Source organism: Vipera berus (genome assembly GCF_964194415.1).
Source record: "Vipera berus genome assembly, chromosome: 1".
In the NCBI taxonomy this organism is placed as follows: domain Eukaryota; kingdom Metazoa; phylum Chordata; class Lepidosauria; order Squamata; family Viperidae; genus Vipera; species Vipera berus.
Window position 1 is genome coordinate 44536101 of NC_138202.1, and position 144179 is coordinate 44680279.

Here is a 144179-nt window from a genome sequence, read left to right on the forward strand (position 1 = left end):
CTCCTCTTCTTTTTTATGTCAGCATACAAGAATTTTTGCAGTACCTTCCTTGAACAATAGCATGTCTCAAAACTGAAGTATTATTTTTTAATGTCAAGCTAAAGTATTTTTTACACAGTAAGATCTGCTTTGTCTCCATCAAGTGTAAAAATGTATAATTGCTGCAGCTTTAACTCATGTACAATTGAGATCGGTTTTTAAAACAATGTGCAGATTATATTTGATAGAAAGGGTTGTTTTTCTTTGATATGTAATATATGTGAAATGAATTATATTATAGTCTATTTTTGCCATGAAAATAAATTTTTGAAGCGCTTCAAACTTGAGTTGTTCCATAACTTTACTGAATACTGATCTTTTGGACATAGAAATAACAATACTGAATACAATATAAAAATCAATCCATTTCATAATTCAAAAGAGGATACCTTCAGGCATGTTGCATAGAGTTGTTTATTACAATTCGCAATGGTGTTGCATGACATTTTAAATCAAGTATTTAGTTGCAGGCATTCATACCACAGATGTAGTATCCCAGAGTAATTTCTGTACCGAGCAGGAGATTAGATTACATCAGGCATGTCCAGCTTTTTGGCTTGCCTGGACTGCATTGAGTTAAGAATCGTCTTGGATTGCATATAAAATATATAATATAGATAATGCATACAACAAACTTCCTTTATTTTGGGGGTCTTGTGGGGCTGCATACTAGCTGTCCAGGGCCACATGTGACCTGTGGGCTATGAGCTGGAAACACCTGGACTAGATGATCCTTATATTCTCATACTAAAAACAAATTATGACTCATCAGGAGACTCAATAAAGCATCATGTTGTTCTGAAGACAATCTAGGTGGAATATGAAAATACCACCAAACCTATTTGAAATCTCTAAATTGCTGGTCCTGCTTCAGTCAAGACTGGTAGACATCGAGTTTCCTTTAATTATGAAAAATCCAACTATACAGTCAACTGAGTGAAAAATGTTGGGGTAATCTAAGTTCTTTGCCCTGTAATAACAGCTGGAGCTTTGAAGTGGGGGGGGGGATAGATTGTTACCAGAGAATTTGCTTACTTTACAGGGCAGAATCATGATCCACAGGCACACTCATTTAACTTTTATTTTGAGAAATGGCAAATAAGCAGAACTGTTCAAATAAGGTGGATAGAGTTTGGAGCATGTTTGTGATGAAAGAGCACCTGCTGCTCCAAATTGTTCCTGTGGCCTACAACCCCCCCCCCCAATAGATGGAGTATTTTCAAAATATTGACTAATGGTTCCTAGGCATGTTTAGTCCCCTTTAATTTCTTATAAAAAATGCACTCCTTCCTCCCTCCCTCCCTGAGGCTGAGATGATGCATTCCTTCCCTCATTTGAGATATGAAAAGTCATAAACACATAAAGCCTTGTAGCAGGAAGGGCGTGGCTGCAAAACATTTTTGTATTATTCAGGGAAGAGGTTTCTTCTGAGCAAACCAGTTCATAACTCAAAAGTGCTTCCATTTTTGAATATGTTGCAGCCCAAAATTACTTATTCCTTTGGCAAATACCAAATTTAAACCAATACCTCTCATCTTTAACATAGCATCCTGGTATTATTTACAGTGCTATATACAATATTTTCAAGGTATCTGCATTTAATGAACAAAGCAAGTGGGAAAGATTTTTTTTTTAAAGTGGATGCCAAAGAGCTTGTTAATCACCATTATTTTTGGATCTTTTGCTGAGATGATTAATCGTTAATGACTATTTCTGGAGTCCTTCAGTTGAGATGATTAATAGTAGTTCTAAAGTGGGTACCATGTTCCTATAGTAAATTTAGCACTTCAAAGTTCATTTGAGAAAACAGCTGCTTTCCAGTCAAACAGAAAGCACATTTCTAAATATAAGGTTTATAGAATTCAATGTTGTCAACTCAGCTCATTCATATTGAGTCTGACAAAAATGCCAACTGGGTTCAAAATGGTCACATTATTTGGTTACCCTCAACTCAACCTCTTTTCACCCAAAACCAGCTAGCTATGCCCATTTCATCCAGCTACAGAAGATGTAAAAGACATAGGTTATTTAAGCTCCTTTGCCAAGAGGCTAGTTTCAGTGTCTTTTCTCTAAAGTTTCCATTTAAGCTAGTTTGGGTAAGAAATCTACCGACTTTAGAAAATCATATTACCATTTTCTGTTTCATCATTTCCATTTGCTTTTGGATCATGCCCCTTAGGTTGTCAGTTTGTGGGCAACTACATTTAAAAATATATTCTTCTATAAAGCTTTTGAATGAAAATGGGGTAAACATAACTATTTTCCTATTCTATCAATAGGTGGATACAATTTTCATAATTCGTTCAACAAAGAGTACTAGAGCAGTATTGTGTGTCATTTTTGGATGCTTTTGTAGGAAAAAAAAGTTGCTATGACACTTCTTTGCCACAAGACCAAGAGAAGCACAAACAAAACTTAACTCTTTGCAGCCCACCTTCAAATACACCCCTTACCACCCATGATGTCATACAGCAGCATCCATAGGGAAGTAGCAATAGAAGCTCCATTCCTTATATATATAAAACATAGTGTTACATGCATGTACATAGGTATACTTGTGTGATTCTGCTTTTGTCTGGTTGTGCAATCTATCTTCCTGATATTTAGTGAGTGGAAATTAAAATCTAACAATTGAAGTTCTCAAGGTCTTCCCATTTTGTGTAATGGGAACTTTATTATGGAGCCTTCCTGAAGAGGGTTACCAATTACACAATGAAACACACTGCTTGCATTTGGACTATTGTCTAAAGGCTTGAGTGATCAGTATATTAAACATCCCTGATATAGAACTAATATCATCATGCAAACAGCAGTGAGTTCATTTTATCCTTCCAGCTGCAAGTGAAAGGAGACATCAGACAACTAGTTAACACTATGACTGTGTGATCATACATTGTTGGTAAGTCAGAGGTTCTATCAACTGATCCATGCTTTAAAAGACAAAAGGATGAATCCTTCATCTGAATACTGCATTGCAGAGGATGCTTCTCCATTAAAATCACACAAAACAATCCTGGTTCACTAAACAACAAGCTGTACCAGATATCTGCACAGATATGAGAAATGTATATCTATTTGGAAAAGAATTCAGAAGGGCAGGCATATTAATTTAGAGTTTTTACTCCTGCAAATTTTATATTCATTTATTATAAGTGCATTTTGATAAATATACTGCCTTTAAAATAAACCATTATGCCCCAAACTATATGCCTAGTCTTTTCTGCAGTTAAAAACCTTACACCTTCCAATTTTGTCTATTGTTTCTTCCAATGGTCTAGTTCAAAAAAGTCTGACTTCTAATATTTCAAGCCCATTTGCAGTAGCATTCAAAGAAAAAAATATTAAAAGGCTGATTTGCTAGCATTTCATTTAATTTTCAAAGTTCAGATCTCTGCACTGCTGACTAGATGAATTGCCCTGTTTGGTGCTTTGCTGCTAGTTGTTTACTGCTGGGCCCTGACCAAAGAGATGGGTTCCGTCATGCTCTCTTTCAGTTCATCAACTTCTCTCAAAAATTCACTTGTTTCAAAGTCAGCATCACAGGTGGTTGAACTGCATGTTGGTGGCAATGGACATGTGGCATCTGGAGTTTCATCAGTTTTCATGGATGGGGGATTCAGCTCAATGTTCAGTAATTCCTTGATATCCTGAGAAACTGCATCCTGGTCTTCCACTTTCTGTAATTTATCATTCTGTACAATGAGGTTACTTGTTATTAAATCCATTGCATTTAAAAGCTCTTCACTTTTTGACACTTTGCTCTGGGATATACTGGTAAGTTGAAGGTGCTCTGATGGTTCATTCTGTAAATGTCTATATGCATCGGACACTCCGGCAGACTTTTCCTCCCTGTTGCAGCCCAAGTCTACTTTTAGAATCTCCAGCAGGTGGCGCATTTTGTTCTAAGATGGGACAAAAAGATTAGGCAGCAGTAATTAAAAATATGCCTCATAACAAAAATTTAAAAATCAAGAAGTTTATCAAAGATAAGTAAGTTCCTACTTATCTACTCGCATTTTCATGCTTTTAAACTGCTAGGTGGGCAGGACTAGGTGAAGATGGACACTCACTCACTCCATCATGCAGTGATGGGGTCTCAAACCCCGGGTTGTCGGCTTTGCAGCCAACAAGCCCAGCGCCTTAACCACTGAGCCACTGCACTGCCCATAGCTGGCATACCGGATGGTTATGCAAAGGCCCTCAATACCCCAACTGCCACATGCTCTTCAAGCAGCAGCTGAAAGTCCAGAAAGCTTTATATACAGGTGACACTGATCCAAGAAATCTTATTAAATGAGCAACATATTCATAATTTGTCACTTTGCATGATAAATGAAAGTAGAGAATAATTTTGTATAGTCATGATATTATAGATTATTCCATCTAACCATTCAGGATTGCAGTTATCAGTTTATCAACTTTCGTTTGTTCGGGAAAGGTAAAGTCTTGGAACCAAGTTGGATTCTGGATGACTACATGAACTTATCCATGCTGTTAATTTATTTATTTATTTATCAAATGTATATAGCCACCCATCTCACAAAAAATGACTCTGGGAAGTGTAGAATTATCATTGCAACAACATGGACATATTTGCCTACTGCAATTTTTTTTTTAACTTCCCAGTCTAATCTGTAAGGTGCTAGAGTGTTTGTTGCTATAAGCACTAACCAGATCTAACCATCCTTCAAGGTCAGCTGTCTCTGTTTGCATACATGGTTTGGATGCCACAAGTCATTATCCCTGGCTGCTTCAAGTATTTATTTATGTGGAGGAAGGACTAAAGCGGCAACTGATAGTAATGCATGAATTAGCAAGATGCTTTTTCAGAGGGTTACTTTCATAAATGAGGAATCCTGTCTAATGGTTGTAAATATTATATATATATATAATATTTACAAATATTATATTTACAATATATATATATATATATATATATATATATATATATATATATATATATATATATATATATATATATATATATATATATATATATATATATATATATATATATATATATATATATATATATATATATATATATATATGTTTGTGTGTGTGTGTGTTTGGATTGCTAACAAAGAATTAAAGGGAGACTGATATGCATTTCAAACGTATTTGTTCTCATCAGCCAGCCATACCCTTCTGAGATTCGAACCTGGACCGATTGCACCTTAGGCAATCGGCCCAGGTTCGAATCTCAGAAGGGTATGGCTGGCTGATGAGAACAAATAAGTTTTAAATGCATATGTCTCCCTTTAATTATTTGTTAGCAATCAAAAAAATTTTTTTACACAAATATGAGCTGTCACTGCTGTGACTACTGCCTGTTGATGGCCTTGGGTTAGGCTGAAACAGGAAATAAGATTTGTCCCATGTTTGGGGCCTAGAAAGGTAATCTAAATGCTTAACAAACATTATATATATATATATATATATATATATATATATATATATATATATATATATATATATATATATATATATATATATATATATATATATATATATATGTAGGTCTAGAGTCTCGGGTTTCTTCCCGCGTTCCTTTCATCTTCAGAAAGTTGTGGCGACGTTTCGACGAAATCCCATCCGTCATCATCAGGCCGGAGTATTCCTCCTGCTGCTTTCAGGAGCAATGCGTGGTCTGTCTGTTCTTTTCCTTCCAACTGCCGGTGGGGCTGTGTTCCGACTGGGTGGAGGCGTGGCTGCTTTCTGATTGGGTGGGGGTGTCATCCGACTGGGTGGAGGCGTGGTTGTCTTCTGATTGAGTGGAGGCGTGGCTGTCTTCTGATTGGGTGGATGTGTGGTTGTCTTCCGATTGGTTGGAGGCGTGGCTGTCTTCTGATTGGGTGGGGTGTGTTCTGAATGGGTGGGGTTTTTTGTTGTGTCGTAATATCCTGAGTGTTGTGATTTGGTGTCTTGAGGAGTGAGACTCTAGACCTACACATACAGACACCCGCGAGAATCTACGAAAACATATATATATATATATATATATATATATATATAACAAAACAAATATTTTTCAGCAAACACATTGATCATTTTCAGAAGTACTTTTTTTAGTACTCTTAAAATGATCTGTCATCTATGCAGCATACCTTATTTAGATGGTTCTTGTTTAGTTCTATGTGACGTTCAAACAACATTTCCAAAGCCCTTTAATACAACAAAAATAGGTATTACACAGGAAGTAATTGTTTTCAAAAGAAAACTATTAAAAATTAATCAACTCCAAGATGTCAACTTATTTTTTTAAATAGAAACAAAATAATTCTCCCATACAAGAATTAAAATTCTTTTATCTTTGGTCTTCTGTTCTTTTGCTGCAGCCATCCTGCTTTCATGTATAGTTTCTTTCGTATCTTTCCTACTTTTTCATGTTCATTTTTCCTCAAATCTACTCTTGAATCTACCAAATGGCCTGCCCAGATTTCAGATCTCTTATCACCTTATATTTTTCACTGATTCTTCCAATCTTTCATCAGAAACCATCAAACCAGCCATGCTTCTGGATTTACATTTCTTTCTTTGCTGGGCACGTACATGAATAGATTGGTGCTTAAACCACATCTTCAAAACCAACAGACTTTTTCTAAGTAGGTAGCTGTTAGTTACCTGTCTCATTCATTCTTGGATCTCTGTATGGCCTAGACACTTTTTGTTCATTGTCTCATCTTACTTCCATTTACCCATTCATGTCACCAGTAAAATATTTTTTCCCTCTGGATTGTGTTTATTCAGAATTTTGCACACTTCTCACCCCAAAACCATATCTAATTCTTCCTTTATTTACTATTTAGCAATGCTTCACTGCAAAAATAAAATAAAATGAAGGAACTTTAAATATATATCCAACCTGTTGGAAAATAATCCAAGCTTCAGAATTTCATCTGTTATGTCCTGAATAAAATTTAAATACTGCAGTTCTTCTTCTCTAAACAGAAAACATAAAAACTACTTTTAGTCTCGAAATAAAAACACTGATCAAGCAGTTTAGTTGCTACTAACCATTTCCCATTTATGATCTTGGACCATAAATACTAATATCAATAAATGAAGACAAACTAATATGTTTGGTGCATTAATTCACCTCAAAGTCTTCTTAGGAGTGAACTTGCTCTACTTCCTGCCATTTTGTAATCGCCTATAGTACAAATTTGCTAGTACAAATGTGTACCTTTTTATACACGGGATCTTCCTGCTGCATCTGAAACAGCCTCAGCTGTGTGTACACCGGAATAGCTTCCCTAATATATTCTCATTGACCTGAAGATATTGCATTCATAGCAAAAGGGTAATATGCAACTCACACTTCAATTAACAGTTGAATGAATAATATCTAACTCTGCATGACTAATAGGAATGTGCAATTTCTTCCCAAACTGGATTATGTGTACATATGTAATGAACTACCTGTATCTGGATAGCATGACCTAAGTCTTGAATTAGTTTTCTTATTACATCCAGTTGTCAAGCTAAGCAGTGTTTACTTTTTTTTAAAGAAGCATGTTTAACAAAAGAAAACATTACAAGGGAAATAGCAATAACAATAGCACTTAGACTTACATTTCACTTCATAATGCCCCTCTCTAAGAAGTTTACCGAGTCAGCCTATTGCCTACAATAATGTGGGTCCTCATTTTATCAACCTCAGAAGGATGGATGGTTGAGTCAATCTTGAGCAGGTCAGAATCAAACTCCTGGCAGTGAGTTAGCCTGCAATACTGCATTCTAACCACTGCACCACCACAGCTCATTTTAACAGTTATCTAAACACCAAGCAAGTAGATGCAAACTAATGCAATACATACACAAACACTGGGCAGAAATAAGCAATCAGCAAATCTGCTAATATGTCACTAAATTTCCTCTTATGTAAACAATAGTTTCATTGAAGGAGTTGCTCGAGTGAAGAGCGTTGATCAACAAACAGCTCTGGCATATATTCCACTGCATCAGTTAGAGCTGGAAATCTTCCACAAATGACATTCTGTTCAGTTATTGTATTGCTAAACTGGCTTTAATGTTTTTTTAAAAAAAGAATCCTAGAAGGCGTTCTTACTTTGAATTCAGATTCGCTGGAAATAGAAAAGGCTTGGGAAAACAGATAATGACTTTACATGAATCAATGAGGAGACTGATCTTTTAGCTGGGGCACAAAATGTTTGGGGAAAAAGTGTATGAGGAATCTATCTCATAGGTTATAATTGATCCCATCCTTTTGTCCCAGTGTAATATTGTACTCAACAATATTAGGTTTAAGATCTGTAACTACCACTAAGTATGACAGACAGGCAGAAAACTAGCAGAGCATGTCTGTCAAAAGAAATTCCTTAATTTTATAGCACATGGATAGATTCAATCATAGTTTCAATTGGGAAATGGACAGCATCCTAGATCAAGCTAAATCCAAAAAATACTAAAGAATGCTAAATGCTTGATATTCAGACAAGTCAGGAAAAAATATGACCAGAATATCTCCTTGCTAGCAATCAATGCCCACATAAGCAGGTATTAATAACAATCAAATAGTAAATAACCGTCTAATAAGGAATTATCAAAACAACACCATCAACATTGTTAAAGCAAGCCATTTTATATATAATCAGGGAGTGAACCTTGCTCCTTTCTAGCATGAAGATGTTATGGTAACGAAATATCTGCAAACAACAATGCAGGTCAGAGAGCACCAAGGACTCAATTTCTCATGTCTTGCTTGTAGATTTTCCTACTTATTTAGCCCATAAATAAGCAACATATCCCTCTCTTTCCTCCTTATGTTCTCGTAAGATTTTCATATAAATCGGAAATGAACTGTTTCACATAGCATTTCATGGATTTTCTGTAATGTAGCCTTGGGCCCCAACGCTAGAAAGCAAATAAAAAAAAATGCAGAAGAAATGGAAGTAAAATTATGCAGTTTGATTTAAATCAATCAACCAAACCAGGCTGTGGTGTCCTGTGTCCTTTAAATTTCCTTTAAATTTCTGGGAGTCTACCTCTGTGAAGATCTGACCTGGAAAGTTAACACAACTCAGGTGGCTAGAAAGGCCCAACAGAGGCTTCACTTTCTTAGGGTCTTGCGGAAGAACAGGGTAGAACAACAGCTAATGACCCTCTTTTACCGGTCTACTATAGAGAGCGTCCTCTCGTATGGTATTGTGGTTTGGTATGCTGGTCTGACAGCCGCGGATAGGAAAGTATTACAGAGGGTAGTGAGCACAGCACAAGACATTGTGGGCTGTCCCCTGACACCACTGCATGACATCGCCAGGGCTCGTTGCCTTGGAAGAGTGAGGAAGATTCTCAGGGATGACTCACACCCTGGACGGTATCTCTTTACTCTCCTACCATCCGGTAGGAGATATAGGAATATAGCCAGCCGTACCAAGAGGCTGAAAAATAGCTTTTATCCATGGGCTGTTAGGCTTTTAAATGGGACATAATCTTATGCAGAATTGACTTGGGAGGCCGGTGTGTGGTGTAGTTGGTTCACATAGTGTGGTGGGATGGAGGGTTTGTTATCACTGTGTGTTGGGGGGAGAGAGCACGGGGGGAGGCTCAGCTAATCTCAATGTACACATGTTGTACTTTGACAATAAAGGTTTATTATTATTATTATTAAGCAGGGAAGCTGGCTAACAGACAACCGGTCTCCAGCGCCGCCATTGGCTGCCTCTAAGGCGGCAATAGGTTGCTTTAAACCTATTGGCCACCGCCTAGAGGCCAGGGTATAAATTGCTGCATTCGCAGCTCTGTTTCTCAGTTCAGATCCTGCAAACAATAAACAATGGTCTTTGCTTAAACATGTGAATGTTGTGGTTATATCAGACTGTCTGATATTGCGATATGTGTCAAAATGGTATTAAGGGATAGGATGGGAGAAGTGGAAAAAACCAGCATCAGTGATATAAAAAATAATCTGGTAATTTTTCATTATGCACAATTTTGCAACTGATGTACATGGATCCAATTGTAATTTGGTATCATATAACTTAAAATGTCAGCTTCATTAATGTTTTGCACTTATGTAACATAGAAATTAATGAGTTACTTACTCAGCTTGGATTTTCCTCATGGTTGGGGATTCAACAGAACATGGAGAAATTGCTCTAAGCCATAAGGAGGAAGAAACAATGCAAATCAGAACCAGAAGGCAGAATACTATGAGCATGTACATTGTTTCATATAAGACTATGCTCGAATTGGTCTCTATGGCTACAGGAGGAAAGCGCACAGTATGATCATTCTTATTATTGAATTTTACTCAGCTTGCCCTCAATGAATGTATGAAGGTGAGGGAGTAAATAAAATCAATTAATCACTTTTAGAATTATTAAATGGATATTACTCAGTAACTCTCGCTGTTTAAAGGGGGAGAAAAAGGGAGAAGAATATAAAACAGTTAATCAAACTGAAACCTGTTAATCTACATCAGGGGTGTCAAACTGCCGGCCGGTGGGTCGGATGCATCATAGCGAAACCGCACCCACACCATTGCCGGAAATGGAAAAAAAGTCGTGATACGTCACAACACGTCACGTGACGTTGAGAGTTTGACACCCCTGATCTACATAGGCAAGTAAAATGAAAGAAACTCAAACCCTGGGCAACCAATCAGGAGCAGCAAGATGCTTATTTTTCTCTGAGTTTTTTAAAAAAAGGAGAGAGGGAACAGCTCTATTTTGCCCTTGCAATTTTGCCTTTGTCTTCTATCCCAATAGGACAGATTCTGGGCAGTGAACATGTAAACAACACACCACAAACAATAATAAATAAAACAGTCAACAAACATTCTAGTATGTTTTTAATGCATGCAAACAGGTAGTAGGGTTAGTGTATCTCTGGTGGAGGAGTGTTCCAAACTGTGTGAATTGCTACTCAGAAGGTTTGTTGTTTACTCCAGGCCCTCTGCTTCTCAGCTTCCCCCTTCTGGAATTTTGGTGGGGATGGAAAAATTGGTGCTTAATAAATCCCACTGCTTTATATATACTATATGTGTTTTAAAGATGATAACCAGCACTTTGAAACCAGCACTATTCTCCAAAGCACCTGAAGGCAGGACAAGAAGCAACGGATGGAAACTAGTCAAGGAGAGAAGCAACCTAGAACTAAGGAGAAACTTCCTGACAGTTAGAACAGTTAGAACAATTAACCAGTGGAACAACCAGAAGTGGTGAATGCTCCAACACTGGAAGTTTTTAAGAGGAGACTGGACAGCCATTTGCCTGAAATGGTATAGGGTTTCCTGCCTGAGCAGGGGGTTGGACTAGATGACCTCCAAGGTCCCTTCCAACTTCTTATTCTTATGGCCCAATGTCTCCCTAGCAATCAGTGCTGCAAACTGGAATCTTTGCCATAGCCTGAGGCGGCACTATAGAAGTTCAGCATACTAGTGACAATTCACCCTGAATAGATTATCTCTCCCACTAGTTATACTAAGATGTAGAACGAACTGGAGAAAGCACTAAGCCTTGTGTGACCCATGCTGTTCCTTTCAGAAACTCATGTTCTTCCTCTCCATCATCTCTAACTGCAACTGCCCACTCAGGTTAAAACAGGATCACTCTTAAACACACAACTATGGTAGGTTGTCCAGAAGAATACCAGTGTACGGAAAGCTGGTGAAAACAAACCTCTAATTTCCATATTCCTTCAACAAAGGCAGCCCTTTATTTTTAACCCTTTGTTAAAAATTGAGACTTTGCATTTTGGCTTTACACACATATATTTTACCCATCTTTAACCTCAAGTAAACATCTGTTCATTGATGGTGGGTTAATCATCCAGTTACATCCAAGAAAGATTTTATCACATTCTCATTAATTGCAAATTCATTATTTCTTAATCAAAACAAATATTCTGATTCAAATAAACATTTCACCTTTCAGATTGGCTGTTTATTTGCTCTGCTATTAAAATTTTGTTTGAAGGAAAAGATGAGTATTCGTACTTAGATAACTTCGTGCAGATCTAAACCTCATGAAATGCATCATTCTGGACTTCACAGGAAAGCATGGTGATGTGCTAGTAGCAGTGAGCATGTCAAAAAAGAAAGACAAAGATCTGAATATTGCTTACCTTGGAGAGGATAACTGAGAAATAGTTTTCATTTCATCAAACATCTGTTCATTAGGAAACCTGGGATCTTCTACCTGTATATAAAGCATATATCTCTGTTATTAATACAAAATTCATTTGTAGTATTGTATATATATTATATTATATTATATTATATTATATTATATTATATTATATTATATTATATTATATTATATTATATTATATTATATTATATTATATTATATTATATATTATATTATATTATATTATATTATAATTATATTATATTATAATCCACTTCTTCTGCCAACCTAGCAGTTCGAAAGCACATAAAATGCAAGTAGAAAAATAGGGACCACTATGGTGGGAAGGTAACAGCGTTCCGTGCGCCTTTGGCATCTAGTCATGCCGGCCACATGACCATGGAGACGTCCTCGGACAAGCGCTGGCTCTTTGGCTTTGAAACGGAGATGAGCACCGGCCCCTAAAGTTGGAAACGACTAGCACGCATGTGCAGGGGAACCTTTACCTCATTAAAGTGAGATAAAAAAATGGTGGCCACTAAATGCTTTTAAAAAATACAACAAATAATCAATGCCCAATTAATTCCATACTTCCTATTTATTTGTGAAATATATAACTATCTCCACCTATATCTTTTATTTCCATATGCACAGACTAAAAATGTATGATTTATTTCCACATACGCAAAATCTAAAATCTATTTACAAAACAGAATTCCTGACTAAATGCAAAAGTCCCACAATAATAATTTAAGTGGCCTCATTCTTCATCAATTGAAGTGTTCTAGTTATGGTTGTAGTTATATAATTCCACTGTAATAATCTAGCAAATGAAAAGGCATGACATTAATTTTTATTAGTAAAGTTGGAACTAATGTACCAAATCCAAGTGGAATTAAAAGGTACTTCTGCTAGAGCAACCATTGTGTTTCTATAGAAAACATCAAATCCAAAAAACATTCAAGCCATAAATGAGACCTTTTAATGTCAGTGCAACCTCTTTCAATATGGAATGTAACCAACTACCCAGAGCAACAGTCTTCTTTTTATAAATGGCCTGGCGACTGGAACACAAACAGATCACTTACCTCCTTCATGATCTTCTGAAAACTGGGCACATTCTCTTTTTCAGATGCTTCAGATTCGGCTTGAAAACTACAAAATATAATGATCTTATGTCATTTCTGCAGAAACAATACTCCCATATACTATTTTGAGTATCTATGGGACAGAATATACTACCATCTGGGTTCAAAAAACAATATAGATGCTATATACCCATCACTCATGCCTGTTTGTGAGATGACAGACAAATGGCCCGCTGGAAGGAAAAATATACAAGGAACTGATAATCCATCTGCATTTATAAATCCTTTTTAATAAAGAAACTGTGATAGATATGAAAGATGTGGAATATTAACAGGATCTATAGAATAACTATAACTGCTTCTGAAGTTAAGAGTATTATCAAGGGGACTGAGTCTTCCAATCATGCCACAATTATTTCCTTGCTTGGCATTAAATACAATGGAGTTGAAGGGACACTTAGTTTGCTAGAGAATCCAAGTTCTAAAGAAGACAGTGACTTGATAGCACTCAATAAACCTTTAGATTAGAATGAGAGAAATAAGTATTATTATATTTGGAGGAGATATAATTGAGGCAGAAGACATCTACTCTGTATTATTTATATCTTTGATAAGAGGCTTACTCCCTTGCAACTGTGCTCTTAATAGCCTTTATTAGTATAAATGGAAATGAAGTAAAATATATGGGAGATCTGTGTTTGGTATCTAAATTACATGTATTAATTAATATAATGTGTTAATATTTATGGCCCTATAGAACACACTAACACAAAATTTATTTATTTATTTAATTTATTTATTTAATAAAGATACTTTCCTGTAGGAGCTTCTAGTATCAAATTCAATACTTCACTGAACTTTGGCTGTACATACACCAATAAATCCGAACTGAAATTTACTACTTGCAATTAAAATTGTAAAACTAACTTTCAAGACAAGAATCAGGGAAGTCCTAACAATATTGGCCACGATTCTTCAGGAACATGATTTAAACTTCTTTTAAAGATAAATTCAAAAGTGACTTTGATCAGATTACATTGCTTGTGCCTCAGTTTACTATCCTATTTCTTTTATTATGAAATTCCAACATTTGCCAGAGCCAAGTAATTTCTGCTTACTACTCTCAAACTCATTACCTGTACTTCCATGTTGGAAAATAGATACTGTATTTTCCGGCGTATAAGACGACTGGGCGTATAAGACGACCCCCCAACTTTTGAGATGATTTTCATGGGTTAAAAAGTCGTCTTATATGCCGGAAAATACGGTAAATCTGATAGAACATTACTAAGCAATATAAAAAAGTTCATAAATATGCTTGGATACAGACTTGTTAGCTGGCATGGAACAACTATTTTCTCCTAGTTACTAATTCCTTTTTCCCTATGCCATCTCCCATGCTGTTCCAGAGTTTGGGGGGAATCCTCTGGATAAGTACTGGAGGCGATGCCATCCTTCACTTTGTTCTGCAGAAAATTCCCAATGGATATCTTGATTCCATTTGCAAATGAAGGAAGCTTTCCCATTTGTAATAGGCATTTTTGGAACTAGTCCAATCACCTCTGCCTTATTCTAATAAAAATAAAATTAAGCAGGATTAAATTACATAGCATAGATACGAATCCATATGACAATGGGACCTCTCTGCAAGTGAAAATACAGCAACAAGCTATGCAGAGTAACTAAAATACAGGTGACGGCAGACCATACTGCTTTTCTATGAGCAGAGGCGTGGGCTCCTAATCTATACAAACGGCTCGTTGGAAAGGTGACCATTCCACAATGGTGCACTTATGTCATTGAAAGTGTTTTTCAAAGAGAAGAATGAAATGAAGCAAATACAAGGTCTTTTTTAATTATCTGTTGCCTCATTTTAAAGGCTCTTGTTTACTCTAATAATTGGATGAACTGTTGCCTTCATATACTGCCATAGGACATTTTTTTAATCCATCTACCTCTAGCGATGTTTTACACGCACAAGCACACACAAGCATATACACACACACGTTAGTTGCTGCCCATCTACCAAGTTTAGTTGTCCATTGTTAAATGTGGACTTGAAGCAGCAATTCAACACACCATACAGTGGGTTCGTGCAAAGTCTACTGTATATATGACTTCCTTAAGAAAGTTCTTCACCTGCTTATTTCAGTTTGCGTTTCTGCTTCCATCTGTTGCCTTAGATTCTCCCTTACTTTCCTTCTGGCTGGGGTGTAGTATCTGTACTGTGAAAGAAAGGATTTCGCATCCGACTTTAAAGTCCTTGGAGTGAAGGGCTGCTGACCACTTGTAAAATGTTGGGAATGCTTGTCGAGGAGATCCCCACTGCATGCTTTGGAGTCAGGAGTTTGGGCTTTTGAAGAATGTTTGCTTGCTGAAGTGTCAGAAGAACTACAGGAAACTCTAGAATGTACCTTTTGTAGGCATGAAATGCTGGAGCCTGAGCTTTCAACTGAGAAGTTGGAGATTTTCAGACCAACTTTTTTGTTATTTGTTTCTTTACTTTGAAGGATTGCGCTTTGCCTCTCTGGAGTCGATAGGTAGCCTAACTCATACTGCTGTTCACATGGCGTCCTTAAGGGTTCCTTGTCTTCTGGTTCTGATGAATCCTGTGTCGGGGTAGGCTGGAGAGACATAAAAACCACAGGCCATTTGATTGGGCTCTTTTCATGAAAAGCAAACAAAGCATAAATACCAAATGAATACTATTCTCCAACTGTTTGCCTCGTAATGAAGTGCTTATAAAAATGCAGATATTGATTGGACTTAGGAACTCTCTGTTTAGACTAAGACATTTCCTCTGGCCCCACAAAGTGATAAAGACTTTCTACCCCAGGGGCTTTGGACCTGCCAGGTTGATTTTTCTCCTGCTTTGGGATATGGCTCCACTGCCACCAGCTATTTCATTTCATTTTTGCTGAAATAAAACATCAGTGAAAGAAAAAAAACCCCATCCAAGCATCCACCATATAGCAGTATAAACCAATGAACTTAATATGACAAGTTGGTTCCCCATAATTGTTTCCATTATTCAAATACATGCTTTTGCAAACAGCACTTGAACAAATAGTAGTAGTAGTAGTAGTAGTTGGAAGGGACCTTGGGGGTCATCTAGTCCAACCCCCTGCTCAGGAAGTTTCTCCTTACTTCTAGGTTGCTTCTCTCCTTGACTACTTTCCATCCGTTGCTTCTTGTCCTGCTTTCAGGTACTTTGGAGAATAGCTTGACTCCCTCTTCTTTGTGGCAGCCCCTGACATATTGGAACACTGATATCATGTCACCCCTCACCCTTCTCTTCGTTAAACTACACATACTGAATTCCAGCAACTGTTCCCTATATGTTTTAGCCTCCAGTCCCCCAATCATCTTTGTTGCTCTTCTCTGTACCCTTTCTAGAGTCTCGACATCTTTTTTACATCGTGGTGACCAAAACTGGATGCAGTATTCTAGGTGTGGCATTACCAAGGCATAGAAGGGTGTTTTGAATTTTGATTTCTCTTTAATATTTTCAATATTTTCTTTGTGTTTTTAAAAATATCTTTTGAATCCATTTTCCCCATCAGAAAGGGAAAAAAAAGTTTAAGATTATAAACTGGGTGTACACTGGGCATTATAAAGACAGCATTGTCTTGCTAAATAAATAACCCAGGCAGCATTTAAAGCAAGATGTAATGCTGCACAGAAATATAGCTATTAAGTTATTCTTTGAACTATATAGTGTTATGTGAAGCACTAAGACTGAGATGTCATGAGCAAAAGAAATTATAGCTTGAAGATGAAAGAAAAGAAAATGTAACTAAATCTAATATATGTCAATGGTATTCATTATATATTTCCATTATTTTCTATCCCTGAAAACCAGTTTTCTATGCATTCATTTTTAAGCTGCTGTATTGATATTCTGAAGCACAACCAAAAAGTCCATTCAATTGCCAGTTAATAAAACACTGTAAGAGACCACATAAAGATACAAGGAGCACTCTTTAGCAGTTCTTTCGTTTGACATCATTGATTTTTATGTATTCATTTACAACCCAGCATGCCACTGTGGAAAGGCATTAGAAAAGTTGGCTGCAGATAAAAGTAGTAAGTCAGCAGACTTGAAGTTTTTGACAGACTATGAAATGGAAAAAGTCATATAAATTCTCCAAAGCAATAAACTGAACAAGGCCCATTTTCTATTCCCAGGGATTCTTTCTAGTGCTTATAATGTATATCAGAGTATAAACCAGAAGAAAGATATTCATGGAACAATTAACCTTCAACAATACACAGGTATATATGTATATATTTCACATAAATTCCCAAAGCAGCGGAGGTGCTATTAAATAACCCTGATAGCACAAAACAAATGGCAAAGCTTTCTAATTTTGACTTTCTGCTGAAACACTGAAATAAAATCATGATGAATACTTCTGTATGCACAAATTTATTAATTAATCCAATTTACCGGTATATAGCCACCCATCTCACCAAAGGCAACTCTGGGTGATGCCACAAACAGATAAAATCACATAGGAAAACAATAATATAAAATATATAAAAATCACTTTAAAAGATAAATATTATAAAAACAGATAGATGGAGTATGTCTTACTGAAGAATCTTGTAACTCGTTTAATTTTGATGAATCAGAATATGCCAAGGACACATTTTTATTACAAGTTGTTTGCCTATAGATACCTATAAATTCATGACAGAAATCAAAATACAAACATCAGGATAATTCAATTAAATCTTAGTACATCAGTGCATTTTGTCTCTAAAGTTAATGTTTTTACATAATGCTAAACCTTGTCATAAGAAGGTTAATTTGGTCATTTCTTTTATCTTGGGTAGCCACAAAGAAAAAATGATAGCTTTTTTTCCATTTTAAATCAGTAGTTTACCATATTACCTCACTCAAATAAATGGAGGTTAATATTAAACATTTGGTGAATGTTTGGTGAAAAAGCCAGCATCAAACCACAAAAGTATTAATCCAGAAAACTGTATTTCTCTATGTATGATTAGGAAATGAGGTAATATTGAGGTAACTTAAGACCACACAATTTCCATAGGCTGGATGTTCAAAATACTCTCTATACAACAGTCTAAATAATTGTAGCAATTATTTTATAATATTTTATTCTTTATGATCCGTTTCATAGTCTCATTACCCAAAATATCATTAACAGCCCTATGAAGATGAAAGTAATCTCTTTCTGTCTTATCTATTTTAACAGCTAATTAAAAATAAAATGCTTTTGCTTTTCAAAGGTAATACAACACAATGAACATTTTTGAAAAATAATCCTGCATTCCACATTTAATTTTCTTATAAGACTCTGCAGCATTAATGTATATATAATTGTACGATTGTAAGTCAAATTATTAACATGATAACATACTGGAAGGAAAAAGGAATTAAAATTCAATGAAAATGATAATAAAAATGGAAAATTTAATAGAAATCAAATAACAGAATAACTGAAAATTAAATAAAAGTTTGTATCAAGGGAAAATATAAACGGCTATTATAATATAAACCCTAACCCTAACCGTGTCACTAACTTAATAACTGCAATGATTCACTTACTAACTGTGGCAAGAAAAGTCATAAATGGGGCAAAACTCACTTAGCAAATGTCTCACTTAGCAACCTTGTGGCCGTAAGTTGAGGACTACCTGTACCACCAAACTGAGAAATAGCCAAGAAAGTATTCAACAGTGCAAATTAAAAAAAGGAAAACAACAAAAAATGTCTCTTTCCTACCACACTATGATACTCACAAAGCTTTAAGTACCTTTTAATTAAGAACAAGTTTGATACCAGGAGAAAGGAAGATTCTACTTCTCCAAAGGAGTTGAGGAAAGACACACTTGCCCACATCTGTATCACTTAACAAAGAGTTTTTAAAAGTTCTAGTTGCCATCAGCCGTGAAATAATGGAAGGAATAGAAAGGTAAGGCCACACTAAAAAAATCACTTTTCACAGACCATTTCAAGCTCTGCTATCTGTCTCTCTAAATAGCCTGTTTGCTAGGAAACTTACACATCTGAAAGCTGTAACATAATCTGTTAAGCAAGCCCTACTATGCCCCCTCCAGCATAGAGGGCTGGATACATATCACTTTTTGCCTAGTTTCATAGGCAAGGGGTTTAAAAGAATCTGCCTACTTTTTCACAAGACATACAACGTACAGAATTTTTTTTAAGGTGGCAGAAATACAGGATATTTAAAGACATTCGAGTCCAGCTCTTGATTCAGTCACACCCTTCTCACTTGCTCAAGGCTGCAGCCTTCTGCCAAAACAGAGGATAATATAGAAACTAGGGCTTCAATGGAGGGAGAATGCAACCACCTTTCTCTTTCTCCCAACGGCTCATTTTATGCTCAGTTAATAGAACTTCAGAACAGACTCCAGATTTTAAAACAAAAAGCCTCCTCACTGACATCTCTTGTCCCTCAGCTGACTCTGACTGAGTACAACTGAGAAGAGAATGTAACTTCCCCACTTAATTTGTTTAATGCAGTTCCAAGAAGGGGAAATTACCCGTGGGCTGACATCTATAGAATTAAAGCAGTGTATTCCTGAAAGCCCCCTTCATGGATTACTGCCTTGTCGTGGCGAAGGGGCTTGCGTAATTCAATGAAGCTATGAGCTATGCCGTGCAGGGCCACCCAAGACGGACAGGTCATAGCAGAGAGTTCTGACAAAACGTGATCCACTGGAGAAGGAAATGGCAACCCACTCCAGTATCTTTGCCATGAAAACCCTATGGACAGTACCAAAAGGCAAAACGATATGACGCTGGAAGATGAGCCCCTCAGGTCGGAAGGCGTCCAATATGCTACTGGGGAAGAGCAGAGGGCTAGTACTAGTAGCGCCAGAAAGAATGAAGCGACTGGGCCAAAGCCGAAAGGACGCTCAGCTGTGGATATGTCTGGTGGTGAAAGGAAAGTCCGATGCTGTAAAGATTTTTTCTCCATAGGAACCTGGAATGTAAGATCCATGAATCAAGGCAAGCTGGACGTGGTCAAACAAGAGATGACAAGACTGAACATCGACATCTTAGGTATCAGCGAACTAAAATGGACAGGAATGGGTGAATTTAATTCAGATGACCATCAGGTATACTACTGCGGGCAAGAATCCCTCAGAAGAAATGGAGTAGCCTTCATAGTCAATAAAAGAGTAGGAAAAGCAATACTGGGATACAATCCTCAAAATGACAGAATGATCTCAGTTCGAATCCAAGGCAAACCATTCAATATCACAGTAGTCCAAGTCTATGCCCCAACCACCGGTGCTGACGAGGATGAAATTGACCGGTTCTATGAAGCCCTACAGCACCTTATAGAACTAACACCAAAAAATGATGTCCTTATCATCATGGGGGATTGGAATGCTAAAGTAGGAAGCCAAAAGATAACCGGAATAACAGGCACGTTTGGCCTTGGAGTACAAAATGAAGCAGGGCACAGGCTGATAGAATTTTGTCAATAGAATACGATGGTCATAGCAAACACTCTTTTCCAACAACCCAAGAGACGGCTCTACACATGGACATCACCAGACGGTCAACACAGAAATCAGATTGACTATATGCTCTGCAGCCAAAGATGGAGAAGCTCTATACAGTCAGTAAAAACAAGACCAGGAGCTGACTGTGGCTCAGACCATGAGCTTCTTGTTGCAAAATTTAGGCTTAAACTGAAGAAAGTAGGGAAAAGCACCAGGCCAGTCAGGTATGAATTAAATCATATCCCCGTTGAATATACAGTAGAGGTGACAAATAGATTTAAGGAATTAGATCTGATAGACAGGGTGCCTGAAGAACTATGGACAGAGGTTCGCAACATTGTACAAGAGGTAGCAACCAAAACCATCCCAAAGTAAAAGAAATGCAAGAAAGCAAAATGGCTGTCTGAGGAAGCTTTGCAAATAGCTGAGGAAAGGAGGGAAGCAAAAGGCAAGGGAGAAAAAGAAAGATACGCCCAATTGAATGCAGAATTCCAGAGAATAGCTAGAAGAGATAAGAATGCCTTCTTAAATGAACAGTGCAAAGAAATAGAAGAAAACAATAGAATAGGGAGGACCAGAGATCTTTTCAAGAAAATTGGAGAGATAAAGGGAACGTTCAATGCAAAAATGGGCATGATAAAGGACCAAAATGGCAGGGACCTAACAGAGGCAGAAGAGATTAAGAAGAGATGGCAAAATTACACAGAAGAACTATACAAGAATGAGCTTAACGTCCCTGATAATCACAATGAGGTGGTCACTGACCTCGAGCCAGACATCCTAGAATGTGAAGTGAAGTGGGCCTTAGAAAAGCTGAGCAACAACAAAGCTAGTGGAGGTGACAGTATTCCAGCTGAGCTATTCAAAATCTTAAAAGACGATGCAGTAAAAGTGCTACACTCAATTTGCCAGCAAATTTGGAAAACTCAACAGTGGCCACAGGATTGGAAAAGATCAGTTTACATTCCAATTCCAAAGAAAGGCAGTGCCAAAGAATGTTCAAACTATCGCACCATTGCACTCATTTCTCATGCTAGTAAAGTTATGCTTAAAATCCTACAAGCTAGACTCCAGCAGTATGTGGATCGAGAACTACCAGAAGTACAGGCAGGATTTCGAAGAGGCAGAGGAACTAGAGATCAAATAGCCAACATACGCTGGATCATGGAGAAAGCTAGAGAGTTCCAGAAAAACATCTACTTCTGCTTCATTGACTATGCTAAAGCCTTTGATTGTGTGGATCATAACAAACTGTGGCAAGTTCTTAAAGAGATGGGAGTACCAGAACATCTTATTTGTCTCTTGAGAAACCTATATGCGGGCCAAGAAGCAACAGTGAGAACTGGACACGGAACCACTGATTGGTTCCAAATTGGGAAAGGTATCCGGCAAGGCTGTATACTGTCACCTTGCCTATTTAACTTATATGCAGAGCACATCATGAGAAAGGCAGGGCTAGAGGAGTCAAAAGTTGGAATTAAGTTTGCTGGAAGAAATATCAACAACCTAAGATATGCAGATGATACCACTCTAATGGCAGAAAGTGAAGAGGAACTGAAGAGTCTCTTGTTGCGAGTGAAGAAGGAGAGTGCAAAAGTTGGGTTGAAACTAAACATTAAGAAAACCAAGATCATGGCATCCGGCCCTCTCAATTCCTGGCAAATAGATGGGGAAGAAATGGAGGTAGTGACAGATTTTATTTTCCTGGGCTCCAAGATCACTGCAGATGGGGACTGTAGTCAAGAAATTAAAAGACGCTTGCTCCTCGGGAGGAAAGCCATGGCAAATCTAGACAGCACACTAAAAAGCAGAGACATCACCCTGTCAACAAAAGTGCGTATAGTCAAGGCTATGGTCTTCCCAGTTGCAATGTATGGCAGTGAAAGTTGGACCATAAGAAAGGCTGAGCGCCAAAGAATTGAGGCCTTTGAACTCTGGTGCTGGAGAAGACTCCTGCGAGTCCCTTGGACTGCAAGGCGATCAAACCGGTCAGTCCTAGAGGAGATCAACCCTGACTGCTCTTTAGAAGGCCAGATCCTGAAGCTAAAACTCAGATACTTTGGCCACCTAATGAGGAGGAAGGACTCACTGGAGAAGAGCCTAATGCTGGGAAAGATTGAGGGCAATAGAAGAAGGGGACGACAGAGAATGAGGTGGCTGGATGGAGTCACTGAAGCAGTAGGCGTGAGCTTAAATGGACTCCAGAAGATGGTAGAGGACAGGAAGGCCTGGAGGAACATTGTCCATAGGGTCGCGATGGGTCGGACACGACTTCGCAACTAACAACAACATTCCTGAAAGCCAGGGGTAGGCAACCTTGGCTCTTTTATGACTCGTGGACTTCATCTCCCAGAATTCCTGAGCCAGCTGGCTCAGGAATTTTGGGAGTTGAAGTCCACGAGTCATAAAAGAGCCAAGGTTGCCTACCACTGCTCAAAGCAGTATATTCCTCAAAGGCAAGAGTTTCTTTCAACTCTGATATTGACTCTGATTTGGATTCTATTATCCAAGCAAGCTTATCAGGAAAAAAAAAGAATCATCATACCACCTATTTAGATTTTACTCCAGATTTTATTTCAATTTTAAAAGACTGACAACAACATAGCCGTCCCTGAGCAATCTACTATATACCCATTGCTACCCTCAGAATTCAATAAAGCTGTTAGTCGTGAAATTATAAGAAAGGGGTTATCAAACATTCAGAAGCCGCTAATAGATGATCCAGAAAAGAGTGAACTTTCAACTTCAAGTGCTGCATTACAAAGATAGAAGATACACCATACTAGTTCCTAAGAGAGCCAGAATCCTCCTCTTGCATCTCCTACATACACAAGGAGGATTGGTATTAGGCTACCCCAATTAATTGAAATATGGACAGTTAACTGAAATATGCAGAGATAATAAACTTCATATGTTTCATAGCTATATTCATCATCAGCTTGGCTGAAACCTGGCTTTCAACTGATTTGGCACTAAATGGATATCCAGCTTACTTCCTAAATGCTGTAGCTGGGAAAGGTAGAGGTAGACCTAAAAGTGGCTTAGGTATATTGATCACCTTTCCATGGCAAATAGCCAGATATGCACTCTGGCACCAGCCTGTATTTCACAGAGCTTAACATCCTGAATCAGAGAATCAGGAAGGGCCTGGATTTCAGTCCAATGTCATGTTTTCCCTTCAGCATTTCAGCCTGAAAGAAATATCCATTATGTCCCTGAGACTTGGGACAAGTCAAAACTACCCAACATATTCTTATGTCTTGCCAGTTTTGTATAGAACCTGAAAATGCTTTAATTTTCCCATTCCTGACCAGCAAAACAGGATTCACCCATCAACAATAATTTCTGACATCAACCATGAAATAACGTGCAACATTACCAGGTTTTGCAAGGCAGCATGCAAAGGTTTTTAAGAAGAGACTGGACAGCCATTTGCCTGAAATGGTATAGGGTTTCCTGCCTGAGCAGGGGGTTGGACTAGATGACCTACAATGTCCATTCCAATTTTTTATTATTATTATTATTATTATTATTATTATTATTATTATTATTATTATTATTATTATTATTATTATTATTATTATTATTATTATTATTATTATTATTATTATTATATCAGGCAAGGAATGATTAAGAGCAACTGAACCTGCCTGAGAAAGGATAGCCAGAAATGGCTCAGGCTCTGCATGAACTGCTAGTTACGTTTTAACTTTTTTTAATGCTTTGGTATGCACATATCGTATCAGATATTTTATTGTATTTTCAAGTTTGAAAGGGATTTGTAACAGAAGTTTATAATCTGCAAATCCCTTTGAATAACTTTATTGTTTTATCCACCATTTTTATTTTATGTTGCTATTTTAAAATTTATATAGACAGGTTTGCTAATTTTAATCTCTTTTCTCTGTGACTCATATGAAGCTTGAGCTATCTTCTTAGCACTTTTTGATTTAATATTATTTTTTAGCTTAAATTCTTTGTTTGTATGTTAATGACTACAATAAATTTATTTGAATTTATTTATTTCTCTATACATATCATAGCATCATACACCAAGTTTGACAATAGCAGGGTCCTTCAACTCTCCCTTAGAGTATGTCCAGATTAGGGATCCTCAATATTGTCATAGCAGAGTTAACTTGTGTCAGTTGCAGCTCTACAGCAATTGGGTTATTCACAAGAACATCACATACATTAAAAAGAAGAGTTGAGGCTGAGCCTAATAATCTCCATTACCAAGAAGTTTACCACTGAAGATAAGGAGCACAACATGTTAGCTTTTCCATCCGAAAGGATGAAGACATATACAACACATCGATACTATGGGTCAATTATCATATTATAGGAGATAACTGATTAGCTTTTGGAGACAATCAGAACCAGCACAATGTTTGACAGCTATGACTTGAAAGCCGTTTTCTATTTGGTTTGGTGGAATATTCCTTTTAAAATTTAAAAAAAAGTTTCACCAATAGAAACATATTGCAAATCCTGCATTAGCATGATAAAATCAGTAGTGAATACAAAGGTTCTTTATTCAACAATGACAAATGACAAAAGCTTTGATGAATGACATTAATGGTAACCAAACGAGTCTCAGATGTTTAACTTGACATTTCTCCCTTTTATTTCAAAATAAAACAAAGCAAAAACAACAGCATGCTGTATTACCCATCACCCCCAGTGATGAATAACTTTTCTAAATAGGGTGATTATCTGAGAATCTTATCATTCACTCTGTCAGCTACCAAGCAGTCATGCATGAATTGGCCAACTAATGATCAACTTTATATAGCAGCTTGATGCCAAATACATTATACATATTTTAAAATGAAAATGAATCCCACCATTTACAGTACTCTCCCCATTTCTGCTATGCAAATAATATTCTAGCTGTCTATCAGAGATCATTCTTCTAACTAGTGTTATTCTATGCAATGCTAGTCAACAACTATGGTTTATTTGAGCAATTTATTTCCTCCAGTCAATTTCTTTCTCTTTCTACATAACTGGGAAGAGGTACACATGAATATAAACAGCTACCTTTCATTTATAATCTAAATCTGTCTTTTCCAACCAAGTTATTCTTAGGACCATAATTTTAAGATTTAATAATACTGACTGAGAAATTTGGAAGATGGAATTTCAACACATTTTAGAGGAAACAGATGGGAGAAAGGTTGAAGTAAGTAATATTTACAAAAATTAAGACACAAACTGAAGAAAGCTAGACGTTTCTATATTTCAGATTACAATAAGTAGCAATCATGTGCAGGTAGTTCTCAAATTTTGACTGTTCAGTGACCATTCCAAGTTAAGGAGGTGCTGAATGAATGGTACTTATACCTGATCCCTGAAATTATGGCCACTGCAGCGCCTCCACAGTGATATGACCAAAATTCAGATGCTTGGCAGCCCATCTGCACTTACAACAGGAAGAAGGCTCAGACTGCCTCCACTTGCCCATCTCCCCTCCATTGCTCTCTTTTGGCCACCCTGCATAGTGACACTCATCAGCAGCAGTGGTGGTACTGGGGCTGAAATAGACCAGAGAAATGTCTATGGAGATTCTCAGTCATCCAAGTCATGGTTGTCCCAAAGGTGCTTTTTCGGGAGACAGCTGGACTTTCTTGTTTTTCTTTGAAGACGTTTCGCTTCTCATCCCAAGAAGCTTCTTCAGCTCTGACTGGATGGTGGGGAATATATCCTTCCATTCCCCACCATCCAGTCAGAGCTGAAGAAGCTTCTTGGATGAGAAGCGAAACATCTTCAAAGAAAAACCAAGGAAGTACAGTTGCCTTCTGAAAAAACACCAGGGAAGTTCAGCAGTTCTCAGTCAGGTGCCAGCACTCCCAGACCTCTACTTCAACCCCAGCATTGCTACTGCAGACTGCAGCCTCAGGCTCCATGCCACAGCTCAAAGCCTCTGCTGAACTCGTTTGCCCTGCCACCCTTGCTGCCTTGTGGTTCATTCACCCTGCTGCACTTGCTGCCCTTTAAAGCAGCCGCTGGCCTTGTCAGGACACCTTCCTGAGGCTGCTCATGATGCCCTCCAAATTGCACAGGCCATTCTCATGATACTGCAGTAAAGTTTCTCTGTCTTTCTAAAGCATTGTGAGAATGGCCCCTATGCAAGGCAGTTTGGCACGCCCTGTCAACAGGAGGAGGAAGGCGGTAAAGGTCAGATGACAGCGGTAAAGCTGGCAGGACCAGCAAGTGAAGGATGGCAAGGCACTTAACAGAAATTCTATTCCCAAATACTATTATAACTCAAGGATTACATGTATTTATAGCAAGCATATCTCTAAATGCAGGTAAATTGAAAAGAGGTATTGTAGGCTTATTTTGCAAGAATGTCACACATGATTTAAAGTTTGGTATGTAGGAGATTCGTTATTGATGCTAAACAAAAATGGAAGGACTAAATTTCAGCTTCCTCATTCTGAAGCAGATGAACGGTGAGGAGAAAATCGTATTGAACAAACTCCAGTTGCAGTCTGTAAATCCTTTTAATTATTATTTCCCCCTCTAGCAGATGAAGAAGATAGCAGAAGTAGAATTATATTAAGGTGAAATTAAGAAACGCCTTGTAAATAGGCACGAACCATGTACAAAAATTTATAGAAAATTTAGACTTTGTTTCCAATTTACAAGTTGTTATAGGGAAGTCCAGAACAAATCTAAAACAGGAAAAAGAGAGAAACAGCACTGGAGAATTTTGCCCAATGCTCTTCAGCACAAATTAAAATCAGAGAATAAAATTATAGGAATTTATAGTACTATATGGTTTTGCTTATCCTTAAAAGGAAGTATTTCTTGATGACTGTAATTTATTTAGTAGAATACTGTTATTCAACAAAATAAAATCGGGAAGGAATCCTCCAGTAATAGTAGTGAATAAGGAATAAAGAGAATAAATATACCTACTTTCGTATAGGTGGCAGACAGCAGTCTTCTACTCTCCCTGGAACTAGATCGGGATACCTGTTGAGATGAAATCATCTCTTGCTCACATTTTTCTACCTCTTTCTTCAGTTTCTCTCTTCGTTGCTGATCTGAAACTTAAGAGGATAATATTAGCCAGGGTCAAAATACCAGGATTAAAGGGCTTTTTAAAAAAATGGATTACTATGTTTGTGCAAAGTTAAAAATGATTTTCAACTAATGCCATTTTTGGTAGCAATAAGTATGAGATAATGAGAAACTTGACAATGCCATGGAATCTGATATATTATCTTATTCTTAAATAAAAGGGTCTATAATCATGAAAAAAAATCTACATATAGTTTTATTCTATTTAATGATCCAAAGAAAGAGCATCACTTCAAATTTGAATTAAAATTAATAAATCAGGGATTAATCACAATGAGAATGCCCTACTGATTTTCTATAACAATAATCAAATGTGTTATAATAAAAATAAGGTAAGATAAGATGATAAGGTAAGGTAAGATCAGATCAGATCAGACCAAATAAGAAAAGATAAAGATTATTCTCTTTGTATGATCTGGCATCAGTATGTGGTACATATTTGGGAGAAGGCAGAATGTGTTCTGGTTCATTTTCTGTTTTTGTTAATTTACAGTTATTTGCAGCATATTTTTCCAACATTTCTCCAACCTATCCAGACTGTTTTGAATTTTCTTTCTATTTCCTGGGCAATAATCCACTCAGTGTTATAACATCTACAAATTTAATAAACATGATCTGCTCTACAATTTTCCCAGTTAGCAATGTTAGACTGATCAATCTGTCATTTCCTGGATCTTTCAATAACATATCTTAAAATATTTTTTAACGCCCTTTATAAACCATGGGGGAAAAAAATCACATAGTAAAATAAACAAACAAACAAAAAAAGAAAAATACATATTAGAATAGATGTACATACAACAAAAGCTAAGTTCTTAGATAACAAATGATCAGGCAAAATAATATTAATCTTTCCATAACATCAAGTCTCATTGTTCTTTTATTGAAGAAAAGTACTTTTTCCCCTCCAGTCATCTGGCATTTTAACTAGGATCTCAGTAACAAAGGTTCAGTCAGACTATAATGAATTTCTTCTGTACACTAGGATGCAATTTGTCTGCTTGGGAAGATTTAATCTAAAGACGTATTTCCTGGACATGTTTCTTCAATCTCAAGCTTCAATTTTGCCTCTTCATCCTAGCCTTCCTATCTTCATAATATACTGGTGGAATACACAATTTTCTTTTTTGTTAAGACTGAATCAAAATAACAGCTCAGTTTCCATGCCTTTTGTTTGTTACCTTAAAACATTTTCCCCTTTTTTATTAATCAGCTAGCATAATTCTTTTTCCTTTATTTTGAACACATATAAAGAAGCGCTTGTTATTCTAAGTCCCCCTTGATAACTTTAGCTCACACTGAGCTTTGGTTTACCTGATACCAGCTCTATATTCCATACCTGTCTATACTCTTATCTGTGACTTAGTGCTCTTTCTTATATGAAAATTTTTTGTTTTCATATCTTCATTAAGACATAGGCAGTGCCAGGAAAAAATGTTTTAAATAGCTAAAAAAAGGATTAAAATGCATTCCTATGCGACTAAAGTGTCCCACCCTGTTAGATTTCCAAGAGAAACAATTTATGTTGCTGATTCATAATCAAACAAATTCTTGCCTAAATGTAGAAATACTTGTTTTCACCTATATTTTCTGCATTTATGCCCTAAATAATTCTCACTGGTCTTGTTGTCATACCATTTTATAAGACTTTTTTTTTATTACGTGGAATCAGAGACCTGAAAAGATTGAAAATAAAATTCCCAAATCTTCTAGTTCAATCCCCTTCCCAATGGAGGAATTGTGAACTGCAGCAATCTCCACAACAGTCTTTTAGTGGTGGGCATTCGTTGATTGATGATGATTAAGCAAAAACGATATTTAACAATATCTATAGCTGCCTTGAGGTGGCATCCAGGTTAAGATCAAAACAAATAACACAATTTAAAAAGCAAAATAGACAAAAGCATAATACTGTTGAACAGTACTGTGTGGGGCAGCTCTTGCTATTTGAAATTATAAAATAAAACAATCAATACCCTAGCATAGCACAGCATATTCTTACTAGACAGAGTTTGAACTGTGCTGAATTGAAATATCACAGTTCAGTGTATCTTGTGTCATGGCTAATTGCATTCATCCATTGATAAGACAACATTCACCAGAAATAATAGACTGCAGCACATTTCAAATCAACTTAAAAATTTGAAGATGGGAGGGAGAGAAAATGTCACTGTCCAAGTGTCACTAATGGTATATATAGTAATGAATAGTAATTCTAATTTACAAATAATAATAAATAATGGTATGAAATACAATTTTCATTATGTTCTTTTATAAATTATTAACAAACCAAATACTTACATTTTATGCTATTTAATCGGCTTTTTGGTAATGAACAGTCTATAGCAGCTGAAAACAAACAACACAATTAATTAAAGTAAGTGAATAAAAAAGTTACTTTGCAATAGACCTTATTGGCTATCAATATGTATCTACAAAATGAAACTTTTTGTAAGTGAAGCTTAACAGCTTGTTCATGTTTTTAATATATTTTTATTGTATTAATTGCCTACCTATGTAGCTATCTACTTTCCTACTATATATGTATGCTGCTCATTCCTGAGGTTCCAGATAGCTAAACTGTTTTTTTAAAAAACAACAACTCCAAACCCATATAAATAATCCACAAAATACAAATCCTATGTGCATATTATAGAACTCTTTTTCCTGTGCCAACTAGAAGACAAAAATTGTTACAAGTTTCCTGAACCACAGAATGGATGAAATAAACCAAAGTTCCACTGGGAAAGAGAATAGGGACGGCAATGGGAAAACCCACTTCCAAGGCCCTGTTAGATGTCAGTCCCACAAGGACCAATAAATAGCTGACCTCAATATAAAATATGATCGGACAAGTAAATGAATTCCAGAGGAAGAGTTATTTCAAATAATGAACCATGTATGACCTTAATTTTGGGGCTATTTCTAGGACTATGCCATCTTTAGTGCTTGATGGAATCACACTGCCCAGAAAGATCCCAAAGTGCAATTTATGGTGGTCCTAAATTGACAAATCTTCCTTGAGGAGAGGTAGTAGTCTGGCTAAGAGGGTCTTTTCATAGCTCTGGATTGGGCATCAGTTGTGCCCAATCCTAGACAGGGAGGCTTGGGTCACATTCATTCTAGTCACTTCCATTCTGAACTACTGTCATGTACTCTATATGCAGCTGCCCTTGAAGAATTATTTGGAAGCTTCAGCTGGTGCAAAAGACAGGTCATATTAAACCTCTGCTGTGTGATCTGCATTGGTTGCCAGTTTGCTTTCAGGGCCAATGCCAAGTGCTGGTTTTAACCTTTAAAGGCCTTCATGGAATGGGACTGGATTATGTGGGGGACTGCCTGTCTTTTAATTATATCAGCCCAACCCATTTGATTTGGCACAATGCAGATACCATCTGCCAAGGACCTACACTGGGCAGATCCCAGGTAGTGGGTCTCTTCACTGCTGTGGCATCTGTCTTATAGAACTCTCCCCCCACCCCCCCACCCCGACATAAGGTTAGCTTCATCCTTTTAATGTTCTGGAAATTCCTCAAGACCTGGTTATGCCATCAAGTCTGGGAATCAGAGTAAACTCCTGTGAGATAGGTGAGATGAATGGCTTTATAAATTTGATCAATCAATCAATCAATCAATAATATCATGCAGACATAATACTGATAAAAGAGAATATTTGTAACACAGGGTTGACCTATGGAGCCCTTGCTAAGTGTTGATGTTACCTAGTTGGGTAATGAAACATCCGCACCAAGGACCCCACAGACATAATGCTGCACTATAGTCAGCCATGAAAATAGGAAGGAAAACAGCGGAACATCTAGAAATTGGAACCTGCTGAAATTATCGATTAAACCACTCTGGGTTTCATCTGAATTAATCTTAGGAACTCAGTCTTAGAAGTTATTTAATAGGCTTTTTTATAATTATGTCCAAAGACCGTATCTGCCAAGCTTTCAGTACTTACTGCTAAAGACCTCTAGGCAACAAGATTTCCTGATCACCTGGCCTAATTTCAAATTAAAACAGTCAGGCCTCCAATGTTAGAGAGGATAAGACCAACTGCCATTTGGTTACATTCCTGCCGAAACATCAGCATCCAGGCAAGCAAAGAGACAGAATATACAAGTCCTATCTTATTTACTTAACTTATTCCTTTCCTTAACTGCCTCAAGCAGCAGCCATCAGAAGAAGAGATGAGGTGGAGGCCTTTTCCATAAGTCTAGTTTAGCCTAACTCCTATCTGTCTTTTCCCAGAACCATCACCTGCAGTTCCATTATAGCATCATTAGATATCAAGAGTTGGAAATCCCCTGATTTAATGCAGACTTCAGCATAATTTAGCTCTCTGAATGCTTTAATTCTACTTGTGAACTGTAACAATGGTATAAGAATAAATAATGAACTGAAGTGGCAGCTTAGAGAAAAACAGCTATGCCACTGTGGTTTCTAACTCTGCTTTTATCATCTGTATCCCCCAACTGACTTCCTGTAAGTCAATAGTGCCCTGAATGTATTTTCCTTTTAACTCCACTCATCTTATTTATTTTGCGTACTAATATCTTCAACTAAATAAACTTGAATGCTGACAGAAATGGCTTATTTAAATGTAGTAATTGTTATAGCTTCCTGGCAAATCTCAGCTTGGAATTATCAAGTATCAGAAGAATTAAATGAGTAAGTGCATAGGTAAAGTACTAGGTTTATAATGATATTCCATATCTCTGTAGAACATCAGAGAAAAGTATTCTGATCACATATTTTCCCTTTTTTCCTCAATATGGCACATTTTCTTTCCATCTTACATATCTAATTCAATGTGGAGTATTACCCTGTAAAGCTAAATTACCTCAAAGTATCTCAGATATTTCATCCATTAGAAAAATAAATGTCCTGCTGCACAGAAAAAATGGGATCCTAATTTAGTGCATCTATTTACATATTTGTAATTTAAGTTGCTTTTCCAGCCAGTAAAACAACCTCATTAGCAATTACCTGTCTTAAAAAGCTACTATAAGAAGAATAGTGGGTCACGGGTGTTCATAAAATAGAAAACATTTTGTTTTGAACCCAAAACACACCATTATATTGCAAAAATTCTACCATACCATGTTGGGCTCTTTGTAACCTCTCATTCTCTCTTCAGCAGTTGCCAGCCTGTTATAACTGCCTGGTCCAGCCTCACCTGCTTCCCAGTGTCTCCCTTCTCTTCTCTCAGTAAGCCATCGCTGATGCCATAAGAGGGACATACCTCACTAACCTCCCCCCAACCCCAATATTTCCTGTGAGAAAAGTTATTCTCAGAGAAAAGTAAAAAAATAAAAAAATGACATCAGATCTGGTATTATCCAAACAAAGAAAAGATGAAAACTCTTATGCCATGCCTAAAAGAGAAATGCTTCTAATCCTTCACATACAATAGGCAAGGGAAACAGACTGCTATAACGAGTACTGGCTGCTATAAAGAGTACTTAGCTTCTTAGGTTTTCTATAATAAAATGTACTTGTCAGAGGTTCTTTGACTCTTCTGTGTCATTTTGTTCTTAGCACAGCCCCAAACACCCATTTCAGTGGGTCCGTAGACCATACAAAACAATTTTATGAAACAATTTATATATCCTTAGTGGTTCAGTACTTGATGAACCCCTCTTGTGACAGACACCAATATATTCAGTTAACTAATAGAAGGTTAGGACATATATCTACTGACCAGGGGAAAGAGCCTCAATGAACTCAAGGGAATTTACCTTCGAATAGACTTCTACAGGAATATTACTTTTGTTTTATTCTGTAATGTCTTTAAAAGATGTGAAAAAGATCTCTCTGCTAAATATTAATTAGGATACATTATCACTTTGGAAAATAAATATCTGCTCAATGACCTAAGAAGTGACATATTATGAAATAATTATTTTATATAATTATTATCTGAAACCTTCAAACTTTCATTAGTATTGGCTGGTATGCTTCCTATCCATGGCTTTTATGGCTGTTGCGTTTTTGGTAAGAAAATAGTATGTACTCAAGATTCATAAATATTTCTGATTAAATTAAAAATGGAATCATTAGAGTGTTGATAAATAAAGATATTGGCATTTTTCAAACTTCTGATATCCATTAATCCAAATGCTTATTTTTTTAAAAAAAAATACATAGAAGGAAAACTGCCTTTGGAAGTACTCCACAAAAGAAATGGAAATTATGATCATAAAACACAATAATAAACTGTATGCCACCAAGCTGTCAACAATTTAGGAGAAAACACAAGGCTATATAGTTTTGGACAACAAAATGACCTGTCTCACTTTAGTTAAAAAAAAATCACATTGCAGGGGCACACATGATCTGCATCTCAAACCAAATAGAGTATGTTTTATTTTCCTATTTTCTGATAACAAAATATTTATAATACTTTATTTTTTTACCTTTATAAATTTTGAAGTAATATACACTGTTTTCCCCTTCCCACTCATTTTATCTTAACAATACTCTTGTGTGGCTCATGCCCATCTGGGACCTTTAGGACCAGGTGGACATTTGAATCTGATCTCCTGGGTCCTAGTCAGACATTCTTACTACCATACCATATGAGTTTTATAACAAATGTTTGAAAATAATTCAAGTATGAGTGTTTTTACCTTTGGCTGAAAGTATCTTATTGTAGTGAACAGCCATATGATCCCTGATGAGGTACTGATTACTGAGTCTGCGGGAGGAGGAGTCAATGCAGAAAGCTACCAAAATAAAACACATTTGAGCATTAGGATAAAATGCCTATAATCTGGATCCACAATTGCAGATACAAGGAAAAACTTAAAATGTGAATAAAGGTGGTAGTAAAATGAAATAAATAGCATAGTAGACCTGGATGTTGTTGCACACTGTTTTTCTTGGAATGAATAAACTGTATGAAAAAGGGAGAATGATTGTGATCTTGTCCAATGCCCAATTATGAGAAAGCAGTGATGATCTAGCGACAGAACCTAATTATTTCAATGATTAAAAATATGGTCAAAACTTTTCTGCCACAAATTGAAATTGTCCAAGGCAATGGTAGTTAAAACATCTGCAGTACTTAAAACAGAGAACTAGATGAAGGTGCACTAAAAGAAACTAGGTAAAGGTAAAGGTAAAGGTTCCCCCGCACATGCGTGCTAGTCGTTTCCGACTCTAGGGGCCGGTGCTCATCTCCGTTTCAAAGCCGAAGAGCCAGCGCTTGTCCGAGGACGTCTCCGTGGTCATGTGGCCAGCATGACTAGACGCCAAAGGCGCACGGAACGCTGTTACCTTCCCACCGTAGTGGTCCCTATTTTTCTACTTGCATTTTTACGTGCTTTCGAACTGCTAGGTTGGCAGAAGCTGGGACGAGTAACAGGCGCTCACTCTGTTACGCGGCACTCGGGATTCGACCCGCCAAACTGCCGACCTTCCGATCGACAAGCTCAGCGTCCTAACCCACTGAGCCACCGCGTCCCTTGCAAAAGAAACTAGACATACTTAAACTAAACCAACCTACTCTAAATACCTTCATTTAATCTAAAATGTTATTAAGTAAAAAGTAGAACCATAAAAAAACAAGGTTTTTAGATTGAACCAGAGAAGAAACCTCACCCAGGTTCAGAAGGTGGCAGTTTGTAATATGAGATCCTTCTTCTCCTCACATATAAGAGAATAAGTAGATTAATGCAATCCTTGGCAGAGAATCTTTCCCAAGATTTATATAACATTCCCTGAGGTGTTTGTTTTATATAAAAGGTGCTTATTTTATTACAGGAATATTTATTTTGTAAGTCTTATTTAAAATGGCCTAAGAAATGATCAGGAATACTTGATGCCATAGCATTGCTTGCAGGTGTAGTTTTCAAGCTGAAAGATCCCAGAAAATCCTCTGTGAAAGCACTACATTTTAAAAAGTTTAAGTTACAACTCCTATTTTTTTAACTTAACATTATAAAAAAAATAAAATAAATAGCATTAGGCTCTAAACATAATGCTCTTTCCTTAGCCACATCTATTTCTTGCTATGAATTAATTTAGATTACAGGTGTCAAACTTGATCACGTCACATGATGTATCATGCTTTTTTGCCTTTGCGGAGCCGGGGTGGGCGTGGCCAGCATGTGATGCATGCAGCCCGCAGGCTGCCAGTTTAACACCCCTGATTTAGATTAAACAGGATGCCATTTCTTCCAGATCCCTTAATGCTTTAGATATGAGTGGGCTTCAGCTGCATTTGCTGGGATCATAGATTTCAAGAGGTCAGTGGACTGCTATCAGCAGGCTCATTCAATGGTCTTGCTTTTTTGATCCTTTTTGGCTTTCTCTAGTTTCTTAATACCAACAGAGTTCATAGCTTGTGCTAAGATAGCAGTTCCAACAACTAATCATATATTAAATAAATAAGCAAACTAAAATCAACCCTCACATGACTGAGATTCTTCTGTTACTGAGCCATGAACAAGATGAGCGCTAATCACAGAGCCATTTCAGCAATGCTTCTGCCAAGAAAAGTCTATGTCTTAACAGTCAGTGGAGCAGCACGTATCCATGCATGTGAAACTAGCATGAGATCCTCAACACAGTCACTCCAAGAATAGACCCATTATGAAGTCAATGTGATCACTCTGAGGTAAAGAGGCTTAAGGACTTCAGCTTGAAGGTTCTGACAATTTCATGCCAATGAAGACAGAAAACACTGATGGGACAAGTGGTAAGAGAATTTATTTAAATTTACACAGAATAAATAAATATGACAATTTTAATTCACCGTGTTTTGAAAAAAGAAGCTAATTGAAGAACTATGATAATACTTTGTGTACATTTTTTGAATTATTTAAGTTACATGGTTTTCAAAAATAGTTATGCTTCAACAGTTTTCTCTAGATTGATAGTTGTATTACTTATTGCTAAAAACAAGATCAAGATGGCTAAATATCTTCCTTTACTAACATTATTAGGTTTAGATTTAATTTCTTGGTTAAACTAACTGATTATACTGCTAAATTTTGTCAAACCAATGCTTAAATAAAAGGCCTGTAGCAGTCAACACCAAGTGTGGTTTCCAAATACGGTAAATTATTTATCACATCACATAAATTACTTACCATTACTTTTTGTACTTAAATGTCCTTTGAATGGGCTTGCTAGTCCATACCTAGGAATGGTCAGATATTCAATTACTGAAAGAAAAAATAAAAAACCCTAAGTTTAGATTGTTGTAATTGCGTTAAAAATCTGGGGCTGTAGGATTTTTATTTTATTTTAGAAAACCTACTTTAATATGAGAAGGAAGGACTCACTGGAGAAGGAAGGACTCACTGGAGAAGAGCCTAATGCTGGGAAAGATCGAGGGCAATAGAAGAATGGGACGACAGAGAATGAGGTGGCTGGATGGAGTCACTGAAGCAGTAGGCGTGAGCTTAAATGGACTCCAGAAGATGGTAGAGGACAGGAAGGCCTGGAGGAATGTTGTCCATAGGGTCGCGATGGGTCGGACACGACTTCGCAGCTAACAACAACAACACTTTAATATTTTGCTATCAAGAAAGTAGATTCATTAATGGAGAATGCTATGCTTTCATAGGCTTAGGTTTTCATGCAGATGCTACCAAAGTTAAGATTGCGATGAAAGCAAATGGCATATTTTTTTCTTTTTTATATAGACTGCCTACTACATTTATTATAATTTTAGCAACTTTTATTATGATGGAAAACAACATAGAAGCAACCAATGCAGTCTTTGCAAACACTTCTTCAGCAAGAAATATTTAAAGTTTAACATCAAAATTCAGGGAAACTGTAATAGCTCAGCAATTAAAGAAATATTAATTTGAGAGTGATTCTGGCCTAAGACAAGAGTGTTTGTTAGTTTGTCAGTGTTATAGTTAAACAAGCACTGTGTGGTAGCTATACTGACTCAAAAGAGCAGACCAAAGGCTGCATAAAAATGAATCTATTCAGCTTTTGAAAATTTTACTAGGAAGGACAAAATGGGACTTCTGCAATAAAAGAATAGCACTATATCTTCTCTTCTAACTTGTCATATAGTCCTGGCTGAACTGCTTGGGAAAATGTCCCTTTGTCTGAATGTTATGAAAGAACATCTTGGGATGTATGCACAGTTGGGAAGTTCCCATTTTTCAGTAATTCCATTTGAGTTGTACTGTACTTTAGATGTTACTCATTAACTTACTTTGTTAATAGTGACACAAAAAGCTACGAAGACTATAAGTAGTCCTTACCAATTGCCTTGTTTAATGACCAAAGTGTAAAAAATAGTATAAAAAAACAAACCCAAAGCTTTGCGACTAAACTTCTTGTTTATTATCATTGCAATGTCCTGCAGCCATTTGATGGCATCTGGCATACATTTATGACTGTTGCAAAGTTTTGTGGTCATGCTATTGACGGGCTTCGCAACTGGCTTTCCAGAAGCAGAATTAATAGAGAAGATAAAAGTAATGTGATGACTCACTTAACAACAGAAAGGAAATTGATGTAAGTCCATCTCTGTCACATGATTTTCTGTGCTTAGCAATTTGTGGTTGCTAAACAAGGACTACCTCTACAGTAATTTTTTTCTCTGGTCATAAAGTTCCACTGCTATAAATTTGCACCTGGATAACATCATTAATAAAAACTTTTCTCAGAAAGAATAACTTTCTCATTAATATTTTCGAAGTAGAATTTCCTCAATTGTGTTATACATGCTTAGTAAGAAAGACAGGCCATTACGTGAGATCTTCCACCTTTTATTTATTTAAAACATTTATATGGTCGTCCATCTTTCAGACAATTTTGGGCAACTCTCAATAAAATGGAATGTATATAGATCCTATTTTGCATGAGAAAGCTAAAATAGTACAGAAAATTCTTTCCATTCTACAAAAACTTTTAATACGGTATCTCTTTAGGAAATTACAACATCCATTAGGAAGTAGTCATTTATCTTTCAGGATATGTTTTTACAGATATTCTGGTATCAAGAAATTATTTCTACCTAAAGATGAAGAAGACTACAAATGCATGGATAGCTCTGTATGTTCTTGGTTCAACAGACTTCAGACACAATGGTCAATTTTTTATGAGTTCCATCAATGAACTTTTCCCATTTCATGGACAAATATCAGGTGCTGACCATTAAAATGTATCTACTGAATTGAAATGTTACTGCAAACAATCCCATTTACAACAACTGCATAATTATGCAAATGATGTAAATGAAATACATTTAGACTTAACACCACACTCACATTTAATGGACATCACTCTTGAATGATCTTACCTCAAAAAATCACATTTGTTGTGTTTGAACAAGCAAGTTTCCAGGACAAAATAATTAAGGTATTGCAAAATACTAACACCACAGACAAAATACTATACATCATTTATTTCCTATATACAGGTAGTCCTTGACTGACAACAGTTCATTTCATGACCATTCAGTTACAACAGCACTGAAAAAAATGACTTACAGCCATTTTTCACACTTATGACCGTTACAGCATCCCCATAGTGATGAAATCAAAATTCAGACACTTGGCAACTGACTCCTATTTATGACAGTTGCAATGTCCCAGGATCATATGATCAATCACCTTTTGCAACCTTCTGACAAGCAAAGTCAATGGGGAAGCCAGATTCACTTAACAATTGTGTGTGATTAATTTAAAAAGTGCAGTCAAGGTTGTAAAATGGGGCGAAGCTCACTTAACAGATGTCTCACTTAGCAACACAGATTTTGAGCTCAATTGTGGTCATAAGCCAAGGACTACCTGTATCTCACCCTTCTTCAGCAATGCAAAAAGATGGAGGGGCTGATGTCCAGTGACAATAGTGCATATGGGTGCATTCAATCTTTGAAACCCCTGCTTGCTGGTGACAAGTTCTTGCCCTTAATAGTGCATTAGCAAGTCAGAAAAAGTATCTGATTTAGGATAGGAATTTCTCCCCCCCCATGCTTTAGCAATTGCTGCTGCTGCCGCTGCCGTGGAGATAGAATTCAGGGGTCTTCAAACTTGGCCCTTTTATGACTTGTGGACTTCAACTCCCAGAATTCCTCAGCCAGGCATGCTGGCTGAGGAATTCTGGGAGTTGAAGTCCACAAGTTATAAAAGGGCCAAGTTTGAAGACCCCTGACGGGAAATCCTCACGCTCCTCGTCCCTTCCCTGCGTTATCTGGAGCAGGCCAGCACCGTTGAGGAAGCTTCCCCCCATACACACCGCTTTCCCCCCCACGCCTCCCACGAGCCCAGAACGGCGCCTTCTGGAACGGCTGCGGAGCCAGAGAAGCAGTGCACGCTGGGTCACAGAACCCCAGCCTGCGCGAGGAGAAAGGCGCGTAACCTTCGGCTGCGCGAGGGGACCCGTTCCCACGGGATGCTGGAATCCGGATCTTAGCCGCCAGCCACCCCACAGACCAAGTGCTTCGGATGAGCGGGGCAGCCCCTCCCTCCCGACTGCAGAAAAGAAGGCGCCCGGCTGCAGTGCCAATCGGGACCTTCGAGTGAATCCTCGGGCGCCTCCTTCCCCGGCGCTGCCGGAGCAGATGCCCAAACCTGCTCGGTCTCTGTGCGCTACCTGGGCTGTTCCGCCTCCTCCTGCGCTCGCCACTCTCGTCCATCCTGACTCCCATGGCCCCGGTTTAGGATTTGCTCCTCGCCCGTAGGGCCGGCTCCGGAGCCCAGGCGCCTGCCGGCTGTTTTCGTTTCCCTCCTCCCTCTCTCTCTGCGCAGGCAAAGCAAGGCAGGAGGAGGGCCTAGTCGGCGGCGAGGTTGCTATAGCCACCCTGGCTCCCTTCGCCGCCGGGACGTCTTAGGCCAGGGGTAGGCAACCTCGGCTCTTTTATGACTCATGGACTTCAACTCCCAGAATTCCTGAGGCAGCGTAGCTGCCTCAGGAATTCTGGGAGTTGGAGTCCATGAGTCATAAAAGAGCCGAGGTTGCCTACCCTTGTCTTAGGCTCAGGAAGGGGCGGGGAAGATGGGTGGAAAAGCCGTCCCATTCCGGGCGTATGGTCTCTGGGAGAAGCCTTCAATCTTTCTCGCCCGGCCTGGCCTGACGACATCGCCCAATAGAGAGCAGCCGAATTTCCCGCCCTTAAATGTTATCAACAGGGACAAATAAATCCGATTAGCAGTTTATGGAGGACGCCGGGTTGGAAGAAGCTGTCGAAAAGGAGGAAGGTTAAAGAAGGGGAGTGAGAAGAAGGATCTGCCTCGATTTATCGTGCCGTTCTATGCATGCCTACTCGGGAATAAAGCCTTATACGGCCTCCGATGGGACGTTTCTAAAATATATGATCTTTAATTTTGAGCATCGTGTGTAGAAGCCCACTGAGTGCACGCAAGCTTAATCCCGCATAAGTGCACTCGGCGAAACAGTCAATGGTACTAATCAACTAAAGTCACAAAGCTGAGCTTGTTACTTTATGGCTGACGCTTGCTCAGGAAGAGGCAGCTTATAGTTAATAAAAAAGCTGGACAGTATTTGAATTGAAGGGCTATGCCTGCTGGATGGAAGGCATGAGGACAAAAAGCACACAGATATCTTATGTGCACTTGTCTGGTGTATAAGTTTCATTGGCTAAAGTTGGCATTGCTTTTAAGAAAACTTGCTTAAAATTGTATAAGAAAGCAGTGTTGCCTGATGCTGAGGTAGATCAAATTTTTACACGTAAATCAAAAATCCTTTTCTGCATTATAAAAAACAAAAGTTTATTGATGCAGTTCTGGATCTTAGACATCCCAATTTACTTGAAGGACTATTAGGAAAGGATAGAGAGGATAACAAGACGTTGGTAGAAACGTTTTTAATTTGCTAATAAGTCTACCCACTCCTACATGCCATTCATTCTCGTATGATAGTGGTGTGGTGTGAGGAGAGTTAGTTTTGATTTTGTTTCCAGCTACTACCAGTATCGCTTAACACATTTTGGTAACATGGAGATACTACAGCAATGCCTATTCATACATGAACAGACATTGCTACACTGGATGTAATGTGGTAATGGAATGTAAGAGAAGCTTGTCCCAAATTAAATTAGGAATTCCAGCTTCAATGAATCCTAGCTTCACCCTATTATGTCCCCACCCTATTTTTATCAATTCCACTGGCAAAGGGATGGAGTTTTCTTGGAATATTTTCATAGTTCTGTTGATCTGTCTGCCTGTAAATGGATATTGCTACATGCTAACCATCAGAGAATGTTCAGATTAGGATTCCTACCATATAACCACTGCTGGAGCAGGGTCTGCAAGATTGTCTAGGACACTACACATCCTCTTCACAACCTGTTTTTCTTGTTATCCTCTGGGAGGAGGTATCAAGCTTGTGAACTCTAAAGCTTCCTCTTTCGGTTATGTGTTCAAGATAGGCAGTGATTAATATTTACATGATATTTATATGTAAGTGTAGGTTTATACATATGTTGTATATAGCATGTGTAAATGTGTGCTATATATGTGTATGCTTTTGAGAGCAAGCAACAAAATTTCATTTTTAATGTTTGCCAATATGCCCACAACTGAAAAATGACAATAAAGGTTATCTAATCCTCTGCTGGGTAGCAGTTATGCCAACATTTGGCTTGAACAGTTACTTTGCATATTATGCTGAGGTAAAATAAATGAAGAATTCTATAGAATTCAGGTGGTTTTATTGGTTCTATAATTCTAATAATGGCTTTGTCTTACTGTTATTTTAATTTACTAAGAGCAAGTTCCAGAAATGTCATAAAGTTGCTTGACGGTCCACAAATAAACAGAGGCCTAGTTTCATTCACACAGTGCATTTTTAAAAAGTCTCTGATAGCATACTAAGCATTTTAACAGTATTCCAACTATTCCCTCGTTACTGGGCAACATATCTCTATTACCTAAGGAATGTACTAAGTTCTACTTTTTCCTTTCTGTCAATAGCCACCATTCATTAGAATGTCTCTTGTTGCAGAATTCTGTTTTTTCAGCAGAATGACAGCAGCTTGAATAGGAGCTTCTTTAACTCCTTTCACTTAGTTGACTCCTTTCAAAGTCAGTGCACACATGCATGGAATGGCTTTTAGATTACTTATGGAAGAAACAGTTGAATGTGTTATTCATGTTATTTGCTTAAAAGCGAGCTAATGAATTCATTATAATCTTACTTTGACTATTGTACTGATACCTTTATTGTACAATGAATTAAACTGTATACTTTATTAATATGCATTCCTTCAAATAATACACAAGATCAAGGAAGCCAATTATTTAACACAAAATTGACTTAACTTTTCTAATATCTGGAGATAATTATAAATTATTTGGAATAATTTGATGTCCCAGAATCTGTAAGGTGAGTTAAAACGGCAGTAATTTATTATTACTTCAGTGACTGAAATGTAAAAATCTCTATTTGCCTCTGGATTTTCCATTGAAGTAGACCATTTTTCCATTTTCTTTTGCTAAATCCTGTAAGTGTATCAGAGTAGAATTAACGACATGAGAAATTTCTGCTATACTTTATTTCCATTTGAAATGCCAGGCATTAAACAACACCAGTGCTAATTAGTAGCATTAGGAGAACAAATCAAGAAGTTGTGAGTTTGATTTTAGTTATCCAAGCCAAAAATTTTGAGTTTATGTCTTCTGCAATATGACTCTAGCCTTATGTTCAATATGCAAAAGCTTATTTCTTAATTAACCATTAGGAAAATGTATACCCCCAAAGAATGGCTGCATGTTTTAAATGTCTTAAATCACAAAGTAATAGCCTGGATTTTTTTTTAAAAATATGGCCCTTTGTGGCACTATAAATTCAATAAATTTATGGTGTGATTTATTTGCATACCTTTGAATTTAAAAATACATTCCTCTGATTTCTCATTGCAAGTGAACACGGTCTTAATTATAGCATGTTTTGATAGATCTAGATCAGGGGTGTCAAACTGCTGGCCCACAAGCCGGATGTGTCATCTGGAAGCTGCGCCCACCCCATTTCCGGCAATAGCAAAACTGTCCCGATATGTTACGCGACGTCACGTGATGTCACGAGTTTGACATGTCTGATCTAAGCATTCTCCAAAGATAGAGGGGGGAGAACCTGTAAATACCAAAGTCATTTTGTGATACTGTAGGTACTTTGACATTAAAAAGCAAAGGCTTGCTGAACTAGAGAGAATCCATGTTGGAATGGAATGTAACCTTTCTAGGCATGCCTAGGAAATTCATTAATGAAATTATAATAAATCAAATTATAAAACAACCTCTTAGAGTGATCATATGGATATTAATGTGGCTTTGCAGATCAGTGTGTGGGGGAGAGGGGATGGTTCTACTTTGTGGCAGGCAAGTACGGGCATGCAGAGCTTCATTTGCATGAGTAGTGGGCAGTGCTTTTTTTGTAAAAGAAAAAGGTGCCGGAACTCACACATGTCATACAACCCATCTTGCCTACCCTACAGGGTTCCATCCAAAAAAGGTGCCAGAACTCCGTTCTGAGCGTACTATGAGAAAAAAAGCCCTTGTAGTGGGCATGTGCACATGTGGAGATGCACATGCATACGCTTGCCCATCACTTCCATGGCCAGGTTTCGAAAGGCTCAAGGCCTGTTAGTGGGACATGGTCCAGGGGTTGGGGACCCCAGAACTATATGATGAATGCCTGTAATAGTACCTACAATCCATCTGAATACATAGGCAAATGAAAATGCTATAGCCTGCTACGACTGATTAAGATAATGTGCCAAACATCAGAATGTCAATGTATGATTTATGAATAAAAGTACCAAAAGTCAGGACAAGAACTTCCATGAATGTGTGTCTATAAATGATAGATTTGGTAGTGTATCTGAGTTCAGCTGGATATATATCTGAGGATATATTGCTCTGCTCTCTGTTGCGCATGTCAGGCTCTGGGGATGGGCAATCTTTCCAGCTCCGATTCCTCATTCTTTGAGAGAGCCAGCTGCTGTTGGCAAATGCCATGGGGATCAACCTCCAGTGATTAAGCACTCAAAGTTTCCTTTGGCTGATCCAATCAGCTCTCCTGGAGTAGGATCCTGTGTCTCAGGCTCATCTGAGTCAGAGCAGGCCATGATAGTTTGTTAGGCTGAAAATTCTTTGATTTTTTGCCAGGCTAACATAAGTCTCATAACAAAATAGCTGTGTTTGATTAACCTATGCAACCGTACTATAGACTGTTGTTTTCTGTTGTGAATGTATTCACTGGAGAAAAAGATTCTGTGAAAAGAGGGAAAACCCTTCCCCACACCAATGGCTGGACAATGTTGTGATTCGATCCATACCCTTTTGACTTTAAAGTCTAGTTTATAGGATATCCTTTGTTACAAACTCAAACAGGACTTGGCAAAATAACTATTTTAAGGTACAGACTGAATGTAAATGCATTATGGAATTTTCTGAAATATCACACAAGCAGACTTTAGGAGAAGTCATGCTATTAGCTGTGGACATAAGATAAAGAACAGGGAATTATTCAGTGGATTGTTGCAACAAACACACCAAAATATCCACAAGCATTAAAACACCACATTCATTTTGACGTAAGTTTTTATGAATATGAACCTCCTTGACAAAAGTACATAGAGGCCCTAGAGCACGGGTCGGCAACCCATGGCTCCTCCTGTGGCTCCCAGTCATCCTCTGCCATTTGCAGAGAGAAAGACAAAGACAGACAGAGGCACTTGCACCACCACCACCCCCCTGTGTAACTCACACTGTTCTCGGAGAAGCTGACAAGCTTATTGGGCAGGGCTCCTGCCTTTGCTGCGTTTCCACAGGAAGTCGGAAGCACCAGAAAGCAGGGTAGGAGAGCCAGCCCAATAAGAATGTGTGTCAGCTTGTCTGAGAACAGCATGAAGCCAGCTTGCCAGGTGAGCAGAAGATCAGAGAGGAGGGGAAAAGGAGGGAGAGACAGAGGGAGAGAGAGAGAGAGAGAGAGAACTCATGCACAGCAGCCTCTATTTCTTTTTAATTAAACTCTTCCATCAAGTTTCCCCTCTCGTGTGCGTGTGTGTGCGCGTGCGAGTTTTGCGGCTCCCAGTGTTTTTTCCCCTCTGGGAAACGGGTCCAAGTGGCTTTTTGAGTGTTTAAGGTTGCCGACCCCTGCCCTAGAGGTTTATCATAGAACGAGTCTGTTAACATTTAATAATAATTACATATTGTAGAGTTCTATAAAAGTATTCTAGGATACTCCATCTCTGATCTGCTGGTTCCAAGTTTTAGTCAAGTCTATACACAAAAAAAATGTCAATCTGTTTATTTGGACTTTTTCATTCTACAATCCTTTTTGCTCAGTATTTACCTTATGAGGAGATGGGACTGAACTGCAAAAGATTGTTAAGAAGACTGCTTGTGGCTGTTGCGTGTGTGGGCACTTCACAGATACCAAACTTTACTGACACATTTCAGAAAGTAAACTTTATTTTCATTAGTCTTGATATATGTTCATAATTACCTACGCTTAAGCTGCTGGCCGAACATCAGAGCACTATACAAAAGTGGACAGAAGCATGGAGTAGCTATACCTCCCAAGATATTTCTGAGCATATTAATCCTAATAGTATACCTCCAGGATTTAATCTACCCTGACACATATGGGTGACATACAATAGAATTAGAACGACTCATGGGGTGTGTGCCGATTCTCTGTATAAATTGGGAAAGACACCTTCAGCACAATGTGATTGCGGGGCTCCCCGACAGACTATCCAACATATAGTGAGGGAATGCACTAATAGAAGATACCCAGGAGATTTTAAGGACTTCCTCTGCGTAACAACGGCAGCTACTGACTGGATCTCCAAACTCGACATTAAACTCTGAAATGTTATTTCTGTTTTCCTATTAGGTTTTATAATTGCTTCTTTTAAAAAAATGTTTTAACTGTTCTAACTTGTAAATATGAAGTGCTTTTAATTCTGTGTGTGACCAGCCATATGCTAAATAAATAAATAAATAAATAAATACCTAAATATTTGTTCAGTAGCTACATAATGGCTTTATGTTAAGTAAAAGATATTCCATCCTGATATATTCTATAGAGAAACTTGAAAATTTTTGGCTCGCTAATTTGCAGTATGAAAACTATCCACAATCAATAAATACAGCTATTCGGCTGTTTCAGAACATTGGACAGCTACGAGGTTTGTTCTTTGGTTACTTTGAATAATTTTCATCAACTATTTCTGCTTAAGTCATAGGAATCATAAAATTCCCTATAACCAAATCTGTAGCAACTGTACATTTTCATTGTTGAATGTATCACTCAAGTAATTCTGAAGAATGAACGTCATGTTTGCATATTTAGTGAAAGCTAGTTGCCTCTTATCTGTTGACAAAATTGTGGCATGATTAAATAAGCACTTGATTACTGTCTGGTAATTTATACTACAGTGTAGTATAGTTGTTAAACTGTAGAACTGGGATTAGAGAAACCCAGATTCAAGACCTCGTTGATTATGAAGCTCACTATCTGACTTTCTGTCAGTTATTTTCTCATCTCCCAACCAATTTCAGTTAGAAAGATTAGAATTAGGAGAGCCTCCTATATATGCAGCCCTGAGCACCAAGAGAATAAATAGGATATATAATATTAAATAAAAATAAACACTTTTTTCTAAAGTTTCTCTCTCTCCCTCCCTCATCATGTGCAAAGTAAGGACACGTATTCTCATTCATCTTCACATAGTCTTGCATGTTGGTTTCAGAACAACTGAAGGCGGCTAGAATACCATAAAAATGTCTTTCATTGGAAATAACATCATAGGTGAGCAATAAAAGATGTGATTTTTTTACAGAGTGCCAAATTCTGTATTTGGCATTCACAAATACATTCTAGTCTGAAACCCCAAAGAACAACAGCCAGGTTGTATGAATAAGAGGCAAGATGAGTTGTGTGGTGATAACATCTAAATTTGGTTTCATTATGTACAATGAAAATACATGCTTTATTTGTTCCAGCACACCACAGTACCCAGTTGATCTCAACCAATTAAACAGGATTAGATATGGTTGAAAAGGATACTATAAGAAAAGGGCAGAACTGCAGATTAGACTGGGAAATTGAAAAAAAAATAGTCTAGAAGAAGCTAATTTCTATCATATTAACAGGTGTTGAATGAGATTCTATTAATTCTATATTTAAATAAAATTAAAATTAACTTGGCTTAATTATATATTTAGTACCATTCTTCTTTACTATTGAAAAAATTGAGTAACAAGTTTTAGAACTACCTGAAAGCCATACCTAAGAATTCTAGGGGCTATACGCAGTCCTAGGGCCACATATTATGTTCCCAAGGAGTAAACCTTGCTGAATTGGGTATTCCTGAATTATCTTGCTGGTATTAATGTAGACAGCAATTTGCATGAATTATTTTGGACTTATGCCAAATGAATAGCTGCTTTACTTCTCAAGCAGGATGCTGCTACAACCAGAAATGTCCATCTAGAAATAATAGTATAACACTTTCCATGAATATGGTGGAATCAAGGATGATTTACTAGAAATCTTTTGAGGACCCATTGCTAAATGGATCTAGTTTGGAATATTACATCCTCAGCTTAATTTAAGGAAAGATATGTAGTCAAAGATATGTATAGAATAGTTTGTGGCCTCTATTGTACTTAAGTGTGAAATAGCTATTAACTCAAGAAAATATCAGCTTAGAAAATGATTCAAAAGATATAAGCTTTTATTTTAATATACTCACAAATTATATAAAACATCTTAGTTGTGCATGCTGAAAGAAAACATAGATGATACCAAGGAGACTTGCAGAAATAAGGCAAAGGGAGAATTAGCTAATTAGTTACCCAAACAATTCAAATTAATGATCTGCATCAGCACCTTTGGTCCTGGTTAGACTGCACTAGATAGTGATTTAGTTAGGGTTAGAGTTCAAATATTTCCCTGCAAATTTTGCACATTACAAGTATTTCTAATACAAATTGAACAATGCCTTGCCAAACAGTAATTCATATTCAGGATGAACAACCCAGCTGTCATTAAAAAATTCAAAGCAGGCATCAGTGGTTTATGCATAAGGATGACTATATAAAGGTATATTTTTATGACCTCTTCTTGGACTTACCTAGCATATATATACAATTTATTTTGCTTCTTTTTTTCTATATGAACCAGCTATCTAGATATCAGCGAACCAGTAATACTCTCTTTATATACATCAATCACCTTGAGTGCTTCTCTTTATATAGCTAAAACAACCTCATCCATGGACAAGAAGGAAATATCAGTATGGTTCAGGGAATATTTGCAAAGGTACAAGACAAACATTAAAAAATAGGAGTAAATCATCTTTAGATAGGATCTCTTTTCTATTTCCTAAAAGGTAGTTAAACAAAGACTATACCTAACAACGCTGATGGAAGGTGAAATGGAAAACATGGGTGAATGGAGAATACAATGGTGTAATCAAGGTAACAGCCAACTTATATAAAAGAGTACTATCCAGCAACATTTTACTGCAATTCCCACTTGTATACTTCGAACACTCATATGATTTGCTTTTGTGACTCCCAGTTTACATGTGCATATTCAACCTGTGTAAAGAAAGAAAACAAATCTTTGAGGCATAAATTGCAGGCAGGGCTAAGCAACTATGGAGTCTCAAAGGAACTCAAGACTGTCTCATTTTTCTGTCTGGCGAATGTATTCTCAGAAGTTTGTTGTGACTTTAGTACCAGCTGATCTCCCTTGGGGACCCCTTGGTGCCAATCTGTCTTTGACCAGAAGCTAGTCCCAGAGCGGGAGACAAAAGGCAGAATGAATAACAGTGGAAATTGGAAGGAAAAGGAGAGCAGACAAGCATTTTTACTGCTTTAAAATTCTTAATGTGTGGAAAATGTGATAGCATGATGCATTTTTGAAGGGTAAAAATTCAGTTATCTACTTAATTTTTTAAATTATGTGTTCTACAAATTCTTGTTTCTACTTACTATTACTAATAAGGTTAAGGTTAAGGTTTATTCTCCCTGAGGACTCAGGGCGGCTCATAACAATAAAAAGTTAAAAGATATAAATACAAAAATTAAAAGAGGATTAAACAATATAAAAAATAAGAACAATTTAAACCAATAAAAAAACCAATTTTAAAAACTATGATCAGTCCAGGCCCGCTTGTTGGAATTACCAGGTCTTTAGGTCACGGCGGAAGGACCGAAGGTCAGGGGCCATCCGCAGCTCCGGGGGCAGTTCGTTCCAGAGGGTCGGTGCACCCACAGAGAAGGCTCTCCCCCTGGGGGTCGCCAGCCACCATTGCCTGGCCGACGGCACCTTGAGGAGGCCGACTCTGTGGGAGCGGACCGGGCGATGGGAGGTTGACATTGGCAGCAGGTGGTCTCGCAAGTACCCTGGGCCTCGCAAGTACCCCGGGCCTAGATTTTTGAGTTTTGTTTTCTTCCATTCAGAAATGTCAGATTCTTGGCAGACTGTCTGGGCAGGTCCATGCAGTTTTCTTGGCAAGATTTTTCAGAAGTGATTTGCTATTGCCAGCTTCCTAGGGCTGAAAGAAAGTCACTGGCCCAAGGTCATCACAGTGGCTTTGTGCCTAAGACACAACTAGAACTCCTGGTCTCCCAGTTTGTAGCCTGATGCCTTAGGCTAAAAGATCAAACTGGCTCTCCAATAGATTTGTAAGGCCACCTAATTGTTAAAATGTAGCAAAGGCTCCCAGTCCTCAATGCTCCTCTTGAGACTTGTGTTTCCATCCCAACCAGAGTGACCTTTTGCTCACCTCATTCTTGACCTGTGCTACAAAGACAGACAAATGTGCTGCTTAAAAAGTTGCAATTGATCAAGTATATAAAGTGTACTGATTTATTTTGTTTCTTTTCTTTTCTCTTATTTTGTATATCAATATACAAAGTATATTGATAAAGTATATATTACAAAACCATTTTTGTTTTAAAAAGAGATTAAGAGAATGTGCAAATTAACCATGATAATTAATTTTGCAATGGTATGCACATTTACGTGGGCCCTACTAAATAGTCATGACATTTGTACAGGCACAGGTCTGGGCTATGCAAACATCTCAGGGGAAACTCCATTTCTGCAGCACCAATTTTCAGGCTGATGCTAAAACTAAGTCCTATTTCCATATTTGACTTTACATATATATTTTTCTATTTCTGTATCTATACTTCTGTACATGAAATAATTGGATGCTCTTTTGAAGTTTCGCACGAGTAAGGAAGTCAGGAGAGTTTAATAAGCTTCATTCTTCTGATTGCTGAGCCTCACTCTTCTGTTTGTTCCCACCTTCTAACCTATGTTAGACTTCTAACAAACTATGTTAGACTTTGCACCTCCTGGCCATTTTGGCTTGTTTGCTTGCGCCACCACTACAGAAAGGAGGAAAGAGTAACATAGTGGCATTCATATGGACCACTGCGCCAAAATGTGTGTCTACTTTGTGGTTCAATTGTATCGTTTGCCAAATTGTGTGTCTTCTTTGTGTTCAATTGTATCATGTGAACACAGCCAATATCCGCATCAAACAATGATTCTAAAGTTCTTGACCTCTCCATCCTATGTCTCATCTTATTTTTATTTTCTTCTTCTTCTTCTTCTATGATGATGATGATGATGTTGATGATGAAACTTTTATTCATAAAACATGAAACTCAGTCATCTGAACACTTAAATTGACTGGCCCTAATGGTTGACACAAAGGGACGTGGTGGCTCAGTGGGTTAGGACGCTGAGCTTGTCGATCAGAAGGTCGGCAGTTTGGCGGGTCGAATCCCGAGTGCCGCGTAACAGAGTGAGCGCCTGTTACTCGTCCCAGCTTCTGCCAACCTAGCAGTTCGAAAGCACGTAAAAATGCAAGTAGAAAAATAGGGACCACTACGGTGGGAAGGTAACAGCGTTCCGTGCGCCTTTGGCGTCTAGTCATGCCGGCCACATGACCACGGAGACGTCCTCGGACAAGCGCTGGCTCTTCGGCTTTGAAACGGAGATGAGCACTGGACCCTAGAGTCGGAAACGACTAGCACGCAAGTGCGGGGGAACCTTTACCTTTAATGGTTGACACGGGTTGCTGCCAGCATCCTAGGTATCAACCAGGTATCTCCTTAAAATGTAAGCAGTTCCGAGTAGCGCAGTTTTTTGTAGCTTTGCTGGAGTTATTGCAGGAAGTTGCAATTTCTTGATGTGTTTTGTAAAGTTTTTGGACGTAGTTCCTAGTGCCCCCGATGACAATGGGGATCACTGTTATGCGTTTCATCCATAATCGCGCAGTTTTGATGGCCAGGTTGCGGTATTTCGTAATTTTTCCCAGTTCTTTTTCTTTGACTCTGGCATCTCCTGGTACAGCAATATCAATCATAATAATAATAATCAATAATAACAATCAATAATAATTTATTATTATTATTATTATTATTATTATTATTATTATTATTATTATTATTATTACTATTATTATTACTATTGTTGTTGTTGTTGTTGTTATTGTTATTACTACTATTACTACTACTACTATCAACAATGTGAAATCACAGCTGCCAGTTCTTTAGCTGGTATTTGCTTCACACGCATCGAGTTCGTGCAGGAGGCCCCTCCGAGCTCTGAAGTCTGTCCCTCGTACCCTCCCACCCCGCCGCCGCCGCCGCCGAAGCGGTATCGCCGCTAAGACCGCTTCTCCTACCCAGCCAAGCGCGTCTCCGCTGCAAAACGCCTCCTAACAACACCGCAATGCAATCTCCTCCTTCAGGCGAGAAAGCGAGCCAGTAAGTAGCCAGCCACCATCAACGCCCCCACCCCAATAATGCAATCGGAGCTCCACCCTCCTTCCCCTTTTTTTCCTCCCAAGGAAGGCCACCGACGCTGTCCGGCCCTTCTTTGCAGCCCCCCTTTTCTCGGCCAACCGAGGTCCGCCCGCCGAACTCTTCGAGAGCGGCTGGACTAAAGCCGAAGCGGCCAGTCGGTTCCTTTCTCCGCCTAGTTCGCGCCTCCTCCTCCTCCTCCTCCTCCTCCCGCCGCCGCCGCAGCCGCTGCATCCATATAGGATGAGCTGCTGCGTCCTCCCACAAGCCATGCGGCTGCAACTCCCTTCGGCGAGCCGGTGACTTTTTCTTTTTTCCCGGTTCCAAGCTCCTCGCGCGTCGCGCACGGCTCTCGAGCGAGGCTCCTCTACCGGCAACTGCGGGGTTGGCTGGTTGGCTGGTTGGCGGAGATGAGCTTGTTCAATGCATCCTCCAGATGTCTTAGCAGCCCATAGCAGCCTGGCTGGCAGGCGAAGCTTGCCTGAGTGGCTGACTGGCGCGATTCCCGGGCACTCTCGGCTCTGCATCTGGCTGAACGACGCGTTCACGTGTGCGCCGCCAGCCCAATGTGTAATGCTGCAGTGGGCAACCGAGGAGCATCTGCAAAAGGACAGGGAGGACCCAGCAACTGCTCTTGGAGCCCGTATAAAACCAAGAAGCGCCTTGAATCAGCCTTCCTTCTTTCTCTCCCGGGCTATTTTTGCCCTTCTCAGTTATTCCAAAGCTCACTTTGGCATTTGCCACCGTTGCCACTTGCTCTTCAGAACTACACTCCCTTGTTCTCTCCCCTCCCCTCCCCTGTTTTCACGTGTATTTTATCTTTGCCTGGCAACCGCTACTTTATTTTTCCCTTCCTCTCTTGAAAGGCGCCGTCTTCCTTCTGACCCGAAATTAATTTGTTTGTTGGCTGCATCTCTGAGGCAGAAAAAATAATAATAACAATCGGGAATTGATTTAATCCTTCCCTTCTCCTTGTGCAAAGGAAGCAATGAAATTTCCAATCGAGACTCCAAGAAAACAGGTGAACTGGGATCCTCAAGGTTGGTGTTGCTTTTTCACTTTTTTCCAGTAAACAAACAAGTAAAATACATGCAGCGTTTCTCACTGTCCGCCTTCTCCTTCGCAGCTGTATTTTTGCTTGTTAGTAACCCACCCATCTGATGCATGGGAGAAAAGAGGTCTGGGGGAAGCGTTGTTGTTAATTGAAGCTCTGCCCTTCTCTCCCCCTTGTCTTGAAAGATGGTCAGTGTTACTACTCTCTTGGGGATTGCAGGGTGATGGGTGGGAGGTGGAGAGGGAGAAACTTGTCTAACTGAAAAAAAAACCCAAACTAAAACAGAAAACAAAAATGTGACATCACTCCCCGCCCCCAGCATATTGTTTTTAGTCTTTCTGATACAGACTTGTCTTGGGATAAAAGGTCTAGTGGGAGGGAGTTTCTTTTATCTTGATGCTGGCTTCTTTGTCACTTCTGGTGATCTTTGTCTCCGATAAACAGAGCAGTAGATAGACTGAGAGAAGATCCATTCTTGCTTCCTCAATGACAAACGTCTCTTGGCAGCTAGATGGGATGAAATCTGACTGCAGTGCACTCCCTTTGGGGTGCCCTGATAAATAATGCTTAGGGTAGACTAGAGGGTCAAATGCTTTTCATCCCTCTTAATGGAGTTAGGTCTCCAAGCTTGGTGGATGAGTGGGCTTAATTCTGGGCTGAAGAGGAAGTGAGGTTGTTAAAAAAAAAGTGGAGGGGTACATACATAGAAGGAGGCTGATATGCGTGCCTATCTCCTGTCTTCTGCTCTGTAAAAGCAGAAGTTGTTTTAAAACCAATGAATTTGCATGCTTGTGCAGGCACACTCACACAAATGCTTGCTTTTAGCTTAAATGTATATTTTGGTTCTTGTTTTTTTTTCCCCCTGCAGAAAGTGGTAGAAATTATCTCCATGGATGCGTAAGGATCACTTCATGATTCAGACTAGGCTGAATGTCTAGGATTTTAATCTATAAACAGCAACAGCAGATGCTAAGATGTTTGCAGTCCTAGGAAGACTGACAGATCTGTGTGTTTTCTGAAGGACTGGGCTTGGCTCCCTTTTCTACCATTCCTTTCTCACCCTTTGTTTAACTTGTCAGTATGCTGAAATGGACAAAATATACAATTTTTGTGTTGTCTTCAGACATAGCAATGGATTTCATAGCAAAAGAACGGACTAATATAGATATTCCAGATACCTGAACTTGAAATAGACAAAAGAAATACATTTGCTTATAGTTTCATAATAACTTATTTTCACCTTAAGAGATGATGAAATTGATGCTGATTCTAGCATCATTATTGGGGGGGGAAGGGACACAGGGGAATTTGTGTTTTCATTTGCTACTTTTGTTGTTGCAAAATAAATAAAATGAAGTATATTGTCTCTAAACACTGGTGGTGGTAGTGATGTCCTCTATTCCACAAAAAAACTAATCAGTTTTGAGTAGTAGGGCTTCTCAGACTCAACAAGTGATGGATTCCAGTTGCATTAAAAAGTTCAGATAGTAAGTAAATATTCCTATGATGGATTATTTCTCTAATGTGTGGTTGAGTCATTAACCCACATTTATGCTGATATTCTGTATTTAGTTATGAAGTAATTCCAACAAGTAAAAAAAAATAAAAAGCAGGCCATATAAATGAAGCTCTTCTACTAAAACAAAATGCAAACAACTTTTAAGTTCCCTTTAATATAGGAGCAGGGATATTTTCACTACTTTTCTGTCAATTCACTTGAGAACTCTTTGTAAGATTTAAATGTGTCACATGAAAAGAGAACCAATTAAACAGATCTGTAGCCAGTTGTCACCAGTGATCTCAGCTATATCTGTCAGACTGTACCTTAAATAACTTCTTGAAAAAAATGTAAGAAGTAGAGGTTTTTTGTGTGTTTTGAAACCATTCATGGTGTTACCCTTAAATAACCTTGAGTTATGCCCATTGCCTTCTCCAATGGAAATTAAATGTTCTGGGACAAATGAATGGGTCACTTCAGAGTCACAAAAATGCTTTAGACCTTGCTTCTTATACTGACAGATGCTGGACAAAACCCTTGTGGGCACCTGATTCTGGCTTGAGTTCATTGTTGATGGAGTTGCATTACAAAGCTCTGTTTCAGTTTAAGTTGATCTAACGTTCCTGCAGTGGTACAGAAGGAAAAAAAAACCCCTGCTTTTATTTATTTATTTTTTTACTGCACAAATGAGACATCTTTTATATGACTAGGACAATAGTTTGTTTGCAGAGAATCATTGGCGGGATAGCAGAAACAATTTCTGCTTTTTTTTTTCTTTTTTCTGCAGCTTCTGAAAAACTGTTCTAGGCAACTGGGAGGGGGGAGAATTTATCAAAACTGTGTTGGAAGAGATGCAAGGGATCAGAAGAAGCCCATACCCCGTTTTCAGTGGTAGCTTTTGTTGAATCTCACTTTCTTATCAAAATGAAGTAAATATATCATCTGTAAAAAGGACACTGGATTTAACCCTGAAATGAGGAAAAAGTTTAAACATTTAGTACAAACTTATGCTGACTTTTTTTCTCTAATGATAATGCTTGGATTACTGGCCCTAGGCTTCATCTTAGACTTGAAATCAATATGATATAAGTCCTAATTAACTACATTGGGTTTGTTCTACATATGGATATATTAGGGTCCAATCCTATGTACTTTCAGTATGATATATTGACAATACCATACATTTAGTTTTGAAAATGGTTTCATAATTGGAGTCATAATTTTTCAATCTAATTAATGTGTACTTAAAACCTCAAACTTCACAAATCATTTGAATGTGAGCAATTACATGAGTTTTCTTAAAGTAAGAATATTGAGTTTCTGATTTTAAAAATGTACCAAATTAGTTTATTTGTCTATGTTCAGTGCATTTATGGGATAATAAATCATATCAGATACATTGGGATAACATTAAATATAATTACCATCTGTTAATCTGATTTGGTATCCCTCAATAGATGGAACAATGCAAGTCATATTGCATTTCTGATATGATGTTAAAATACCCAATTACATGAATAACTCTGAATGTTAATGGTTTTATGGACTCAACTACTTTAGTTTTCTGACTGTGTGTTATGAACTTTCTTCAAGATGCAGTTAGATGTGGCTAATTCTCCGGGTGGATTCTGATTACTGTGTTTTAATATGGCAAATCATAGGCTGTTTGATACATCCACAAAATGTTTAAGATATTTTAAATTTTAAGGTTCAATAATTGTGAGACATATTATCATACTGAAACTTATATTTAAATTAATTATTAGCTGTTTCATTATTTGTCCAGAAACATATATAAATGGAATGTGATATCCATGAAATGTAATCATTCAGCTTTTATTGAGTTCCAGAATGGATATGTATTTATTTCTAAAATTTATATAACTGCTCATCTCACAAAAAGTGACTTTTTGTATATATTGAGTAATAAATCTGTGTTTGCCTCAGTGTAATTGGGAATGGCCCTCCAGGCATGACATATAAAATATAAGCTGATGACAGTTACATTTTTACACAATTGACATGAATAGAAATAGGGATGTTACAAGGTAAGAAAGCGAAAATTCTTAATCAAGTGACAGAAATGTAAAGAGAAATATTTTTCTAAGTTTAATTTCAGAATTCTCCATCCCTGATTTGATGTTTTGGAGTTCTGTAAAAGGTTATGGTTGTATATCCTGAGAATATAAGATATATATGGTTGCTATGGCAACACTAGTTATTTGTTGGGGAGAACGAGTCTTCAGCCTTAAAAAAAAGTTATTGGGATTGAAACACCTGTCTACTTATTCACCAGCAGAACCAAGTACAGTAGTTCATTATTGTATATTTCCTTTTGTTTTGGGGAAGCCGTATGATTGGACTGGATATGCATTCATCTATAAAGCATTAACATTTTCACAGAAAACTAGTTTATGAAAGAAAGGCCCATACAACCTTATGTCCTATTGAACACAGTGACAATAACACCAGCTACATGCATCAGAATGAAAGAAACTGCCTTAAACTAGATCTGGTCATTGGTTCAGGAAAGCTTGCTCCAGAAGATTTTTGTTATTCTGCCTGGAGATGTCACAGAATTACATCAGACTCTGAGAAGACAGATATAGTGCAGCTGGTCTAGTGAATTACTGCAAGAGAAGTTATGTGAACTAGAAAGCAACATCACATTCACTAGCATCCAACCCCCCCCTTTCCTGGTAGAATCATGCCCAATTGTGGCAGGAACATGGTTATAGTGTTAGTGATATTTTCTCTTTTCCCACCATAATTAATTAATACTCTCAAGTTACAGTTGCATTTGCTAGAAATCACCTCAAAACTAACCTATTTTCATTAACCTCTCCTTACATCCAAGGAAGCTTATTAAAAACCTAATCAGAATGCCCACACGAGATAAAGATACTATAGGATAACAAATAGGGCACGTTTGAAAAAGTGGAGGGCTGTGGTAGTGCTCAGTTAGGAGCTGATACACATCTAATGAACAGGATTTGAACAGCTTCTGAGTGGAGAAGATATAGACTTGTGTACCACATAGGAACTTCACAATGGATACCTCTGGGGCATAGTGAAAAATGTCTAACAGCAGCATGGTTTGGGAAACAGACTTTTTCTTTGCAGTGATTCCTCCATCAACAATAATAAGCAAGCCAAGTCATGCTATCAAACATAAAAAACATCTGCCAAGTTACCCATCTTCTTTATATGGCTATCCAACCTCCTTTATATGGCTGTCCCATCTTCTTTACATAGAAAAATATCATCTGAAATGGAATCGCTGCTCAACATTTTCTGAATATACAGTCAAGATATTGCAATGGAGTTTGGACTGGACCAAATGCATCACACTCAACATCAGCAGGGGGAAAATTGTGAAAATTGAGGGAATCAAGACGTCCTATGAAAATAACATCAAGAGCCTTGATGAAGAAGATCACTACAAATCCGTGGGCATCCTTCAAGCTGACAACATCAAGCACACTGATGTCAAAAAGAATGTTAGTAAATACTTAACAAGAGTGAAGATCACTGAGTGGTAGAAATACAGTCAAGGTGATTAACAACTGGAGAATTAGATATATAGCTGGAAAAATGGACTTGACTCAAGTTGAATTAGAAACCCTGGATAGGAAGACCAGAAAAATAATGACAATCGTATTCTTCATCCATGCAGCGATCTTGACAGAATCCATTTATCAAGGATCATAGGTGACTGGAATGCTGCATGTACATAAGACAATCAAATAAGAAAAAAGGCCATTGGAAGAATAACTAAGGGTAGTGAAGTCGATGCATTGAAGCTACAAAGGTTTATTGAATACCAGAGGGACAAAACTGGCCTACAAAAAAGACCAGTTAAAGAACAGAAAAGAGGCATGGCAGGGCAAAGTATTACAAGGTCAGTACATTAAAAAAAACCTATCAAGCAGCAAGATCTCACAATGGCTAAGAGTAGAAAAGTTGAAGAAACAGACAGTGGGCTAATTCTGGCTGCACAAGACTAAGCCTTAAGAACAAATGCATATAAAGCTAGAATTGAGATGATATCAACAGACAGCAAATGGCATCTCTGCAGAGAAACTGAAGAAACAATAGTTAGCTGCAACAAGAAGATCACACAGGCTGACTATAAACAATGGCATGATAAAGTAACAACAATGGTACACTAAAATATCTTCAAGAAATGCCATGGTCTGCAAGCAAGAACTGGTGGGACGACAAAATAGACAAAATTATAAAAAATGAAGCTAAAGTGCTTCTAAACAGACAAGCATCTGCCACACAATACCCCAGACTTAATAATTGTTCCTAAGAAAGACAAAAGTATTTGTTTACTGGACATTACAATGCCCAGGGACAGCAGAATAAAAGAGAAAGAACTGGAGAAAATCACAAAATGCAAAGCCCTGCAAATAGAAGTAGAACAATTGTGGCAAAAGGAAAGCAAAAATAATAACAATAGTAATAAACATCTTGGGTGCAATTCCAAAACATTTGTTACACCTTCAGCATTGACAATCCACAACTGTTGTTGAGATGATAAATGTATCCCTTTACATGGCCACCATGTTTGGATTTGAATAATCCATACTGGGCACTAATTTTTAACCAATCTCATATAGTATCTGAAATGTATATTGTTTACTTTGTTTCCACAAAGAAGGACAAGAAAGTGGGATATTGTACATATTTGAAAAAGAGCAGAATTGTTATGAATTGGAAGATACACTATCACATAGTCATTTTCTTTTATACATATGCACATGTTGTTCGGTATTACATTTCACTGTCATGTGCAATGTAATATTCTTAATTTAGTTTTAGAACTCTAAAACTAAACCTTGAACAGATCCCTCAGAAATCAGGTATGCCTGATTGTGGGCAATAGTAAGCAACCTGGCAGACCTTCAAAATTACTCAACCACATCGGTTTAGCCTGAGGATTGTATTATAGGGTGTTCAATATGAGCTGTGTGCCCTTAATAATGTCAGGTCCAGCATAATAAGCAAGGCAACCTGAAAAAATGCCCAGGATACCATTATGGTCAGTGAGATTGCTGGCGATCTCAGTGTCAGAGTTCTTCACTTTTTTCCCTTCATGACTCATGATGCCTAAATTACTCGTAAGGTAATTCCAGATCTCAAGTATTTGTTGCCATACCGAAAGAAGCAGTCCAATTTTTAAATTTTTATTTTGTTACTCATGAGGTCTTAGGTCACAGAAATAAATGAGAGAAATTACAGATTGACCATGTCGCAATAACCATGCATCTATTGTTTATCAAGAATTCATGGTGACCTCCCTCCTTACTGGCAATTCTACTTTTGGGGGTAGAAATTGAAGTATAGAATTGGGGATGGGTGCTAAGCAAGACCCCTTTGTAATCTGAGTAAAGGACCAACTGGTTCAATTGCCATAGATATTACTGCCTTCTATAAAATCTTCTATTTATTTTCTGCAATTGGGAACATGTTTTGCCCTCTTGCCTCTTCTGTAGCAGTGAGGCTAAGAGATAAATCCCAAAATGTTCATATGTCTGGGGTCTGTATGGACTGGAGCAATTTCTTGCAAACAGTCAATCAAGTTGGTGTGTTAGCTTTTTTAAGTTGAACAATTGCTCAGCATTCCCTTACTTGAAATTTCTCTCTGTATACAAATTGTGAATAACTCCATCAAGTTGCCTATTTATTAATCACAGGTTTGGACATTATTCTGTTCTATCAATCCCTTGTCTACAATTGGATAAAAGCAAAGTTTGGAGGAGGCAATCTTGAAAGAAAAAAAAGTGTTGTCATGGAGCAACAAGTGGCATTACTATAGTGATGCCACCCCATAGGACTGTTCTATGCCAAAGGTATAAAATACTGTGATTTATGGGAGCTGTGTAGAACTCATATCTCAGAAGAAATGACTCAGACATCATCTCTTCTGGGAAGTAATCAGCAAACTGCAATTTTTATAAAGAGATATCCAAAATACTGTTTACAGGTGCTATTTGCTAATTTCCCTCTAACATTTCTTGAAGACTTCCAATGCTATTCCAGTAAGCTGCAGTATGTTTTCCACGAGGAGGGCTCATAAATGTTTCCTTAGATTAATTTGTAAGAAGGTCTCAAGAACTATCTTTCCAAACTTGCTTTCCCCAATTCCAGCTAAGCTGAGTCCAAAATGTCCCAAATTCCAAATAAGGATAGTCATTTGCGTAGGGTCGTAGTCACAACCTATTTGGAAAGTGCTAGTTTGGGGAAAGCCCTTATAGATTATTATTTTAAGAAAAGCAATTAGAAAGAAAAGAAACCTACCAACTTCATTCACTTGTTGTTTGAATTAGCAAAGTTTCATTGTCATTGCTATGGTGGATGCAGTAATTATAGCTGCATTTAATTAGCTTATAAAAGGTTGTGAGATATTCTTACTGCAGTGACTGGCATCTGCAGCCCCCAGTATAAACGAGTTGTTGCACAAAAGTCGTGTTCTTGAAACCAAAATCTTACGGAAGCTGGTTGTTGTACGTGCTAAACTGTTTGTTCTCTTGCGTGGAGCAGCGGAATCGGATTCACTGAATGGCTGCAAAATATGTTCCCTGATGGCTTGTGCTGATGTAGAAAAAGTGTATAACTACTTGGCAAGCAACACATCTATAACTGGCCCTACTTTATTCAGATTTCAAGAAGCTATAGCTCAGCTTATTTAACATTGTTGCTCTGTGGACGTGAACTGGCAGAAGCTATGACACCAGTATCAATACAGGAAAAGAACAAAACTCTCTACTGAAAGGTCTCTTCAAAGGGAAAGGAGAAAAAAAACACACCTCTGTTTGAGACCAGGTATTTTTTGAAGATTATGACTTTGTGAGGATATTTAAGATTCATATACAGGGTGTGGATCTTGGTTTGCGTTTGAACAACTCAGTTCTTTCCAGTTTTGAAAATGCTGGAAACATAAAGGGATATGAATCATCATAACCATCAACCAACAATCAACAAATATTAATCATCATCTTGTATGGTGCCTGACACTCAGTTTGGATGTTGGAATATCAAACCTTGATTTGTGTCTTTATAAAGCAATTTTGCGATTCCAAAAAATGCAAATACTCATTTTGAAATGTCAAAAATTGAAGAAGAATACAAAGTGTAGGCTTTGGTTTATCTAAAGTATGTTTGGTTGAACAATTTGCTTAACGAGTAGGCTGTACTGAACTTTGGATTTAGCTCCCTAAATGCATGAGAGCATAAATGTATCCTCTGTCAGCAACTCGTTAATGCAGCCATGCCTTTTCCAGGGATTAAATAGCTGCTTTAAAGAGTTGGAGGCTGCAGTTTAAAGTACCTTTTCTAAATTTATTCTGGAGCATTACACAGCTTTATTAAATAATTACAAACTGACCAGGGAAATGAAATTGATTTTAAGATTATTATTATTAGATTTATATGATGCCTTTATTTTGTAGAATTCAAGGTGGTGCACATAATGATCTTGCTTCATGTATAAATTTGTTTTGCAATGAAAATTTCACTTGGTGACTAATAAGACCATTGTAGATTCTAGCATATGATGTTTTTCCCCCCAGGATTGTAAATCTAGAATTAGATTAGCAGTCATGAACTGGATGGTATGTTCTTCCCCCTCTTGACAGGCCAAGTTATAAACTTTAACCTAAATGCTAGTATGCATTTAATGTAACACGTGGTTGGCCTACAGCCATTCATATAGCATTGATATATTGTAGTATTGGAAAAGCCTTAGTATTTGGAGAACAGCAAGTTCACATAATGCTGATGTTATCATTTCTTCCTGAATTCTATGCAGCACTTGTTCCTGTGTTCACCCAGCAGCATTTTAGATTTTCTGAAAGTGCTCTCCAGGGTGCTGTAGTCTTTCTCTAGGCTGGCAGGACCTGCTGGCTCAGTAAAGTGCAGTAGGAAAAAAAGGGAGAAAGAGGAGCAGTCCCTGCTTCAGCATGCAGATGTTTAGTAGCAATTTGTGCTATGATGTAAAGCAGACATGTCAAACACAAGGCCTGGGGGTCGGATCCGGCCCGCGAAGTGATTTCATGCGGCCCGCGAAGCCATCCTGGAAACAGTGAGGGAACGGCCCCCACTGCCTTGGCCCTGGCCCAGAGACCCTCCTTCTGCCAGAGACCCTCAGATCTGTCCCACTCCTGCCCAGGCCCCCATAGGCACCCTTGATGCGAACAAATGTAGAGCTGGCCACGCCCACCCAGTAGGCCATACGCACTGTAGCCACGCCCACCCAGTAGGCCACGCCCACCCTGGCCATACCACTCGGCCCCTTGAGGGCAACCGCAATGGTGATGCGGCCCTCAATGAAATTGAGTTTGACACCCCTGATGTAAAGTCTGCCCTTGTAGCTTTCTCCCATTCGTTGCTCTCTCAAGTGACACTCGTAAAATCTTCACCTGAGTTTTACCACATATTCTTCATAGTACTTGCAGTAAGGATATTTGAGGGTCTTCCCCCCCCTCTCCAGTTATCCCTGACCATCCTGCAAGTTCTCAGGTGCTTGACATGCTCCATGTTATGTTGTCACTTAAACAGTGTCATCTGATGGGACTGCAAAGTGTGCCTTCTCTACTGCAGTGCGAGTGCAATTTCCAACTTCCCCCCTCCCACGATCTGGCTGGTCCCAAGTGTGCCATTAGCCTTTTAAGACAGTACTGGGCTAGGAAGACATATGAATCCATGGTCGGTGTGTGTGTGTGTGTGTGTGTGTGTGTGTGTGTGTGTGTGTGTGATGTCACATCATGTTTTATTCCCAATGTGGTATACTGGATTTAATTTTTTTATTGTTGCATTTATTTTATCTCTGCTAGCCATCCCGAGTTGCTCTGCAAGTGGGTGGCCATATAAATTGAAGGAAGGAAGGAATATTGCTGCAGTTGTCCTTGGCAACTCATTGTTACACATTTTGTTATGACATTTTTGTGGAAAACTCTTAATCTGAGTGCTTTCAGAATTTAAAAAAATAATTATGTCACCCATTATAAAAATACTATTTCTGGATTGCAGGAGGATATTGTTGACCAATGTGTTATAGGCAGAGCTAGAAGAAATGATAGAAATGGCTAGTTAAGGGAACAATTTCCTGTTCGATTATTTTTTTATTTATTAAATTTGTTTGCCCATGTCGCTGCAAGGGGACTCTCTTACTTGCATTTGAATCTGAATTAGAGCATTTCTGACAAGTGTTTGTCCTCCATTGATAGAACATCCATTGGTACTTGGTTCCAATTTGTTCTTATAAAGTTTTTGCTAACATTAAATTGGTAGCAAAATCTGTCCTTCTATTAGTGAAAGCATTGTTCTCTATTTGTTCTCTATTTCTCTGTATATTGAGAGAAGACAGGTCATTGACTTTCTTTTGTATGACACTTATTCAGCTATTTAAAGTTTGCCATTAAATTCTCTTAGGTTGTTTTTTATTAAGGCTAAATTTTTCTCTTTGTAGGACTTAAATGTTCTGTTTTTTTATTATCCTTGCTGATCTTCTCTGAAACTGTTTCAGTTTATCCAAATAAATTATAAAATTGGGAATGTGACATAGTTTTCGAGGACAGGTCTGATAAGTATAGTATAGGGTTTCTTTTTTTATTTTCCCCAGAAAACCTGATTAAAATACAAGGGTGAGACAATTATATAATATTTTTAGAAGAGCAAACACTAATAAAGAGCTTTGATGAGAATTTTGTAATCTATTCATCAACCATCATTTTTCCACCATGAAATTCAATACTGTATTTGATCACCTTTCTAAGTCCTTATTTAACCTGTTTTGCTTAATTTCACAGAAGCTATTGCATCTTTGCTGTGATTCTAAATTTGTGCAGCTCTTTATTGTTGATTTGTCCTTTAGAAATACATTTACTATTTAGAAATACATTTTATGAATTTTATTAATTCTATCTCCAGAAACATGTTTTCAGAAAACTAGTATTAATAGCACTGTTATATATATACATACATACATACATATATATATATATATATATATATATATATATATATATATATATATATATATATATATATATATATATATAAAATCATTTTGCTCTACATATTGTGTATAGATACAGCTGATTGATTAGTCATGAACTTTGAAAGAATCACTAATAAAACAACTTGCTTCTAATGGGCAAATATAGCTAAGCATGTAAGGAGTTACCCTAACAACCATATATTCTGTATGGAAGACATGGAGTCACAATTTAATGATTATTTGGTATAATCACTCCATTCTCTGCACCTTTAGGCCTATTGCGTACCAGCTGTTTTGTGCTGGAAGGGTATCAGCTTCATGTCCCATTTGTGCATTTACTGAGACATTTGAGTAGCTGCTTTTGGCAATGGACAGATGGAAGAGGTGTTTTTTCTAAAAGAAATCCTGGCTCCTCTTGGATTCTCATGTAATTGGGAGTGTTCTACTGAAGACCAGAATAGATCTAAAATCTAAACTAGATTAAAAAGATTAAAGGCTGGAACATGCATATGCATTATTTGGTCTCTTCTAATTTGAGTATCTCCATTGAGACTGGTGATGATTTTGATCCAGACTGAGTGGTATGAAAGTTCTGTCAGTAATGCTTATTTTCTTATGCATGATACTTCACACTTCAGACAGATATGTAGTCATGAGTCACCCAGTGTTTCTTTCTGATGCAATGTCTGTCTGTCTGTCTCCTTGCTTACTGTTAAGCATTGGATTACTGTTTTCCATAAAAACAGTGAAAAAAATCTGCAAAATAGGGTTTTTTAAAGCTAATTAGAACCTGTTTTAGTCCAAGAAATATTAATTACTGGAGTTTCAATTATAGTAATTTCAGCTTTCCAAAAATTAAACAAAAGGTGTGTTCTGAGACACTAGATGATAATGTACAGAAATAGTTCTTTGTTTTAATGTGGCAATTTAGCATACTCATCTGAAATAACTCTTGACTGGTGTGACATTTAAGCTTTGTTGCCACATGGATTCTTGACTCTAAAGAGGAGAATCATACAACAAAAAGTATCTTTGTTACATGATTCTATCCAGACTTGATACTTTCTTTTAAGGAATGAAAGTGATTGTTTTGAAAAGATAAAATTATTAGGAAGTACTTAGTTAGCTGTAGAGTCACTGAATATATTCAGGAAAAAAATAGCTAAATAAATGGATAGACAAAGGAGGCCCTGTCATAATAGTTAAACTGTTATTTTGAATTTTTGGTATTCAGATCTAATGGAAAAGTTATTTTTCTCCTCTTCCCATGCTTTGGATACTTTGTATCCTGTCCTCATTTAGTGACCACAATGTCTTCTTTAAATTAGAAGAAAAAGGGTTACTGAGTGAACATGTGACAAAGAAAGAACGAGAAAATGGCACTGCAAAGATCGCTGGTTGCTGCCACCTCATTCAGATAAATTTTCTCACAGTATCCTATGCCTGACCCATTTTTCTTTTTTATAGTCCCCTCACAGGCAAGAGAGATTGCTTTAAAAAGCTATCTCTTCCTAAACTGCTATTCTCTGCAGCATAGTTTGTCCCTAAAAAATGCTAACTTCAAGTTGACAGGCTCTGTCCTGTGACCTTAATTAGTTGGTTAGAATGCTGCCTGAAACTGGCCAGAACTTAATCATTTTTACATTGATGGCTTTTATTGTCAGATGCCTTAAATGTGGTCATAAATGCACACATTCGTTGGAAAATCTTTTTGTTAAAAAAATTACTGGCATATTTGTGAACGGTGGCTAAATGAGGTAGCTACTAAGAGAGAAGGGGCTCCAAGCCTACTTTTAATAGCTTGTTAAAGCAGTGCTTTAAAACCCATGGTACGTGTACCACTGGGGATACTTTGGCACCTGGCAGGTGGTACATGTACGATGGGTTGTAAAAAAAAGTGTAAAATTGTAGCGGGGGGATGAGCTAAAGTGGCAGCAGCACCTCACAGGCCTGTGGGAGAGTCAGCTGGAGCTGCGGTGTTGCTGGGACTCTGCTCAGCGCTCAACATCAGCGCAGGACTCCATCTGATTGGCACGTGGCTCCAGTTGATTGGCGCTTCTGGGAATAGAGCACAGCCTTGGCGGGGAGGAGTCAGCTGGAGCTGCACCGAAGAGAAAAGGAGGAAGAGAGGGGGAGAGAGGAGAGGATATAAAAGGAGGAGGTTTTGGCAGGAAAGGGAGAGGAAAAAAAAAGATGACAGGGAAATAGAAGGGGATGGAGAAAGAGGGACAAAGAAGAGGAGAGGCTTCTTTGAGACAAGCAGAGGGAGAGAAGGGGATAGAACAGTGCAAAGATTAATGTCAGAGAAATAGGCACAGGTTTCCCATTAAATGTGGTAAATGGGTGTACAGATAGTCCTCAACCTACAATCACAATGAAGCCCAAAATTTATGTTGCTAAGTGAGAAATTGTTAAATGAGTTTTCTCCCTTTTGATGACTTTTCTTGCCACATTTGTTAAGTGAATCACTGCAGTTGTAAAATTAGTAACATGTTTGTTAAGTGAATCTGGTTTCCCCATTGACTTTGCTTGTCAGAAGGTTGCAAAAGGGGATCATATGACCCTGGAACCATCATAAATATGAATCGGTTGCCAAGTATCCGAAGGTAAGTCACGTGACCCTGGGGATGCTGCAATGATCATAAGCGTGAAAAATGGTCATAAGTCACTTTTTTTCAGTACTGTTGTAACCAGGGCTTTTTTTCTCATAGAACGTTCAGAACGGAGTTCCGGCACCTTTTTTGGATGGAACCTTGTAGGGTAGGCAAGGCGGGTTGTATGACATTTTCTTTTACAAAAAAATCACTGGTTGTAACAGTAACTAAGTGAATTGTTGTAAGTTGATGACTACCTGTACTTTATCACTTTTTTCCTTTTTTTTGGTCATCAAGTTTTTGATACCTTGCTAGGTGACTGGTGGTACTCGAATATTGCCATACCCTAAAAGTGGTACAATCTGTGAAATGGTTGAAAAGCACTGTGTTAAAGCTCATTCACCATCATGACTAAGTCATATAAACCTTAAGTCATATTATGGTGTATTTGAGTTTGACATAGTGTGATAGGCAAAATAAGCCACTTCTGATTTATTTGACAAATCATGCTTAAGAGACCATGGTTTAGCAAGATGCATAAATCAAGTCTTTTTCATATTGACATGTGATTATCAATCCATGATCTGTGGATGGTTTTGGGCTCCGAAAACTATTATTTTGATCTATAAACTGATTAGGTTTGCTTCAATGCAAAATAACCAGAATTGTGATTGAATAGGTCTCAGATCCACTAAGTCTCAGTTTCAATGTTGCCTGAAAAAAATAAATGATTCCTGGTCATTTTGTACAATGTGTTTGTGGCAGAGAGCATGTAGAGGACTTTGACATTTAAAGTTTCAGAGTTTTACATCATTGGGGACTTCTGTGCTCAGATGGATTAGTAATAAAACACAATTTGCCCATTTGGGATTCAAGACTGCTTATTTTCAGAGAGAAAGTTAACCAAATGTATTGGTACTAATAGCAGTATTTGTTGCAAATCGCTGGCATATTACTGAATTTAGCAGTGCTAACACTGCATTATAGAATTCACTTCAGGGAAATGGAGCAGCTGTTCTTTTAGTTTATCTAGATGAACTGCATCTTCTCACTGTTATGGGACTATTAAAGTGCAAATGATCTCATCGTGGCAGAAGGAAAAAAGTTTCTACCCATTGCCTTCAGGTGTACCTTAGTCTGGAGTACAATCAGGGCTTTTTTTCTCATAAAACGCTCAGAATGGAGTTCCGGCACCTTTTTTGGATGGAACCTTGTAGGGTAGGCAGGGCGGGTTGTATGACATGTGTGAGTTCCGGCACCTTTTCCTTTTACAAAGAAAACCCCACTGAGTACAATTATTCTAGAGTCAGGAAATTCTGTGAGACAACTTGTTATTTCCTATTGCCACAATTCAGTACTTGTTTAAAGTAGCTTTGATTCTGTAGTGGGCATTGTAATTGGACCTTTAACTATCAATGTGCAAACCTAATGAAAGAGTGGAAATGGGTTTAAGGCAAGAGGGCATTAGCACCTTTCTTTTTCAGCATCAATTAAAAAGCTAAGCTAACCAAATTGCTCCCCTTTAAGCTTTTAGTGTCTGGTTCTTTTTTATTTTATGTATTTTTATTTTATTTTTTCTATACATATTATTTCATGTATGTATTCATGAAGATTGTACCAGGTTTCAAGTTTGGGAACAGAGAACATTCTGCCAGGAATGCAAAAATGCATAGTTTAGACACATTATGATTGTTGTGTCCAGAATATTAGGAATAAATAATTAATTCTCATTAAATGAGAATATCTAGTTGTAATGTGGCCAATCACTGTCTTTTATTATTTATTTAGTGTCTGGCATCTGCTCAGGTGATGCAATCAGTGATATACAAATTTATATGTGATATGTGATATATAAGAGATAAAATGTTATCACAGTCTTGAAAAAGCAACAGAACAGAGTGAAGAATTCTAGAATATATTTTAAGTTGCTCATTTTTTTGTGTAATAAAAAGCAGCATGGTGTATTAAAAGAGAGTTCCTGATACCTCATTATGAATTCAGAACAATGAAGTTGTGGGACACACTCACAGTGCAGGCCTTATTGGAATCTGTCCTTATGGGAGATTTAATTTGGAGTATCTCAGATTAAATTATCTTTCTCTTTGGAAAGTATGCATCTATTGATAGGGCCTAAAATTAAAGCTAGTTCTCAACCTACATCCCTTCGTTTAGTGAAAGTTTGAAATTACAACGGTATTGAAAAAAGTGATTTATGGCTGTTTTTCACACTTAAAACTGTTGCAGCATCCCCGTGGTCATGTGATCCAAATTCAAATGCTTGTCAACTGGCATGTATTTTTGACAGTTTCAGTGTCTTTGGGTCATGTGATCACCTTTTACAACTTTCCAAAAAGCAAAGTCAATGGAGAAGTCAGATTCACTGCAGTGATTTACTTAACAACGGTGGCAAGAAAGATCATGGGGCAAAATTCATTTAATAGCTGTCTTCTTAGCAACAGAAATTTTGGGCTCAATTGTGGTCATAAGTCAAAGACTACCCGTACATTTCCCTTTTTAACTGGAACTGACATTACTGACAGATATTCAGCTTGTGATCAATCAACTAAAATCTCAAGATTCCAAGGAACTTAGAATTTCAGTTGATCATAAGCTGTACATGCATCAGTAATGTCAGCTAGAAATATATATGCAATAGCAATAGCATTTAGACTTAAATAACACTCCATAGTGCTTTAGAGCACTCTCTGAGCAATTTACAGAGTCAGCTTATTGCCCCCAAAAATCAGGGTCCTTATTTTACTGATCTCAGAAGGATGAAGTCTGAGTCAGCCTTAAACCCATTAGGATCAAACTTCTGGCTGCTACATTCTAACCACTGTGCCACCAATTTTAGGCTCCATCAATAGATGTATAGTTTCAAAAATAAGGAAAATAACAGTTCTACCATAGTCAGCTTTGATCAGACCTCACTTTGATTAGACTATTGTAGTTCTAGTTACTATGCATGGATTGGGTCATTGCATGTTTAAGTTAAATTCAGGTGATCAGGGGGCTGGAAAGTTTGTCGGGGGAAAGATGGAGATTGAAGAAATGGGATGTTTAACTTTGGGTGGTAACAGTAAAGGTAGATATAAGACCTATTTTGTGGTGCCCGAAGGAATATTACTTAGAAACGTCTTTGGTATCACCAAAGAAGACATGGAAGAATGATCGCAAGTTAGAGAAAGGCCAATTCCAATTTCTATGTCAAAAACCACTTCCTAACAACAAGACTAATTTGACAGTGGAACCAGTGATTAACTTTCCCCAACTTCCCCCTTCTCTGGATATATCTGCAGGGTGGGCTCAAAATGGGCTAAATGGCAGCAGGAGTGTTGCAATGCAAGCCCACCTCCTTTGTATATGCATGGTCTGATGCACATACAAAAAGGCCAGGCTGGCATTATAAAGCTGCATTCATTATTTTGCTGGTTTTGACTCCCTTCTGTTTCCAGAGGCTGCTGACATTTTCAAACCGAAGCTGGGCAGCCACCTGATGCTTAGAGTCCTGCACTGAGCAGGGGTTGGGTTTAATTGTCCTACCACACAATTCTGTGATTCTGCTACACCTTTGTCATAACAGCTGACTATTATATTACTTGGCTTTCGTAAATGTGTCCCATCCATAGAATTAGCCTGATCCATATCTGCTTAAGCTTCATACTTTTTGCTGGGACCAGTAATTAACGATCTTTAAGTCCTTCAGGCATTTTAGTTTTAATATCTCTGCTAAAAAGTAGCAGCTTTTTATTGTTTAATATATTTTTATGACCACATTATTTTACTTGCTTTGTGTAGATAAGTAATTCCTAAACACCCAGACTAAAATGAACTAAGCTGATAAGACTACAGAAACTGACATTTAAAATAGCTTTGTTTCTAGCTCTTTAAAGTTTCAATACAGCATTCTCTCGAAACAAACAGGAACATACCGTTCCCCAGTGACATCATCTGTGGCATAACACCTGGCGAAGTCTCCTTTGAGGCAGGACAATCTGCCAATTTAAAGTGTGTGTTGCATAAACTGAGATTTGTTTCCATGTTTAATGAGAGAGCTTAAAACCTATTTCACTACGGCTTAACAAACAAACTCAGTGTAGAGAAAGCTGTACTGGAAAAGCAAATTCTTAAGAGACTTTTCCAGAAATGAGGCTAATGAAAATCATTTTTTTGGACTTGGAAAAGGGGGAAAGCACAAGTTCTGTGTGTCAGTTAGGGCCAGGCAAGCATCTGAATTAGAAGAGGAAAGAATCACATAGTTGTCTGAGTATCAGCCCTTGGAAGTTCCTTAAATAAGAGTCCACTGGAATTGGGTGGCCAATAATTTAGATAAATTAATAAAATAAAAAAGTCCTTTCCTGGGATCCTACCAGTCAGTCTAGAGGGCTCAGATTGAAGACAACTTTGTATGTGGTAGTTCTTTTCCATGGAGACAAACTTGGCCTGGAAGGCTTCAATATCCTGGTATTTTCTTCATAAAACTAAGAAAAAAAATTAGTGACCATAACAGAATAATAAAGGTAAAGGTAAAGGTTCCCCCGCACGTGCGTGCTAGTCGTTTCTGACTCTAGGCGCCGGTGCTCATCTCCATTTCAAAGCCGCAGAGCCAGCGCTTGTCCAAGGACGTCTCCGTGGTTATGTGGCCGGCACAACTAGACACCAAAGGTGCACGGAACGCTGTTACCTTCCCACCGTAGTGGTCCCTATTTTTCTACTTGCATTTTTACGTGCTTTCGAACTGCTAGGTTGGCAGAAGCTGGGACGAGTAACAGGCGCTCACTCTGTTACGTGGCACTTGGGATTCGCCCCGCCAAACTGCTGACCTTCTGATCGACAAGCTCAGCGTCCTAACCCACTGAGCCACCGCGTCCCTCATAACAGAATAATACAGAGGGGAAAAATACATCTGCATTATAATATCTCTAGAAAGTTCTTTGGGCATGCAGCTGTGCTCATTTAATCTGTGTGTAGATCTTATAATAAGCATTTTGTGGAGACAGAATTTATTGTTTATGTTGGCATTCCTCTACCAAGACCTCCAACGTAATTTAGATACTTGCTTACTTGCTAATCTATCTAAGCATACCCAATAATGTAACTCCAGTGGAGAACAGTATGCTTCTTGATGTTACTGTGACATAGAATCTAGAGAATTGCTTTAGATTGAGTAAAGCCGTTGAGCCATTTAGTTCAATATTGTTGACATTGACTGACAGAAGTCTTTCTAGAGCCCAACCTGAAGATGCCAAGGGAAGAATCTGTTGTCTGCTTCCATTCTGGTTGGGACTACATGTTGCTTATAGTAGGTTGCAGCTTTCTATGGCTGAAAAGTGTTGCTTACTTCACATTTTGCTATGATGTGCCCAAAATTCTTAAACATTGATACAGTACTATTTACATGATCAGGATATTTGACTGAGTACTAATTATTAGTAATGGTGTGAAGGCTTAAATAATCTGTTTGAATAATGTTTTAAAATTATTTATTTCATATCCCCAAGCTTCCACAAAATTTAGCAATGGAAGTATTTTTCAGTCCAGCTCATTTACCTATTGTAAGATTGGTGATACAATGTATACATTTGTGAATAAAGACAGATTGTTTGGAATATTTTTTTACAGATTGGAGCATTTGTTTTATACTGGTTATTACCATAGTTCACCTCACATGATATGCTTAGTAATCATTCTGCTGTATGAGGAAGACAGGCCTGCTGTGCCTGTATATAAATAAATACCAAAACTTAGTTCATCTGTTTATTTTCAGGCTATAAAGCACAAAGACTTAAATGGAATTCAAGAATAAAAAGTACTATTTTCTATGATTGCAAGTAACTGAGGAAGAATTACTGAGACGTAGGATCATGGGTCAAGGAGCTGTAATCTGCCATGGATTAGGATGAGAATATGATCCAACATGTACAAAATTAAACTTGGACTTTTGAGACCCTTTTATTCCTAGTTCTTAAGGAATATCATTATTCAGACTGTAGGTAATCATAGTTTTTGTACCAGCATACTGAGAAAAAAGATTTAATTTTCAATGATGTGGATCTTTTTCATTAAATCCATGTTTCCAACTGAAACAAATAATAGAACCTCCATTCAGTAAGGGAACTATTCCCTATCACATTATCCTCTATATCTCTGTGCATGTTCTTTCAGTCTTTCTGAAAACAGGATAATAGGCAGAGGTAACAGGCAAATACACAAACCTAAAGTAGGGATATACATTTTTTTCAAATTCATGTGATTTTGAACGAATTTTGAGCGTGAAATGGGTTGTTTTGTATTCAGAATAGTTAAAAGATCTTGTAAAGCTCCGCTGTTCTATCTCTTGTTGACTTTTAGTTGAAGAACATCTACCATAGTATTAGTATTTTCAAAGATTCTTTTGCAGAGTCCTTAAAACATCAGTCCTCCTATATTTTCCCTTTGGAGCAGGCTGGATTTGAGAGGGCAGCTGCATGCAAATATTTTTGCTTATTCTTAAGTATCGTACCACGCTAGGTCTTGAGGGTGAAAGAAGAACAGCTCTAAGAATTTTGGCTTCAGATCTAGGACATTTATTCCAAGTCTGTGATAGAAACAACATGGCTTTATTGGCACCTTGCATTATTTTTCAGCCAACAGTTAATTGGAAAATTGTCTCTTAATTTGTGGGAAAGCAGTTTGAGCTATGGTCACTCCCCATCCTTGATGATTAATTGCTACTTCCCAGGAAGTGAAATTTCAATCAAAGAAACAGTGTGTTTGGGTGTAGATTTTCTAGTCCAATAACCATTTTAAAACCTTGTATCCATTTACAGATTCCTCAGAAAATGTTTATTCAATCTCTAATGCCAAGCCATATGCATTATTATTACAAAGGATTTATTATGGTGGTACTGAGGCGACCCAGTCTGCTTCATATTGTGTAGAAATTAAAATGGAGAATTTTCCATGAATTTGAAAAAATATTATCATTAGCAATAACTATGTTTATATAGCAGCAGCTGAAAATATAAAAAGGCTATAACTTTGTGACAGAACCAATTATTTATATATATAGAAATTAGCATTTCAGTCTTTAGTTAGGCTAGCAAACATCTCAGGTTTGGATAATGTTATCAGTCAATGTAGGCAACCAACCATTATTGTAATTTAGTGTAAGGCCGTTACCATATACAGATTTAACATAGCAATTTTCTTTTCTATTTCAGTGATTGTGCCAGCAACTGTTCCCTTAGGTTGTGTGCCTGAGACCAATAAGACTAATATACCCCAGCCAGCACCACGACTCTCTATTTCGTCTCCTCGGACAACTGTGATTGTCAGTATGGAAACCCCCTCACAGGGTTTGCAGACAGTCATGAAGTGGAAAACAGTGGTAGCCATTTTCTTTGTGGTAGTGGGCTATCTGGTCACAGGAGGTCTTGTGTTTCGTGCTTTGGAACAGCCAGAAGAAAGCAGTCAGAAAACCAGAATTGCCAATGATAAAGCAGAATTCCTCCAAGAGAACAACTGTGTATCCCAGCAGGAGTTGGAGGCATTGATTAAGGTGAGAACATCAGAATGGGTATCACATATTGGGAAATTTGCTTTTAATAAATCCAAATGTAGTATAATAAAAAATTGTTTCCTCTACTGCATGTTTTTCTGCCTCTGCTGTTATTAGAAGGAGCTCAGAAGTACTGTATTTGCTTTTGGTTTTAAGAGAAGTGGTGATGTCTCCAATAAATTTTGTTTAAGCATTTGAGAGTGAAGATTCCTTTTGAACCCTGTGCAACATGTTAGGAGCTGCACGTGGGCACTGCAGAGAGAGAGAGGGTGGGGAGAGGGAGAGAAGGAGAGAAGGAGAGAGGGAAAGGGAGGGGAGGGGAGGGAGGGAGAGGGAGAGAGAGAGAGAGACTTTATAGCAGAGAGGAAAAGGCAATCAGAAAATTATTTTGGATGCTAAATCCACGTGGTTTCTTTTTCACTTTCTGCTTCTCTAACTCTAATAGATCTTTTCATGTCCACATTCTAATTGCAGTAGATATTGTCTTGTTCTGTTTACCACTTAACTTTGTGAAAGTAGCAATTATGTCTTGGAAAATTATCTACATCAGGATGTCCTGGGAGCCAGAAAAGCATGCAGGATAGATCTTTTCCTCTCCATCAACAGGCAGAATCCTATGTCTCCTGCAGTGACAGATAGAGTTAGTTTTTGGAGTGAGCAACTATACTGTACATCTGATGAGTTTAAAAAAGAAATAGCCAGAATGATACAGCTGAGAAAAAGAATACTGGAAATTTCATAAGGCTGACTACAGGGTGAACAGAATCATTGAGTTGAAAGGACTATTTGGACCACTGAGTCCAATTCCCAGATCAATGAAAGAAGCTAAGTTCATGTATTCTTACAGATGGCTCTCTAGCTTTGTCTTGAGGACATACATCAAAGGAGACTCCACCTGATTGCTCTGTTGAACTTCTTTATTAGGAAAATTATAAAATCTAAAAACCTTTGGTATTCTAGCTCTATGCAAAATAAATAAATAAGTAGCAATCTCTGGTTATACGAGCCTTGGTGGAGCAGTGGGCTAATGCCTCCTTAAGTAACACCAGCTGCCTGCAATTAGTGCAGGTTCGAGTCCCACCAGGCTCAAGGTTGACTCAGCCTTCCATCCTTCCGAGGTAGGTAAAATGAGGACCCAGATTGTTGGGGGCAATTAAGCTGACTTTGTAATAATGCCGCTGGGGGGCGGTGAAAGCCCTAATAAGCAGGCATATACATAGAATGAAGGCTACTGCTAAGCTTGTAAGCCGCCCTGAGTCTTCGGAGAAGGGCAGGATATAAATGGAATTAAAATAAAAAAATAAAATAAAATAAAATGTTTTTCAGCAAGGCACCAATATGAAACATGCCTTCAAATTAACAATGAGGTGCTTACAGAAAAGAAAAAAAATAAATACTTTACAATGGCCTTCATAGTCCCTAGATATGAATAGTGCTGAAAGCCCATGGGGAGATCTCAAACATGCAGAAAAGCTTAAGAATATTGTTGTGTCAGAAAAGTTACGCAAATAGGGGAAAAAGTTCTGCAGATGGGGAAACAAACCAGAACCAAAAGTAGAAAGATTACAGGAAATGTTAGGAAACTGTTATTTCTAACCAAGGACACATTACTGTAAAGGTGTCCAAATTTCTCACCTGTTGTGTTTGTTGTTTTCTGATTCTGAATCTGTAAACAACTGCACCTAAATAGTAAGTATTCATATTTGCAGAAATAGTTGGCATTTAGTTTTGTACTAGTCAGCTTGTTTTCACTTAAGAATTCATTGAAACATATAATTTGACTTTGTTGTTGTTGTTGTTGTTGTTGTTAGTTGCGAAGTCGTGTCCGACCCATCGCGACCCTATGGACAATGTTCCTCCAGGCCTTCCTGTCCTCTACCATCTTCTGGAGTCCATCTAAGCTCACGCCTACTGCTTCAGTGACTCCATCCATTCTCTGTCATCCCCTTCTTCTCTTGCCCTCAATCTTTCCCAGCATTAGGCTCTTCTCCAGTGAGTCCTTCCTTCTCATTAGGTGGCCAAAGTATTTGAGTTTTAGCTTCAGGATCTGGCCTTCTAAAGAGCAGTCAGGGTTGATCTCCTCTAGGACTGACCGGTTTGATCGCCTTGCAGTCCAAGGGACTCGCAGGAGTCTTCTCCAGCACCATAGTTCAAAGGCTTCAATTCTTTGGTGCTCAGCCTTTCTTATGGTCCAGCTTTCACTGCCATACTTTCACTACATAATTTGACTAGGAGTTCCTAAATGTAAATCACCCAGAGTCACATTCTATGAGATAGGAAGCTATATAAATAGAATAAATAAATAAATAAATGTATGCATGCAGCTTCATGTGCTACTTCACTTTTATGGATGTAAATTTGAATCTAAGAAAAAAAAGGAAAACGGTTGACAGAATAACTATATCTTACTAATCGGAGAATACCGCTGCTTTTGAAGCTTTGAAGCTAATAGGTCAGATTATCCACTCTGAATGTAACTAGCTTAATGTTTCTAGCAACAAATGATTCCTTAATTTGCAGCCATCTTTTTAGGTGGCTCTTATATAAGGATTAAAAAGTCCATAGAGATTCAACTGACTGAAAATTTCCAGTTTAATCTCTGGATCTGAATTCAGCGCGTGAGAAGCAATCTAAGAGAATTATGATATAATAGCAACATTCAGCTCATATAAAATATATTTCATCATCTTGCTATGAGGACTTTAATATCTGAATTTTCTTTGTGACACCATGCAGGGGGCCAGAGATAATTATCTGACTTTCCTCTATAAGTTTAATAAAAAACCCTTTACTTGGCACTTTTAGCTGGTACTTTCATTCCTAGTATGTTGCTTTTAAAAAAGCAAAAGTTGATTACGGTTACTGCTCATTAGGCCGGTACAACTGACAAAACAAAAACACAAAAAACATCTCAAATACATGTTGATCAAAACTAAGACATATTAATTAAAATGAGTGTTATATATAGAGGAAAGAAGAACAAAAACATATACCTTGTATATATTTCCTAAGCAATTATATAATTCTGATTTAATATTGGAGCAATCAAATATCACTGGCCTTTTTAAAAGAGGAAACTAAAAGAAATGTTGCCATTCTTTCTGGCTTTCTTCTTCATTGCTTTCCTCTTTCCATTTTCTCTGTTGGCTGGACATTGAGTTTAAGAAAGTCTTTATAAGTTGTTCAGAGTTTATGCCAAGAATAAAGTTTTTGAAACTGCCACTCTGGCCGATGGAAATCTAAAAAGTACAGAACATCTGTACATTTGTACATTTTTGGTAGTGTTGTGTCTCAGCTCTCCTAAATGGTTTCTGTTAAATATTCGGTTCTTGCAGGCATTAAGCAAGACGAGTTGTTCACACAGCAACAAGTTTATTCAGAGTCAGAACAGAAGAGAAGCAAGCTAATAGCTGCTGCGCAGCTATTTATACAGTTGGCCTCTAGGCGGCGACCAATAGATTTAAAGTAGCAGTTTCCCATCCCAAACCTACTTAACAGACTGGAGACAGCAAGTCTAGCTCAGCCAGCAACCGTTACATAACATACAAAAGTAGGTCAGCCATTAAGCAAGCAGTTAGACATAAAGCAAGTGATTTAAGCAGATAAGGCCAATACATTACACCCCTTCCCCCGGATAACACAAACTCTCCTTTGTTTTACATAATCTTGCAGATACTTAGGCGGCCTTTGTGACCGTTCAGAATGTCTGGAGGTTACAGGAATCTCCCAGTCTACCTGCTTGCCTGCCAGGCTGGGTAGACCAGGGCCTGATATTCAGTGGAGTCAGAGTGACTCGAGTCCCTTTGGCTGGCCTGTCCTGGTCGGCCCAAACCAAAGTCCAATTGTGCAGTGAAATCTGCTGGGCTGCTTCTTGGTGCAGGTTGTCTGTACAGATCCTGGGATACAGTCTGTGTGTCAGAATGGGACTCTTCTATGGCCATTTCCCCATCACTATGTGCAAGAGTTCTCTCAGAGCATGCAAACTGCTCTGTTGGACCACTGTCCTGTGGACCCAGTGTCTGTCCCTCTTGGGAGTCCTGAGCCAGCGACTGATCTGCTAGCCACCAACGCAGCTGATCAATGTGCCGGCAAAGGACTTGCCCATCTTCCAGGACCACCTCATATGAGACTGGTCCTGACACCTTAACAACCTTTGCTGCCACCCACAAAGCCCCTTGCCCATAATTCTGGGTCCAAACCCGGTCACCCACTTGCAAACTTCTGGGCTCCTTTGGCTATGCAGTGTCTGAGGCAACTCTGTCAGGGTGCAGCCTGTCCAGTTTGGTGATCAAACGCCTGCCCCATCGAAGCTCAGCTGGACTTTTGCCCATGGCAGTGCAAGGCATTGTGTGCTGGCAGAGTAGAAAATCAGCCAGCCTGTGGTGCCAATCCCCTGTGACAATGCGCTTCAGGGATTCCTTGGTTGTGCGGACCATGCGTTCCACTTGTCCATTCAATGACAGGTGAAAGGGAGCTGACGTGGCATGCCTTATGAGGTTGGCCCTGACGAAGGCCTGTAATTCTGATGCGGTGAACTGGACCCCATTGTAGGGGACTAAGATCTCTGGAAGCCCACGTGTTGCAAATAGTTTCCACAGCACCTGGATGGTCCTAGCAGTAGTCATAGTGGAAATTGGCACCACCACTAACTATTTAGAGTGGCTGTCAACCACTATTAAAAACAATTGTCCCTGGCAAAATCAACATGGATTCTGGACCACGGTGTGTGCGTTTCCTCCAATCAGTGGACAGGGGCCTGCGGCATCTCCGATCTGGATTGTTGACACATGAAACAACCGTGTACTTGAGCTTCAATAGCTTTATCTAGCCCTGGCCACCAGAGATAGCTCCTTGCCAGTGCCTTCATCCAGACTTTTCCCGGATGACCTTCGTGCAGAGACTGAAGAACCCTGGGCCATAATGAGCTGGAGACTATGACTCTGTGTTGTGATTCAGGGTCAGCCTGTGGGTTCGGCAGTTGGGTCGGACGACTCAGAGGAGGAGGAGGGGGGTGTTGAAGAGCTTGCTGAGGGGATTGGACAGCTTAATGAGAGCCCCCAGCAAGGCCCCTCTCATCTGGTCACGACGCAGACCCAGCTGTGTGAGCCTGACAGCGTGGATGAAGATGACCCACAGCTGGCCCTGTTCAAGGACGCCCGACGCAGGAGGCAGTCAATCAGGAGTAAACAGAGGAAGGCAATGGGGCACCTCGGAAGGAGGCAGAGAGAGGCCACGCCCTGAACTGTATTTAAGGGGAATGTGTGGGAGGGCTGGTTTGCTGAAGGCAACTGCTTGGATAGTTCCTGTTTCTTAAAGCTCCTGTTTCTTGATTTGTCTTGTTCCATTTGTTTTTGTAGCAATAAATTTGGCAGGCGTAATTCCAGCCTCTTGCCTTCTTGTAAAAGGGGTTGTCCCTGCCTTTTCTTCAGGGCCAGTAGCAGGCTGGTACAGAACACTCTGCTTCTCCAAAGGATGCACCCTTTATGAGCTGAAAGCTCATCTTTTCTCATAAAAAACCCTTGAAATTCTGGCCCTGGACATTTGTGACCCATGTTAGTACATGGGTGACCCATGTTAGTACACAGCTAAGTGTTTTGTCAGCTGCTATTTCAGCAGCTACGTCTCCAGCATGAAGAGGAGACTCTGGCAAGTCCTGTATGGCTAAAATGCATGCAGCCAGAGCCGGATCTGGCTTCATGTGTGGCAAAGGCAGTCTGCTAAGGCCATCTGCATGGCCCCTTTCTTTGCCCGGTTTGTGAATCAGCCTGTAGCTGTGGGCTGAAAGGAATATAGACCACCTCAGCATTTGCGGAGACAGAATCTGAGGTGTCTGCCTGTTCATCGTGAACAATCCTAGCAAAGGCTTGTGGTCTGTGAAGACCATGAAATGGCGTCCATACAAATAGTCATGGAACTTTTTAACGCCAGCCACAATGGCCAAGACCTCCTTGTCAATCATAATTGCACTCAGCAGAAGACAGGGTCCTCGAATAATAAGCTATAGGAGACTGTTTCCCATCAGCCGACAAATGGCTTAACACAGCACCAACCCCATATGGGGATGCATCACACGTGATGCAAACTGGCAGCTTTTCACTATAATGCGTGAGCACCGAATTCAAGGACAGCAGTGATTTGACTGCCTGGAAACTTTGTTCGTGGACATTGGTCCACTGCCATTGAGTGTTTTTGTCTAAGAGCCAGTGTAACAGCTCTGCCACTGCAGGCTTATTTGGGAGGAATGCATGATAAAAATTTAGAAGGCCCAAGAAGGCTTGAAGCTCTCCTTTGGACCTAGGGCTTGGTGCCAGCTGAATTGCTTTCAGCTTTGACTCTGCCGGATGGATGCCATCGGCAGTGATGCAGAATCCCAGGAACTCAGTAGACTGTACCCCAATCTTGCATTTCTCTTTTTTTAGTTTGAGTCCCGCTGCGCGGAACCGCTGAAGGACAGCTTTAAGCTGTTCAGCCAGGACTTGTGTGGACTCCCTGGCAATGAGTACATCATCGAAGTAGGGGCAGACCCATGGAATACCCTTGAGCATATGCTCCATCACTCCCTGAAAAATCCCTGGGGCCACACTCACCCCAAACTGTAGGTGCTTGACCTTGAAGGCCCCTCTATGTGTAACAATGGTTTGGGTGGCTGCCGTGGCCTCGTTCACCAGCAGCTGTTGATAGGCCTGTGCTAAATTTAATTTAGTGAACAAGTGGCCTCCCTGCAAGGACCCCAAAATATGGCTGACAACTGGTACTGTGTACGCATGCTGTTGAAGTGCCCAGTTAATGGTGCACTTATAGTCAGCACATATGCGTACTTCTCCATTGGCCTTGAGTGGCATTACGATGGGGGTCTCCTACACCCCACTGTCTACAGGCTGCAATACCCCCTGACTGACCAGCTTATCCAGCTCTGCATCAATTTTGGGCTTTAATGCGAAAGGCACTCGACGGGGCTTCACCCGGATTGGCGTTACCAGGGGATCAAGCTTAAAAGCTATCGGAGGGCCCTTGTACTCTCCCAGGCTTGGACTGAAAACATCTGCGAACTCTTGGCAGACTGAAGACAAGTTTGCTGCCTGTGTCCGGTGAATGCCAATTACTTGGATGCCTAATGCATCAAACCAATAGAGCCCTATGAGACTCATGCATTGGCCTTCCACCACAATAACATCTAGTAGGCCTGTAAACCCCTTGAACTTCACCTCTAATGTGGCTGCACCCTTGACCGCCACTCGGGAATTCTGGAAGTCTGTGAGTAAAATGTTAAATGGTCGAAGTTTGACCCATCTGTTGCTGCGGCTGTAAATGTGCTGCAAGGTTCCAATGGAGATGATGGACACAGCTGAGCCTGTGTCCAGTTCCATTTTACATGGAACTCCCTGAAGCTTGACTTGCAGTCGAAGCTTCTGCTTAAGAGGTCAGTGGGCACCAGTGCAGAACACGCTCCTGTGACTGGAGTAGAACCCTACTCAGTGTTGCCCCGGGGCCCTGGTACCTCTCCTGAATGATTCTTCCTGCTGACGGTCCAGATGGTGACCTCGGCAGATGGCGGCAATGTGGCCTGGTTTTCCACATGCTCAGCATGTTGCTGTTCAGAAATAGCATTCTGCACGTTGAAGGTGGTATCCGCAGCCCACGCACCTAGGGAATGGGACTGCCTTGTCAGATGGCCTTGGTCCCTTCTCCTGGTGTCTCTGTAGCTTGTCGACATCATAGTTGGAGTCAATGTCTTCCATCCGCTCAGAGTCCTCATGGTGGACGGCTTCGGTGCTTGTGTGCTTTTGGAGGGCCACAGTGCCTTCCTGGCCCCTCCAGCAGCTTCATCCACCATGACCTCCTTCAAGGCCTCCTGTAGTGAGAGAGTCTCCTTAGCAAAAAGTTTTGTTGGAGCTCTTGGTTCCTGAGTCCACAGACTAATTGATCTCTTAGTCTCTCTTCCAAATCGGCGAAATTGCAAAGACGGGACGCCTGCCACAGAGCTGTGCTGAATTCCCTCACCGACTTGCCGGGTTGTTGTTCACATTGCTTGAAGGCATGCCTCCACTCTATCATGGATAATTTTGGCTCAAAGTGGTCTTCGAGCTTTTTCTTCAAGTCCGCATAGGTGACAGACTCAAGTGGCACCGGGGCAACCAAGTTCTCGGCGATATCGAAGGTGGTTGGGCCGCACATGCAGAGGAGCGTCGCGGCCTTCAGCCCATCTTCACTGACTTGGTTGTGCGGAGGTAGTTTTCTATGCGGGAAATGTAGGATGCCCATCTCTCCGAGTGTGTCACGTCGAACTCTTCGAGCTTCCCATCTTTTGGCATAGTGAGTAGTCTTCGTGGTTTGTGTCTCACATTGCTTTGTGCTGCTGGTTTCTGCATAGGCCCTAGGATGGATCCTTAGGGTGTGGTGGTCTCCAGTGTGGCTTGCTAGACGGACCGAGATGGGGAACATAGTTCTTGCCAGGCTCTGTGCTGGCCTCAACCCCTAGTGATTTCAGGCTCTTATGATGAAGCAGCACATCCCATCCTCGTCTCCAGTGTTAAATATTCGGTTCTTACAGGCATTAAGCAAGAGAAGGTGTTCAAACAGCAACAAGTTTATTCTGAGTCAGAACAGGACAGAAGCAAGCTAATAGCTGCTGCGCAGCTAATTATATGGTTGGCCTCTAGGTGGTGACCAATAGATTTAAAGTAGCAGTCTCCCGCCCCAAACCTATTTAACAGCAAGTCTAGCTCAGCCAGCAACCGTTACATAACATACAAAAGTAGGTCAGCCATTAAGCAAGCAGTTAGACATAAAGCAAGTGATTTAAGCAGATAAGGCCAATACATTACAGTTTCCACAGGACCTCCATTTTTAAATATGCACACAGGAAGATTTTTTTAAAAAAAATTAGGATGGCAGTTACAACCATGATTAAAGTCCTACTTGTATGCACATCCGACATCAATTCATGTGCACAAAGGACAAGGATTTGACCATATAGTTTTGACTTTTTCACAGCCACCGCAGGGACACTGATATACATACATATGTATACACATGCACCACTGACATGTAAATGCACACAGATATATGCACAAAAGATTGCTGAATAATAATAGTAATAATTTATTAAATTTATATAGCTGTTGATCTCACATTTGTGAGTCTATGACACCTCTGCCTTCAGGAAATCATAGATTGGTGAGAGATGTTAAATTGAAGCTGAATTCACATGAGGCAGAAATGCTGTTTGTTTCAGTTCCCAATTTGACTCCTTCTTTCAAGCCCTGGATGATGTTTAACATTAGCTTACTTGAATTCTAGTTTTAATGAAAAAAGGTAATATAAGATAGACATACAGGCTGCATCTAACAACATAGAGAAATATTATTTAATGTTATGTAGATTTCTGTTTAGCCTACATGTAGCAATTTCCCTAGAATTATTTTACAATAAAAGACCAGAGCTATCTTTTTTTAAATAAACCAGTAGAGAACATTACTATAATTTATCACTCATCCCAATTGTGAAGAAAATACTCCCAATTTTTGTTTACTTGTTTCTAATAATCTGTACTAAATCATGCTGCAGTCAGAAGTGTTTTTAATTGGTCCTCCGAGTGACATTTGGTCTTCTGAGAGAAATTACTCAGACCTGAGTTTGCTGCCAAAAGAGGAATATGACATAACCTTTACAATAGCTTAAGTGTAATTATTATATGTCAGCGTTTTAGTTACCTTTAATGATGCTTATAGTAGGACATAACACATAGAACATGACTTCATACTGAGTAATGTACATTGCATTTACCAGCAACGCATGCTTTACATTTTCTGTTAAAGGCAGTCTATACTTTTTTTTTCATAAGCCAGTTGTACATTCAGTTTAGAAGGGAAATGTTCAGTTTAAACTGAACATACATTCAGTTTATGTATCCTTATTTTTCCTTCCAGACAAAGGGAGAATATAACCCTTGCAGTAAAGAGGTCTGGCATGAACATTCTACCCCAAGCCATTCAGAGTTTGTAAAAGAGCCTCAGTTTGAAGCATTTCTGCTATATTCTTACTAGCTGGTGGAAATAATTATAATGGTTAATAAGCCTTATTTTGGGACCTCTATAAAAAATAATAATAAGTATCTTAGTGGCATTGTCCCAAACTCTGTAGCATCTTGTGGAAGTTGCAACAGAAGGCAGGAGATGACAGTCACAAATATTGAGAAGGAAGAGATGAAGATGTCAGAGGAAAAGCAAGATCTCTCTCTCTCTCTGTCTCTGTCTCTGTCTTTCTCTTCTCTCTCACACACACACAGACACAGACACAGACACAGACACACACAGACACACACAGACACACACACACACACACACACACACAGAACTGAGAATAATTTAAAATACCGGTTTTGAACTTCCTGAAAGAAAACATTTTAGATAGACGGTTGGTTGACCTTTTGCCATTCTTTGAGAGCTTTAAAAGGCTTAGGAAAGTAAGAGAAAATCACTGAAATATGGAAAGAGATCATAGAGAACTGAGACAGTGGAGAATGTTAGAAAGGCACAGAAAGTAGGAGGAGGTTGGGGGATATGGTAAAGTGAGACTGCCCAGAGATTCTTCCAGCCTTATTAAAAGCAAATAAGACAACCCTGTTGTCTCTTCCTGACCAATAGAGGCTATAATACGGACATCTCTAGGAGGTTTTTGAGATATGGTAATCTTAAAGTTTTTCTTATATAGTAAATGGGAGTTTCTAGATTATAAAATGCTACTACTACTACTGTTACTAAAGTATTGCCACAGGGTTTCAAATGTCTTGGGGATAACAGTCATTACTCATAAGAACTGCCTGTCTATACTGACTCGGGAGATAGAAACTTTGACTAAAATGACAAATCAGGGAAGGATTTATCCTTAATGTGGATATCAAAGACATTTTGCCTGAGTATAACATCTTAAAGTCATACAATTGGAAAAACCTATTTAAGCCACTGAGTAAGTCCTCCTGCTCAGGGCTGGAATTCAATGAAAGCCAGAACAAATGTCTAGCCAGGCTCAGCTTGATCATATCCAGCTAAGGAAGCCAATCACCTTTCTGGATAATTGTTCTTGGTTCCCCCCTCCACTTGCATTATTGTAGCCTGAACTGCATATAGTGTTGTGATTCTGCTTTGAGCCAAACAAGGGGCATTTTGTCCTGTCCTTTTGCCTCAAGTCTATTAAAGAATGATCTTTTGCTAATAAAAAGGCAAGCTATTTCATTGTAAAAGCCAGGTATTCTAAACAAGCTTCAGCTCAGGGGAATTCACTTTTGTCCTAAGGCATTTCAGGTGCCCTCGTGGGAATTGTTTCTGGAAAAGTAAAATGTCGGAAAGCATAAGGTTCTGGAATGGATTTTAGACTAGTAAAGATTATTTTACAATGTAATCTGCAAGATATGAAGGAGGCTTGTGTGCCCTAGAGGAACATCTTGGAGTTCCCATCACTTTGTGGTCTACCAGCTTACTCAGTGGGCTGGGTAGACTTGTGTCCCTTTGTGCTCCTGAGTCAAGGGGATTTGATGCACTTTGGCTGGCCTCTCCAGGTTGGCCCACCCCAGAGTCAGACTGTTCGGCAGAGTAGGCACAGCGGTTGCTGAAGTTCGGTTGGCTTGCTCCTTCAGGGCACCCATGTTGCACTCCAGGGCTCCCCAGTTCTCCCTCCGATTCTGCCTCAGTTAAGAAGGAAAAGTCCTGATAGTCCATGTGAGGACTGGCTTGGCCGCAAGTTTGAGGACCTTGGGAGGGACTTATGATGCAGTTGTCACTTAGTGGCCGTTCTGGAAACCATTTCCTGAGCTGATCAATGTGTTCTCTGACAACTCGCCCTCCCTCCAACTCCGCTTCATAAGATAGGGGTCTGGATGCCTTGGTAATTTGACCAGGAACCCACAGATTCCCATGACCATAGTTCCTGGCCCAAACCCAATTGCCCATGTGCAGCCCCCTCAGGGGTTTTGGTCGAGAGGCTTCTGCTGCCACTCTATCTGGATGCAATCTGTCCAGTTTAGTAATCAAACGCCTCCCCCAATGTAGTTCTGCAGGACTTTTGCCTGTAGCAGTGCAGGGCGTAGAATGCTGGCAGAGTAAAAAAATCTGCCAATCTGTGATGCCAATCACCTGTGACAATGCACTTGAGTACTTCCTTCATTATCCTCACCATGCGTTCAGCTTGACCATTAGAAGATGGATGAAAAGGTGCAGATGTTGCATGTCTGATGAGATTAGCTCTAAGGAAGGCCTGAAATTCAGCAGCAGTGAATTGGGCCCCATTGTCTGAAACTAAGACATCTGGCAAACCATGTGTGGCAGTTTTCTCAGCACCTGGATGGTCCTAGCAGTAGTCATGTTAGGAACTGGAATTACTTCCAGCCATTTGGAGTGGCTATCCACTACTATAAGGAAGAGCTGTCCCTGAAAGGGCCCAGCATAGTCTATGTGAACCCTAGACCAGGGAGTGTGCGTTTCCTCCCACCTGTGAACTGGAGCCTGTGGCATTTCAGGCCTAGATTGCTGGCATGTATAACAACCATGGACTTGAGCCTCAATGGTCTTATCAAGGCCAGGCCACCAGAGGTAGCTTCTAGCTAAAGCTTTCATTCTGACAATAACTGGATGGCTGCACCCCTTACATCTCAGTAAGAGAACTGCCTTGTCATTGTCCTCTCGCTGGTGGCTATTTCGGTGTTGCGCATTGGACTGCTTTTAAAGTCGGTTGATTTCAGGTTCTTCCTCCTCAGATAATTCTTTGGTGTGTTTGGCGTCCTCACGGTAGACTGTTTCTTCAAACTTTGACGATTTGGTGGGCTGCACTGTTTGAACGGCACCCCCGGCAGCTTCATCGGCCATCACCTCATCTTGTGCTTCAGAAAATGTTAAATTTGGCCTAGCAAAGAGTCTCTGCTGAAGTGTTCTGTACCATAGACCGCAGATGAGCCGGTCTCATAGTTGCTCTTCTAAAACCCATCTCTTTAACGAAGCGGGCCTGGCCTGATGGGACGGGGTGGGATTGTTACTATGATTTTAATTTTAAATTTGTATTATTATGGGCACTGTTTAATCATGTTTTAATAATTTTAATTTTTTTGTACCTGTTTTTATGTATTGCCCTGTTAACCGCCCTGAGTCTCTTGAGAGAAGGGCGGTATATAAATTAAATTAATAAATAATAAATAAATAAATTTGAAAATTTGAAAAGGCGTGTGGCCTGCCTCAGGCCCGCTATGAACTCGGAAGCTGATTCACCTGGTTGCTGCAGTCTTTGGTCAAACTTGAACCACCAAGCCATTTCAGACATCTTGGGCTGGAAGTGCCCGGTTAGCTTCTTTTTGAGGTCTGTATAGGAGACTGCTTCGATCGCTGTTGGCGTGAAAAGGTTCTTGGCCAAATCAAAGGTTGCTGGGCCACACACGCAGAGTAGCGTTGCGGCCTTCAGTCCTTCTTCCACGATCTGATTGGCCCTGAGGTAGTTTTCTACTTGTGATAGATATGATGGCCATTCCTCCGGGTGTTTCACGTCAAATTCTCTCAGTTTCCTGACCTTCGGCATTCTTTTGCTGGTTCCTGCATTCTTCTGGATCCTGCTTCCAGGCTCAGGGAATGTCCACTGAGCACGAGGTCTCTAACGTAGTTTGCTAGCTGACCTTGAGAGGGGGGGAAAAATGCCTTTTCCCTCCGGCGTGCGCTGCCTTTCCCTCGTAGACTTCAACTCTTAATCAGTGAAGCAGGATCCCACCTTCGTCGCCACTGTTAAACAGTGGGTTCTTTGGCGCAGGAATGAAGACGTGAAGCTGAGTACAAGGTAACTCATAGTTTATTTCATGCAGAAACTGTACTGGGGAAAAGGCTGCAACTAGCCGCAATATATAGTTTAGCCCCTAGGCGGCAGCCAATAGCTTTGAATCAACCATTGCCGCCTGGAGATAGCCAATTGCAGCACAGGAGACTTGTAGTCTGGGTTGCTCCAGCAACCCTTGTGGTATTGTTTAAGAGCCCAGTACATAACAAATAGAACTTAAAGAATTAATCACTTTGCTATTTATATTAATATGTTTTTTTTAAAATTAGGGTCTCTTTGTACTGGGCACAGCAACATTTGCCATTGCACTAGATGCTGTCTGCCTAAGAAAAACAAAAGTTTAGAAGAACAAAGTTAAGAGAGAAAAGAAAATTTCCCTCACATGATGAGATCTAAAATCACACATTTATTATTCCATTTAAATAAAAATTTTCTTCACATCCTGGAACTTGCTTGCAGTGTTAATGGTCCTCAGAAAGTCAGTATAAAATTCTTTTGAATCTACTAGTGAACATACATTGAACTCTTCCCATATAATAGCAAGTCAAAAATATTCCAGAACACATTTGGAAAATGTGTATTCATTGTATATTCTGATTTGTGGTAAAGCTGGGGTTTTACTAATTAGCAAGTCTTCCCTATAGTTGTTGAGCTGTTTGTCTATTTTAACCATTCATAGCAGATAACAGTGAGAAACACTACATGGGACAAGTTTGAATCTCATGATTCCCTCCAGTATCTGAAAACATCAGTACTTCAGTTCATATAAATGAAAATGCTTTCTAGATACACATACATTTTGATATTATTTTCAGTTTTCATGTGTTGCAGCAACAGTTTCTTTCAGTAACCTGGAACAATAGCTACTGAAATATTAGCAAGAGTATGTAGGTAAATCATTTTTCCAAGGCCCTACTTTCTCCTGGACAAATCTTTTAATTCCCTTAGTTCATTTACTTCCTACAGCCAACTTGTAGTTTTGATGGTCTGTTGCTAATATCCTGCCAAACATATGCACTAATTAGAAGCCCTTAATAAAACCACCAATGTGCTCTCTTTTCTGGTGGGATTAGGTTATCTTTGCTGAGCAAGGTACATTGTGTGTGCCATTGCCATTTCATCTTAGCATGGCACACAATTGCTACATGGGTTCCTTGTTCATTTCATGCATGAAAATCCATTTGTGAAACAAATGTAAAAAACATTTAGCAAGTAAAACCAAAAGCGCAGAGTTCTTGGCCTCGGAGAAGAGTTTTATGTCACCTCCTGGCCAAAAGTAAAACAAGATAAAAAATAAATTGCACTGCTAATGTGGTAGGAAAGTTAAGGCGCAACCCAAAATGGCTGTTACATAAACTTTTGAAAGATAATTGGTAATAGTATAACTCTTGATTCGTTTTTTACAAATTTCAGTGGCAGCCATAAACTCTTGTCTAGATTACTGAAATATGATGTGTGTGGAACTAAATTTGAAGACAATTGAAGAAGTTCTGTTGGCAGCATTTTCTGTTATGTATTTATTAACCACATTCTTATACCAGCCAAGTACTCTCATAAATGCCACTTGATGATAACTAAATGCAGTATTTCATTAAATTGTGCACAGCTTTAATAGGTCACCATTTGTTTACTTGTTTTCACACCAACATTAGGTAATGTGGGCAATTAATTGGCCGCAAAGGAAGATGATTTTCCTTATTGCATAAGTCATCTTCTTGTGCAGGATTTTTACAGATCCGGTTTGTTATTTTCATTTTTAAAAACATATTCTTACAAACTGTGTCTCCTCTATGAAAGTGTGTCTGTGTCTGTGTCTCTCTCTCTGTGTGTATAATGAAAAAGATGATTGCAAGTACAAAATAGCAATATAAAGGAGAACTTCAGCATTGTCTTTATTTTTCAAAGGAGGGAAATACAACATCAACATCCTAGACAGAAATGAAAGAAGACCTTAAGCAGATTCGATACTTTTCTTGCATTAGTTCCTTTGCTTGTTTTTTTTTAGAGAATTTGAGTTTTTTAGATTACTGAGGACCATGCAGATGAAAATGGCTTAGAAATTAGAGCCTCAAGGAAGAAAAGTCTGGATAGCAGAGACATCCTGAGAGGAGATCAACAATGTCTAAAGTGGGGGCACAAGTGTGTGAGTGAAGTCCTGTCTCATTTTGTGTGTGCAATGCATGTTAGTCATGTCAAAAAGGGGTACATTTTCAGTTATTCTGTTTCACCCTCCATTTGGACAATGTGGACACTCCTGGACAGGCAAGAGTGATTAGGGAAAATGCTCTGGTCTGTTTGAAACTGTTAATTTGAAAGTTCAAGTTAGCACTCAAAGAGAATATATATCTGGCATGCATGTGATACAAGACTTATTAATCTGTTGCATTTTCACATTCAGGAGGGGAAAAAATCCCTTGGGAATCCCAGATTCCTGTTTCTTGAATTCTGAATGCGCATTCGAATATTGCATATACTTGTAGTTGGGAAGCAGTCAATACTATATTGACTTGCAAGGTAGTCTCTAGAGCAGGGGTGTCAAACTCAATTTCATTGAGGGCCGCATCAGCACTGTGGTTGCCCTCAGGGGGCCAGGTAGGTATGGCCAGGGTGGGCGTGGTCTACTGGGTGGGCGTGGCTAGAGTGCGTATGGCCTACTGGGTGGGCATGGCCAGCTCTACATTGTTCACATCAAGGGTGCCTATGGGGGCCTGGGCAGGAGTGGGACAGATCTGAGGGTCTCTGGCAGAAGGAGGGTCTCTGGGCCAGGACCAAGGCAGTGGGGGCCGTTCCCTCACTGTTTCCAGGATGGCTTCGCGGGCCACATGAAACCACTTCGTGGGCCGGATCCGGCCCCCAGGCCTTGTGTTTGACATGTCTGCTCTAGAGTATCTGGATTGTCTTCCTATAAACATGAGAAGGAAGCAAAAATGAACGCATAACTATATTGATTTGCTACGTATAGTGGGAAAGTTGGCAAAATCATGCTTGCAAGAGATGAGAGGCAGCAGTGAGCAAAATTTGAAAAGTGCAGCACTTTGTGCTATGCAAAGAGTACATAAACCAGATTTCTGTTCTTCAGGTTACCAAGTAATGTATGAATATGAGAAAAAAGTTTATTCTAAACTTGTCAATTTAGAAGAAATATATAAAGAAGCAAAGAGTTTTGAATTGTGGAACGTTTTGCACAACTATGCTGAATGTAATAAAAATGTTATATGGTAGAAAGAAACTATACGTGATAATTAAATTGAATGTATTGGAAATGGTTCAATGCCGAACAGAGAGTAAGATAAGAAGAATACATGATATTTCTTTTATTTTTTATTGTAGTTATGGATGAAAGTATAAGATGATTGTAGTGATGGTAGATATGTGTCAACTGAGGACATAAATGCACATGCATTTTCATGAAGCTGTGTTGTATACCAAGATTGAACTATTTTGAGTGAATGTTACATTACATGATAAACTGAGGAGTGAAAATCAAGGTATCAAAGTAGCTGAGAGAGAAAATGGAGCAAACAATTCTGTGTTGTATATAAAAGCTGAAAAGTTAGAGTATCTAACTGGCTTCTGTATCTTGCAAAATGGAGCATCTTGCATCTTTTTGAGATGCGTCAATGTAAATCAGTGCACTGCTGGGTACCCATGCTGTTTGAAGGAATCTATTTTATTTTATACTTAAAAGTGTTACAGCTGCACAACTCCAATGGACTCTGGGAGAAGCTTTAACTCACTGATAGAGGAATACAACTTTGTATGTAGAAACTGAGAGTCATTTTGTATCAGAGAGGTCAAGTAGTAGACAATAGGTAATTTTTTTTTTAATTGCCTGGAACTTTAGAGAAAAGCACTGGCAGCAAGGTCCATCAATCTGTCATTTGGGAGACAAGATATTTTGTTCAGCTACAATATATTCTGCTCTCAATTTGCTTTTAATTTTTTTTGTAGCGGGTTATGAATGCTACCAGTGCAGGAGTCAACCCTGTTGGAGATTCTTCTAATAGCAGCAGCCACTGGGACCTTGGAAGTGCCTTTTTCTTTGCAGGAACTGTCATTACTACTATAGGTATCTATTTATGCATTTATATTAATTTATATTTGTGAATGATTTTGTCCTGGTATGACCATATGGGGAAAGTGGGTTTTATATAGCCTATCAACTACTACTTTAAGAGAGGTCTGAAGTATGGACCCAAACCACGGAGTCTAAATCAATAAATAAAAGGCACCACTCCAAATAAAATGAATTAATCAGGAATAAAACTATAGAATATTCCAACAGATGTATCAGGTAGCCAAAAGAAGGCAAAGAAAGGAGGTTCCCTTTGTCTTGAAAGAATAATGAGAGTGACTCTGTTGACAATAAAGAAAAAGGTTTAAAGTAGGGTTATTTGACTGTCAGCTGCAGAACACTGGAAGCCTTCATTCTGTTTTGTGCATAAGTGCGCACTTAACATGCACACACAGTCCATATTGCTTAGTTTACCTTTGAAAATAATAGACAGCAGCATCTTTTTACGAAGTCAAAGCTGACTTTTGTTATCTCTGTTTATCAAACTGAAAAAAATGCTAATATTTTTTGGCGAAATGACTCTTATAATTCAGTCCCACTATCTAAGATTAGCAGGGTAATTGTTCTGGAACTAGAACCGAACTATTGTTCATTTGAGATACATAAGGGCTGCTGTTGCGTGATGCTGTTTAGCCATCTCATTCAATAATAGCTTTCTTTTGTGCTCCTCACCAGTTGAATTAGAACCTTGCTAACTGGCAGAGTTTTGCAATTTTAGAATAGCTGTACTTAAGTGGTAGAAATTATTTTTTGGCTCTTAAAAAAGAGTGCATGCAGGCACACCCCTCTTTCAGGTGAGTACCATTAAGAGCAAAGGCAGATCTACCAGTGAATGGGGACTCCATTTCAAATGCAGGAGAGGCATTCTCCCAACGGACAGATGTAATAATGAATAAACATCCCAGATCCGGAGCTGCAGGCTTACTAAGCAAATAAGTGTAAGAAGCACCCAGCTGGGTTGGAGCAAAGGTCTATCAAGCTGAACATCTGGTTCTCCACAGTGATCAACCAGCTGCACTCAGGGCAGCAAGCAAAGTTATTATAATTATAGAGGAATTTAGAAATAAATGACTGCAACCCATATTGAAGCAAAGCTTACTGAATTATCTGTGCAGCATTTAAAACTACAGTCCTGCCTTCCCTGGTTGCAAATTTGGGTCTTCCTTTGGTAAGAGAAGAGAGCCCAGTTGAGTGAGTTGGGATGGGGAGGAATTCAAAAGTTCATTATCATTGCATATAATTAAGTCCTAAAAAGATTAAATAGTACAAGACTTTCTCAGATAAGCTAAATTGTAAAAAAAAAGGAACTTTAACTTGTGATGAGTGCAGATTTTAGTTTTAAAAGGTTATGCAGCTGGGTTAATGTGCATTGGACAGTGAACTCAATTATGTGACTGAGCTATTTAAGTTAGATCTAAACATGATTTTTTAAGGATAATGATTAGATAACTTAACAGTAAGGAGTTACTAATAATAAACATCATGATAAAACAAAAAATGGGCTCAAATTGAAAGGGAAAAGTGTGGGGTCTGAACAAGGTTGCTGAAGAAATTGATTTGGTAGGCAATAATGCCTGAACAACATGCTAATTGCTGCTTTATAGTTCTCTATGTTGCAGAACAATAGCAATATGGTACAATAGAAGATTTCTTTTATTAATACAGTTCTGGTATCCTTCCTTCCTTCCTTCCTTCCTTCCTTCCTTCCTTCCTTCCTTCCTTCCTTCCTTCCTTCCTTCCTTCCTTCCTTCCTCATTAATATTTTATTTGTTAAAACATTGAAGAAACAGAATAAATTGTTACATAAAAGAAAGATAAGAAAGATACCATGAATAAAAAATGAAATAAATACACCAGTAAATAAACCAAGGATTTACAATAACAGAATAAAAATATTCTATTATTGTAAAAAATAACAATAAAAAAATAAACATTAAACAAAACAAAACAGAAAAAAGAGTTGGAAGGAACCTTGGAAATTTTCTAGACCAACTCCTTGCTCAAGCAGTTGACCCTAGACCATTTCAGGCAAATGGTTGTCCAGTCTCTTCTTAAAAACCTCCAATGATAGAGCACTCACAACTTCTGAAGACCAGCCATTCCATTGGTTAATTGTTCTCAGTGTCAGGAAGTTTCTCCTTAGTTCTAGGTTGCTTCTGTCCTTGATTAGTTTCCATCCATTGCTTCTTGTCCTGCCTTCAGGTGCTTTGGAAAATAGGTTGAGCCCCTCTTCTTTGTGGCAGCCCCTCAAATATTGGAAAACTGCTATCATGTCACCTCTAGATCTTCTTCTCGCTAGAGCAGACATTCCCAATTTCTGAAACTGTTCTCCATATGTTTTAGCTTCTGGCCCACTAATTATCTTTGTTGCTCTTCTCTGCACTCTTTCTTGAGTCTCAGCATCTTTTTTATATTGTGGTGACCAATACTGGACCAAAACAATTATAATCAGATTTATAATTAATAAATTAAATGCAAATGACTAAGTTTATTATATCATCTCAAGAAATAACTAAAGCTCTTTATACAATTCTAAGTATGATATTAATATTGCTATAAAATATTTTTTGTTCTTGTTCCAAAACATAATCAAGTACTATGAGAAGCAAAAAAGGGGGAGAGTGTGGGGAAAAAAAGAATCAAATATAAGAATACGATCCTAAAAAAGGAAAAAAATCAATCAAAATATTAAGAAATGACATAGTTCTAAAATACCTTCCATTGTATCTCAGTGGTGATTGCCTCAAAATATTTATAAAAATTGAAATGGCTTCTAATCATTGTCTTTCTGTCAATTATTTTCCTCTTAAAAACCATAAATATCTGAGTTTGCCTTGCTGAATGACATATAACATAAAAGAGAATGATTCTTAATTGTACTGGCATGTGGCGTGTGCAGAAGACAGATGTTGAGCTTTGGTAGGCTTATGGTATCAAAATTCTAGATCAGGGTTCCCCAACCCCTGGTCTGTGGACCAGCACCAGTCCGTGGCATGCCAGAAACTGGGCCATGTAAGCAAGCGAGCCTCCTTCCACAGAATGCAGGCAGCACACAAAACCACATCCCCTCCAGTCCGTGAAAAAACCTTCCTCCACGGAACTGGTCCCTGGTGTCCAAAAGGTTGGGGACCTCTGTTCTAGTTGATTATAGGTGGCAGAAAAGAGTCACTGTTTTGTATTTCTTTGTTGCCATCTATTGGTAATCTAGATTTTTGAAACCCAAATACAGCAAGTCTAATTTTTATACATATCTCCATTACTCTTATTTTTTTTAAAAAAAATACTACTAGAGAATAATGAGAGATGGATGTTATAACTGCAACATAATTTCTGGATATTATCACAGCATTTGCATGTTAAGTGTTTATATTCCTAAACCAAATGCAGGCAACCCATCTTTAATAATAGCTGGATAGGGGATTCTTTACAGATTGCAGTACATATTTTAAGTTATAAAATATTGAATACAGTTTATACTTTCTAAAGAGTGCAACCAAACATTAAATCCACATCTTGAATTTAAAACTATGTAGTGTCTCATATTTAACAGTTCTGCTTGTACCACCTGTTCAGCCTACAGTTTGCTGTGAACATTTTGCTTTAGTTTTGTTTATTGAATGTGAATTTTTAAAAAGCTATCAGCCATTACTATTACTTTATGGCAAGCTAAGTTCTATCTTCTTTTGAAGTTTTAAGTGATATTAAACATTTATAAATCCATCATTGTAAGTATATCATTATGAAGTGCTAGAAATTTTGCCATATAGACATTGGCATCTGTATTTCAGAAACACAAATCCCTATCTGCTTTATTTTGTCTCTAATTCTGTTTTTTCCTTTATTTTGTCTTCTGAAGTGTATAACTATATTGTGCATCTTAAATGTGTTTAAAAGCTTCTCAGTAAAGATAATCTGAAAATATGGAAAAATGAAATAAAAGCAGGTACAAGGATTAATATCATGCTCACAATATATTTCACTTAAATTGTTGGCAAAACAAATTAAGCATGCTGACTTATAATTCTAATAGTCAAATTCCTTGGCTGAAAAAGGGGAGAATATGAAGCTGTTAATATACAGTCCTCATTCCATGTTTAATCTTGGCTTTTAATATCACATGGCAAGCTGATGCTTGAATTTCCATGATACCGTGTCCTAAGATATGATTAAGTTAATTTCAGATAGTTGAGGTTTTACTTTTAAAAAAAAATGATGGCCTGAAATCATAGAAATAGACAGCAATGCATTATAAAATCACATTTTTCTGTGGTTTTTTTAATGGCACATGTTGGTTATAGCAGTGTTTTTCAAACTTGGCATCTTTAAGATATGTTTATCTGAACTCCCAAAATTCCTCAGCTAAAAGTTGGTATCACTTTTAGCTTGATTATATAGGCTATACCGAGGTTCTTCAGAAACCTAGCATGTTTTATTCATTTGGATTTCTGTTAGAAGTCACCAAGACATGGTATATCATTTTAGGCAATTTGCTGCAATTTGCTCCCAAATTATGGCAGTGGGTTCAAAGGGAGGGACACAGGAGTCCTCAAAAAAGAGAATGGCCGGCATATGCAAGCTACAGCATTCTTACTCTGCTTTGAGAAGCTGTGGGTCTTTGGCATGTGCAAAAGAATTGGTTTGAATGTATCCACCCCTGTTTAGCTCCATTCCTTTCTCCTCCTCACAATCTTCAGAAGAGAGTTCACAACCAATTTCTTCTTTTTTCTCAACAGGTTATGGAAATATTGCCCCAAGCACAGAAGGCGGAAAAATTTTCTGTATTTTGTATGCCATCTTTGGAATCCCACTTTTTGGCTTTCTGCTAGCTGGCATAGGTGACCAGCTTGGAACCATCTTTGGGAAAAGCATTGCACGAGTTGAAAAGGTCTTTCGAGTAAGATTGAGCCATTTATTCCCCCCCCCTCCTTTTCTCCATTAGTTCTGAAGCTTAATAGCAAAGGAGTTATGTTTCTGAAAAATGTGGCTTGATGGGACCCAGTGATGCCACCTGTCTCATAGATATGTACCGGTAGCAATAACACTTAGACTTATATACTGCTTCACAGCCCTCACTAAGTGATTTACAATCTGGGTTCTCATTTTACCAACCTCAGAAGGATGGAAGGCTGAGCCAACCTTGAGCCGGGGTGAGAATCGAACCACCAAACTACAGGCAGCCTACAGTCAACAGAAATAGCCTGCAGGGCTGCATTCTAACCACTGAGCCACCACAGCTCATATCTTCACAGTTTAGGAAAACTGTTGTTATAAAAGTTACTGAATTCATAGCTAGGTAGGATTGAGGAACTTTCCAGAAAAAAATTAATGAATGTGTGAGTTGCAACAGAACATTGGCAGCTTTGTGTTTTGCCAGAGGGCATTCCTTCCAAGTATCTCTGACTAGTCCAAGAGTTTTCAGGCTGCCAAGTAACCTTAAATTAAATGTAATGTATACATGTTGTTAAAAAGCTATTTTGTCACTTCCTACTTCTTTCTTTGGCATATTTCTTGAATCTCAAGGGATAATTGTCTTGGCAATTAACTGAATTCATATCTTCTGTTTGATATTGTTTGCTAATTCTACAAAAGAAATTGAGATTTAGATCAGGAAGGGAATTATTTTATTCCTTGCAACTTGTTATAATTGAACTCTCTCTCTCTGTGTGTGTGTGTGTGTGAGAGAGAGAGAGAGAGAGAGAGAGAGAGAGAAAGAGAGAGAGAGAGACATACACACAGAATATGTGTGTTTAATGATTTAATCTAGAGTCATCTCAATTCACATCAATTGCAGTGGAAGTGAAAACTATTCACTCTCTAAAGTGCTTCGATCAGCAGATGGGAATGATCCAACTGATAACCTCTGGATTTTTCTTTGTTTCACTATCCTCCAAATTCTAAGGTTAAAAACTAGTTTATTGTTCTCTTTGAATGCTTATTTTCTTTGCACAGGAAGATTTTATCTGAAATAGCCTTCAGTAATGACTGCAGTTTACCTTCACTTCACCTGCAGTCTGAAATTATATGACCCCTGAAAAAATTATTTATTTCATCTGCTGTTTTGTCTGAAGAGTCAAGTGTTTATGAGAGGAAAAAGCAGGAAAGAAAGGAATTAAAAAAAACATTTTATTATTACACAATCTCTAGTTGTCCGTAAACTGTACTGTCTAAGTAGTGTTTCTCAGCCTTGGAAGTTGAAGATGTGTGGACTTCAACTCCCAGAATTCCCCAGCAACCAGTGTGGAATTGAAGTCCATACATCTTCAACTTGTCAAGGTTGAGAAATAGCAGTCTAAGGAAACTGTTCACATCTGAAAGTTGTATTCAAAGTAAATTATACCACATCCTTGTCTCAGAACAAGAATGGATGTGGAGGTACTGTACCTGGTTGATTCTCTCCCTTCCAGCTGCTAACTAAATTGACCATATTTCACAATATTTTAATATTTCCTGTTTGAGCTAGAGGGAAATCCCAATTCTGAAAACGTTTTTCACTTATGAATGAAGGCAAATATACATTTCCCAGGATAATGTTGCAGGGTTGGTCACCGGGACCAGTGACTTCATCTTCTGAGCTTTTAGACATGTGTTGGAGCCCAACCTCAGGGAACCTCTCTCTAGCAGAATGTTCTGGAACTGTTCCTTCTGGTAGAGAGAAGTTCCTTGAGGATGAGCTCCAGCATGAGTTTGAAAGGTTGGAAGACTAAACCTCTGGTCCTGGTGACCGAGCCAGATTGGATCCTGCACTTGTTTCACTTGTTCAGATCTTCTCAGTTGAATATTTCATATTTCATATTCATCTTCTCTATGCTTGGTTGTATGTTTCTATGTCTGTATTTGTGTATGGGGGCAGGAAAGGAACAACAATATAATATGACATTTCGTTTCATCAATGTTCTGTAACAGCCTTCTCTAAGCCAATATTGTCCAAATATTTTGGGATTATATCACTAGAGTTTTCAGCCAGCATGGCAACAGCTGATTGTGAATAGTGGGAGTTGGACTTCCAACATATCTAGAATACTTCAAGTTAGGAAAAGCTAATTTTAAAGTTGCTGTACCCCAATGCAACTGAACTTTATCTGAAACCAGTCCTGCTATATTTGGAAGTATAGCATGCCCACACCGGACAAGAAAAAAATCCTTTAATTTTATCCTAATATATTGATGACTAACTTTTATATTGTCGAGAATAAATTTCTATACTGTTGAGGATAACTATATTATTTTAATCATTCAAGGGCAGGGTGTTCAACATTCTTGGTATTGAATCAGGCTGAATAATAAAATTATCAACCTGCAATTGAAAATGGAGCTGTAGGATGGCTGTGGTATTGTGCCTTTAGGAATGAGCACAAACCTCTCCTTGATGTGAACCAGTGAATCAGAAAAGAGCTGGAAGGGACCTTGGAGGTCTTCTAGTCCAACCCCCAGCTGAAACAGGAAGCCCTATTGGCTGTTGATTTGATATAGATTTCAAAAGTATGGTATCCTTTGATAAAGGTAGATGTGAAGTTCCAATTTGAAACAGCTTTATAAAACTTTGCAAACTATGAAACCTTTAACAGAGATGCAGATATGTCATTATGCCATAGTGTAGGAATTGGGTTTCTGTTCAGGCACTATGGGGGATACTGGCCCTTATATGATGTAAAACATTTCAGTAAACAAAAGCATATTGTCCCCATGTCTCTTGATGAGGCAGAGTATATATTTTTTTTCTTTAGGTCCCATTCAGGTGAATTGTGCTGCCCTTTTTCAGATCTAAAGTGCATATTTTTTGCAATGCAGAGTAAATGATTCATGCATACTATATGAACATTCATTCTCTTTTGAAGCATGAAATCATGAATGACTAAACATTTTATCATACTTTGATTCAAGTACACACGCACCCAAAGTATACTTCCATTTCCATTATTCTTTTTCTAGTTTTGCTTCTATTCCTACTTAAAGAGCAGTTGTCATGCTTCTGTAAAGTTCAGTGTTGGTAGCCACTCATTCTTCTCCAGGAGTATTACAAAGTTTACTAGTAGAAAGCTTGACAGTGGGGGGTATACAGTGATCTGATATAGGCAGTTGTGAGATTAAAACGTGTATTGCATATTTTTCATGTTTACAGTCCATTTGCAATTCATACCGAATGGATGGTTTTTAATATAATATTACCAGGCAGCAATTTATTTTACTGTATGTCAGTTTCTGAAACCAGTGCACTGCAACCCACAAATGATGATCATTTTCTTTTTGCAGAAGAAACAAGTGAGTCAGACAAAGATTCGAGTGATCTCTACCATTCTTTTCATCCTGGCCGGATGCATCGTTTTTGTCACCATTCCAGCTGTCAGTTTCAAATATATTGAAGAATGGTCAGCCCTGGACTCTTTCTATTTTGTCGTTGTCACTCTGACCACAGTTGGCTTTGGGGATTTTGTGGCAGGTGAGACATTCCAACAGTTGCTTGCTTGTTTGATTGATTAATTGAAGTGAACTACTGTATGTCTCATTTATCAAGAGTAAATCTTACCGACCTGGCTTACCAGTAGCATGTTAAATTAGTAGGGATGAAAACTACAATATTAACTCATAAATACCTCCTTTTGTGAATTAAGTGAAGATATCCTTTCAAATTGGAAACTGAAGGCATATAATTGCTTTCAAATTATTTTTTCTAGCCAGTAATAAGAAAAAAAAGATAGGGGAAGGGAAATTACATTTGTGCTCTTGCGGGCTCCTGTATTGAAAACAACATATTGGATTAAATGTGATATGATTCAATTTTGATATGAATCAGAGGTTATTCTGATCCTCTTATTTCTATTGCCATTTAGTTTCCATTTCTTTCACTGGGTTGCCCATGAGTGCCACAAACTGTCCTTTCTGTTACTCTCCCAATATTGAAGGTAGGAAATTATGAGAAAAAATATCAAATATCCTTGGTTGTTTTTTTTTACTGTTGTACTGGGGGCATGTACAGATACCTTTATTCCTAGGGAAATGCTACTAAATATTAGCTAAATTACTGATTATGAGTGAGTTTCCAAGTATTAACAGTAAAAGGAAGGATTTTTCAGAAGCAAATGTCCATATCTGCTGTAAGAAATAAGAGTGGTAACACAAGAACCAGGAAGTCAACACAAGAACCTTAAAGAGTGCTATGTGCTCAATAAAGATCAGGTGCCTTTTAAGACCATAAAAATAAAGCCAATTTCCATGAACTAGGAAAGGCAGGAGAACATAAACTTTGGCGTATAATGCATTTCTGTGTATGTGGCTTGACTCCTGTCTACAATAATAAAGGCAGCAGACAGACAGACAAAAATTGTGTTCTGCCTGGAAAGCCAGTGTCTAAGGATGAAATACTGCAGACATGTCAAACACAAGGCCCGCGAATTGGTTTCATGTGGCCCACGAAGCCATCCTGGAAACAGTGAGGGAATGGCCCCCACTGCCTTGGCCCTGGCCCAGAGACCTTCCTTCTGCCAGAGACCCTCAGATCTGTCCCACTCCTGCCCAGGCCCCCATAGGCACCCTTGATGCGAATGATGTAGAGCTGGCCACGCCCACCCAGTAGGCCATGCACACTCTAGCCACACCCACCCAGTAGGCCATGCCCACCCTGGCCATACCCACCCGGCCCCCTGAGGGCAACCACAATGCTGATGTGGCCCTCAATGAAATTGAGTTTGACACCCCTGAAATACTGGAAGAACCAAGATTTACAGTTCTGCGTGTGTAAAGTTCAATGGCCTGTGACTGCTAAATTTGTCCATTTATTTCCAAAATTATGGGAAGAGAGGCTTTGCCTAGAGAATGATACAGGCTCTCTTGCAATGCCACTGACTGTAGATTAAGTTACCAGTGCCTTCCTCCAGTATAAAAACCAAGTGTCAGTCCCAATGGATGTATTAGGACATATCAGCTAATTCAATGGGTAGGTGAGTTAGTTGCAGTGGTGGGATTCAGCCAGTTTGTACCAATTAGGTGGAACTGGTAGCTAATTTTTGGTTGCCCAGGCTCAGAATGGACTTCTGGAAGTGGCATCCACACAGAGAACCAGTTGTTCACATAGTTGAATCCCACCACTGGTTAGCTGATATGTCCTAATCATAAACAAATACTTGATGGTCCCATATCAGTCCTCATCCAAGGCCCTATATTGATATTTGATGCCAATCACTAACTGTCCTATTTGAAACATAAAATAAGAATCTGGAAAGGTGTACTGTCTTTCTCACTCGATGTATGTTAAGACCTAAAGATTCCCATTGATTTCCCGGAAACACAGATTTGACCCGTGTTTCCAGGAGCGGGGATGAGCAGGCCCCTGAGCTCAGGCTGGTGTACTTTAATGCCAGATCAGTAGTTAATAAGGCTCCTGTTATTTGAGAGTTGGTTGAAGAGGAGCGCACGGATCTGGCTTGCATTACGGAGACCTGGTTGGGTCCAGAGGGAGGTGTCCCTCTGACTGAACTTTGCCCACCAGGTTTCTGTGTGCTTCACCAGCCTCAGGCTCAGGGAAGGGGCGGGGGTGTTGCAGTGGTTGTAAGGGAGACCTTGTGCTCGCGGGAGGCTACCATTGTTCAGATACTCGGATGTGAGTCGCTCCTCCTGAGATGTGGCCCTGGGGCTCAGTTGGGTTTGTTGCTGGCGTATCTCTCGCCTACCTGCATAGCAGCAGCCTTGCCCAAGCTCCTCAACATCCTTTCGGGGTTCGCGGTTGAATTCCCCAGACTTATGGTTCTGGGGGACTTTAACCTGCCGTCCCTGGGAGGTTTGTCGGGGTTAGCTCGGGAGTTTATGGCCTCCATGATGGCCATGGACCTGACCCAAGTAATTCAGGGCCCGACTCATGGGGGGGTCACACACTCGATCTTATCTTTTTATCTGGACGGTGGCTTGATGATCTGGGAGGGGGATTTCCAGTTATTACACCCCTGTCATGGACCGATCATCACCTCCTGCGGCTGGCCTTCTGTTTTGCCACCCCCCGTCATGGGGTTGCGGAACCGACTAGGTGGTTCCGCCCCAGGCGCCTAATGGACCCTGAACGGTTCCAGGTGGCACTTGGACCTGTGCCTGCCATCTTTGCTCACAGTCCGGTTGATGCCTTAGTGGAAGCCTGGGAAAGGGCAGCCACGGAGGCACTTGACCGCATTGTTCCCATGCGGCCCTTGTCCCAGCGCAGATCCCAGTGGCTCCATGGTTTTCCGTGGAGCTCCGGGAGAAGAAGCATTGGAGATGGAGCCTAGAGAGCTGTTAGAGATCCAGCCGGTCTGAATCTGACCGATTGCGGTTAAGAACCTTTATGAGGTCTTATCTCACAGCGATGGAGGCAGTGAAGTTTAATTACTTCGCTGCCCTCATCGCGTCCGCAGATAATCGTCCGGCCGCCCTGTTTAGGGTGACTCGCTCCCTCCTTAATCAGGAGGTGAGGGAGGAGCCCCTGCAGGGTCGTGCTAAGGAGTTTAGTCAACATCTGGCGGACAAAATCACTCAGATTCAGGCCGGTCTGGACTCCGACTGGGCAGAGTCTGACGGGGGGAGACAAGCGGTCTTGGGAACATTATCTGGGAAGAATTCGACCCTGTGACTCTGGAAGAAGTGGACAGGATCATGGGGAGGCTGAGTTCCGCCATGTGTTTATTGGACCCGTGCCCCTCCTGGCTGGTATATGCAGCTCGGGAGGGGACACGAGGCTGGCTCCAGGCAGTAATAACTGCTTCTTTGAGGGAGGGTAGCTTCCCTGCCACCTTGAAGGAGGCAGTGGTGAGGCCCCTCCTCAAGAAGCCTGCTATTTTGAACAACTATCGTCCGGTCTCCAACCTTCACTTTCTAGCGAAGGTTGTTGAGAGTGTGGTGGCACATCAGCTCCCTCTGTTCCTGGAGGAAGCGGATTATCTGGACCCCTACCAATCGGGTTTTAGGCCCGGGTACAGCACGGAGACGGCATTGGTCGCGCTGGTGAATGATCTCTGGCGGGCTCGGGACAGGGGTTGTTCCTCTGTCCTAGTCCTATTAGACCTCTCAGCGGCTTTCGATACCATCGACCATGGTATCTTACTGCGGCGCCTCAGGGGGTTGGGAGTGGGTGGCACTGTGTTACAGTGGTTCTCCTCCTACCTCCTGGGTCATTCGCAGTCGGTGTTGGCAGGAGGGCAGAGGTCGGCCTCGAGGCCTCTCATTTGTGGAGTCCCTCAGGGGTCGGTCCTCTCGCCCCTCCTGTTCAACATCTATATGAAGCCGCTGTGTGAGATCATTCGTGGTTTTGGGGTGGGGTATCATCAGTACGCTGATGATACCCAGCTTTTTATTTCCACCCCAAATCAACCCAGTGATGCCCTCGCCGTGATGTCCCGTTGCCTGGAGGCGGTGAGGGTCTGGATGGGGAGGAACAGGCTGCGTCTAAATCCCGACAAGACCGAGTGGCTGTACATACCAGCATCTTGGGATATCCACTCTATTCCATCTTTAACTATGGAGGGTGAGGTGTTACCCTTCGTAGATAGGGCTCGCAACTTGGGTGTCCTCCTTGACTCACAGCTCAGTTTAGAAGATCACATAGGAGTTGTGACAAGGGAGGCTTTTGCCCAGGTTCGCCTGGTGCGCCAGTTGCGGCCCTATTTGGACCGAGATGCCCTACGTACAGTCACTCATGCGCTCGTGACCTCTCGGATAGACTACTGCAATGCTCTCTACATGGGGCTGCCCTTGAAGACCACTCGGAGGCTCCAACTGGTGCAGAATGCGGCCACATGAGTTGTGATGGGGGTCTCCCGATACTCCCATGTAACACCTCTGCTCTGCGAGCTGCATTGGCTTCCAGTTGTCTTCCGGGTGAGATTCAAGGTGCTGGTGATGGCCTATAAAGCCCTAAATGGCATGGATCCAGATTATTTACGGGAGCACCTTCTGCAGGCGTCAACTTCCCATCGTCCTGTGCACTCCCACAGAGAGGGCCTCCTCAGGGTGCCGTCAGCCAGGGAATGCTGACTGGCGGCCCCCAGGGGGAGAGCATTCTCTGTGGGCGCGCCTGCCCTCTGGAACCAGCTCCCTGTTGAGCTCAGGATGGCTCCTGACCTTCGCTCCTTTCGCTGCGACCTGAAAACTTGGTTATTTGAGCTTGCTGGCCTGGACTGAGGGATTGGGATTTTCAAATTTTAAATTTTAAATGGTTAGAATGTGTTTTCTTGTTAGGGCTATTTAATTTAATTTATTTTTAACTTTGTAGATTGTATATTGTATATTGTGTTTTAATTGCCCTGTACACCGCCCTGAGTCCTTCAGGAGAAGGGCGGTATATAAAATCTAATAAAAATAAATAAAAATATTTTTTTTTTCTTGCATAAGGTTATAATTGATCTGTTAATTGAGAAAATAGCAAGTTGGACATTCCCTCTTCAAATGTAGCACAAAAGTTTGGATTTGGATAGCAATATACTTTTGTGATAATTATGAGATAATTATGATAATTATCAGTGATCCTGTTCAATAGGTAATCTACTGTATCACCTCTGACAGGAGAAATGTTCTATGCAAATTCATGCAACTGATTCCAAATCTCTAGCATGTTGGTTGGGAGCAGTAAGTGATCACAAGCTAAAGTCAGAATCCATAGTTGTGCAGGTTTTGTAAGGATGTTTTTTACTCAGTTGATTTATAATTGTCCTCAGTGAGCAAAGAACCTATACCTTTGAGCAGTAACAATTAGTTCACATAGACATTTAACAATTTCTGTATTTACAGAATCAAATTGGCTCACAAATACTGTTGCCTGCCCTGCAATATTTTATATCAACTAAAGCTTGTAAATGACCTTCAGGGGCAGCCTTGAGGAGAGAATGTTATGAATGTATGAATGACTGTCATCAAGGGTTGCCACTCTAGGAATGGTTGCAACTATACTTGAGCAAAAACCCTTCTAGCCACAGTTGTCACCTGTTCAGCAAAGCATAACTGTGAGTCTAGAGAGCCTGCAAATTGTGAGCTATCTTGGAGCAAGGGAGTATAATTCTGTTCAGACACAAAGATGAAATTTCCCTGAAATGGTTAGGTTCACAAACCCAAAGCCACTTGCTTTTGGAGAAGTCCAGTCAGAGTCTATTTCTCTCAGTCCAAACCCTGACAGCCTCTAAGCATTGGATTGCACTTCCACCATCAATCAATTGTTCAGCTTGGGAACAATGTATAACTGGATATCATCAGCATAATGATTATATTGAACTCCAGGCTGACAGGTACCTTATCTTGAAATTGGAAAGAATAGAGAGAAAAAAGCTCCCTGAGGCACTTCATCGAGTGGAGATGTCTAGGCAGATGGAACAGTGTTCCCCCATCCAGTCCCTTGGAGAAGACAACCATGGTCAGTGGTATCAAAAAACTGCTGAGAGATCAAGAAGAACCAGAAGGATTGTCTCTCCATAAGTCATCCACAAGTATAGCCAGGTAAAATTGTCTAAAATAGAATGTGAGAAGGCTTCTTAAGCAGGACCACACTACAGGCTATTTTACAGTGGAAGGAGATGCCCTTTTGCTCAGAGAAGCATTGATTACTACTTCAATAGCAATGGCAATAGCACTTAGACTTATACTACTTTGCAGTGCTTTACATCCCTCTCTAAGCAGTTTACAGAGTCAGCATATTGTCCCCAACAATCTGGGTCCTCATTTTACCGACCTCGGAAGGATGGAAAGCTGAGTCAACCTTGAGCCAGTGAGAATTGAACTGCCAAACTGCTGGCAGCTAGAAGTCAGCAGAAGTAGCTTGCAGTACTGCATTCTAACCACTGCACTACTATGGCTACTTCAGTCCAGTTTCCTGTCACGAATGCAACTCTGCAGCAAATGCCACTCCAGCATAATCAAATCCAGCACTTTTATTCTGGATGCCCTTTTATTCCAGTGTGTAATTAGGGTGAACCACAAATAAAGAAAGTCCCTAAACTCTGAAAACTAGCAGGATCCAACAGCTGTTGGCCTCTTGGGCCCAGCTGCATCAATACGGTCTATCATAAGGTTTCTAGGGATAGTATTTTTAATGCCAGCAGAGTCTCATGGTTGACAGCAGCTACCCACTCTTCATTTAGGGAGTGCCCTGCCCTAGGAATCCAACCAAAAACTTAGAAAAGATTGATCTGACAAGATTTGTTTCTTGACTCAGCCATGCTGATTTCTCAAGTTTATCATATTTTTTATACTGTTCACAAATATATATTTTTATAATCTGCTTTAGAAGATCCAACTTATTACCTGAATGATTCCATGTGAGATATTTGTAGACATTTTTTTCCCCTTTCTCCTTGTCTACTACAATGAATTCAAATGAATGTTTGGGCTAAATGTGACAGGAGTCAAGATAACTACTTGTGACAAGAGTGAAGGCAACCAACTATGAAAACCATAAAATAAGCAAGCTCTGTAGTGGAATTATTTTTCATTTGCAGTGTTTCTGTTTAAAGCTATGGACTTGGAAGGAACTCCTTTCCACTTTCCTAACAAGATACTGTACACTTTTATTTAGAAAATCAGGAAGAAAGCAGTGTCTTGTATTCTGTACAACATTTCATTTGTAGGATTCTAAAGGAAAATTCATGAAAGTTACTCTGCTGTATGAGATACAGAATAATACTGGTCAATGACAAAATAATCTAAGCACTGATGAAATGAATGATTAAAATAGTGATTCAGAAACATAATGAAGAATAGTTCCATCTTTCCTTTAAAAAGACTGTTTATAAAGTATGAAATATCTTAATGGCACAGTAGGAGAGAGTAGCACAAAACCTAAATTTGATTTCATTTCATTTACATTTAAGTGTAACTAAACTAACTAACTCGATTGTTTTCCAGGTAAATATTGTATGATTTCCCTCTACTGTCTTACTGCTATGTACTGTATGATGATAGCTTTTGAAGGATCTCATCTAAAACTTTCAGGGATTAGATGTAGCGTTTGAGCCTTGGGCTATACATTCCTGCAGTAGGTAATTGACATTTGCAAATTTATACCAGAGTCAACTTCTTTATGTTTATTGGTCTGGAAAGGAATTTGTCCTGTTAATTTGTGGGCAGCAAGGAAGAAAAATGATGATCAAATACAAAAATATTGCACTGGCTTACTACTGGAAAGTAGTAGCATTTATTTTATAATGACTGCTTATTCTGTGCAATGGATCACTGTTAACTGTTTAGTGATTTTCCCCTGGGACCGGTGATACATGATCAGAAGAACATCATCAGCTCATAGAAACAAGGGCACAGCTGCTTGCCCTTTGTTATACCTTGACAGCTGTAAAGCCATAACAATACATCTGTTGAAAGATAATTGAAACCAGAAGCAATATTTGAGTCTTTGCCAACCTTTCTGTGCTTGGATTTGTATATGAATCTTAAATCATTATTAGCATGCTCATATACAGGCTATTTAGAATGCACCTTAAAAGATTCGTTGCAGTGTTTCAAATTGGTAACAGGCTGTAAAAATGCACAAGGGTCAGGGAAGTAGAAGGTGAAAGACTGAACAACATTATAAAAATAAAAATTGTGTTCCCTGTGCAGCTGTATTTAAATAAGTGACATTAACAGCACATACACACACACACACACACACACACACAACACACACACAAATAAATTCCAAGTTCTCTTGTCCGTGTATGGATTGTCCCATATGTGGATGAGGGAAGAGAATTTGGAATTGATATGGTGTAGAATAAATGTAAGGGACGCAGTGGCTCAGTGGCTTAGGACACTGAGCTTGTCGATCAGAAGGTCGGCAGTTTGGTGGGTCGAATCCTGAGTGCCGCATAACAGAGTGAGCGCCTGTTACTCGTCCCAGCTTCTGCCAACCTAGCAGTTTGAAAGCACATAAAAATGCAAGTAGAAAAATAGGGACCACTACGGTGGGAAGGTAACAGTGTTCCATGTGCCTTTGGCGTCTAGTCATGCTGGCCACATGACCACCGAGACGTCCTCGGACAAGCGCTGGCTCTTCAGCTTTGAAACGGAGATGAGCCCCTAGAGTCGGAAACGACTAACACGCATGTGGGGGGAAACTTTACCTTTACCTTAGAATAAATGTAGTGGTGCCAAGTGACAGCAACATTAGGAAGGAGTATGAGAAACTGGAGAAATACCTGAAGGAGGAACTTGACATGATGTCCCAGGCTGGTAAGAGCACTTGGGTTGGTGACATCTAAACTGGAAGAGGGCTCCAGGAACAGCATCAGAGCTCTCTGTCCAGAAGAGTGCAATGCTAAGAACAGCTAAGATACTGTACAGATATTCCCAGTCCTCTGGCAGAGGACCCAAAATTTAGGATGATACATGCTGTAAGGGTGAAAAGGGAATTTGTATATGTTTATGTAGCAGTTGAGCCCATTTAATTCAAGGAGACTGGTGTATAAATGCAACAATGCAAGGCACTCCTTATCAGTGAGTAAAACTATTGTTCTTAAACATACATAGGACTGTACTGCAAATAGCATTTTTTTAGACATGGTTTTAGGTAGAAGACATTCTGCAAAATAGTGTGCTGATAGCTAACTCGTCTTCTATCAAAAATGAAAATTATCACAAAGGGGAAATTTCCATTGCAGGTTAATACATATCTTATTATGTATTCATGAGCAAAAAACTTTTTGTCAAAAATATAAGTGTTAAAACAGTCAACAACTTATTTGGATAATTCATTATTTTTTTGTAATAATTTTATTAAAGTTTACAAATACAAAGACAAAAAACTAATACAAAACAGAAATGTAAAGAAAAAGAAAAAAAATAAAGAAAAAAGATATAGAAAGAAATGACTGTCTCCTCCCTCAAGATAAGTACAAACAACTTCAGTAACTTTTCACCTTCTCTGATATTCCAAAAAAAATCTTTAAAAAATTTCTTCAGTCCTATCAAAAAAGTTAAATTGTCAGACATAATAACATATATATTTTGACCTTAAATAAATCAGACTTATATTGCTTTACTTTAAACACAGTAATTTATCACTTTCTCTAAAAATATAGCAACAAAACCTTCTTCCCATATCTTATACATTATTTGCAAACAACTCTTCAAAGCCTCTACAATTAGTTTTAAAAAGGTAAAAAAATTAGTTTAAAAAAGTCCATTAAGACTTATCAAAAAAATGCATATATTTTAACTTCAATAAAATGAATCTACTTTATATTGTGTCTGTTTACTTTTAAGAAGCTTGATCTTTAATATCCTTTAATAACACTCTGGGCAGCTTACATTTAAAAAAAGAGGGGAAAAATACCAAGACAGATCACACTTCATATGCCACAAAACACAACCAACAGAGGTTCTGCTAGCATCTACTGCAAGGTTTGGAAGTATAATCAATTTTTAACAAAACCCTGAAATACCAAACAGATGAGGGCAATGCAGATTTGATATGCTAAATATCTCTGTGTGCTGACAGGACAGTATGAACATATTGTGAACATTGATACTGAGGTGAGTTAGCCAATGGTCTTGCTTAAATATTGAAAATAATGTGAACATGGAAATGATAAAGTGTAGTTTCACTTTTGAGATATCTTTGCATAACTAAATGTGTTCTTGTGGTTGTTGTTGTTGCCATCATCATGGTCATCATCATCATCTTACCACCTTAGGAGGAAATGCGGACATCCCTTACCGGGAGTGGTACAAACCCTTGGTATGGTTCTGGATCCTTGTGGGCCTTGTATATTTTGCTGCTGTCCTCAGTATGATTGGAGACTGGCTGCGGGTTCTTTCAAAGAAGACTAAAGAGGAGGTAACTATTGACAAGTAGCTTATATTGCAGGATTTTTTGTGTCATGTTATGACTGCTTTCAGTTTGAAGTTTACTCCATCAGTACTCAATACAACATATAATAAATTTGGGGAAAAATTCAATATCTTAAAAAATACCTTTAAAAAGAAAATAAAACAGAGTCAAGCCAAAGAAATTTAAAAACAACATTAAAACAATTAAATATGTATTAAAACTTTTATCAAGAAGATTATGGACTGAGGGTCAAATTTAACTTTGAATGGCATGTTAAAGGCTGCACTCAGAAACTGTCATTTATTGGGTACGAAAATTCTAATTGAATTCAGTTAAATTAGAAATTCATCTAATTCCTCTCATGAAAAATTGATACATTGGAGAATCAGCTTTTTTTAAAAAATTAATTTATATTATAAATAGCTTAAAAAACAACCAACTAATCATGAAACTATAACTCTCAAGCAGCTAGTAAGTAATGGCATATTTAAATTTATGAGATTTTACAAAAGGACTATAATTCATAAAGAAAGGCTGAATGAAAATATTTAGAGGGAAAAAATAATAATTATTCATGCCCTTGCAGACTCTGAAGCTTCAGGAGAATTGTGTCTCTAAGTGATTATCTTTGTTGAATCAAAACCTATGATTTTGAATTACCAACATTAAAAAACATCAAAAACCAAATTTGAAGAATATAAAAGAAATTTGGAATAGAGAATTAAATATTGCCCAATCAATGGCTTCAGGTTTTGAGGAGTGTTATATTTGTTATGACCTAAAATGCCGCAAAACTTTTCTTGAGAATCTCTTGAGAATCTTCGTAAAACAATTGGCTCTGATCCTTTTTATTTTAGTGATGTAATAAAATTCACATCACTAAAATTCAGGACTTCTGGTTTGCCAACGGCGCCGTTATGGATGTCTGGAGGACGGCTCTCATCTTCCACATCCAGTTTTGCATTGCTGGGGGTCCTAAAAGGGCCGAAGAGTTGCCCTGGAGGGGCAACCAGTAAGAAGGGGCTTAAGGCAGGGGAGCCACAGCCCTCCCATTAGTGCCTGCATGGCTGGTTACTAGGCTGCAGACAGCTGAAGTCACACTTACCAACAGGCAACATTAAAGCAGTGTGGAAGAGACTGGGTAAGATTCCTCTCTTATACTCCAATCTTCTTCCTTTCACCTGAATAAGCTGCTAAGTACCTTCCCCCCTACAGAGAGGGAGGGGGGAGTTCAACCCTCCCTTCAAAATAGCGGCGATCGAGCCTCCAGGGGTGCTTTTTTAAAAAAAGGGTTGAAAAAATGAATTGGACCTCAACTAGAACTTTATAACTGGTGGACTAAAAGCTTTTGACTATCTACTCCTTACTTTCTACTCTTATTTGAAAATTTGGCTTTGCTCTTCTAAAATAGAAGAAACAATTGAAAAGAGATTAACAGATAGTTTCCTAAAAGAAAAGAAAGAATTTTTTAAGCACTTGGGGGACACCCAGTTGCTAAACCTGAAATTGCAATCTGACACTCTAAAAAAAAAAAGAGAGAGAAGAGACTTGGCTGATACCTTAGAAAACAAGTTAAGACTAACCTTGAACACCAGATGTGAGACTACATCATGGAAGAAATCCAAAAACAAATCTATGCTATGATGAAAATAACCTGCCAGACTTATCAGTTCCTTTCTATAGCTGGTGATGAAATAAGAGCTTTTGGAAAAAAACTAGAAAGCGTCTTGGTTAAGCAAACTCAAATTGTAACAACAACTAATAATCTATCGGGACAGAACATAACAGAAGAAATTGAACAGTCAAATACATTGACAGAAGATTTAACTACTCAACAAGCACAGACACTTGAAGATCAAAATGAGGAAGAGATGGAAGAAAAAATACACAGTCCAGGACAACTATATCAAGAGGAGAAAATAATGAGAAGATTTGGTGCTTTTATTAGACCCCTCAACCCTTCAAAAATAGAGATTGGAGGGTCATTTCAATACAATACAATAACACAAGAATTCTTTAATAACCCTGAAGCAAGGAAACGAAAAATGACATGGCAAAGGAAAAAAGCAAGAATAAGATTGAAGAAGAATGGACATATTTAAGAGGCCTGAAATGGAAAACACTAAAATAGACAGGATTGTACTTGGATTACGAAAGATTGTTTTGATGAGTAGATAAAAATATAGGCTAATTTTAAAAAAAGAACTCAGATCTATAAATATCAACAGTTAAATTGAAATATTGAGCTGTTTGAATGAAATTGATTAATATGTATATATCTTAAGAATGATATAATGTAATTAATATACTTGGATGTAGTGATATGAAAGGATGTATTAAATGTTGAAATGGGAGAAAGTTTGGTTAATTTTCAATATGTGGAAACTATAATGAAATCAAGAATATTATATTGTATTACTAACTTGTTGATATGGAAATGTGATAGATAAGAAGTGTATTTGAATTATTAGGTATTGGAGAGAATTCTGTAAAGGGAAGGGAGGTCACCCAGAAATATAAAAATGAGAAACTTCAAATGTATAACTTTAATATCAATGCAAAATTAAAGCTTGAAAAATATTTAAGGTGTTTGATGTCTTAAAGATGGAATGTTAAAATATAAAATATATAAAAGTATTGACAAATGTAAGAATAACTGATGGATAACAAGAAGTATGTTAATTTAGATAAGAGATAATATATATTAAAGGAAAAAAGAGTGGAAATACTGGTTACAACAAATTGGAGATTTGTAATATGTATTAGTATGAAATGGAACTATTGTAACCCAGACACCACGTTGCTTTTCAAAAATACTATTGTAATATTGGAAAATCAATAAAAAACTTATAAAAAATAATTCAAGGTACATGTGTTATGGGTTTGCAATTCTTTGTTGGCTATTATTACTATAGTAAACCAAATCCTTTTAAGGCAGTTAAAGATTAAAACTATTAATGTTTTGTTAACTTATACTTATAATTCTGATTTCAGTCTAAAATATTAGCATATATTGTGCTTGCACTATTGTGAAAAAGTGATTAATCAGGTCTTAGACTTTGTACCAAAGGAGAGTCAAGATGGACAATCTAATTCTGCATGGCCTAACTGAATCATAATAAAAACAAATACATATACACATGTATTTGTTTGTGCGTGGGGGTGGGATTGTATGTATATGAGTGTGAATGAATAGTAGCAGCCCAAATCAACTCTAGATGTTTGTTGACATCCCGGTCTAAAGCTGAGATAAATTGACTGGCCCTAAATCAGCTTCTGTCACTAAGAGATTAGAATCTGGGTCTAACTATCCAGACAGAAGTATGAGGAAGTTTTTAATTTAATTTTATTACCTTCATTACTTTTGCTATTAATGTAATATGGAAATATTTCTTTATTATATAGGAAATTAGTCTGTATTCAGAAAACTGAATAACAAACAAATAAAAATAGTCATCCATTAAAAATCAAATAACATTTGATTCTGCTAATTATTCATTAATTCAATCTACAATTGGGCCAGCAATTGTTGGCTTATTTACTTAATCATTTTATTAGACTGTCAACTTGCAACTCTGAGCAACTAATATAGGATTAAAATGAAAAATAATCAACAGGACTAAAAACAGCAGAGAATATAATGCAACCAAAGTCAACACAATAATAGTCTCAACCAATACACAAGAGGCTCATCTGACAGGTTGGCCCAGTGCTTGGGAAAAGGTCCATGAGACGTCAGTGGGATGCAGCAATCCAAATCTCAGGGGATAATGCTTTTCATAATTCATAATTCTGAATTTATTCTGAATCTTCCTCTGTTGTTTTTGGTTTTCTGTGACAGGTTGGTGAAATAAAAGCCCATGCAGCAGAATGGAAAGCCAATGTGACGGCAGAGTTCAGGGAAACACGGCGGCGGTTGAGTGTGGAGATCCATGACAAACTTCAGAGGGCGGCCACCATTCGGAGCATGGAGCGCAGGCGTTTAGGACTGGACCAGAGAGCCCACTCCCTCGATATGCTGTCTCCGGAGAAACGTTGTGTCTTTGCTGCCTTGGGCAACAGCCATTTCAAGGCATCATCTCAGGAAAGCATCAACAACAAGCCTAACAATCTGCGCCTTAAAGGATCAGAGCAATTGAGCAAACATGGGCAGGGGGCGTCTGAGGACAACATCATCAACAAGTTTGGTTCTTCATCCAAGCTGACCAAAAGAAAAAACAAAGACCTGAAAAAAAGTATCCCGGAAGATGTGAGAAAAATCTACGAGACCTTGCGGCACTACTCCTTAGATGAGGAGGAGAAGAAGGAGGAGGAAGAGGAGGAGGACTTGGAGAAGGTGTGTCACTCGGAACATTCTAGTACTGCCATTCTTACCAATTGTATTGAACAACCCATGAACCTGGAGAATGGCATGCTCCCCACTGAAACCAAAGAAAGGGAACATGAAAATAAATCATTACTTGAAGACAGGAATTAAATGTAGACCATTCTTTGACTCTAATGAGCCAGTGTTAGTCTTTTATATATGTACATGATCTATAAGTGTATGTATCAAGACACGTGCCTTATACAGACCTAGTTCAGTCTGAATTGCATAGCATCCTAGATTATTTCACTGTGCCATAATGACCGAAGCTTGCTCTGCCAAAAGGAATCACATAATACACTGGAGAATGGCATCTGAAGGTGGAGTATTGACAGTGTCAGCCTACACTGTATGCTTACAAGGGGGGGAAAATTCCAAAGGAAGATGGTAATGCAACTGGAAAGGTGAACAGCGTGGTAGGAATGCATGAGAGCAAAGGCAGACGCATTAGAAGATCATTTGGGAAAGGAGCAATGGAGCTGGCATGAGTCTTTCCAGTGGATTGCAAGTTCCTTCTCTCACTGTTGAATACTTTTGATTGAAAAGTAAAATAAGAGGCTGAACTGTCAACTTTAAGGCAGCGTTTCTGTTTGGCATAGGATCCAATTATGAGTGTTCCCTCATTTTATGTTTTGAAAAATCAATAAGCCTTCAGTGATCCCTGCTCCCCAAATTAAAAGGTTTTTATGCACAAGAAAAGTATCTGGATGCTGGGATGATATCAGTAAAGACAACAGAATGCCTTTTTCAGAAACAAGAAAAGAAAACGTAAAAACAGCTCATTGTGAATATTTGTCATGAAAAATGGAAAAAAAAATGAAAAGGGAAAAATGATGAAAAACTTCTGCCTTTGGAAGAAATTCATTTTATAAACTAATATTATGCTGGGGGGGAAAAAACTTCAAAATTTGAGCAACTGCGGAGTTTTAGGAAGGAAAAATATAATCTTGTGCTTGGGTCAATAACCAGTGAAGTTCTTTTTTTTTAAAAAAATGTGATCATACTTTCTATCTCTGAAGGAGCTTCAGTTTTAATATTCTAGTATGCTAAAAATAGAAAGTGAAACCTTGCATGATGTCAACAGTTTGCTATTCTCTGTAGCAGAAATTCATTAAAAAAGATATGTCATATACAATGTATAGTAAAGGGTGGGGCAACTTCCAAACCTCAGGGCTTTGTGTCCCTATTGGTGGTTAAGCTTAAGGTAGAAGAAAGACAGCTGTCCAAAATTCCAGGATAGTAAAAAAGAAACTGGTTGTAATGTTTTTTAAGTGCTTAGAGCTTTAAGTGCGATTAATAACTTCATATTGTGAAGTCTTTAATCACTTATTTTTTAAATACCTTCCTTTGAAATTTAAGTTTTTTTTCTTATTTGATCCTTCTCTCCACATAAACTGAGCAAATTCACTTTTAGTGTTATACCAAATAAGAAAGCACTATCACCTATGTGTGTGTCGTTCTTTCCACGAATGGAAAGCACAAATCGTTTCGGATTTCAAAGCAGATGTTAAATGAAAATGTAGGAGAGAGTTGATTAGTTAGAATTATAATGATTGGATCTCTCTTTCTCTCTCACTCTCTCTCTCTGAATGGTTGTGTATCTATGTGTGATGAGGAAAGAGAAAAAGAAATTAGTTCTTGGTGAGTGAGTGAATGGAAATTTGCTTGGAATACATATGCAGATTGACATACATTAGCATCCTTCAGATACCATTCAGAGAACATCTGTAAATACTATAGAGTTCCCCCAACACTATTTGTAATGTTTTTAAAGGATGCCAAAGCCATTGCTGCACTTTTTAATTTTCCTGCTTTCATATGATCAGCCCAACATAATTTGTGGAGAGTGTATTTGTAATGCTGCCATTTCAAGCATCTCAGTTGTTTGCACCAGTCTATAGTTAAAGAAATCTTTAACTCCTTCTTTCTTTACTATTCCTGTCTAATCCATAAAACCGTGAAGATGTAGACCTGGGATCAAATCCTTGTTCAACTACAGAGCTTACTGATTGCCTTGGGGGTTTCTAGGTTTGCACAATGATTATCAGAAAAATAAAAGATGAACTGAGAGAGACACATATGTACCATCTTGATCACCTTGGGGTAAAGATGTGACAGAAAACACTTCTTTAATGTATTGTCCACTTGACAGGTTAAATAAAATTCCCATTCTCTCAAGCTAAAATTAACTTTCAGTATGTGGGTATTAGGGGGACGCGGTGGCTCAGTGGGTTAGGACGCTGAGCTTGTCGATCGGAAGGTCGGCAGTTTGGCGGGTCGAATCCCGAGTGCCGCGTAACAGAGTGAGCGCCTGTTACTCGCCCCAGCTTCTGCCAACCTAGCAGTTCGAAAGCATGTCAAAATGCAAGTAGAAAAATAGGGACCACTACGGTGGGAAGGTAACAGCGTTCCGTGTGCCTTTGGCGTCTAGTCATGCCGGCCACATGACCACGGAGACGTCCTCGGACAAGCGCTGGCTCTTCAGCTTTGAAACGGAGATGAGCACCGGCCCCTAGAGTCGGAAACGACTAGCACGCATGTGCGGGGGAAACTTTACCTTTACCTTTTATGTGGGTATTGGACATTGTGTTCCATGATACCAAAGGTTGCAGGTTAAGGAAAGCTGCAGCTAATAAATAATGGAAGAGAGCTTCCACCATCAATTCCCCCAAAAGAAGACTCATGCTGTTCTGCATCTTTGCTCACAGTGAGATAGGAAACTTGGAGCACAGAAGAGAACTGTAAGAAAACCACAATGCTGCTAACGGGAGCTACACCACACATAATTTAAATTCCACTTTGTGTAAATCTTAATCTGATAATCATAGGTGTCAAAGAATTCTGTGCAGGAGAGCATGCAGGAAAATGGAGAAGAGATGGAATATGATGTCCTCTGTTCCAGGTATAGAAAATAATGAATTTAGGATACAGTTGAAGACTGTAGGATAAATGGTCTTCTGTTCCCAGCAGCTACTAACATTTGGCAATTTATTATATTTTCTGTATGAATCCAGAAGCCCAGTTAGTCCAACAAAAAGTTTCTGCCTTTACAAACTAGATGCTTAATAGGCATCCAAAAAGGAGTACGTGAGAACCATCAAATTCTATAGCTTGTATTTGCCATGGAAGGTTTTTAAAATGTTTACCGTCATAGTCTTAATTTGGATGAAAATCTTTCCCCCACACACAGACGTGCACACAAACTATATTTGCCTTAGGTGAGAATTTAGTCCAGGTGCCATGATATATGAAAATGTATCGACTTGCTTGTGTTCACCAAAGTGCATGGTGGCTTTCAGTTTAAAGAAATACATGAAACATTCATATTTCTGTTGAGTGAAGAAGTTGCAATGTATCACACGGGAGGCACTTGGGACTGGATACAGAAACCTTTGTGGCCAGGATGGGATGATTGGCTGTTAGATTGACATTTTTTGGAAAGCAACCTGAAGCCAGGTGGTTCAGAATTGTGACAGATAAAAGGAGAGTGATGCTGTATAAAGTCATATATTAAAAATGCAGACTGATGTCACTTCCGATGCATCCTTTTTAAAAATTATTATTAAAGGCAACCCTTCTTTACAATACTTGAAATCTGTGGATTTAGAGAACCAAGATAGCTGCTAATGCTGCCTAGAGTTCTGCATAAGCAGAGACTGGGAATTAGTTTAACATGCAATTTTGTATGGTAGCCTTGAAAGGAGAGTACAGACTAATCTAATTTGCTCACATGAATCTGATGTTTTAATTTTAAATGCCTGATCTTTCAAACTTTCAGACCTGGAACGTGTAACATTTTAGGAAAATAAAGGTAAAGACTTGGTTAAATTCAACATGACTTCTGGTGGTTTCATGGGCAGGGCAGTTTTTTTTTTTTTAGTAATGTTATACTTCTGGGATGAATTGTCGTTTACCAGTCTGGTGTACAGCCCTGTGGTATCCTGGAATATGCAGCATGAAATACCAGTGTTGCTTATATTTTAAAGAAAGTGAGCATCATTTTCACACACTGTATGGAAAGGTCTTCCCCCCCATATGCCAGGATAAGATTGTTTGAATAAGATTGCTGTACACGTAATACACACTTTGCCACATGTCAGCGATATCTCTGTCTTTCCCTTTAACAGAAAATGAACGATGCCTAACAAAATATGCAATTCATAAGGTATATACCATCCTTCAGCATATCCTTTACAAACTCCAAGATCAGTGAGAAAATTTATGTTCCCATCTACTGTGTTTCCCCGAAAATAAGACCGGTTCTTATATTATTTTTGGACCAAAAGACCCATTAGGGCTTATTTTCGGGGGATGTCTTATTTTGCGGCTGCCCATCCACTCTCTCCCACCATCATGCTTGCCCACAGCTGCAACAGCTTTCAGGGCTTCCAAGGCCAGACACTTGGGAGCTGAGGGCCTTCAGGTGAGGAGAATGGTGTAGATAGGCTCCTTCTACCTGCCACATTCTTTCTTTTTGCAAGCAGATGAAGCTTCCAGTCTCTTGTCAGTTCTCTGTCCAGGCGAAAAATGTTTGGGCGTCTCTGGGGTGCTTGGAAATGGAGTGAATCGTTCCATTTCCAAGCTCCCCATTTGCAAGCAGATGAAGCTTCCAGTCTCCCTTTGGGTGAAAAGTGCATGGTGGAGCCAGGCGGAGGCAGAGGCATGGGGGAGACGCAGGCGATCCGGACGTGCTGTGCGGCTGACTGGCTTGCGGGAGGCTCACATGGGAGGCTAGTACAGTAGCACCAGCAGAAAGGAGAAGCAGAGGCATGGAGGGGAGGCCAGATGATCCTTCTTTGCTACCCACTCTGTCCCACCATCTCTTGGCTTGCCCGCATCTGTGCCAGGGCAGTCAGCCACATGGCGCATCGGGATCGTCTGCCTCTCCCTGCTGCTGATGCAGCCACACAAACCTGCTAAGAGCCTCCTGTGAGCCAGGTGGCCATGTAGCACATCCAGATTGCCTACCTCCTCCCCACCTCTGCCACCATGCTTGGACTTACCTGTGCCATGCCAAGGGGCTGGCAGGCTGTGGCTCCTGCCAGACACCATCAGCTCCCGCGTGCTTTCCATCTCTTGGTGCTGGCTATGCCTAACCCCCCCATGCTTATTTTTGGGGTAGGACGTATATTAGGCCCACCCCCAAAAATCAGGCTAGGGCTTATTTTCTGGGTGGGTCTTATTTTCAGGGAAACACAATAGTAGGGGAAGAACATGGCATAGAAGTGAACTGCAGTATGTGGAACAAGGCAGATACAGATACATGGTTGATTTTGAAATATATTCCAGTGTTTATGTTTATATGCAACTTGACACACTTCTCTATGTTCATTATAATATTCATCCAAGCCCAACTGGATAAATTCATGGTTCATATCTGATGTAAAGCTGGTGCAAGATGTTTTATTCCCTTAGATAAAGTAGTTGCTCCTGAATATATTCCATGCCCAGTTAATGGAATGATGTTCTTTACCATGTCACATGGGTATACTAATTTAGATGAACCCTTCTTTCCATTATAGAGGAATACCTGGATTTTAGGAGGAACAACCTGAACATTCTTCCTTAAAAGCTACTGAACTTGTCTCATGCTTTTAATGATAGAAACACCCATAATCAGAAACAATGGGTTAAATATGGAATGCTCATGACTGCTGTTGGCTAAGGATGATTGTCTGAATTTTAAGAGTGGATAAACCCTACTTCATAGTTGCAGCTTTTGAAGATGAGGTTGCCATTGTTATTGTCATATTTATGACTTGAATGAGTGTTGATTTTTTTCCCAAACCTCAAAGATTGAACTGATGTTCATCAGTCATATTTTACTGAATAAAGAAGAGATCTTGGTCTGGGGATTGATATTAACTGAAGTTTTATCAAAGTGCAATAGTGGAGATGATTGGACATATTTTTGTATTTTTTCTTATTTTTTCTCCCATGATGTTTGGCAAAAAGCATTTTTAGAATAAAAAACATGGATTCTAAATACTAAATACACGTTAGCATCTTCTTCTGCTATTATCCTTTAAAAAGAATTATAATGTAACATTTTTCAGTAATGGATAAAGCTTTAACAAAGACTTTCTGGAAGATAATAATTTTCCCTGTTGGTTTTCTTCTCTTAAATGTTTTCATAGCAAGTTCCCTTCTGTTTACCTTTTGAACTTTAATACCCATTGTCATCAATATCACCAAAAGGTTGTGGCTTGGTGAACAGGAAATGATCCAGATGTTACAGCAATTCTCTGAGGAACAAAAGTAGAAGGGCATAAAATTAAGTGTGGCATGTGGGGGGAAATGAATAGAAATATTGTTCTCTCTCATAATACAACCCAGGTAAGTAATGAAAAGAAACAATTGGAGATTCAAAGCAGTACCCTCAGAAATTATGCTCTTTCTCAGCAAATGTTGCAGGGACATCAATTGAGGATGATGGCCATAAAGTCATGGCAGATAGGATTTAAGAAGCTCTCTCTCCCCCCCTTTACACATTTTGCACATGTCATTCCTCCGTCTTGACTTTTTTTGAACCTCCTTGTGGACACCCCTGCAAGGTAGCATTTTCACAAATGCAATCTGATGTTCATTAACACTAACTAAGCAGGCATAATCAGGAGTCTTGATCCATACATGATATAGTTTCTTAGATGTAGGGAAAAGTTTTGAATCTTTTTAAAAGAGAAATCAGGAAAAGGCAGTGATGGTGGATATTAAGAAGAGTATTAAATTTAACATACCATAAAATACTGGAAGAACACATACTTCCATAAAAGCCTCAATACTAATATCTGTTTATAAATGTAGATTAGATATGATCACTAATGTAAATTAGGAATAAACTATCAAATTCATTCATGGTCAAAATGCTGAGAGTGATCGTTGGATGGTGAAAGAGATTAAAATGTGAGTAAAGAAAAAAAATTGTACCAAATACACATACATGCTAATGGACAAAATTACTGGCTACTAAAAGGAAAAACCAGAATTGTTCCATAAGTGAGATAGGCAGTCTCCAAATTTAATATGTTTATCAATAAAATGCATAATAAAACTAGATAAATAAAAAACAATAGGGTCAGATCTGTTCACAGAGCTTATTTAAATCCACAACAACTGAAGTTTAACCATAATGCCTTCTAAAATGTACAAAAAAGTCCACCAACTCTAGCAGCTTTTAGTTATAGAGGTCAATTTTCATGGGGTTTTTAAGAATCACATACTGCAGATTGCATAGGAAATGCCTGGGCATATTATGGCCATAACTAGATTCCCATTAAAATTACATAAATTATGAAAGAAAGCCACTCACTGTATATAAATTGACTGATCTCTCTTCTCCATAAAAATGGACGGACTGTATAGTCACATGATAGATTTCCAAATTTGTGGAGGAGCTCTGGGGAGGCACAGGGGCACACTCTTAATTAAAATAGGAACTTAAATAGTTGCAAATTGCATCTGTATTTGGTTTAAACTTTTCTTACTGAGTAAGTAATAGGATGTAAAAATACTTTTCTTTGGCTAGATTGTTTGTGCTGAAAATTCCAATTTGTGTTGATCATGCATGAGTTTTAGGACATGACATAGGAGAAGAAAGTCTGTGACTCCATCTTGTTATCCACAAGGAAAGAGAATGGTGTGGGTCTGAACAGCAATTTGCCACAATTTCCTGTTATTTTCGTAAGGTTTTCTTTAAGTCATCTCATCACAGCAGGGAAACAACAAGAGAAAGACATTGCCATTAATAATGCAGTATATTTCATGCCTGGGTTTTAACGTGACCTGATTTGCTACTATAAGCACTGGTCAATACTGTAGTCTTTTCCTCTCTAGCTTATGCTCATGAAGAAAAATGATCTATAATCTCTTCCCCCACACACTTTTATTTGGTTCTTATTTAACTTCTTCAATTAGACAATGTGTACATAGCTCTTTAGTGCTCAACTAAATGAATAATACCTTGTTGGTGGCGACCAGTTCATTCATTATTACAATGTAAATATTTTAACCAATCCCTTTGAAAAATGATACCAGACACTTACAATGATTCAAACCAGCAGTTTTTCTAGATCAGTACCACTTATTCAGAATGATACTTTAATGTCTCAGGTAAAAATATTTCTGGGCTTCTGTGTCAAAATACTCAAATTATGGATAGTAGTGTTACCTAATTCATAACATATACATTAGCAATACAAATTCTAGGTACTAACTGTGATTGTAATCTGAACACTACCTCTAGGCTGAACTCAAGATAAAACAGTAGGAAGTGGAAGTAAAAGTAAGAGATTTAAATGTTATTGACATTTAAATTAAGATAGATTCCAATAGAATATTTATAGCTAAGGGCTGAACTGGGCAGTTCTTAGCACTCTCTGAGCTTAGTTTTACCTTTCCAGATATTTCATTATCTGACTATGTAACAGCATCAGTGCACATGAGTGTGGAGTTTACTTCCTGTTTACATACAGTAGCTTGCCCTACTTGTGTTGATGTGGATTGGTTTTCTCTTTGGTAGTTCCTTGATTAGGGTATTGATTTATTTTTGATTGTTTGTCTTAATTCCTGCTTAGCTGGATGTTGGGTGTTGGAGAAGATGTGTTCTGGTCTTTTTGTTTCCTACTTTGTTTTTATTGTTTGTTTTGAATGGTGTATAAATGTGGTTTATCTCTATATGTTTATTGATGGCTGATTTATCTGAATGCATCTACTTGTAGAAAAATTGTTGGGAAAATATGAAGGGGATCTAGACTTCCTGGAATTGTAGAATTTTTGGATTTAGTTTGGTCTAGGATGCTCACATTCCCAGTTGAAAGTATGTTGAGGCTGTCCATGTGTTGTAAGATTATGGAACTTTCATTGCATCTTTTGAATACTACTTGGTGGTCTTCTGTCTGTCTGTCCTAGAGGAGCAGTTATAATATTTATGCCATAATCCAAGAAGAAAAACAGGAGTCATCTGCAACATACAGTGTAAGGCAGGCATGTCAAACTGCCAGCCGGCAGTTCAGATGTGTCACGCCGAAATCGCACCCACCCCATTGCCGGCAATGGGGAAAAATCCTGATACGTTGTGCAACGTCACGTGACATCACGAGTTTGACATGCCTGGTGTAAGGTCACATCTCATTTGATCAGAAAATCTCCAGTCAAAATAGTGTAAATGTCTTACTTAGTGTTAGAACTTATTCTAACAGTTATTGTTACTCAAGAACTTGCTTTTCTTTTTACAAAATGTGCTGCAGTTCACAACTAAATAAGTTTTTCTTTTGTTCATAACACTTCAGAGCAGCTGCATAGATCCAATGTAGCTTTCATGGCAGATTAATAGTTCCTTTGATTAATGTCCTCAGACCCTGGCATGTTCCATTATAAGCATCTATTAAAAAAAACAAATAAAATGCTGACTTGGGAATCAGGTACCTTCCCTCTTTTTAAAATTTATACCAGCATTAAATTAAAATTTCCTTTACAAAAAGCAAAGGACTAAATTTTTCACATTACTCCTACATGTTCTTCCAACTATTTTTCTACAAGCAGATGCAATGGAAAAACAAAGTCCATGGGATTTGTAATATCACATTCTTTCTATTATTTTTTTTAAAAATAAGATTGTTGTATTCTCAAATTACATTATATTGGGGCTATTTTCCAGATCTGAGTCTAATATTTACAATGCAGAACAATCAAACAAGGTCATAAATTATACAATTTTAGATCAGCCTTTCTATATGAAGATTAATCACTCTTTGAATTTAGGAACAAAAGTCTGCACTAGATCGCTTTTGTTTGAGCTACTTAATTCAGTATTTTCTTTTTAAAAATAATTATACTGAGCTTGCCAATGTGGATGCTGAAATCTATTTGAAAATTAGGACAATTGATCTTCAAAGTGTCACATTTTTATGTGTAACATTGCATTCTACCACATCTAAGTGATTATTTTTTTATTTTTAGGAGCTATTCTTTATGTTAATTGGACATGTCTGAACAATGAGTTCACGGTTGTACATTACATCACGGAGGTGTGATTTAATTTTCAGTCTGGAATGATAGACCTTATGTGAATTTATAGGAATGGTGCACACTTCAAATAAAAGAATATTTAAAAAAAGATTAAAGAGTTAACAATCTATATAAAAGAGGGATTCCTGTAGATAGATAATACGTGGTCATTTCAAGGATAGATTTGATATATATAATTTGTCACTGATAACTGAATGCTAGGAAGAATCTTGAGTCCTTTCTATCCTCCCAAGCAATTTGCAGTCCAAAATTATGGAGAGCGTAGAACCAACCTTCCTTCCTTCCTTCCTTCCTTCCTTCCTTCCTTCCTTCCTTCCTTCCTTCCTTCCTTCCTTCCTTCCTTCCTTCCTTCCTTCCTTCCTAGAATTTTCCATCATTCAAGAAACCAACTTTTTAAAGCAAGTAATATAAAATAACAGGACTAGCTACTTATGCTATGTTGTCTACTAATTAGCATATTGATGGATGTTCAGATACTGTGTTTGAATGTTTCTCCCTCTCCTAACTTTCTTTTGCATTGCCTATGAAGGAAATGGACTGCAATTTAACCACAGGTTAAAGTTGGAAGGTTAAACCAATCATTTGTACACGAGTAGTCCTGGACATACAACCACAATTGAGCCCCAAATTTCTGTTGCTAAGCAAGGCAGTTATTAAGTGAGTTCTGCCCCATTTTATTTTATTTTCTGCCACAGCTGTTAAGCAAATCACTGCAGAGGGTTGTTAAATGATTTGCTTGTAAGAAAGTTGCAAATGGCCACCACATGACTCTGGTACACTGCAATTGTCATAAATATGAGTCAGTTGCCAAGTATCTGAATTTTGATCATGTGACCATGGAAATGCTGCAATAGTCACAAGGGTGAAAAATGGTCATGTCATTTCTTTTCAGTGGCACTGTACCTTTGAACGGTCACTAAATGAGTCAAAAACTACCTGTACAACTTTTCACTATAACTTGTGTCAATTACAAGCAAAACTCTCCATCCAGACTCCCTTAACTGGGTGTATGGAAAGAAAAAAGAGGCAAGCATACCAAACAGACCTAGTTTGGATAATGAAAGATCTGCAAGAAAACAACCAAGCTCAGAGAGCACTAAGGACCCATAAGAGGTTCATTCAGTGGTGGGATTCAGCTGGTTTGCACCACTTTGGCAGAACTGGTAGATAATTTTTTTGTTGCCCAGGTCAGAATGGACTTCCAGAAACAGCATCCACACAGAGAACCGGTTGTTCACATATTTGAATCCCACCACTGGGCTCATCTAAGCTCATTCTTACAAAGAGTCATGAAAATCAGCACTGCTAGTTTCCAGAAATTGTGTCTGAAGGAGGAGCCTGACAATTTTAAAAAGGAATCACAATAGCTAGATACAACCTGCTGCCTCAGCTTGTTATAATAATAATAATAATAATAAGTTGGAAGGGAACTTGGAGGTCATCCAGTCCAGCTCCCTGCTCAGGCAGAAAACCCTAGACCATTTCAGACAAATGGCTGTCTAGTCTCTTCTTAAAAAACATCCAGTGTTGGAGTATTCACAGCTTCTGGAGGCAGGTTGTTCCACTGGTTAATTGTTCTAACTGTCAGGAAGTTTCTCCTTAGTTCTAGGTTGCTTCTCTCTTTGGTTAGTTTCCATCCATTGCTTCTTGTTCTGCCTTCAGGTGCTCCGGCAAATAGCTTGACTCCCGCTTCTTTGTGGCAACCCCTGAGATATTGGAACACTGCTATCATGTCACCCCTCATCCTTCTCTTCATTGAAGTAGACATACCCAATTCTAACAACCGTTCCTTAATGCAGCCTATCACTGTGTTGGCTTTTTTGGCAGCTGCAGCACGCTGCTGGCTCATATTTAAGTGATTGTCCACTAGGAATCCAAGATCCCTCTCACAGTTACTTCTAAGCCTATCTTCTGGAGTGTTGGCTATTCCTGCTAGCTTGGTGTCTTCTGCAAATTTGATGAGCTCCCTATCCCCTCACCCAAATCATTGATGAAGATGTTGAAGAGCACTGGACCCAGAACAGAACCCTGGGGCACCCCACTACACACTTCCTTCCATGCGGATGCAGTTCCATTGAGGACCACATGGTTGTTCATCCAGCCAAAAGAGTGAATGTATTTTTAGAGCATTTCCACAGGAGGATTATGCATTGTTTGCAGGCAGCTTTGGCTGTGATCTCAGCGGGTCAGACTCAGTTACAATGCATTTGAGATGGCTGCAAGGCAAGATCTTGTTGAAGATCATTTTTCTCTTTAGGGAATTCTTATTTCACCCCTTCTTCTGGCTTCCAGACTTCAGGTCTTATAAGGGAAATGGTTAATTTGATTGCTTTGCAGATCTACTTCAGTAGCCTAGGCAAAAAGAGCAGTGGTGAAATTGATAAATCTCAACAACCATGCACTGACAGTAAAAAAAATGTTTTCTTCCAACTATTACTCACCTGGAGTTTTGCAGTCCGTATATGGCAGCCTTATTCACCTTTCTCTTCAACACTGGAAGAGCTGCCATGCAAAGCACCAGGTTAATGCTTGCTTGCTTGGAAGGGAATGAAAGGCAGTGACTTCGTGGTTTGCAGATTGCCTGTGAATTGTTTGAGGATTTGAGAATGAAAATATTAGTGGTGTGAAAATGAGTAGACACTCTTAGGTTTATATGGTTAAGTTGCAGACTAAATCCTCAAAAATATTAATGCTAATTTGTAGCAACAACCTCCTCTTTATTTAGAAGTGAGTTTGTGAACCACAAGTCCATATTGGGGAACTTTCAAATGAGATATTTAAATCTTTCAAATTTCCACCCTTGCCTTTCTAAGGTTGATTGTGTCACAACAGAGACTTTAAAAATCTGCTTGGAGAGAAAAAAAATTGTGATGTTAATAATTATATGAAAATACATGCTCTTACCCTAAGTGGAAGCATCTAAATCTTTCTTTCTCCACTCTGTTGCAGATAGTCATTAGTAAATGGCATTGATACCTTTTAATTATTTAGCATTCCTGTAGGCCTTAAAGGTCCCATTTCTGTATTACAATAGCAGCTTGAAAGCCATTTAAAATGTAACCTTGCAGCCAGAAAAACTCTCAAGAGTTTTTCTGTTTTAACTCACACCACTGTAAGCCCTTTGGGGAAACAAACTCTGCATTGGACTATAGAATAGATGAGAGATTATTTAAACCAGGGTAGGTACCTGCAACTTTGGGTATAGCCCATATAGGTTGTACAACAATGGTAGAGTGTTATATATTGTTCACTTTCTCACCTTGCCAACCTGTATGAAAAATGGATCACAATTGCTGTCTATGGAGATGCTCAGTCATCCGGGTCATAGTTGTCCCAAAGGTGTTTTTTCAAAAGGCTACTGGACTTTCTTTGTTTTTTCTTGAAGATGTTTCACTTTTCATCCAAGAAGCTTCTTCAGTTCTGAAGAACTGAACTGAAGAAGTTTCTTGGCTGAGAAGTGAAATTCTTCAAGGAAAAACAAAGGAAGTCCAGTAGCCTTTTGAGAAAGGACTTTTAGAACAACCACAATTACTGTTGTCATTAATTTTCCAAATATGTTATTTACTGAGTAATGGGAATTGTAATTGACCAAATCTATAGGGTGCCTTATCCTCCCACTTCTCTTGATCATCATCAGAGCTTTGTTTGCAAATACCAGATCTGCTTAGATATCGAATGATAGTAATAGCAATAGCATTTAGGCATATCACCCCATTGTGCTTTACAGCACTCTCTGGATAGTTTATTTATTTATTTTTATTTATTTATTTAATTGATTTTATATACCGCCCTATTCCCGAAGGACTCAGGGCAGTTTACAGGGTGAGTTAAAACAATACAAATAAGTACACTTTAAAATAGAATTAAATAAGACTAGCCCACAATTAAACAAATTAAAATTAAAATTAAAATTTAAATTAAATTAAAATTAAAATTAAATTAAAACCCCCTCAGTCCAGGCCAGCAAGATCAAACAACCAAGTTTTAAGGTCCCGGCAAAACAAGCGAAGGTCTGGGGCAGTCCGAAGTTTACAGTATAGAAGCATTATTTGCATATTGCCTTCACAACCTGGCTCCTCATTTTAAAGATCTTGGAAGTATGGAGGGCTGAGTCAACCTTTACCCTCATTAGGATTAAACTCCAGGCTGTGGGCAGAGTTTGCCTGCAATACTGCAGCTTAACCATTGCACCATCAGGGCTGTTAGGATAGTTTCCTTAGGTGCATGTTTAAGCTGGCTCAATATAATATAAAATCCAGTAATCAACATTCGATTACAATTATCAAGAGTTTTACCATACCAACACTGTTTCTCATTTCTGATTATTTTTCTGCCTAGATGTTAAAATATTTGCCTTTGCAAATAGGGGGGAGAAGAAGGAATATTTTATGTAGAGAACTTTTCACTTAGCACAAGAAATATGACAGTAATTGCATTTCAGTATAGTTTTCTGTGCAGTGAAAAAGTGAATTTACTGGCAGTGAAAAAGTGTTCTTGAAAAATCAAATACATTTCAAATTTTTAATATAATTTTTTTTAAAACAAAAATCTTCTAGTAACCTGCAGTGAATTTTGAATGACTAAGTATGATGCTAAGGACATACAATTATTATTTTACTTCAAAATTTAAACTCGAAAAATGAATACTAGAATTACTCTAGTAATTCAGCTAGCTTTGTAGTTAGCTGATTTTTAAAGAATCCATTTGTTCATGCTGTCCAGCTCCCCATCTCTGCTTTCTAGCAAAAAGATTACTCAGTAGAGCTGTCAATCAGCTGTGATGGATTGTTGGTAGTCCTGAAATTTCTTAGGTCCTAAATTTCAGCTATTATTCCTTTAACAAATGTGTTGCTTTTCTGCACTGCTTTAACACAGTGTTATGCTGCTGTAAAAAACTTATCTGATAATTAATAGTCTGACAGACGAACAAGGACACCCTAAAACTGGGATTTTTCTCATTCCTGACTTTTAGTTAAAAAATACATACACAATCAATAGGGTTATATTTTAAAGTGACAGCAAAGAAAATACCATGCTTTTTTTCTAACAGTTTTTTAAAAGCCACATTGTGTCTTTTGTTTGCAATGAGATCAAAAACAAGCTTCTTTGATCAGTGTAACAAATATTGAGAAATTTGAAAGATAATATTATTCCAGGCATGAAGAATGGGGTTCTGAGAAATGTGTAAGAAAAGGCAATATTTTCAATTAATCAAAATGAAGAAACATACCTTTGTTGGGTATATATTTTATGATTTTTAACAATAGTGGTATTTTCATGTAGTATTTTTACATAATATCTTTTTTATTTTTTGTACTTGATAATATAGTTTAATAAGGGAACTTTTTAAAAATCAGTAACATAAATCTTAGATATTTAGTATTGAAATCTGTTATATTTTGCTGGTCATTCACCATTTTATTTTCTAAGAATGCCCTCTAGAATCTATGTTCAGAAGAACTGTTTTATGTAATCATGATTTTCTTCTAAATAAGGATGATGGTGTCAGGACCCACCTCAATCTACATCTTAGGAAATAAGAACTCTTGGGTGCAAGTTTAGTCCAAAAGGAAAATGTTTACTAGGATGGAATCGATTGTGGCAATACAAGACGGAATCTAACAAAGTTACATTTCAATCCCATATAAAGCATTTCCATTTCAGCCCCTCCCCTCATCCATTTGGTCAGGCTCTCATCATTTGCTTAGGTGTCAGGCCCTTCCGTGGGAAAGGGAAACTCTCCTTGGTTTTATTGTTATTGCTTCTTCCTTTTTCAGTTGTAAATGAAGATGCGATCCAGATGTGTGTCTCCCCCTCCCTCCCCCAGTTCAACCATCCCCCTGTTGTTTGAAGATCGCCTTAAGTCTATCCTCTCCCCCCCCCTTCGGAGACATGGCAGAATCCCCAGAATAAGCACATTATTCTACCTATACATTTATGAAATGTGATATAAATGGATTCTGACAGATGGCTTTAATCTGCTAGATCTTTAATGTTACCACTAGTTTTTTTATTTTAACATCTACTGTATATTTATGTGGAATGACAATTTCTTTTGTTTCCAGAGGTTCTTTACCAACTGTTTAATTACACATGCCTGACATAGTATGAAATGTGATAACTTTTACCACGGAAAATGCTAATAGGTGCCATAGGATTGATACATCTGTTAAAACTATTAAACATATCATATAAATTAGGAAACAATTTTAGCTCTGTGAACAAAATACCTTGCTATTAACAAGTGATTAATATGAAATGAAATTTGATTGAATGCATAACATTTCATGGTAAGAATGAAAACTATCTGATTTATAATTTCAGAAAACTACTTTTTATTGCTCTTAGTGTGAAAGCTGTTTGGAGCTATCCTTGGTACCTTTCTTGTCCTAGATTTAAACAATACAATGAGATCAAATTGACCCCTTCCCCCAGGGAAAGAAACAAAAGTGGTCCATTATAGATTCATTTATCTGTAACCAACTCTGGTTTATTTTATATTTTTTATTATTTTATTTTATTTTATTTTGTTTCATTTTATTATTTTATTGTATTTTTATTTTTTTTATTATTTTATTTTAGTGTATTATTTATTTTATTAATACTTTATTTAGAATAAAGTTTGATCGAAGTAAATCCATAGAACCCAGACGAAATCTGAAAAGACAAATTTAGAATTATTTTTGAAAACATTTAAAGAAGAATTCTTATTGCCTTATGAATCAAAGTCCCTTTGCAAAAAAAATATTCTACATGCCCCTAAGTGGGATAGAAACAGAACAAGGCATTATAGCTGTTATTATAAAATCAATAAAACATATTGATTTTCATGAATTAATCCTACATCACAAATGCACATTGAGCACATATATTCAATGATGATGCATTAATTTGCTCATTTATCTTCCTGCAATTTTTGACTTACCTGCAACTAGCAACAATCGAGAGATGAACTGCCTGAAGCTAAATGTTATCTGAATCCCCAGTAAACAAAGCAGTACATAAATTTATTAAATGGTTGCTCTCACTTTAGAGAGCAGTAGTCTCATTAAGAAACTCAGGTAAGCAACAGAACAATTATTTCCCATTGCATGTCCTAATTAGCACTTGTGCTACATGCTATGTGTTCAATCTTCTTCCTACAAAATAGAGAGATTTGTATTTGACATTAGTGAAAGGTAGCAGTGAGGTTTATTGCAGCTCCATCCCTTCTATACACAATCAAAAATATTTTAGTGAAAATGCATTTGCATTGAGATGAGGACATTTCTCTCTTTGCTAAGAAGGCAAGGCTTTTAATTTTATGGAGCTTTGTAATTATGTTCAATTACAGAAATGTACAGTTTTGTTACAGAACTTAGCATAATGAAATAAAGCTTGTGGTTGGACCACATAATTTCCCTCATTTTCTGTCTTGACAACATAATTTTTCTTATTTTCAGATGTTGAATTATTAACCTTGGGATAGAATGTCAAAATCATTCTGGTATAATCATCCTAAACTATGTACAAAGTGTTTTGTACATAATTTTGATGGTCTTACTCAGGGCTTTTTTTGTCATAGAACGCTCAGAATGGAGTTCCGGCACCTTTTTTGGATGGAACCTTGTAGGCTAGGCAAGGTGGGTTGTATGACATGTGTGAGTTCCGGCACCTTTTTCTTTTACAAAAAAAGCACTGGTCTTACTGTTGTAATATAGTATATGGCTTATTTTCTTGGTCAATTCTTGATGACTCGCTAAAATAGATTTAAAAGATTTTGTATTGGAAAGCATTTCCAGCTGATGCAGATTTCAATCTGGGTGATTTGAGTGCCAATGTAGGATAACACAGGCATTTTTTCTCTCTCTGACCATTTAATCTGACTTCAAGGTGAGTTAAATTGCCTGTGCATAACCCTAGTATTAAAAAATATTAGTTCCTTTGTGGAAAAAAGGGCATGGAATAGATGATTAAGACTATTAACATTGCTACTTAACACATTCACCTTTTCCATTTTGGGATAGTTTGACTGATAGTGCTTTAATTGGAGTGTTTGATTTTCCTGGGGGAATAATTTGCAATCTTCAAATCAAATGAATATATAAGATTAGAGCAAATGCACAACTCCTGCTGTGTTAATTTCCCTCCTTAGAAACATGTTTTTTTATTGAAAGCAATGTGTGATTTGCTGCTGATTAAATTATATTGAGTGTTTATTGTCATAGAATGCAAAAAAATTCTGCCTGCTAATCTTATACTTTTCAAATTAATTGTTGTTGTTAGCTGCGAAGTCGTGTCCGACCCATCGCGACCCTATGGACAACATTCCTCCAGGCCTTCCTGTCCTCTACCATCTTCTGGAGTCCATTTAAGCTCACGCCTACTGCTTCAGTGACTCCATCCAGCCACCTCATTCTCTGTCGTCCCCTTCTTCTATTGCCCTCGATCTTTCCCAGCATTAGGCTCTTCTCCAGTGAGTCCTTCCTCCTCATTAGGTGGCCAAAGTATTTGAGTTTTAGCTTCAGGATCTGGCCTTCTAAAGAGCAGTCAGGATTGATCTCCTCTAGGACTGACCGGTTTGATCGCCTTGCAGTCCAAGGGACTCGCAGGAGTCTTCTCCAGCACCATAGTTCAAAGGCCTCAATTCTTTGGCGCTCAGCCTTTCTTATGGTCCAACTTTCACTGCCATACATTGCAACTGGGAAGACCATAGCCTTGACTATACGCACTTTTGTTGACAGGGTGATGTCTCTGCTTTTTAGTGTGCTGTCTAGCTTTGCCATGGCTTTCCTCCCAAGGAGCAAGCGTCTTTTAATTTCTGGGCTACAGTCCCCATCTGCAGTGATCTTGGAGCCCAGGAAAATAAAATCTGTCACTACCTCCATTTCTTCCCCATCTATTTGCCAGGAATTGAGAGGGCCAGATGCCATGATCTTGGTTTTCTTAATGTTAAGTTTCAACCCAAGTTTTGCACTCTCCTTCTTCACCTGCAACAAGAGGCTCTTTAGTTCTTCTTCACTTTCTGCCATTAGAGTGGTATCATCTGCGTATCTTAGGTTGTTGATATTTCTTCCGGCAATCTTAATTCCAACTTTTGATTCATCTAGCCCTGCCTTTCTCATGATGTGCTCTGCATATAAGTTAAATAGGCAGGGTGACAGTATACAGCCTTGCCGGACTCCTTTCCCAATTTTGAACCAATCAGTGGTTCCGTGTCCAGTTCTCACTGTTGCTTCTTGACCCGCATATAGGTTTCTCAAGAGACAAATAAGATGGTCTGGTACTCCCATCTCTTTAAGAACTTGCCACAGTTTGTTATGATCCACACAATCAAAGGCTTTAGCATAGTCAATGAAGCAGAAGTAGATGTTTTTCTGGAACTCTCTAGCTTTCTCCATGATCCAGCGTATGTTGGCAATTTGATCTCTAGTTCCTCTGCCTCTTCGAAATCCTGCCTGTACTTCTGGTAGTTCTCGATCCACATACTGCTGAAGTCTAGCTTGTAGGATTTTAAGCATGACTTTGCTAGCATGAGAAATGAGTGCAATGGTGCGATAGTTTGAACATTCTTTGGCATTGCCTTTTTTTGGAATTGGAATGTAAACTGATCTTTTCCAATCCTGTGGCCACTGTTGAGTTTTCCAAATTTGCAGGCAAATTGAGTGTAGCACTTTTACTGCATCGTCTTTTAAGATTTTGAATAGCTCAGCTGGAATATTGTCACCTCCACTAGCTTTGTTGTTGCTCAGCTTTTCTAAGGCCCACTTCACTTCACATTCTAGGATGTCTGGCTCGAGGTCAGTGACCACCTCATTGTGATTATCAGGGACGTTAAGCTCATTCTTGTATAGTTCTTCTGTGTAATTTTGCCACCTCTTCTTAATCTCTTCTGCCTCCGTTAGGTCCCTGCCATTTTGGTCCTTTATCATGTCCATTTTTGCATTAAACGTTCCCTTCATCTCTCCAATTTTCTTGAAAAGATCTCTGGTCCTCCCTATTCTATTGTTTTCTTCTATTTCTTTGCACTGTTCATTTAAGAAGGCATTCTTATCTCTTCTAGCTATTCTCTGGAATTCTGCATTCAATTGGGCGTATCTTTCTTTTTCTCCCTTGCCTTTCGCTTCCCTCCTTTTCTCAGCTATTTGCAAAGCTTCCTCAGACAGCCATTTTGCTTTCTTGCATTTCTTTTTCTTTGGGATGGTTTTGGTTGCTACCTGTTGTACAATGTCGCGAACCTCTGTCCATAGTTCTTCAGGCACTCTGTCTATCAGATCTAATTCCTTAAATCTATTTGTCACCTCTACTGTATATTCGACAGGGATATGATTTAATTCATACCTGAGTGGCCTAGTGCTTTTCCCTACTTTCTTCAGTTTAAGCCTAAACTTTGCAAGGAGAAGCTCATGGTCTGAGCCACAGTCAGCTCCTGGTCTTGTTTTTACTGACTGTATAGAGCTTCTCCATCTTTGGCTGCAGAGCATATAGTCAATCTGATTTCTGTGTTGACCGTCTGGTGATGTCCATGTGTAGAGCCGTCTCTTGGGTTGTTGGAAAAGAGTGTTTGCTATGACCATCGTATTCTCTTGACAAAATTCTATCAGCCTGTGCCCTGCTTCATTTTGTACTCCAAGGCCAAACTTGCCTGTTATTCCAGTTATCTTTTGGCTTCCTACTTTAGCATTCCAATCCCCCATGATGATAAGGACATCGTTTTTTGGTGTTAGTTCTATAAGGTGCTGTAGGGCTTCATAGAACCGGTCAATTTCATCCTCTTCAGCACTGGTGGTTGGGGCATAGACTTGGACTACTGTGATATTGAATGGTTTGCCTTGGATTCGAACTGAGATCATTCTGTCATTTTGAGGATTGTATCCCAGTATTGCTTTTCCTACTCTTTTATTGACTATGAAGGCTACTCCATTTCTTCTGAGGGATTCTTGCCCGCAGTAGTATACCTGATGGTCATCTGAATTAAATTCACCCATTCCTGTCCATTTTAGTTCGCTGATGCCTAAGATGTCGATGTTCAGTCTTCTCATCTCTTGTTTGACCACGTCCAGCTTTCCTTGATTCATGGATCTTACATTCCAGGTTCCTATGGAGAAAAAATCTTTACAGCATCGGACTTTCCTTTCACCACCAGACACATCCACAGCTGAGCGTCCTTTCGGCTTTGGCCCAGTCGCTTCATTCTTTCTGGCGCTACTAGTACTAGCCCTCTGCTCTTCCCCAGTAGCATATTGGACGCCTTCCGACCTGAGGGGCTCATCTTCCAGCGTCATATCGTTTTGCCTTTTGGTACTGTCCATAGGGTTTTCATGGCAAAGATACTGGAGTGGGTTGCCATTTCCTTCTCCAGTGGATCACGTTTTGTCAGAACTCTCGGCTATGACCTGTCCGTCTTGGGTGGCCCTGCACGGCATAGCTCATAGCTTCATTGAATTACGCAAGCCCCTTCGCCACGACAAGGCAGTAATCCATGAAGGGGATAAAAATAATGCATAATATGAAATTGTTTTAACTCGTACTTTACCATAACCCATGACCAGACTGTTGGGATCTCTGTTAAAGATATTCCTACCCTGTCACTTAAAAATTATAAAAACATTTGAAATACTCGGGATTGGACTGATTTTCTGCTTCTAACCCAGATTATCACCACTGTCTTAGATTGATTCTAAGATTGTCCACTGTCTTAGATTGATTCACCACTGTCTTTGATTGATTCAATTAAATTACTGGGTCACACTGTTCAGCATGGCTTATTTACTTTGACAATTATTTTCCAATTATTTTCCAAAGTCTTGAGCAGATATCTTTGCCATTAGTTCTTAATTTTTTGATTTGATTGATTTGATTTGATTTATTGAGATTTTTATACCGCCCTTCTCCCAAAGGGACTCAGGGCGGTTCACAGGGCATAAATATAAACAACAGTACAAACATTAAAAGATAATTAAATTAATGCCCAAGTTAAAACCAGAATAATAAAACAAACCTATAAAAAACCCAAGTACCCCCATCAGGCCAGACCCGCTAGTTCGAATAAATGGGTCTTCAACCCGCGACGGAAGGATCGGAGGTCTGATGCCATCCGGAGCTCAACCGGCAGTTGGTTCCATAACGCCGGAGCACCCACAGAGAAGGCCCTCCCCCTGGGGGCCACCAGTCGACATTCCTTGACAGGAGGCACCCTGAGGAGGCCCTCTCTGTGGGCGCGCACAGGGCGGAGGGGAGTCGACGCCGGCAGCAGGTGGTCCTCGAGGTATCGCGGACCCATGCCATGTAGGGACTTAAAGATCATAACCAAAACCTTGAACCTTACCCGGAAGACAACTGGTAACCAATGCAGCTCACGGAGCAAAGGTGTAACATGGGAGTACCGGGAAACTCCCAAGACAACTCTCGCGGCCGCATTCTGTACCAGTTGGAGCCTCCGAGTAGTCTTCAAGGGAAGTCCCATGTAGAGAGCGTTGCAGTAGTCTAGGCGAGAGGTCACGAGCGCATGAGTGACCGTACACAAGGCCTCCCGGTCCAGATAGGGCCGCAACTGGCGCACCAGGCGAACCTGGGCAAAAGCCCCCCTAGTCACGGCCACTATGTGATCCTCCAAAGTGAGTCGTGAATCTAGGAGGACTCCCAAGTTGCGAGCCCTATCCACAGGGGGTAAAAGCTCACCCCCCATAGAAAGAGGTGGAACATCCCAGGTGTCTCGGGAAGCCGGAATGCACAGCCACTCAGTCTTGTCAGGGTTGAGTTGAAGTCTGTTCCTCCCCATCCAGACCCGAACCGCCTCCAGGCAACGGGACATCACAGCGAGGGCATCACTGGGGTGGTTTGGGGTCGAAATAAAAAGTTGGGTATCATCAGCATATTGATGATACCCAACTCCAAAACCACGAATGATCTCACCCAGCGGTTTCATATAGATGTTGAACAGGAGAGGCGAGAGGACCGACCCCTGAGGAACTCCACAAGCGAGAGTCCTAGGGGTCGACCTCTGCCCCCCTGCCAACACCGACTGCGAGCGTCCCAGGAGATAGGAGGAGAACCACTGAAAAACCGTGCCTCCCACTCCCAATCCCCTGAGACGCTGCAGCAGGATACCATGGTCGATGGTATCGAAAGCCGCCGAGAGGTCTAATAGGACTAGGACAGAGGAATACCCCCTATCCCGAGCCCTCCAGAGATCATTCACCAGAGCGACCAATGCCGTCTCCGTGCTGTGCCCGGGCCTGAAACCCGATTGGTAAGGGTCCAGATAATCCGCTTCATCCAGGACCAGAGGGAGCTGATGCGCCACCACACTCTCAACAACCTTCGCAAGAAAGCGAAGGTTGGAGACTGGACGAAAGTTGTTCAATACAGCTGGGTCCAAGGCAGGCTTCTTGAGGAGAGGTCTCACCACCGCCTCCTTCAAGATGGTGGGGAAACAACCCTCACTCAAAGAAGCAGATATAACCGCCTGGAGCCAGCCTCGTGTCCTCTCCCTAGCTGCATAAACCAGCCAAGAAGGGCACGGGTCCAATAAACATGTGGTGGAACTCAGCTTCCCCATAATCCTGTCCACTTCATCAGGGGTCACAGAATCAAACTCCTCCCAGATAACATTGACAAGACCGCCCGTGTCCTGATCGTCAGACTCTGCCCAGCTGGAGTCCAAACCGGTCCGAATCCGAGCGATTTTATCCGACAGATGTTGACCAAACTCCTCGGCACGACCCTGCAAGGGATCCTCCCTCACCTCCTGATTAAGAAGGGAGCGAGTCACCCTAAACAAGGCGGCCGGGCGATTATCTGCGGACGCGATGAGGGTGGAGAAGTAATTACACCTCGCCTCCCTCATCGCAGCGAGATAAGACCTAATGTAGGTTCTTAACCGCAATCGGTCGGGTTCAGATCGGCTGGACCTCCAGCAGCTCTCTAGGCCCCGTTTCCGACGCTTCATCTCCCGGAGCTCCGCGGAGAACCATGGAGCTCGCTGGGATCTGCGCCGGGTCAGGGGCCGCAAGGGTACAACCCGGTCGAGTGCCTCAGTGGCTGCCCTTTCCCAGGCTTCCACTAAGGCATCCGCCGAGCTGTGAGCAATGGAGGCAGGTGGAGACCCCAGCGCCGCTTGGAATTTTGTGTATAAGTGTGCCTTTGAGAGAAGTTGGACTCCTGGCCATTATAGATAGTCCTTAATTTATGACCACAATTAAGCCCAGAATTTATGTTGCTAAGTGAGAAATTTGTTAAGTGAGTTTTCCACTATTTGATGATTATTCTTGCCACATTTGTTAAGTGAATCACTGCAGTTTTTAAATTACTAACATGATTGTTAAGTGAAACTGGCTTCTCCATTGACTTTGTTTGTCAGAAGGCCACAAAAGATGATTATATGAGCTTGGGACATTGTAACTGTCATAAATATGTACCACCTGTTAAGCATCCAAATGTAATTCACATGATCCTGAGGATGCTGCAACGATCATAAATGTGAAAAATGGTCATAAGTCATTTTTTTCAATGTCGTTATAACTTTGTATGATCATTAAATGAACTGTTGTAAGTTGAGGTCTACCTGTACATGGGATAAGTCAAGGATTTTGAGGGCACATTATTTAGCAATGATTTACCTCCTTCCTAGAGTTGAAAGAGAGGAACTGGCCCAAGATCACTCAACTGGTTTTGTTCCAAAGGTGGCAACAGAATGTGGGTGTCCCCAGTTATAGACCAGTGCCATAATCACTGGACCAAATCAACTCTTATGTTGTGTGGGTGTTTATCTAAACTTGGGGCTTTCTGCCTATAAAATGTACTTTCTTGTGGAAAGATGGCCCTTTTGTTTGGTTACTTTGGGAAATAGGATATTGGCTAGGATAGGGATAAAAGCAAAGGGTTAATCTTATTTCTAGTACAAAGTGATGGAATCACGTAAAATCAGCATTGAAAGAAAAATCTTCATCAGAGTCCAGTCCAAGCCAGGAATAAACAAAATGAAGACTGCTTTAGAAAGAAGGTTGTAGTTTATTGAAGAGCAGAGCCAGACAGGCCTTTGAACTGTGGTGCTGGAGAAGACTCCTGCGAGTCCCTTGGACTGCAAGGTGATCAAACCGGTCAGTCCTAGAGGAGATCAATCCTGACTGCTCTTTAGAAGGCCAGATCCTGAAGCTAAAACTCAAATACTTTGGCCACCTAATGAGAAGGAAGGACTCACTGGAGAAGAGCCTAATGCTGGGAAAGATTGAGGGCAAGAGAAGAAGGGGACGACAGAGAATGAGGTGGCTGGATGGAGTCACTGAAGCAGTAGGCGTGAGCTTAAATGGACTCCAGAAGATGGTAGAGGACAGGAAGGCCTGGAGGAACGTTGTCCATAGGGTCGCGATGGGTCGGACACGACTTCGCAGCTAACAACAACAAGAGCCAGACAGAAATGTGGCTCTGGGAAAGCTGACCACAGGTGTGAGTGGTGGGTTTTTATACCTTCTTGGGCTTTTGTGTTTGGAGTTCTTTTTCCTTTTAAGTACCTTTATTTAGCCAAATTGGTTTCACATCTTGGTCCCTGAGCAAAGCCCATTCCTTACATATCCCCCTTGCTCATTTTCTCTTCATACCGGCTAGAATGGGCGCTCACCTCTCATCCCACGCCACCAACAAATCTCCTAGGGGAGTTCCTGTCACAACCCTCAAACTATAGCTTCCCATGTTAAGGTTTAAGGTTTTAAGGTTTATTAAATTTATATGCCACCCTTCTCCCTGAGGACTCAGGGCGGCTCACAACAATAAAAAGTTAAAAGATATAAATACAAAAATTAAAAGAGGATTAAACAATATAAGAAATAGGAACAATTTAAACCAATAAAAAACCAAATTTAAAAACTAAAATCAGTCCAGGCCAGCTTGTTGGAATAACCAGGTCTTTAGGTCACGGCGGAAGGATTGAAGGTCAGGGGCCATCCGCAGCTCTGGGGGCAGTTCAAAATAGGAAGACCCTCCTCACTCAGAGCTGAGTCTGCCCCCAAACCCCTACTCCCCCCCCGTGACCGTCTGATGGTCTGGACTGCTGTCCGGGTCAAACTCCCCCAAGTTCATTCCGGATCCCTAAAGCCTCCCCCTCGCAGTCCCCTTAAAATTTTATATAAAAATCTTAATAAAAATCTCCTCAGCCTCTTTTTTGAAGCATGCTATCTCTCAGGGTCCCACAACCTGTCATCAAGAAAGTTCTTATGTAGGACAGATGGACATTCCTGAGAGAGGGGGGAATCTCGCAGCAAGTAAAGTTCTTCAAAGGTGTACGCTGGCATACAAAGGAAAGCGGTAACAGTAACATCGGGCAATGGAGGGTGGCAGTAGATGGAATCAATGAAAAGTTCAGTCATCCAGTGGCAGGTCCCAAAGCCACAATCATGATGATCGGGTTCTCCTCCTCCGTCCTTTGTCATTCTAAGCTGTATCCAGACGGGGGAGGGTCCCAACGCTCCACCAGAAATTCAGCTGACTGAAGAGGGCCAAAACGATAGCAGAAAGCCCCATGGCCACCCAGCAGAGCTGAAAACTGTACCATACTAAAAAGCTCAAAACCAGCGGAGAGCCATCTTGGACATGTGCAGAAGAGGAAGTCTCACTTACACACATAAACATACACATGTCCCTTTACGATGTGGGGTTCAATCAGCTTAGTCGGGTCCTTTCCAGCGGCACTAACCCTGCCGCCCCACCATCAGTTTTCGGACAAAAAAAAATGTCCGGGAGGACTCTGATTCCCTCACAGAGTATGGGTACCTCCTAACCAGGGAACACACCTCTGTCAGTTTCTCAGACCAAAAAGGGGTCCAGGAGGACCTGCTGCCCCAAACCTAGCAGGTACAGTACCTTCTTCATCCCCTTTCAGTTTTCAGACCCAGGAGGGGTCTGGGAGGACCCCTGCTTTTTGCAATAATATGGGCCCCTCCTACAACTGGGCTTTGTTTTCAGGGCCTTACAAGCTGGTTGCCCAAATCCGATTCTCTCACTCATTTTTCCATTCCATTTTCACACAGCCTCTACCTTTCCCCTAACAAAAGGTCCTGTGCTCTGGCCAAACCCCTATGCTTTCCAGGTTCTGCCACTTGAACAGGTCCTTTTGGCAGTTAGGAAAGGCCAGAGGGGACTTTGATTGGAAAACAGGGTTTCTCACTTACACACATAAACATACACACATTTCCCTTGCTCCCCTGGGCTTTAAAGTTAAAATTTACTTCTCACTTACACACACAAACATACACACATTTCCTTTGCTCCCCTGGGCTTTAAAGTTAAAATTTAGAGGTACTCATCTTCTTTCCAAAGCAGCCCTTGTGCTCAAACTCAAAACTCCCTTTACTACCCTTGCTCCAACTGGGCAGGATCTGGGAAACCCATCCACACACACAAGGGGTCTGCTGCTGGCAAAATGGGTCTCACCCAGTCTCAGTCCATTGGAGAGATTAGCTTGAAGTCCCATATTGGGTGCCAAATTGTTGAAAGAAAAGTCTTCATCAGGGTCCAGTCCAACCTGGGAACAAAATGGAGACTGTTTTAAAAAGAAGGTTGTAGTTTATTGAAGAGCAAAGCCAGACAGAAATGCGGCTCTAGGAAAGCTGACCACATGTAGCTGGGAGTGGTGGGTTTTTATACCTTCTTGGCCTTTTGTGTTTGGAGTTCCTTTTCTTGTGGCTTTGTATTTTCTGTGTCATGTACTTTGACCTGAGCTTTTGAGTGTGTCCTTTTTGGTATTTTGATGGTGGTGGGTTAATCCTATTATGTCCTAAAGGTTGTATCCTACTGTTCTGTACCAGCCTACTACTGGCCCTGCAGAAAAGGCAGGGACAACCCCTTTACAAAATGGCAAGAGG

General features: G+C 39.1%; 2 protein-coding genes across 4 annotated transcripts; one reads left to right on the forward strand and one right to left on the reverse strand.

Moving 5' to 3' along the window:
- Nucleotides 1-328: 328 nt before the first annotated feature.
- SPATA7 (spermatogenesis associated 7) lies at nucleotides 329-40627 on the reverse strand. Its single transcript, XM_081330067.1, has 12 exons — nucleotides 40400-40627; nucleotides 36925-36999; nucleotides 34459-34554; nucleotides 30125-30172; nucleotides 27659-27792; nucleotides 15362-15846; nucleotides 13223-13289; nucleotides 12130-12203; nucleotides 10107-10160; nucleotides 6905-6982; nucleotides 6147-6204; nucleotides 329-3941 (listed from the first exon to the last, which is right to left on the reverse strand). The coding sequence occupies exons 1-12, from the start codon at nucleotides 40452-40454 to the stop codon at nucleotides 3483-3485; spliced, it is 1683 nt and encodes a 560-aa protein (XP_081186193.1). The 5' UTR covers nucleotides 40455-40627; the 3' UTR covers nucleotides 329-3482.
- Nucleotides 40628-53596: 12969 nt separating this feature from the next.
- KCNK10 (potassium two pore domain channel subfamily K member 10) lies at nucleotides 53597-116503 on the forward strand (the record flags this gene model as incomplete). Of its 3 annotated transcripts, none has more annotated exons than XM_081313655.1 (7): nucleotides 53597-53648; nucleotides 74942-75300; nucleotides 93061-93178; nucleotides 97918-98078; nucleotides 101435-101621; nucleotides 111814-111956; nucleotides 115792-116503. In XM_081313655.1, the coding sequence occupies 7 exons, from the start codon at nucleotides 53597-53599 to the stop codon at nucleotides 116425-116427; spliced, it is 1656 nt and encodes a 551-aa protein (XP_081169781.1). In that variant the 3' UTR covers nucleotides 116428-116503. The 3 variants fall into 3 exon arrangements, with proteins under 3 accessions (XP_081169781.1, XP_081169782.1, XP_081169783.1); XM_081313656.1 differs by having other exon boundaries at nucleotides 74963-75300; XM_081313657.1 differs by having other exon boundaries at nucleotides 74975-75300.
- Between the last annotated feature and the right edge of the window lie 27676 nt (nucleotides 116504-144179).

Coding starts and splice junctions, on each gene's coding strand:
- SPATA7 (XM_081330067.1), bottom strand. CDS start 40,454: ATGGGAGTCAGGATGGACGAGAGTGGCGAGCGCAGGAGGAGGCGGAAC. Junction 10,161..12,129: donor TCTCAGTTATCCTCTCCAAG/GTAAGCAATATT, acceptor CTTATGGCTTAG/AGCAATTTCTCCATGTTCTG. Junction 6,205..6,904: donor CTTGGATTATTTTCCAACAG/GTTGGATATATA, acceptor GTTGTATTAAAG/GGCTTTGGAAATGTTGTTTG.